The sequence below is a fragment of the Myxine glutinosa genome, chromosome 7 (genome assembly GCF_964187855.1).
Source record: "Myxine glutinosa chromosome 7, kmMyxGlut1.1, whole genome shotgun sequence".
In the NCBI taxonomy this organism is placed as follows: domain Eukaryota; kingdom Metazoa; phylum Chordata; class Myxini; order Myxiniformes; family Myxinidae; genus Myxine; species Myxine glutinosa.
This window is the reverse complement of record NC_136267.1, coordinates 176528804-176672982: the sequence shown is the minus strand read 5'-3', so window position 1 is coordinate 176672982 and position 144179 is coordinate 176528804.

Genomic DNA, 144179 nt, shown 5'->3' with positions numbered 1-144179 from the left:
CATGGTACCAGTTTTCAATGTCTCATCACCTGCAAGGCAAGGCAGCCCATTGCAAAGGGTAGTGGGTCGAGTCGATATACGCGTAGTTTGCTGCTGCCAAATTATTACACAGAAGTGCAATAACTTCTCAGCCGGTGATGAATCGGCAGTTTTACATGCCTTGTGATTTGGAACAAATGACTTGAAGAAAAAGTTAAAGTTTAACGATGTTCTCATTCTTTGGTTTGTGGCATGAAGAAACTGGCGATGAAGAAGTGGTGCAAAACCTATACTGCAATGCTAACCTCCGAATAGGAGTGTGTACAAAATAATTTGGGTGGAAGAAAGGATTCCATTTGACATATTACCTCCACTACTGAAGGTGGACGGAGTTTGTGTTTTCACTCCTGTCTGTTTGCCTTTGAGCATGATATCTCAAAAATGTATGGACGGATTTGGATGAAACTTGGTGGACAGATTGGGTCTGTGACAACGACCAATTGAATAGATTTGGGTTCAGGTCCGGATTCAGATCTGGCCTATCGGTGGGATACAAAACGTGAACTGTTCATCCAGGTGGAGGTATGCTCTCTACAGAGTGCCATTCTAGTTGTTTCTGCCACCCTACGTAGTAGAGACAGCTCCAGCTAATCTGTCCTATAGTGTTGAATGAAAGGCATTTGTTTTTAACGAGAAACCAATGCAATAAATAATTTGATAAATGGCATGGCTCTCAGGAAGAATATAGGCCTACCATAAATTGCTGTGTACTAGCAGAGTATCTGCCCTATGAGCGACTTTGTTTTAAGCACGCAACACGTCCTTTTGACACGTATCTTTATTTGGGCAGTGTATAGGCAACTGCCAGCTCGCCCAATCGCTCCAGAAAAAAACAAAAAAACAAAACCTGGGTTAGGCGCATGAAACATAAACATGCCTCCTGCTTAATTCAAAACACCTCACCACTGGCAAAAGGAATACTGCACTGCAAAGTGTGGGACTTGTAATACTCTCTCGCACCTGGAGGTGGCGCTACACGATACACATTTACATAGAGAATTTGCATCCTCCCGTCCCCACCCCAAGGCCACCGGCAAAGATAAAAACACCCCTATGCGCTAATTGGGATCATGCTGATCCTGTGTAGCAAGTCTGGATGTAATCGAGCCAGAACTGTAGGAGGAGCAGCGCGACAAAAACAAACAAACCCACAATTACCGGCCCGTGAATTACAATAAGGATTAGCAGCACTTTCTTTAAGAAGGGGAAAAACAAGTCAGAGGTGCGGCTAATACACGGTGATAAGGAATTTTGGCCACGTGACATGACGAAATTACCTGCTGTATTTGCAATGCTGAATATACCATTTCTTTCACTCAGATGCACATTGGAAGAACTTATAATATGTAAGGGATCACATTTTAATCAAGGAACGGTAAATTGCAAAGCAACCTGTCTCAGTAATAATCGTCCAGATGCCCTCACTTCTCGGCGTGCGCTGTGCGCGTTTTAAGGGATTGTTTTATTTGACCATTGTAGCATACATCGCATTTGAGAGAGGTGTTTATGATTTTAAAAATCTGTTTAAATAAAAAAAATGTTAAAATCTTGTCTGATTGAATGGCAATGCCAAAAAACCCTTGAGAATATTCCAAGAAAGAAGAAGACACAAAGGACAGCCAAGTGGCCCGAGAGCATCATCGCTGAATTGGGTTCACGAGATGTGGTCTGAGGGGCGCGCCATGTCGATGCTTGTGCTTAACCTCAAGGCAAGGAGCATCGCTGATGCAATGGGCATCAGAGACTTCAAGGCCAACACATCATGGGAGTACATGTTCATGGATCACCATGAGCTATCTGTCCATCGCTGCACCTACATCGCACAGCATCTTCTGGATGACATCTCAGATAAGCCCATGAGGTTTCAACAATTTATCATCTGACTTCGTCTGGAGTATGGATATCCCCTGAGCTGCATGTGAATGCCAACCAAACCTTACTTAACTTCGATGTCTCGAGAAGCACGACTTTGTCGGCAAGGGGCATCAAGACGTTGGGCAGCACCACTACCAGATACAAGAAAGCCCAGTTCACCATCATGCTATCGTGCACTGCCAACAGAGGGAAGCTACCACCACACGTCATATTTGAGAGGAGTACACTTCCCAAAGAGAAGTTCCAGTCAGGCGTCGTCGTGCACATCCATCCAAAAGGTTGTATGGAGGAAGAGCTCAACCAAGGCTGGCTTCACATCGTGTTGGGCAGGCGTGATGGCATACTTTCCGAATGACGAAGCACGCTCAACCTGGACGCCATCCTTCACAAGACGGAGCAGACGAAGACAGCGTTGCCACGCAGCAACACCAACCCTAGTGATGATCCCAGGTGGCATGAATTATCTTCTCCAGCCTCTAGATCTTGCCATGAACAACACTTTCATGGATAGTCTGCAGCACTGTTGGTCGGAATGAATGGTCATTGAGGAGAAGACCTGCACCAAAGGAGGACATATGAGAAAGGTCGGCCTCCTAAACATCTACTCCTGGGTAGTAAAGGTGTGGGAGGTGCTGCCATCAGCGATCATCCATCCGGCCTTCCTCAAGTGGTGTACAGGTACTGTAAGTCCTACTGTTTTGACAGGACGAAGGATGATATGCTTTTGGAGGACCTGGTTGGTAGCAACTCGGGAAGTGAAGAGAGCAGTGATGATGAACTAGTCTATCTAGACTCGGATGAAGAGCTGAATGCCCTCTTTGATGAGGAAACAGATTATGAGGACTTCCTGGATTTCAGCTGAAAAACCTAATCATTAATTAGAAGCTAATGCTTATATAATAAAAGGCCCTTTTATGGACCACAAATGGACACGAAATAATGTACAAAGAAACTAAATGCCCGTCTTGTTTTCTCGTTCTCTATGTATTTCTTTCACAGGAAAGGGTGTAAAATATTGTTATGAATTTTGCGTAGGGGGATATATAGATCCAGGTAGATCTGCATAGGTATCATGCTTCGATTGTCGTGCTAGAGAATCTCGATGTATAAGTTCTGTGTAGCCCGGATGTCGGATAAGTTGGATATGTGTCCGTGCCACGAGGAGGCGGGGAATGTCAAGTAGTTCTAGGGTTGATGCTAATTCCCCGGTGTGTCGTCCCCTCTGTGATCATTCCGGTGTCCCGTATGGCAACACACCCATATACATTAGTTAGGCCCATTAGCACATACACACTAATTAACTTCCCTCTCATAATAAAACCTGACTGGTAAAACAGACCGGAAGTGACCGCACACTACGGCGGCATGGCAGGCAAACATCAAACAGGCAGGCCGAGAGCCATGCCCAGGAGAACCCGATTGGCCAGGGGAGGGGCAAGTAACAAGCAGGTCGCCGATTGGAGAGTAAGAAAGGTGAAGGACGTGCCACACTGATTGGCCACCGACTGATGACACCAAAACCAAAGGGGCGAAACACTACCAACAAGCGACGCGCTTATTGGAGGGGAAGCGCCAGTGACATCAGAGGGCGTCTAATAAAACTGAGGAGAGGCGGACATTTGACCCCTTCGTTCTTTGACTCTTGACCCCTTCGCAAAGCTTCTTCGCCTCTTCACCTCTGCCTGTCTCTTCCTGCCTTCCCGCATTGGAGGCCCTTTCCTTTCTCCTCCTGTTGCCCTTTGCGCGTTCCTGTGCCGACAGACCTCTCATCTCGGTTCCGGAAAAGGGAGCGACTCCACGTGGATGAGCCCGGGCACAGCCGGAGGAGCGACCCGTTCGAGTCGCGCGGAGGGCCGGTGGTATGCCAACAGACAGGACCGAGCGGTTTGCGCTGACCAGAGCCGCGTCGGACGGAGCCTGACCGACCACATCCAGGCAGATAAGATGCACCACACAGATCCACAACTTTTATTTTATTTATCCTTCCCATTTGTCCTGTTGTTGAAGTCTGTGAGTGGGATCCCAACCTAGGTTTCGTTTTTACCGGTTCCTGTGCCGACGGTTCCTTTTTTACCGGTTCCTTTTACCGGTTCCTTCCTGATGACTCCAAACAACCAGGTTTCGTTTTTACCGGTGCGTTCTTTGTTATCGGGTTCCGAAGAAGAAATCGTTTATTTTTGTACATAATTCCGTTTTCGTTTGCAAGTTACTTTTCACAGGTTGAAGACTGCACTCAGGACCATCAGGTAAATCTCGCCGCTTCTTCTTCTTTCTTTCTACCTCCCGTGCAAAGAGTGAAATCCGCCATTGACCCGAACGCCTCAAGTAAGCTCGATTGCTATCCGTGATTTTCCGGTATTGACCGAGGGGAATCACACAACAATATGATTTTCTTCCAGGAGAAGGGACGCAAAATTTGGGTGCGGCTTATACACGGAAATTTATGGTAGTCCCATCCAAAACGTTTTCGTCCAGTACTTGAGAAAATAGTTATATTCAGATTGTACCATACTGGGAGGATGGCGGTTCAAATCCCGTGTCCGAGTAATACCAAGCACTTAAAAAAATGATACGTGGTGCCTTTTTGCTTTATGCTGGGCATAAAAGGATAGAGCATGAACAAACAACCATAAGTTGGTAATAATATAATAGCGCAGGCTTCGATGCGTCCAATGGCCTCCTCCTTTGTCAAAGTTCCTTAAAAGGGCGAGCGAACTATTATTTCCTTAAAATGGCGAAATTGAAAATCATTCCAAACAGGAAAATTGCTGTTTTAGGGACATGATAAAGGACACAAAGAACAGGCACAAACAACTAATGTAATGTGTTAAATAAGGTGGTGTAAAAGTCGCTGCATCAACGGCGGTAAACTTCCAAAAAAATATTTCTGAAACATTAAAATCTTGATTTAATTTCATTTGAATTATAGACTTGAACACTGTAGAACACCAAATTGTTAGCATTTTCAAAACCCTTGCGTTTAACAGACAAAAAAATTAAACATTTTACATCATCTTGACCAATCACAATTGCTGCTCGCCGAGCCCGCTCATGTGCTTTTTTTTCTCAAGATTGTGTGGGGGTAATGTGTTCTATGAACTCTCTAATTGTTATTATTAGTCCTCTACCGGTTTCACCTGAGGGGACTATAGGTTTGCTCTCCGTTCGTCTGTCCATCCGTCCGTCTGTTTGTCCGTTCCACCTGTGGTTTTCCAGACTTTCTGCCCCAAAACTTTAACATATTCAACTGAAATTTGGTACATGGTTTTATTATGATAAGTTACACAACAACTTCGAGTTTCAGGGCATTTTATCAATTTTTCAGTTATGCCCTTTTGGATTAAGAAGATATCACATCGGTTGGGAACCTCAAACCATATTCTGGTTATTTATTATTATTTATTATTATCTCTTTATGAATATGCCATGAATATGAATATGATTATGAATAATCTCTTTATTATTATTATATTAATTATTGAGCATTTTTGCTGCCAAATCAGTTTCTGGGCAATGGTTATACTGGGTGGTTTGCCATTGCCTTCCCAGTATATCAAGATAGCAGGATAGTATTTAAAAAATTATTTTTCTTTGCATTTATGGCTGTTAACTCGCAATTTCCAAAGATTTCAACTTGTGTATTTCAAGGAATTAACATGCAGATTACTTTGCCAATGTATTCTTACTGTAGCTATAGACAGTTATCAATGACGGTCAGTTATACTTGTACAACATTGATTAAATGTCCAGGAAATATGGAGTACCAGAAAAATGTATTATTATTTTGTATAAAAGATTTAGTCCCATGGAAGAGTGAGGTGACAGAGGGTGAAAAGGGAATACATTGACAGTGGGATATGGGGGAACAGTCGGACCCGATACGTAAGGGGATCTTCTTCTTCTTCTTCTGTATGGAGCACAATCGCCCTGCCTGTGAAACACCGGGATCACAGGATGACTGTTTGTACCTGGACAGAGAATCAAACCCAGGTTAGACAGCTTAGAAGAGATTGTGCCTACCTCCAGGCCATAAATGTGTAAGTGTCATGGAAACCTATCCAATGTCTGGGAGGGACAATGACCAATTGTAAAGTCTCCAAATTGTGATTGGTAATTGGTGAAAATGCAGAAAAATGACTAAAAAGAGAAGGGCTAAAAATAATTTAATAAATATCCATGTTCCTCCTGATGAACTCCATCTTTGCTCTTTGCTTATCCGGGTTCTTCCTGATGACTCCATCTTTGCTCTTTACTTATCCGGGTTCTTCCTGATGACTCCATCTTTGCTCTTTACTTATCCGGGTTCTTCCTGATGACTCCATCTTTGCTCTTTACTTATCCGGGTTCCTCCTGATGACTCCATCTTTGCTCTTTACTTATCCGGGTTCCTCCTGATGACTCCATCTTTGCTCTTTACTTATCCGGGTTCTTCCTGATGACTCCATCTTTGCTCTTTACTTATCCGGGTTCTTCCTGATGACTCCATCTTTGCTCTTTGCTTATCCGGGTCCTTCCTGATGACTCCATCTTTGCTCTTTGCTTATCCGGGTCCTTCCTGATGACTCCATCTTTGCTATTTGCTTATCCGGGTTTTTCCTGATGACTTCATCTTTGCTCTTTACTTATCCGGGTTCTTCCTGATGACTCCATCTTTGCTCTTTACTTATCCGGGTTCTTCCTGATGACTCCATCTTTGCTCTTTGCTTATCCGGGTCCTTCCTGATGACTCCATCTTTGCTCTTTGCTTATCCGGGTCCTTCCTGATGACTCCATCTTTGCTATTTGCTTATCCGGGTTCTTCCTGATGACTTCATCTTTGCTCTTTACTTATCCGGGTTCTTCCTGATGACTCCATCTTTGCTCTCTACTTATCCGGGTTCTTCCTGATGACTCCATCTTTGCTCTTTACTTATCCGGGTCCTTCCTGATGACTCCATCTTTGCTCTTTACTTATCCGGGTCCTTCCTGATGACTCCATCTTTGCTCTTTGCTTATCCGGGTCCTTCCTGATGACTCCATCTTTGCTCTTTGCTTATCCGGGTCCTTCCTGATGACTCCATCTTTGCTCTCTACTTATCCGGGTTCTTCCTGATGACTCCATCTTTGCTCTTTACTTATCCGGGTCCTTCCTGATGACTCCATCTTTGCTATTTGCTTATCCGGGTTCTTCCTGATGACTTCATCTTTGCTCTTTACTTATCCGGGTTCTTCCTGATGACTCCATCTTTGCTCTTTACTTATCCGGGTCCTTCCTGATGACCCCATCTTTGCTCTTTGCTTATCCGGGTCCTTCCTGATGACTCCAATGCAGTATTTGCTCTTCCATTTGATAACCAATGCATATAATACAGTATTAAGGAAATTAAGATCCAAGATACTAATTGAAGAGTGTTGGAATGGAGAAAGAATTGCTGAAGTTCATTTGAATCAAAGGTGAAACAACATTACTGGAAAAGCAGGTTAAATAATTATGGGCATATCAATGATGTGCAAATTACTTTATAGATTGAAATGAAAACCTTCAAGGGCACTGCCACTGATGGATGAAAGAACACATTCTGTGCATCAACATCATTGTAAACATTTTTTTATTGAATTTGTGAACATTTTGTGGAGAACGTAATTGGCTGAAGAAATGTTTTGACAAACTTTGGGAGTATACCTTGTACTGGTGAAATGGATTCCATTTGGAGATGATTTGGGGAACGTGACTAATGAGCCAGGAAGAAAGGATTGATCAAAGATGAAGCAGCATGGTAAATTATACTGGAGGCTCAGGTTATCGCAATGGATATCAAAAACATATTATGCTCTTCAATTTCTTTACAGAAATGCAGCATAAAGATGTCTCCGTAGGTGGAGTGCTCACCTCTGAGCGATCTGGTTTCAGGTGTGATATTCCCTTAGATCAAACGATTAGACTCGAAAACTGCTTTTCTGAAGTGGTGATAACAATGGAGTTCTGCATCGTGAATACTCTTGTAGTTCATTTTTAAGGAGATAAAAGTTTGTTGTCACTTTTCGGGATACAGAGTCGAGGCTCATGGAGTTGCTATAACACAGAACGGATCAGCACGACACAAGACTAAGGGAAGATTAGAAAGGGGAGGCTTGGATTTAAATGAGATATGTGGGGAAGAATGAGGACTAGGGGATGATTTCCATGTACAAATTTAACCAGTGATACCTATATTAAAAAGTTAACACACACACACACACACACACACACACACACACACACACACACACACACACACACACACACACACACACACACGTTATTGTCTTAAACTTTGTCTAAACAGAATATGTGAAGGGTAAGTGGAGTCAGGGGAGGGATGGGTAGTGGAGTCAGGGGAGGGATGGGTAGTGGAGTCAGGGGAGGGATGGGTAGTGGAGTCAGGGGTGGGATGGGTAGTGGAGTCAGGGGTGGGATGGGTAGTGGAGTCAGGGGAGGGATAGGTAGTGGAGTCAGGGGTGGGATGGGTAGTGGAGTCAGGGGAAGAATGGGTAGTGGAGTCAGGGGTGGGATGGGTAGTGGAGTCAGGGGTGGGATGGGTAGTGGAGTCAGGGGAGGGATGGGTAGTGGAGTCAGGGGAGGGATGGGTAGTGGAGTCAGGGGAAGAATGGGTAGTGGAGTCAGGGGAAGGATGGGTAGTGGAGTCAGGGGAGGGATGGGTAGTGGAGTCAGGGGAGGGATGGGTAGTGGAGTCAGGGGCGGGATGCGTAGTGGAGTCAGGGGAGGGATGGGTAGTGGAGTCAGGGGTGGGATGGGTAGTGGAGTCAGGGGCGGGATGGGTAGTGGAGTCAGGGGAGGGATGGGTAGTGGAGTCAGGGGCGGGATGGGTAGTGGAGTCGGGGGCGGCATGGCTAGTGGAGTCGGGGGCGGGATGGGTAGTGGAGTCAGGGGCGGGATGGGTAGTGGAGTCAGGGGCGGGATGGGTAGTGGAGTCAGGGGAGGGATGGGTAGTGGTCAGGGATGGGATGGGTAGTGGAGTCAGGGGCGGGATGGGTAGTGGAGTCAGGGGCGGGATGGGTAGTGGAGTCAGGGGCAGGATGGGTAGTGGAGTCAGGGGCGGGATGGGTAGTGGTCAGGGGCGGGATGGGTAGTGGTCAGGGGTGGGATGGGTAGTGGAGTCAGGGGTGGGATGGGTAGTGGAGTCAGGGGAGGGATGGGTAGTGGAGTCATGGGAGGGATTGGTAGTGGAGTCAGGGGCGGGATGGGTAGTGGAGTCAGGGGCGGGATGGGTAGTGGAGTCAGGGGCGGGATGGGTAGTGGAGTCAGGGGCGGGATGGGTAGTGGAGTCAGGGGCGGGATGGGTAGTGGAGTCAGGGGCGGGATGGGTAGTGGAGTCAGGGGCGGGATGGGTAGTGGAGTCAGGGGCGGGATGGGTAGTGGAGTCAGGGGCGGGATGGGTAGTGGAGTCATGGGAGGGATGGGTAGTGGAGTCATGGGAGGGATGGTTAGTGGAGTCAGGGGAGGGATGGGTAGTGGAGTCAGGGGAGGGATGGGTAGTGGAGTCAGGGGCGGGATGGGTAGTGGAGTCAGGGGCGGGATGGGTAGTGGAGTCAGGGGCGGGATGGGTAGTGGAGTCAGGGGCGGGATGTGTAGTGGAGTCAGGGGCGGGATGGGTAGTGGAGTCAGGGGCGGGATGGGTAGTGGAGTCAGGGGCGGGATGGGTAGTGGAGTCAGGGGAGGGATGGGTAGTGGAGTCAGGGGAGGGATGGGTAGTGGAGTCAGGGGAGGGATGGGTAGTGGAGTCAGGGGCGGGATGGGTAGTGGAGTCAGGGGCGGGATGGGTAGTGGAGTCAGGGGCGGGATGGGTAGTGGAGTCAGGGGCGGGATGGGTAGTGGAGTCAGGGGCGGGATGGGTAGTGGAGTCAGGGGAGGGATGGGTAGTGGAGTCAGGGGAGGGATGGGTAGTGGAGTCAGGGGAGGGATGGTTAGTGGAGTCAGGGGCGGGATGGGTAGTGGAGTCAGGGGCGGGATGGGTAGTGGAGTCAGGGGCGGGATGGGTAGTGGAGTCAGGGGTGGGATGGGTAGTGGAGTCAGGGGCGGGATGGGTAGTGGAGTCAGGGGTGGGATGGGTAGTGGAGTCAGGGGTGGGATGGGTAGTGGAGTCAGGGGTGGGATGGGTAGTGGAGTCAGGGGTGGGATGGGTAGTGGAGTCAGGGGTGGGATGGGTAGTGGAGTCAGGGGCGGGATGGGTAGTGGAGTCAGGGGCGGGATGGGTAGTGGAGTCAGGGGCGGGATGGGTAGTGGAGTCAGGGGCGGGATGGGTAGTGGAGTCAGGGGCGGGATGGGTAGTGGAGTCAGGGGCGGGATGGGTAGTGGAGTCAGGGGTGGGATGGGTCACAGAGTCAGGGGAGGGATGGGGTTCAGGGCACAGGCTATGGGGTATGGGTCATGGTGCGTGGATATGAGGTGGTAGGGGTTGTGAGGTGTGAGCAGGATCAGTGATTGAGTGAGCAGATGAAGGTGTGGATGAGGTGGTGAAGGTGTGGAGGTGTGTAAGAGCATTAGAATAAGAGTTGCAGACAAGTGTGCATCATATCACAACCATTGCAATGTCAATTATATAATTAGCACGTATTGCCTGCCATAAAAGCTCATCTCAGGTACATGTACTTATTTTATAAGCTTTCTGAGCCATTTTAGGTAACAATCCTTTTCTCGCACGCACAATATACGTTAGCATGCCCCGATGGCCACTGTAGCTGAGGGGTTCAGTGTGCGCGCGCAGAGCATTGTGGGACAGATTGCGTCATTTTGAAAATCTCATATGTCTGTCCATGAAAAAAATCTGCAGCTTTCAGAACAAAGTTGAGACAATATTGACGATTAACAAGTGTCAATGCCCTCATCTACACCAATGGGACCCTATCATCTCTAATAAGAGGTAAAGACATTATTCACTGAAACCGGAGCCCACAAAAGCAGTTGTGTAATTGAAGCTTTAGGCCTGAGTTACACAAGTTAGATTTGATATTTTCTCCTGGCATTCGTTGACAGAAAGCAAAGCGATCCATGAAAACATGTGGGGCAGATCCATGACTGCTTCAATATCCTCTCTGAGGCAACGCCGGAAGGTCTTGGGTCATTATTTTTCATGGACTCTGAGAAATGTCAAGAGCATTACCCTTGACATGTGGTAATCATTAAGTGTGAAAGTCAGAAATTCAGAAGCGAGGTAATTTGAGGAATTGAAGTAATTTATGGAGAAACATCAGTTCGATAATACATGAAGGTCACAGCAAAAATATGTCAGGATTGTGCGAATAAGGGAAAGAAAACTGACAGTAAAATCAAGGTGAGAACACAAGGTAGGGTTGGGAGAGAGTGAGGCAGAGAACAAGCACAAATGTGATGATTAGTGTAAATCTGGAAGGTGCAGTGATTGCGGGATTAATATAATCACAAACACTAAAGATATTAAACTAAAAGGTAGGCCTGCCAACTGAGCACATGTATATACACCGCATGGCCAAAAGTATGCGGACACCCCTTTCAATTAGTGGATTCGGCTGTTTCAGTCACACCCATTGCTGGCAGATATATATATCTTATAACAAGTGAATCCACTTGGATTCCGCCCAGGTTGGCACATGGAAATTATGATGTAGCATAATTATCATCTCGGGTCAAGATTTGAAATTATGCCATGGTTTTTGTAAAATTGCTACTAGTATTCACATTATGTACTTTCACCAAAACATACATCATCATAGAAACATACATAGAATTTGGGTCCTCTGGGTCATTTGGGTCCTCTGGGTCATTTGGGTCCTCTGGGTCATTTGGGTCCTCTGGGTCATTTGGGTCCTCTGGGTCATTTGGGTCCTCTGGGTCATTTGGGTCCTCTGGGTCATTTGGGTCATTTGGGTCATTTGGGTCCTCTGGGTCATTTGGGTCCTCTGGGTCATTTGGGTCCTCTGGGTCATTTGGGTCCTCTGGGTCATTTGGGTCATTTGGGTCCTCTGGGTCATTTGGGTCCTCTGGGTCCTCTGGGTCCTCTGGGTCATTTGGGTCCTCTGGGTCCTCTGGGTCCTCTGGGTCATCTGGGTCATCTGGGTCCTCTGGGTCCTCTGGGTCCTCTGGGTCATTTGGGTCCTCTGGGTCATTTGGGTCCTCTGGGTCATTTGGGTCCTCTGGGTCATTTGGGTCCTCTGGGTCATTTGGGTCCTCTGGGTCATTTGGGTCCTCTGGGTCATTTGGGTCCTCTGGGTCATTTGGGTCCTCTGGGTCATTTGGGTCCTCTGGGTCATTTGGGTCCTCTGGGTCCTCTGGGTCATTTGGGTCCTCTGGGTCATTTGGGTCCTCTGGGTCATTTGGGTCCTCTGGGTCATTTGGGTCCTCTGGGTCATTTGGGTCCTCTGGGTCATTTGGGTCCTCTGGGTCATTTGGGTCCTCTGGGTCATTTGGGTCCTCTGGGTCATTTGGGTCCTCTGGGTCATTTGGGTCCTCTGGGTCATTTGGGTCCTCTGGGTCATTTGGGTCCTCTGGGTCATTTGGGTCATTTGGGTCCTCTGGGTCATTTGGGTCCTCTGGGTCATTTGGGTCCTCTGGGTCATTTGGGTCCTCTGGGTCATTTGGGTCCTCTGGGTCATTTGGGTCCTCTGGGTCCTCTGGGTCCTCTGGGTCATTTGGGTCCTCTGGGTCCTCTGGGTCCTCTGGGTCATTTGGGTCCTCTGGGTCCTCTGGGTCCTCTGGGTCCTCTGGGTCATTTGGGTCCTCTGGGTCATTTGGGTCCTCTGGGTCATTTGGGTCCTCTGGGTCATTTGGGTCCTCTGGGTCATCTGGGTCATTTGGGTCCTCTGGGTCATTTGGGTCCTCTGGGTCATTTGGGTCCTCTGGGTCATTTGGGTCCTCTGGGTCATTTGGGTCCTCTGGGTCATTTGGGTCCTCTGGGTCATTTGGGTCCTCTGGGTCATTTGGGTCCTCTGGGTCCTCTGGGTCATTTGGGTCCTCTGGGTCATTTGGGTCCTCTGGGTCATTTGGGTCCTCTGGGTCATTTGGGTCCTCTGGGTCATTTGGGTCCTCTGGGTCATTTGGGTCCTCTGGGTCATTTGGGTCCTCTGGGTCATTTGGGTCCTCTGGGTCATTTGGGTCCTCTGGGTCATTTGGGTCCTCTGGGTCATTTGGGTCCTCTGGGTCATTTGGGTCCTCTGGGTCATTTGGGTCCTCTGGGTCATTTGGGTCCTCTGGGTCATTTGGGTCCTCTGGGTCATTTGGGTCCTCTGGGTCATTTGGGTCCTCTGGGTCATTTGGGTCATTTGGGTCCTCTGGGTCATTTGGGTCCTCTGGGTCATTTGGGTCATTTGGGTCCTCTGGGTCATTTGGGTCCTCTGGGTCATTTGGGTCATTTGGGTCCTCTGGGTCATTTGGGTCCTCTGGGTCATTTGGGTCCTCTGGGTCATTTGGGTCCTCTGGGTCATTTGGGTCCTCTGGGTCATTTGGGTCATTTGGGTCCTCTGGGTCATTTGGGTCCTCTGGGTCATTTGGGTCCTCTGGGTCATTTGGGTCCTCTGGGTCATTTGGGTCCTATATTCCTATCCTATAACATATATATCTCCTATAACCTATCCTATAAATATAGATTTGATGACGTCATGTTTACACATCTGAGCGACAGAAATGAGCGACAGAAATGAGCGACAGAAATGGGTGACAGAAACTAGCTTCACTTTTGAGCGCCCGAAATTCCCAGGCAAACGCTATAACGCACCAGGTTTACAACCTGTGCGTTAATAAATAGAGCAAACGTATATGGTTATGTATGCGACCAAAACAAAAACAAACAAACCCAAAACATTCCGAAGACCCAAAACACCCCAAATACCCAAAACACCCCGAATACCCAAAACACCCCGAAGACCCCCAAATACCTGAAAGACCCCAAATAACCCAAAGACCCAAAATACCCCGAAGACCCAAAAGACCCTGAAGATCCTTAAACACCCTTTAGACCTAAAATACCCTTGACTACCCCAAAGAACCAAAATACCCCAAAGACCCTTAAAGATCCAGAGGATCCCAAAGACCCTGAAGACCCAAATGGCCCGGAAAACCCAAAACACCATGAAGAACCAAAATATCATGAAGACCCTGAAGACCCAAAATACACAGAAATGGTTAAAGATGCCTATCCCTCTGAAACGGCTTGTGGTGAGGCGCGCTTTGCGCGCCGAGTCACGCTGGTATATATTTAATCAAGCACACAGCCATACAATTAACATAGAAAAAAATTGGCAGTAGAATGGGCCGTACTGAAGAGCTCAGTGACTTTCAACGTGGCACCGTCATCAGATGCCACCTTTCCAACAAGTCAGTTCATCAAATTTCTGCCCTGCGAGAGCTGCCTCGGTCAATTGTAAGTGCTGTATTGTGAAATGGAAACGTCCAGGAGCAACAACAGTTCAGCCGCGAAGTGGTAGGCCACACAAGCTCACAGAACGGGACCGCTGAGTGCTGAAGCGCGTAGTGCGTAAAAATCGTCTGTCTTCGGTTGCAACACTCACTACTAAGTTACAAACTGCCCCTGGAAGCAACGTCAGCACAACAACTGTTCGTCGGGCACTTCATGAAATGGGTTTCCATTGCCGAGCAGCCGCACACAAGCCTAAGATCACCGTGCGCAATGCCCAGCGTCAGCTGGAGTGGTGTAAAGCTCGCCACCATTGGACCCTGGAGCAGTGGAAACGCGTTCTCCATAATGACTGGAACCGTCGTCCTCTGAACACTCTGCATCATAATGACTGGAACCGTCGTCCTCTGAACACTCTGCGTCATAATGAATGGAACCGTCGTCCTGTGAATACTCTGCATCATAATGAATGGAACCGTCGTCCTGTGAACACTCTGCGTCATAATGAATGGAACCGTCGTCCTGTGAATACTCTGCATCATAATGAATGGAACCGTCGTCCTGTGAACACTCTGCGTCATAATGACTGGAACCGTCGTCCTGTGAACACTCTGCGTCATAATGACTGGAACCGTCGTCCTGTGAACACTCTGCGTCATAATGAATGGAACCGTCGTCCTGTGAACACTCTGCATCATAATGACTGGAACCGTCGTCCTGTGAACACTCTGCATCATAATGAATGGAACCGTCGTCCTGTGAACACTCTGCGTCATAATGACTGGAACCACCATCCCCCACAATGTCATCTCCAGATTGTTGCTTTATATGGTGTGAGTGTAAACACGGGTAAAACAAGGGGCCTGTCCTCTCAAACTTTTATATCCGTGAAACGAACGTTTTCAAATTCGAGCTACATTTTCCTATTTCAAGGCAATATTTAAATTACATCTAAATGTCACATTAAATCATTTCTGCACAACATGTTGGAGAAGAAATTTGTGGATTTTGTAATTTGATGAATATTTTTGTTTAGTTCATGCCAACAAAAGCCTGGGTTTTTTCAGTATTTTAAACATTTTTTTTTTTTGGAGAGCAGAGCTGCCTGTTGTACAATTGAATGTAAGGAAAATACTCCGATGTTCCTCTTTTCAATCAGGAAGAAAAATTGCATTCTGAAAATAATACTGGACCCCACCTGAAATATAAAATTCTTAACTATAATATGGAGGATCATCATTCGTGGAGCGACTGCGGTGATTCTCGATCAGAAAGGGTCTTTCTGAACCGAGGTGGTCAACACTAACCTCATATTTCCCCAATGACCTGCTCTTTGCTAAAAAAAAAAAAAAAAAAAAAAAACCAATTGTGATTAGTCAGTACAAGTGAACAGAATATCCTGTTGAATGCTGCTACCAAAAGGGACGTCATGCTACTACTACTACATCAGAATGAAAAACGATTATTTTGCTCCGATGAAGGATTCATGCTTTTTGCTTGACTTTTATCATTCCTCGATCAACGTCCTGTTGATTTCATTAAAGGTGTCCCTACATCTGACTGCATTTTTAGTTTGATCCAATTCCAAACCAAACTCGTATTCGATAAATAATTAATATCGAGAAGAAACATTAAGACACCTTTGTATCCTGCAACAGGTACGTTTCTGAACAGGTATCAAATGTATTTCTTTTGGTTTGACACCAAAACGTTTCAATGCTGCGCTTTGGAAGGATGTCTTTTAATCGGTGCAATTCTTGTTTTGCTTTTGGCCGACAGTAAAAATGAACTTACAAAACCGGACTTGTTCATATCCATGCGCATTAAGCACGATGGTGCAGGTGGAGAGAGCCGAACTTGAGACAGGTACCACGACAGCAGTCTGCGGCAGAATGAGACATCCACAGGGCAGTGCCGACCGAGCACACGTATGCGATATTCTGTGTTTGGCACATTCAGGTTAAAATGTATTCTTGTAAATACACTTAAAGGAGCATAATGTTCCCTGCTTTCGTGCTTCTCGCATCTATAGCACTTTGTTTTACTTATTTCTCTCGTGGTTTGCAATCTGGCTTGTGGTTTGGGATTCTTTCTAAACTCACTTTGTTTCCCCCTGAAATGGGGCACATGAGTGCTGGCGGGGGGGGGGGGGGGGGGCCTTCGGAATTAAGAACACACGAGACTGTTTGCTCAGCCAACCAGAGTCAATCGAAGCAGTCGATATTGTACTTGGTTTGGAGCAATTTGTGTTCTTCTGGAACTGCCGTTTTGTCCCAGTAAATGATTATTCTCCTACACCATCCCCAGGCTAAGTGGAATTGCAGGAAGTGATAACAATGGGAAAGTTTTGACATTTGTCCTCTGTCGATGCGAATGTTTTTGTAAAATCGAAAGCTGATAAAATATCAGATGAAAATTCATCAAGGTATTGTACAAGGTATTAACATTTTTTTTAAAGCAAGTTGTCTTATGTAACTACCGGTTAATTAATCTACCTTTGATATGTGGAGTTAAAATAGGATGAATTTTAAAAATATATAATTACCTGCATAAAATGGTCAATTTCTCTTTGTGCAGGATGTGCTTTACAATTGCAGGTTTTACTGAATTCCTACAAAAACATGAAGTATGAACCATTTCATTATTTCTTTAATGAAACATTTATATCTGGTACAAATACTGATACTTTTACAAAAAAAATTACTCAATACAGTTGGATTGTTCTGATAGGTTCTCGGAATTGATTGATCTGAAATTGGAGTTAAATTCGCAATTTTTACCCTTGAACCTTCGTCCTCTGAGCACTCTGAGTCATCATGACTGGAACCTATATTTTTCAGGTAGCATATTATGTTGTTTGGGTGAAGGAATGTGATGGACGTCTGACGTCCACAGCTTAACTCATTTTGGCGGCCATTTTCCAAAATGGCCACCAATTTTTAGCATGTCTCTTAAATTTGGCCAAAACGTTTAATCAGATGGTCTGAGGCACATGCACCCCCGGGATAAAATATGTTCAGTATGTCATTTGGCATATGTTAATATCTTACTATAATTCACCAAATGTCTGTCTGTCTGTTCCCAGGTACCACAAAAACGGCTGAACCGATTGCAACGAAATTTTGGGTGGGTAATCCTGGGACCCCCTGGAGTAAAATAGCCGATATTGTTTTTCCAATTTCCAATTTTTCAAATTTTCCTATTTTTCCAAACACGATGGAATAATATTTACCGATATGAACAGTGACATGATGACTCAGAGTCATGATGACTCAACTCAGATGAAGTTGGAAAGAGGCTTGACGAGAAGAGGAATAAGTTCAAGGAGTGGCAGAAGGCGAAGGGTACGGGAGCAGAAACAGCAGAGCATGAAAGTTATAAGGCAGCCAGGAAGGCTGCAAAGAAAGAGGTAGCAAAGGCGCAGGAGGCATGTAGGAAAATGTTCGGAGAATGCTTGGATTCGGAAGAGGGTCAGAGAGCGGTATTCAGGATTGCAAAGCACATAGCGAAAGAGAGGTGTGATGTGATGGGGGTGAGCTGCTTGAAGGATGAAGTGGGACAAATCGTTGTCGACCCAGATGGAATTAAAGGAAGATGGAAAAGATATATGGAAATGCTGTTGAATACAGAGAATGAATGGGATGGCAACATAGAGAGTAACCCAGTTTTAGGACCGGCAGAGAAGATAACTGACAAGGAAGTTGAGGAAGCGATAAAAGTAATGAAGGGTAGAAAAGCGGGAGGGCCGACGGGAGTTGTGGGAGATATGTTGAAGGCAGCAGGAAGTTGGGGTGTGAAGAGAATGACAGAGATCTGTAATCTGGTGGTGAAAGAAGGCCGCATTCCAGTGGCTTGGGAACTGAGTACCCTCGTCCCTCGATACAAGGGGAAAGGTGACCCTCTGGAGTGTGGCTCGTACCGAGCGATAAAGTTATTGGAGCATGGAATGAAGGTATTGGAAAGGGTGTTGGAGAGGAGGATAAGGAAGAAAGTGAAGATCGACGAAATGCAGTTTGGATTTATGCCAGGAAGAGGAACGACAGACGCGCTTTTCATTGTGAGGCAGTTGCAGGAGAAGTACATGGAGAAGAGGAAGAAGTTGTTTCTTGGGTTTGTTGATCTGGAGAAAGCATTCGATCGGGTTCCACGCAAAGTATTGACATGGGCATTGAGGAAGTTAGGAGTGGAGGAATAGTTGATCAGAGTAGTGATGGCAATGTACAAAAGAGCGCGCACAGCTGTAAGGACGAAGGACGGGAACAGTGGTGAGTTTGAGGTGAAGGTGGGAGTGCATCAGGGGTCGGTACTAAGTCCACTACTATTTGTAGCTGTGATGGAGGTGCTGGCTCAGAACGTAAAGGAGGGTTTACCGTGGGAGTTGTTGTATGCAGATGATCTGGTGTTGATTGCGGAAAGTATGGATGGACTGAAGGAAAAGATGAACACGTGGAAGGAATGTATGGAGACAAAAGGTCTGAAGGTGAATATCGGAAAGACGAAGCTTATGGCAAGTGGTAAAGCATGTGGTGAGGTGGAAAGAACTGGGAAGTGGCCCTGTGCTGTGTGTAGGAAGGGTGTCGGAGTGAACTCCATTCAGTGTACAATGTGCGCTGAGTGGGTTCATCAAAAATGTAGTGGTCTGAGAGGGTCATTAACCAGTGTGGCAGCTACATTCAAATGTAAGGTGTGCACAGAGGGAGCTGCAGATGGAGGAAATGTTGAGTTGGATCTTGGAGACGGTGTGAAGCTGGAAGGTGTGAAAACATTTTGCTACCTCGGAGACATGCTGAATGGAGAAGGTGGATCAGACTCGGCAACGGTTGCTCGAGTGAGATGTGCATGGAAGAAGTTTCGGGAATTGAGTGGCGTGCTGATGATGAGGGGAGTGTCGTTGAAGCTGAAGGGAAAGGTGTATGCTGCATGTGTGAGAAGTGTTATGATTTATGGGAGCGAGACATGGGTAATGAACGTAGAGCAGCAACGAAGGTTGGAAAGGGTGGAAATGCGAATGGTTCGACGGATGTGCGGAGTATCGTTGAGAGAGAGGAAGACAAATGATGAATTGCGAAAGATGATGGGAATAGAGCCTGTGATTGATGCTGTGAAGAGGAACAGGTTGAGATGGTTTGGTCATGTGTTGAGGAAGGATGAAAGTGACTGGTTGAGAAGAGTGATGGAAATGAATGTAGAAGGAAGTAGAAGACGGGGAAGACCGAGAAAGACTTGGCTAAAGATGGTGGAAGAAGAAATGCGGGCAAGGGGGTTAACAAGGAGAGATGCAGAAAATAGGGCAAAATGGAGAAGATTGTCATGGGGACCGCAAGGCTAACCCCCGCTCTAGCAGGGAAAATGGCCTTTAAAATGCATGTTGTTTGTTGTTGTTGTATGAACAGTGATGTGGCTTTTATTGAAATTCTACAAATACTGTTTAGATTTTGATGATTTGCGTGTGATATGATTTAACGGATATTTTAAATCATTTAAAATAAAAAAGCCTTCAATTTCTGATATTTTGCCTTTTCATTTGGGCCTCCCAATTGAAGCCCCGCCCATCGGGCGGGTACCGTTGCTAGTACACTAAATGGAAATTGGTTCACCAGGTGTCGAGATAATTGAGAAAATATGTCAGAAATGTGTGTTTTCACGCAAAAAAAATTAAATTTTATCCAGGAAACATATGATTCATGTGTTAATGTGTATTGTATCTAACATGTACAATACATTGGTTATAGTTAGGAGTAATCCATAACAAATGAGCTAGAAAAATTTTATATTCATATTCACCTTTACGGCTGTGTGCATAAAGAGCCAAAACAATCCTACAACCAGCCCCATTAATTGTGACTTATGGTATTATGTATAGCAGCCTCTGTGATACCACTGTGTGGTGGACATTATTTACAGAAAACGGAAGTTGTACCAACGGATGTTCCTCAGACCGTCCGATTAATAATTATGGCCAAATTTAAGACATATGCTAAAAATTGGTGGCCATTTTGGAAAATTCGGAAAATTTGGAAAATGGCCACCAACATGAGTTTAGCTGTGGAACTCCAGGGGGGGTTAATTAACACCACGGGGGTTGACTCAGCCTGTCATCCTTCCGAGGTCGGCAAATTGAGTACCAGTTCACTGGTAATTGCCTGTGTGTCGCAAGAGGCGACTAACAGCGTTGGCGGCAGGAAGGGCATCCGGTCATAAAACATTGCTTCAAAAAGGGGACCAAGGTGCCCGAAAAAGGCCAACCCCTGCTCTGCATTGACTTCTGATTCTATTGAAACGTCCCTCTTCTATGGAGTAGGTGAGTTATCACTTGCATCCTGGTCAAATCTGTTCTTACTCTGCTCATTTTCATGATAGCTAGGGAACATGGGTGTTGCTGTATAATACAAATCGTGATGCACAGCAGTATAATAATCTTTGGAATATGGAATGCTAATAAAGTGAAAAACATATACTTATTGATAAACCTTTCAGGAATCTCCATTATGAATTATAGATACTAGTGTAGCGGTTGCCGCTGAGCATACACAATCGCCTTACACCTGCCGAAGACGCAACCAGGGAGCGATCACTGTACCGGGCTCGCCCAGGCCGCCCGGGCACGCCCGGTCTCGCCTTTCCCGGGCATGCCCAGACCCGCCTTTCCCGGGCTCGCCCAGGCCGCCCGGGCACGCCCGGTCTCGCCTTTCCCGGGCATGTCCAGACCCGCCTTTCCCGGGCTCGCCCAGGCCGCCCGGGGACGCCCGGTCTCGACTTTCCCGGGCATGCCCAGACTCGCCTTTCCCGGGCTCACCCAGGCCGCCCGGGCACGCCCGGTCTCGCCTTTCCCGGGCATGTCCAGACTCGCCTTTCCCAGGCTCGCCCAGGCCGCCCGGGCACGCCCAGTTTCGCCTATCCCGGGCAAATGCTCCGGCATGACGTGTTTGATTGCATATATATATATATATTGCTGCCCGATAAACGGGCTTTTCAGAGTACCCGAGTTTTGGTTTTGCTCAATAAAGAAACTCGGACGAATTCCTGTCTTTTGTCGCGTCAATCCTTTCGACTCGCGTAGGAGCACAGCTCCTTCACTGGTGACCCCCGACATGGACACAGCAGTTGCCCTTAAACTGCCTACCTTCTGGAAGGCTCACGCGGTGGTTTGGTTCGCCCAGGCGGACTCCCAGTTTGCCCTGCGAGGCATTACCGCCGACGACACCGGCTTCCACCATGTGGTAGCGGCACTCGGCTCCGCCACCGTGGCCCGCGCCCTGGGCCTCCTCCAGCACCCGGGGCCTCCTCCAGCACCCGCCAGCCGCTGACAAGTATGGCGCGATCAAGACGCTCCTACTCGACGCATTCGCCCTCTCACTGGCAGAACGCGCACGACGCCTGCTCGACCTGCCTGAGCTCGGCGACACGCGCCCATCCAAGCGAATGGACGACATGCTCTCGCTGCTCGATGAGCACTCCCTGGATTTTCTTTTCCGAGAGCTGTTCCTCCGCCAGCTGCCTAGCCAGGTATGCTTCGCCCTGGCAGGCACGCAGATCACGGATCCCCGCGCCCTCGCCAGGGAAGCCGACAAGATCTCCTCGGCAGGCCAGCACATCGGGGCGGCTACCTGGAGCCCGCCGCCGTCCGAGGCGACGCCCATGGCGCCCGAGCACCCGGTGCGGTTGGAGGCCGAACTGCCGGTGCAACTGGCGGTGGCCACGCCGCGCCGACTGCTTCCAACACGACGGCCGGGGCCTCCACCTGACCAGGCGTGGTGTTATTACCACGCCAGGTTCGGACACAAGGCTCGGACATGCCGACCCCCGTGCACTTTCGGCAAGTCGGCAAACGGCCGGGCCGGCATTCATTACCAGCCATGAGCACCGGCCACTTGGGCAACTTGCTTTTCATCAAGGACAAAGCGTCCGGGCGGCGTTTCCTTTGTGACACCGGCGCCCAACTGAGCGTCATACCCACCTCCGAGCAGGACAGGCAGACCGCCGTTTGCGGCCCCTCTTTGGTCGCTGCCAACGGATCGGCCATCCGCACCTGCGGCCCGCGCAACGTCACCCTCTGCTTCAGCAGCCAGCGCTTTAATTGGACCTTTGTGACGGCGAGCGTGCCCGTGGCTTTGCTAGGCGCCGACCTCCTCTGCGCGCACGGGCTTCTGGTCGACGTCAAACGGCGTCGCCTTGTCAACGCCGAGACTTTCAGCTCCCTGGCATGCACGATGAGCAGCTCCGCGCCGACCGAACTAGCGTGCGCCCTCCCGGCGGCAAACGAGTTCGCTCGCCTGCTCGCAGAGTTCCCGGCCCTCACGCGGCCGACGTTTTCGGCCGTCGCAGTGAGACATGGTATCGAGCACCACATACCAACTACGGGCCCGCCGGTCTACGCCAGAGACCGCCGCCTCGACCCAGCCAAGCTCGCCGTGGCAAAGGCCGATTTCGACGCTTTGGAGCACCTCGGCATCGTGCGGCGCTCCGATAGCGCGTGGGCCTCGCCACTGCACATCGTGCCAAAGCCGGGGGGCGGCTGGCGCCCATGTGGTGACTACCGCCGCCTCAACGACGTTACCACCCCCGACAGGTATCCGGTCCTGCACATCCAGGACTTTTCGCCCGTTTGGCGGGGCGGGTCATTTTCTCGAAAATTGACTTAATACGGGGATACCACCAGGTACCTGTCAGGCCAGCCGACGTCCCAAAAATGGCCGTCATCACGCCGTTCGGCCTGTTCGAATTCCTGAGGATGCCGTTTGGCCTCAAGAATGCGGCCCAGGCGTTCCAGCGCTTGATAGACGGCGTGCTGCGTGACCTGCCATTCCTCTTCGTCTACCTGGACGACATCCTCGTCGCCAGCACGTCCCGGGCCGAGCACCTCCTCCACCTCCGAACACTGTTCGGGCGCCTCAGCGAGCATGGCTTAATTGTCAAACCGGCCAAATGCCACTTCGGCACGACGGCCGTTGACTTTTTGGGCCACCGCATCACCAGGAACGGGGCCGTGCCGCTGCCAACCAAGGTCGAGGCCATCACCGAGTTCCCGCGTCCCCGCTCCATCAAGGCCCTGCAGGAGTTCCTCGGCATGGTGAATTTCTACCACCGTTTCGTGCCCTGCGCTGCTCAGCTCATGCGGCCCCTTTACGAAGCCCTCCGGGGCAAGCCGGCCAAGCATGACGTCATCTGGTCCGCAGCCATGGACGCGGCATTCACAGGCGCAAAGCTGGCCCTCGCCGACGCAACGCTGCTTGCTCACCCGGTGCTCAACACTCCCATCGCCCTCACTACGGACGCCTCCGACTACGCGGTGGGCGCCGTACATGAACAATGGGTGAACGGGGTTTGGCAGCCACTCGCTTTTTTTAGCCGGCAACTCCGGCCGAGCGAGCTAAAATATAACACATTTGACCGCGAGCTCCTCGGCCTATACCTGGCCGTTCGCCATTTCCGCCACCTCCTGGAGGGCCGCCCGTTCACGGCTTTCGTCGACCACAAGCCGTTGGTTTACGCGATGGCCAAAGTCACGGAGCCGTGGTCGGCCCGCCAGCAGCGCCACCTCTCCGCCGTGTCGGAGTTTACCACGGACATCCGGCACGTCGCCGGAAAAGACAACGCCGTGGCTGACTGTCTTTCTCGGGCCAGCGCGAACGCGGTCCACCTCGGCATGGACTTCGCGCTTTTGGCGGCCGACCAGACCACCGACACCACGGTGCAAGCCCTCCGGGCGGCGGACACGGGCCTCCGCCTGGCCGACGTCCCCTTTGCGGACAATGTCCTGCTCTGCGACGCCTCCCAAGGCCAGCCTCACCCCGTCGTGCCCGTTACCTGGCAGCGCCGCGTTTTCGCCTCCCTCCACGGCCTTTCCCACCCGGGCCGGAAAGCTTCCCAGAAGCTGGTGTCGGCGCGTTTCGTCTGGCACGGACTTCGACGGGACGTCCGCGATTGGGCCAACGCCTGCACGGCCTGCCAGTGGGCCAAGGTCCACCGCCACACCCAGGCCCCGCTGGCACCTTTCACCGTGCCCGAAAGGCGTTTCGACCACGTCAACGTGGACCTGGTGGGCTCCCTTCCCCTATCACGAGGTTTCACACACCTACTCACCATGGTGGACAGGACCACCAGGTGGCCGGAGGTCATTCCCCTCGTTTCCACCACCACCGCCGACGTGGCGCAGGCTTTCATCGCCACCTGGGTCGCCCGTTTCGGCGCACCGGCGGACATCTCTTCGGACCGCGGTCCGCAGTTCACCTCTGAGCTGTGGGGCGCGGTCGCCCGCAACCTGGGGGTCAAGCTCCACCGTACCACGGCCTACCACCTCCAAGCCAATGGGTTGTGCGAGCGTTTTCACCGCTCCATGAAGGCCGTGCTCATGGCCGGCCTTCAGGACGGCGGTTGGGCCGACCGGCTGCCGTGGGTCCTTTTGGGCCTCCGCACGGGCCCCAAGGAGGACCTTTTTTTTTTTCTTTTCTTTTTTTGTATTCTGAATCGAGGCTCGTGAAAGAGCTAACATTTTCTTCACAAGCAAATCAACCAGACAAACAAAATATATAAAAAGAGGGAGCGGAAAACAAGATGGGGAGAGAAGGGGAAGCACACAAACACAACATTTGAGAGCAGGGAGATGTGTGGAAGGGAGAGGGCTTGGGGGAAGGAGGCGTGGGAAGGGGGGGGGGCAGGGAGAAGTATAAAACACAAGGACACCAAGGACTTCCAGGACAGAAGTTGGTATTTCAAAAAAGTGGATTTGGGGTGAAATTAGCGGGGGTAGAAAAGATCAAGGTTTTGGATGGGGGAAGATAAGAGATGGTGGTGAACAGCTGTTTTAAAGACCTGGAGGGTGGAGTGGGATTGAAGAGAGTGAGGGAGTTTGTTCCAGAGGCAGGAGAAAAGAGGATTGAAGGAGTGAAGGTGAGCAGAGAGTCTTGATTTTGGCAGTTTGACCATAAGAGGGTTGCAGGCAGATCTTGTGCGACCTGTAGGAATATTTGCGGGACAGAGCCCAGAGAGAGCTGGGGGGGCAAGGCCAGAGAGGAGTCGGTAGAAGACGGAAAGACCACCAACCTGCCTGCGGTGAGTGAGTGAGAGGCCCTTGGAGTTAGCTTCATCGCGGGAGATTCCGCGATGTTGCCGCTGAGCATACACAATCGCCTTACACCTGCCGAAGACGCAACCAGGGACCTCCAGGCGTCCACCGCCGAGCTCGACTACGGCCAGCCGCTACGCGTCCCGGGCGAGTTCGTGCCCGACGCTACCAGTCCCTGGTCCGCAGCTCGCCAGCGCTCGGACGTCCAGGAGGCCGCCCGACGGTTTGCCCCCGTGCCAACGTCCCGCCACGGTGGCCCCCAGTCCTACGTCCCCCCAGCGCTTCGCACAGCGGAGTACGTTTTTGTGCGTCATGACGCACACCGGGTGCCACTCCGGCCGCCGTACGATGCGCCCTACCGGGTCCTGCGACGGGACGACAAGTCTTTCGTCGTCGACGTCGGCTGCAGGTCGAACCGGATTTCGGTGGACCGCCTCAAGCCGGCGCACGTGGACGTCGACCAACCACCACGGTTGGCCCTTCCTCTGCGGCGAGGCCACCCCCCGTCCGCGGTTCCCCCCGCTCGACCACCCACCACCACACCGGACCCCCCCCCCACCCCCCACGACCCTCCAGGGGTCACTTCGGCCGGGTCATCAGCACCCCCCTTAAATTGACCCTGCCGGTGCAAGTCGATTCTGGGGGGGGGGGGGCGGGGCGTGTAGCGGTTGCCGCTGAGCATACACAATCGCCTTACACCTGCCGAAGACGCAACCAGGGAGCAATCACTGTACCGGGCTCGCCCAGGCCGCCCGGACATGCCCAGACGCGCCTTTCCCGGGCATGCCCGGACTCGCCTTTCCCGGGCTCGCCCAGGCCGCCCGGGCACGCCCGGTCTCGCCTTTCCCGGGCATGTCCAGACGCCTTTCCCGGGCTCGCCCAGGCCGCCCGGGGACGCCCAGTCTCGCCTTTCCCGGGCATGCCCAGACTCGCCTTTCCCGGGCTCGTCCAGGCCGCCTGGGCACGCCCGGTCTCGCCTTTCCCGGGCATGTCCAGACTCGCCTTTCCCGGGCTCGCCCAGGCCGCCCGGGCACGCCCAGTCTCGCCTTTCCCGGGCAAACGCTCCGGCATGACGTGTTTGATTGCATATATATATTGCTGCCCGATAAACGGGCTTTTCAGAGTACCCGAGTTTTGGTTTTGCTCAATAAAGAAACTCGGACGAATTCCCGTCTTTTGTCGCGTCAATCCTTTCGACTCGCGTAGGAGCACAGCTCCTTCACTAGTGTGGTCACCCGTAGGAACCCCACGGGCATGGAGGTGTATCGTTGCGATCGGTGCAGCCGTTTTTGTGGTACCTGGGACAATAACGTTAGGCGGAAGTCCAAACCTGAAAATGCTGGAGACCAAAGCTGAAATTGGAAAAACAATATAGCCGATTTTACTCCAGGGGCTCCCAGGATTACTCACCCAAAATATCGTTGTGATCGGTTCAGCCGTTTTTGCAGTACCTGGGAACGGACGGACAGACAGACAGATGGACGGACATTTGGTGAATATTTGTAAGATTGTGTGTTCACGATGCTTAGAAAGACTTGCAGGAATAAAGTTTACGTTGATAATCTATGCAAAGATGAAATAGAATGTTTCTTAAGACCATGAAGCTGTGGTTCAAGAAATAGTGGAAAGTCAGGACTCCTTTTCCAAGGTGGTTATCTCTTATGGTTTGTTAAACAGATGTGAATTGGCGCCTGAATGTCTAAGCTTCTTCGGCCTCTGTTTTCCATCTTCCCTACCTCTTGTGGCTTCAGAGACAGCCCAGCCCTGCTTTCATGATTCTCAAAATACTATAAAGGAACCAAAGTTAGCTAAGGCAGCAGAAGAGACCATTGGATGTCATGCTGTGTTTCTTGGCTGTGTAACTTGATGTATTTTGGTACTACCGGATATTGTTGTATTATCTTGTTGTACAAACTGACTTCTCCTGTTAATAAATATTTCATAATCGTTGCTGGTGTGTACGGACATTTGATCTGTGCATATCTTCATCACCTTTGTCGGAGCAAAACAGAAAGACTTGTCTCCATTGGCTGCTCCTCATAGCTTAGCCTTGGTAGCCTTGATGAACCATGATGGAGTCATGCAACCTCAAGCTATGGTATAGGCAAATCTTTTGGAGTTTTGCTTCAATATTTCAATAATAAATCTTATTTTTGCACTTTTTAGTTACACTTCGTGCCAACATAGGTTTTAATAATAGCGTACAAGATATGCCAAAAAGGAATAGGTGATCTCATGAATAGACATGACATCGCCATTGAACCATGTTTATTATGCCTCCGGCGACTTTCATTATGTTTTAGGATGGATTGTCCGTCCGTCCGTCCGTCCGTACGGGCTAAACCTCGTTTTTCTCAGCAACCATATATCACATTGAGACGAAACTTTCAGGGTAAGAGTGACACCCATGCAGAATGTTTTTGTGACAATTGTGACGTCATCGATCACGTGGTATGGCAGCCATCTTGGATTACAAGCAAATAATTAAAAAATATTTCTCGGAAACCGCTAAATGGAAAAATTTGAAACTTGGCACATTGTCAAGTACTCCCAATGGGGAATATAAGCATGATAATGATGACATCATAGGTGAAGTGGTATACCAGCCAAAAATGTTTTAATCGAATTCCTTATCCTAAAAATCTGAAATTGCATGCACATGATCTATGACCCATTTGTATTGAAATATTAAATTTATGACAGCATAGGTCACATGGTTGGGCAGCCATATTGGATTGAAGGAAAATATTAAATAATTATATCTCTGAAACCGCTCACCCTATCGATGTGAAATTTTACAAATATCAACTAACAGCACTGTTGCATATAGTTTGAAAATGATCGTCATAGGTCACGTGGTTTGGCAGCCATCTTGGATAGAAAAACGAACCTTATCCGATCAACACGAAACTTCACAAACGTGATCCACTACCCATACATATGCAGAGTGATGGCATCTACCCATTGTGGGACTATGCGGAGGCATATTGGCGACACAGTCACACTGTTCTAGTTTCTCTTGGGGCATTTGCCATGTTAAGCTAAAGTTGGTTCACGCTGTTCTTTCTGGTTATCTTTCATACAAGTTGTCATAACTTGGGCGATTTACTAAAATAAATCACAAGGCAAATTAAAAAACTGAGAACTACATCTGATCATATTAATAATCAGATGTAGTTCTCAGTTATTCAAAATTTTAAATTGGCCTTATGATTTATTTTAATAAACGGCATGCATGAGTTTCCCATGAATATCTGTGGACATAGCAATGTCTTGTCTACATCTGACCATGGAACACACTTCAACAAGACATAACAGCCTCTACAAAATGTATTGGGAATTTAACTGAGGTTACTAAAGCTGAACAAGAGAGGTTGGCAAGTTGACAAAACAGTAGAGGGACATAATATGTGGACCGTGGAGGGAAACATGCACCAAATACACAATGAGAGTTTCGGAGTGTCTGGTGCATAAATGTGACAGGTTGACTGAGGATTAAAATATTTATGTGTGTTGGTATTTGCTGTTTAATGGTGGCTTATTTTTTTTTCGAAAATAACGATGTAAAGTGTAAAATATTGTAAAGAACAGATGTAGTAGAAATTGTTTTTTAACATTTATTTCCCTTGTGTAAAACTGGCTGTTAGCAAATTTTAACTACTAGTGGGGTCACCCGTGGGAATCCCACGGGCATGGAGGTGTATCGTTGCAATTGGTGCAGCCTTTGATGCGGTACCCGGGACAATAATGTTAGGCGAGAGTCCAAAACTGAAAATGCTGGAGACCAAAGCTGAAATTGGAAACCTTCGGTGATGGAGATAATGAACGCAGTCAACTCAATGAAAACCGCAGGCAGGTTGGTGGTCTTTCTGTCTTCTACCGACTCCTCTCCGGCCTTGCTCCTCCAGCTCTCTCTGGGCTCTGTCCCCCAAATATTCCTATAGGTCGCACAAGATCTGCCTGCAAACCTCTTATGGGTAAACTGTCAAAATCAAGACTCTGCTCACCTTCACTCTTTCATTCCTCTTTTCTCCCGCCTCTGAAACAAACTCCCACATTCCCTTCAATCCCACTCCTCCATCCAGGTCTTTAAAACAGCTGTTCACCACCATCTCTTATCTTCCCCCATCCAAAACCTTGATCTGTTATACCCCCGCTAATTTCACCCCAAATCCACTTTTTTGAAATACCAACTTCTTTCCTGGAAGTCCATGGTGTCCTTGTGTTTATACTCCCCCCCCCCCCTTCCCACGCCGTCTCCCCCAAGCCCTCTCCCTCCCACACATTCCCGATGTCCCTCACAAATGTTGTGTTCATGTGCTTCCCCTTCTCTCCCCATCTTGTCTACCGCTCCCCTTTTTATATACTTTGTTTGTTTGTCTGTTTGATTTGTTTGTGTGATAAATGTTAGCTCTTTCACGAGCCTCGATTATGTATACAAAAAAATAATAATAATAATCCCATTTTACTCCAGGATGTCCCAGGATTACCCACACAAAATTTCGTTGAGATCGGTTCAGCCGTTTTTGTGGTACCTGGGAATGGATGGATGGACGGACGGACATTTGGTGAATTATAGTAAGATAACAGCACGAGATAGATTGCATACCTCCGCCAGGCTGAACAGTTTGCGTTTTATATCCCACTGATTGGATGGGTCTGCGTCAATAAAATATGATCAGCTTGTTCTTGTTACCTACCCAACTCATCCACCAAGATTTGTCATGCGTGCACAACGTTTTGAGATAATCATGCTATAAATTGTTTTTGGCCCCATCTCTCAATGGTGAAGAATCACATTAAAAAAAAAAATTTCCGGATCCGGATCTTCAAGAACAATTGAAAAAAAAATAGTCTTTGTCACACACCCAACCTGTCCACTAAGTTTCGTCCGAATCTGTCCGTAACTTTTTGAGATATCTTGCTCACAGTCAGACAGACAAACAAACAGACGGGGGTGAAATATAACCTCCAACCACCTTCGGTGATGGAGATAATGAACGCAGTGAACTCAATGAAAACTCAACCAAGTTAAACCCAGTGAAATCCTCAAGTTATTTCCACCAATGACTCTCTATTCCCATCCCATTTTAAAACTCTGCAGAGATGCTATTGGTAGAAGTCTTCCGTGGTTCCGTAAGCACCGGTCCATGTTGCAAGGCATCGATAGATATGGGTGCGTGCAGTGTCATCGTCTATTAAAGCAAAAAAACCTTTGTCAATAACTACCATGAAAAAAAACAAGTTTAACAAACACAAGTAGTTCAGCAAGATTGTACTTCGTGTGTTCGTATTTCATGCGTTGCTGGAAGCACATCCCATAGCCATGCATTAGCACAGATTCAGGGGAGTGATGGATGAAGTGGAGAAAGAGCACAGGCACCAACGTTGTTTCTGTTTGTGAACTGACAAAATTCTGGGCTTTAAGACGAGCATAAGCTGAGACTTGTGGAATGTTTTATAATCTTAGGATGGGATTAGGAGTCCTCGGATAAAGCTTGTCTGTGAAACGGCCTGCCGTAAACCCAACAATAACGTCTCTTTCACAACAATGTGCAATTGCCATTTTATTTGTTTCTAGTTTACGAAAACGCTTACAATTGAGAACAAGGCGACAATTCATGCCACTTGGCAGGAGCACACCAAAAATAAAATGATGCATTGTTTCAAGAAAAGTAATGCATTTCAATAAAAATGCGAGGACTTTAAATGCACATTAATGAAACGATGTTAAAAAAAGGTCACGTGGAATAAAGAGGATTCCACAAAGGCTGTCACATAAAATTTCTTTCACCGAAAAATGACAAATACCTATAATTGCCTGGCTTTGTGAAGAGATCACAGCTGTTCCAGGAAGAATTATTACAAGGTATGCCTTCAACCATTGAGGATAAAATGCACAAAACAAGCAGATTTTGCTTTTGAGCTTCTCCATGAGTTATCCTGGTTAATTCCGTTTTCCAGAAGCCACACGAGGTACTTGTAGTGAGTATCCAGTGTTGCATCCTCCTCTAGATGATTTTTATTGTGTTTTAGCACTTCTCCCTGAGTTATCCTGGCTAATTTTGCAGAAGCCACAGGAGGTACTCGGGGTGAGTATCCAGTGTTGCATCCTCCTCTGGATGATTTTTGTTGTGTTTTAGCGCTTCTCCGTGAGTTATCCTGGCTAATTCCGTTTTCCAGAAGCCACACGAGGTACTTGTAGTGAGTATCCAGTGTTGCATCCTCCTCTTGATGATTTGGCTTGTGTTTTAGCGCTTCTCCCTGAGTTATCCTGGCTAATTTTGCAGAAGCCACAGGAGGTACTCGGGGTGAGTATCCAGTGTTGCATCCTCCTCTGGATGATTTTTGTTGTGTTTTAGCGCATCTCCGTGAGTTATCCTGGCTAATTCCGTTTTCCAGAAGCCACACGAGGTACTTGTAGTGAGTATCCAGTGTTGCATCCTCCTCTAGATGATTTTTATTGTGTTTTAGCACTTCTCCCTGAGTTATCCTGGCTAATTTTGCAGAAGCCACAGGAGGTACTCGGGGTGAGTATCCAGTGTTGCATCCTCCTCTGGATGATTTTTGTTGTGTTTTAGCGCTTCTCCGTGAGTTATCCTGGCTAATTCCGTTTTCCAGAAGCCACACGAGGTACTTGTAGTGAGTATCCAGTGTTGCATCCTCCTCTTGATGATTTGGCTTGTGTTTTAGCGCTTCTCCCTGAGTTATCCTGGCTAATTTTGCAGAAGCCACAGGAGGTACTCGGGGTGAGTATCCAGTGTTGCATCCTCCTCTGGATGATTTTTGTTGTGTTTTAGCGCATCTCCGTGAGTTATCCTGGCTAATTCCGTTTTCCAGAAGCCACACGAGGTACTTGTAGTGAGTATCCAGTGTTGCATCCTCCTCTAGATGATTTTTATTCTATTTTAGCACTTCTCCCTGAGTTATCCTGGCTAATTTTGCAGAAGCCACAGGAGGTACTCGGGCTGAGTATCCAGTGTTGCATCCTCCTCTGGATGATTTTTGTTGTGTTTTAGCGCATCTCCGTGAGTTATCCTGGCTAATTCCGTTTTCCAGAAGCCACAGGAGGTACTCGGGGTGAGTATCCAGTGTTGCATCCTCCTCCAGATGATTTTTCTTGTGTTTTAGCACATCTCCCTGAGTTATCCTGGCTAATTCCGTTTTCAGAAGCCACACGAGGTACTTCGTGTAAGTATCCAGTTGCATTCTCCTCTTGATGATTTGGCTTGTGTTTTAGCGCTTCTCCCTGAGTTATCCTGGCTAATTTTGCGGAAGCCACACGAGGTACTTGGAGCAAGTATCCAGTGTTGCATCCTCCTCTGGATGATTTTTGTTGTGTTTTAGCGCATCTCCGTGAGTTATCCTGGCTAATTCCGTTTTCCAGAAGCCACAGGAGGTACTCGGGGTGAGTATTCAGTGTCACATCCTCCTCTAGATGATACTGTAGATATTTGGTGTAGACCTCACAAACAAACGCATCACACAAACAGACGGTGCTAACGAGTCTCAGTAGATACTGTATGTTGGCACATCAGCTAGCCAGGTAGTTTACCTGCCTTTCAGGATAAGGAAATTGTTGAAAACAACAAGAAGCTTGTTCATGACAAATCGTACGTTTTTATTTAGTTAATTAACTCCATCAGTGAAGGTGGATTGAGGTTATGTTTTCACCCCTGTCTCTTTGTTTGTATGTCTGTCTGTGAACGGGATATCCCAAAAAGTTGTGGATGGATTCGGATGAAATTTGGTGGAGCGGTTGGGTATTTGACACGGACGGAAATATTAGATTTTGGTGAAGATCCGGATCCGGATCTGGATCTGAGAATTTTTAAAGTGATTCTTCAACATTGGGAGATAGGGCCAAAAACGATATACAGTATAACACATGATATCTCAAAAAGTTGTCGACGAATTCGGACGAAGCCTGTTGGATATGTTGAGTGTGCGACAAGGAAGAATTGATTCAATCTTGGTGAAGATCCGAATGCGGATACGAGAATTTCTTGAATTTCTTAAGTGATTCTTCACCATTAATTGATAGGGTTAAACGCGATGCACAGCATGATTTCTCAAAAAGTTGTGTACGGATTCGGACAAAACTTGGTGGATGAGTTGGGTAAGTGACAAGAACAAGACCATTTGAATTTGGTTCATGTCCAGATCCAGATATGACCTATCGGTGGGATAGAAAATGTAAACTGTTCAGCTCGACAGAGCTATGCTATCGTACTGAGTGTCGTTCTAGATACTAAATATTTCTGTGATGAGCATTGGTAGTTTGATGAAATAACCTTGTGTCGGTTTCACTACCTCCTAGCAGGAGTTGTTGTTGTTGTTGTTGTTGTTTCGTATGCAGCCTGTGGCTGCTGGTTGCATGATTTTTTTCTGGAAGCGTAGCTGTGCCCCTGCTTCTAGCAAGCTGGTACTCATTTTTCCGACTTCAGAAGGTTTACAGTCTGAGTCAACCCACCTGGTGTTAATTCAACGACACAAAAGGGGCTCCAACTGAAGACCCTAAAATTTCAAAATATGTGTGTACCTTTTCCGCTAAGCTATCACCAGGATTTCCAGCAGGAGTGATAAATGAGGACAGTTTTTTTCTTCTGAGAATGAAGGAAACTTTACCAACAATAATGAATTCTAGTGAATAAGTAAAGCAAGAGGCAACAGTTTCTAACTCTAAGGGCCCTTTGATTCCAAACTTGGATTGAAAAATCTACGGATGAGAGGTCTGTGAATTCCCATGGAATCATGCAACAACAATTTCTCTTTTAGCAAAGTGTGCATTGCTGGCTATTTCTGATGAGCACTTTGCATGATGTAAACTAACAAACAACCATCCTGATACAATATGTCATCGTGCTGTTTGTTCAGGTTATGTTTTGGAAAATATTTTTTGAGAATCCATCTTTTTTGTCCGTTGGTTTGCTGCTGGGAATGCAATTCCATACCCATGGAGAAATGAGTTGAAATTGGCAAAATGATGTCCTTTTTGACATCAAATTGCATCCAAACTCTCCCATCAGCAGCTTGAAGCGACTTTGCCAGAAGCTTTTCCAAGAGTCAGGTTTCCTGCTGTTTAGATGTTTTCCTATGAGATGTTAAATGGGTTTTGGATGGAACAGAAAAATGATGTTGCTCCCAAATTGTTTTTTTCCTGTCCACTTTGATAAATCTGTACTCATTCCGAACGGCACCAGCCATGTCATAGAGGATGCTTGTTGATTTCACAATTACCTTGGGCACAAAAGGTTCTTGAGGCCGCCATGACAACACACCTGGAATGATGTGAGAAAATATCAAAGAACACCTTGTGGAATGATGTGGGTGAAGGATTCAACAACAACAATGAATAATCATCAAGTGAATGACAAAAACTAGACTATTCCATCGTGAAATATTTATTTCATTTTATATGACATCACAATTATTGTGATGGAATTTGCAATGTGATGAACAATTATTGTGACCCCTGCTCTTGTCGGGAAAAAGGCCTTAAAATGCCTGTTGTTGTTGTTGTTGTTGTTGTTGTTGTTGTTGTTGTCGTTGTTGTTGTATGACATCACAATTATTGGATAAAAGCAAATCTAAGTTAGTTATTTAATTGTTTCTCAAGAGCTGTTTTTCCCTCCTTTTCCAAATAAATAAAATGTTTCTTCCATACTGTTCATAGTTTGGGCATTATTATTTTTCTCAAAAGCCATTGTTAGTCAGGTAATGTATTTATTTATCCTCTTTGATATGATGCAGTGTATATTCTAGCTACAATGGAAAAAATGTTTAAAAAAAAACTAATAAATGGATACTCCAATGGAAAGTCATTTATTAGGCCCATGCACTTATTAACTTATTAGGTACTATATGTGCCATAGACTTGGTCCATGAGCGTCTGTAATTCTGCAGGAGGGATGCGGCACCATTCTTCCATGAGAAAGTCAATCAACCCACACCTGTCTGATGGAGGTGGAAAAAGCTGTATCGGGTGTCATCTGGTAACTGCGAAGGCCATGATGTATGGTTAACATCAGTGTCATGCTCATCAAATAATTGGGTGACCACATGTGTTTTGTGGATGAGGGCATTGAGGGGATCTCCACTTACAGCCATGCTAGCCATTATTATAGGTAACCAGGCCTGTGCAGCATTTTTATACATGATCCTAAGCATGCTGGGATGTTATTTGTTTAATTAACACATAACTCATATCTGCGTGGAAGCCATTGCTTGGTGTCGCTCATTTACCCAGGTGTTTCCATTTTTTAAAACTTACATTTCATCAAAAACTGATACCAATGGATTAACGGGTTCATGTTCCCATCTGAAAATCTAGTTCATGCTGCTGGAGAACATGAACAATGTTCAAAACGCCGATAATCCCCGATAGGCCTACACCATATATGTGTTTGTCCGGTGTCTACTTATATCCTTGTAATTCATGTACCCGGATGTCTACCAATGTGTTTGTCCTGCATGACATGCACACGATGTCCAAACTCATCCATGAGCTTTAGGTCACTGTAAAAAATAAATAAATAATGAAACTTGTAAAATGTAAATTTTCGGAAACACATCTGTAGTTGGTGACAATTTAAGCAATTATTGCACAAATAGTGCCTGAAATTGCATTTCCATGTTTTTATTTCTGACAATTTGGTATATATATACCAAAATGTATATATATCTATATGTATGTCTCTGTTTTATACAACAATATATACAACCAAATTGTATATATATATATATACCAAATTGTCAGAAATAAAAACATGGAAATGCAATTTCAGGCACTATTTGTGCAATAATTGCTTAAATTGTCACCAACTACAGATGTTTCCGAAAATTTACATTTTACAAGTTTCTTTTTTATATATATATATATATATATAAAATATATATATGTATTGTTACAGACGCGGCTTTAGATGTTATATTGACCGAGCGGTGGTGTATTTAACCGCGTCCGAACAGTTACTCCCCGATTAGAACCCGATTCCACCCGACGTTGACCAGATCGCCCCACAGATATTCAATCGGGAAACCTCTAAAGCGACCGAAAGAGAACGAAAAAGAAGAAGAAGAGGAATACGGAGGAAGAACAGATTTATTATACACACACAAGCAATGGATGGAAGAAGCAGTAACACAGCGAATCGTTAACTTACACTATTCATTTTTACTTAGCCCCAAGACAACGAGCACGACAGGACGTTCACACTTACACAGGGGATAATGCAGGCAGGTAGGGCTTGAGGTGGATTGCTTGAGAGGGAGGCAAAGTCGGGAGGCAGCAGCTCGCAATTCCTCGCGGTCTTGGTGGGAAAACCCTCCGTCGCGTATCCGCTGCGGTAGACGTCACGCGCTGGTTCGGCACACCTGCTCCTCTTCTTGTGGTGGAGCCGTCTCCCTCCTTTCAGCGCGTCTCTCCAAAGCTGGTTTCCTTGCCGAGTACCTCTCCTCTTTGGCGTGGAGCGTTTCGCATCTCACCGCTCCTCTTGGTGCAGCCTCTTTGCTCCTCCCAGGTCATCTCCCAAGGCTTCTGATCTCTCATCTGGTAAAGCAGTCCCTTACAGTCGCTTTTATCACCTCGGGCAGAATCAAGCCGCCGGCTCCGAGGGCACGCCTACCGGGTCGCTCACCGCGGTGCTGATTGGCTGTTAGGGCTGGCTCACTCCTCCCCTCTATGACGAGGTGGAGACACGCCTTTCTTCTCCGAGGTTAGCACATGGGCAATGGCGGGTTGCGGGATTGAACACAACTCGCACCCTTTTTAAAAGAACTTTGGAGAGCGGAGATGTTTGGGGAAATTGCAAGGGCCTATGCTTATTTTGTTTGATACAATGCAAAGTCAATCTAGTGGGAAACACATATTTAGCCTACATAGAATAAGGAAATACACTATTTAAAAAGATATATCGTGACCTGCGTGTAAGTTTCATGGAATTAACTAGGAGGACGGCTGCGACCATTATTTACATTACCAGGGTGTTACCATACTTTTGTAACGTTCACATTGTAACGTTTTCACATTCGTTACACTTCCTCCAAAATTGTTACACTTCTCAAAAAAACCGTTACACTTCTCAGAATCGTTACAATATATATATATACAGGTATATACTTTCCATCTGCACAGATACAAAGTAAAATATTTCACAACAAAAAATCCAACAAACTATGATCCAAAGCAATGGAAAGTGACAACTTACTAAATTGGAATTTTCTGATTTTGCAATTAGGATGAATTCATTAGAGAGAAAATTGAGTCAAACGTATTGAATAAGTTTCAAATATCTCATAATTGAGTGTGACAGGTATACCAGGTGGCTCTCTGTAAAAAGTACGAGATACGAGAAAGGGATTTGTTATGAAGATAAATATAACTTTACCATAGAATACTCACACACCAACAAAGGACCAGAACGTAAATATAGTGTGTGTACAGCTGTACACGCTATGTTACCAGGTGTGTATATGCTTTGTTATCATGTGTGTCTATACTATGTTATCGTGTATGTGTGTGTGTGTGTGTGTGTGTGTGTGTGTGTGTGTGCTATGTTATCAGGTGTGCACGTGCTATGTTATCAGGTGTGCATGTGCTATGTTATCAGGTGTGCACATGCTATGTTATCAGGTGGGTATTTGCTATGTTATCCGGTGTGTGTGTGTGCTATGTTATCAGGTGTGTGTACGTGCTGTTATCAGGTGTGCACGTGCTATGTTATCAGGTGTGTATATGCTTTGATATCAGGTGTGTATATGCTATGTTATCAGGTATGGCACCTGCTATGTTATCAGGTGTGTACATGCTATGTTATCAAGTGTGTGTGTACTATGTTATCAAGTGTGTGCATGGTATGTTATCAGGTATGGCACATGCCGTGTTATCAGGTGTGGTCTATGCTATGTTATCAGGTGTCTGCTTGCCATGTTATCAGGTGTGGTATCTGACATTTTATCAGGCGTGGTATGTGCTATGCTATCAGGTGTACACCTGATATGTTATCAGGTGTGTATATGCTTTGTTATCAGGTGTGTACATGCTATGTTATCAGGTATGGCACATGCGATGTTATCAGGTGTGTACATGCTATGTTATCAAGCGTGTACACTGTACATGCTATGTTAACAGGTGTGTGTGTGCTATGTTATCAGGTGTGCATATGTGCTATGTTATCTGGTGTGTACATGCTATGTTATCAGGTATGGCACGTGCTATGTTATCAGGTGTGTACATGCTATGTTATCAGGTGTGTGCATGCCATGTTATCAAGTATGGCACATGCCATGTTATCAGGTGTGTGCATACCATGTTATCAGGTGTGTGCATACCATGTTATCAGGTGTGGTATATGCTATTTTATGAGGTGTCAGAAAATAAGGAGGCGTTTTTTAAAATAAACAAAAACAAATCTCACAATATTTTATATATCTGATCTGCTAATCGAATATCTGCTCCTACCTGATCACGCCGTTATCTTTCTCACAGTTTGGCGTATGCTGTGAGGGGACTGGGAAACCAAATAGACAAATTACGCAAGGAACATCGTGGAATGTATGAAAGGTAAGACGACGCTTAGACACAAACATTGGGTTTCCGGGTTTGCTCCACATGTCGGTTGAACCTACAGCTGCTCCTTCCATCTCAGTAGCGGAGCCAATATGCAAAACGAGGCCTAATTAAGGCGTTTGACTGCGTTGTCAGCTAGAAAATGTTTATTACTACTTGATGTTAGGTACATATGAGATGGACATCGCCAGGGTGGCTTTAATCCAGGAAGTGATGCAATAAATATATATTTTTATTTGCTTTGAAAGATTAAAACGTGTATGGTACCTGCACTACATCACAGGCTGCTTTGTGTTTGTTTTTACCAAATGTCCTGTTTCACTGAGGGGTTCCAAGCTGATTTATGTGACACAAATATAAAAGGGAATTCATAATGAGAGAATTTAGAAATTTTAAACTGAATTTTTGAGTTTTTAAAGTGATTGATTGATCCAACATGCTAAAGATTTCTACGCATGATTAACTTTTGAAATAAGTATTCCGCGAAAGTTTGAAATTTCTCTCGTCCGAATGACTTTTACATTTGAAATAGCCTGAAATGCTTTCTTTATGATGACTTGCATAATTACAAGTGACTGCACACGTTGTTTTTGCACATTTCATTGTCACATAAACATGCATCGGAGCAGATATTGTGGTATTTAGGGTATTTACACCTTCTGGTATCACAATGGCTTTCACAGCCACACTTGGAAAATGTTAGGAGGGCTTCTGGAGCAGCTGGTGGTGGTGTTGTCAGCTTGGGCAAAAGGTGGCCATTCTCATCAAATATCCATCCGTTGTTCACTGGAAATGCTGCTCGATACTGCATTTGACCATTTTAATCACTTTTATGGTTCTTTTTTTTTTTGCAAAGAAGTCTCTCCTGGAGAACATAATAGTCCGTGGGCTGAGTAGGGTTTACATGCACCCCCCACCCCCGCAACTTAACTTCCTGGGTATGTCCATGTACCCCCCCACCCTAGGGGTTCGGAAAAACCATGTTAACAGAAAAAAAACTCATTCCCTCATAGTTTGACCTCTGGTGACCTCATTAGTGACCTCATTTGCATATAACACATATCATTGTAAAGAGTGTCCCAGGACAAACATTTTGAGGGGTCATATGCAACCATAGGATGACGAGGTAAAGAGTTATGGCCATTTGAATTTCGCCTACCCCTAATTTTCGGAAATCACTGACACAGGGGGGGGGGGGGTAACATCAAAATATGCGTGGGAGGTACCTTGGGAATGAGTTTTTTTTCTGTTAACATGGTTTTTCCTAACCCCTAGGGTGGGGGGTACATGGACATACCTGGGAAGTTAAGTTGTGGGGGGGGGGGGGGGTGCATGTAAACCCGACTCAGCCCACGGACTATAATGGACACAGGAGATGCATACGCTACTACAGTTGCAGGGTCGACCGAAGTTGTGTCTTTATCAAGAGTCAAGACACTTAAGTCCATCCATCAGTTTTTTTGTTTTTTTTTGTATACTAGATCGAGGCTCGTGTAAGAGGTAACTAACATCAATCACAAAAAAATAACAAAAAACAACGGACCCACAAAACGTACAACAAAGGGAGCGCGAGACAAGATGGGGAGAGAGAGGGAAGCGCACAAGTACAACAGTAGAGAACAGGGACATCGGAAGATCTGTGGGAAGGAGAGGGCTTGGGGGGAGGAGGCATGGGTGGGAGGGGGAGGGGGTGGGGGTGGGAAAGGTATAAAACACATGGATACTGCTGGAACTTCCAGGAAAGAGTGCTCTGAGCTCCGAGTTCTCTCAGCCTGTCTTCATCCAACTTCCCTCTCCCATTCCGTCGAAGGCTGATGAATGTCAAGTCGCATCTGCTGAGTGCGTAAATGGAAGGTAACACCAGTGTCATGTCTTTTCCTAGTTCTGCCGTATTAGTGTACATTGGCACTAACCTCTTCTTGTAACCGGTCTGCAGGAAAAGCTCCTTGACTCCAGTTATTGAGCAGTAACATAGGCATGTACATGCTACATACGAATGCAATGTCCACAACAGAATCCTGTTCAACCACGAAAGTTTCTTATGCATGTGCGATGTGGAGAAACATCTGATAATCAGCTTATAGGCTAGTGGCCAAATGAGGTTTTGGGTGGCATACCCCTACCCAAGGTAGAACAAGTCGCAACCTATTTTTTCTTGAAGAGGGATGTTTGGGGAGTTAGAAAATCATGGTTGTGAACCTGAGATCATTGCACAACATTTTGAAAATCACGTTTACATGTGTACCACTGCAAACTGCAAAAATGGATTTAATCGCCACAGATTTTGGCTCATATTGGCTCATATATTTGTTAATACTGGTGCTACAAACACAAATTTGGTACCAAAATGTGCGGAATGATGACATATATATATCTGTAAAAACCATTTGTGATGTAACAAAGGCTTTTGTGTGACCTACAGGCAAAAATAGTGGAATTTTACTCAACAAATCAGCTTCGGGTTTACCAATAAATATCAACAAAAACATTAATTACTTCAAAAATATTGGACTTGCAGTCATACTTGTTACATCAACATAATCCAAGTTTATTTACCCTTTGAAAAATATATCTAATGATATAATTGTCACCGAAATGATATAGTTATAACTGAAATCATATGTCGCCCCACTAATGCTGACCGATAGAAATCCCGAAGCAGATATGCAACATGAAGAATTGACTTAAGATTCTGACACAATTGTGAAAGTGACTTTTATAGACATCATGTTGATATAAGCTATTTCACATATGACGATAATGAATTCATAACATGCACTGTAACTTATGTACATCTATTACATGAAGTAATACATGTAATACATTTAAAAGTTCAGTCACGCTCTTCATCAGTGCCGTCGTCAAAGACAACAGAATCATCAACATTTGGACAATCGTCTGCACTACACGAGCAGAATTCAGTGCAGGTCAGTCCTGCAGAGATACAATGACATGTTCTGCTCTGCCTACAGTCATCGTCGGTGCAGTAGAGATGCGTGAGATCTCGAACCTCCCTTGGGGCTGCATCCTTTTGGAACATGACAGGCTCAAGTTTGTTGTCTCTGACCTGCCATCCATTACCATCAGGGTTCCAAAGTACAGGCTTCGCTACATGGCTGTGGGTCCATATCGCCACCTGGTAATTTGCTCACTTCAGATGTTGTTCGAAAGCATCGTCTGTTGGTGGGAAGAGAGATGCTGGTTTGTCACTTGTGCAGGCATAAACATAACGAAGTTGGTCGAGTGTGTGAATTGACTTTGAACCATACAACGACAGAGCATATTTTGTGGCAGTGCTGACGACATTGGTTGTATCTCTGGTTTGGCCTAACCGTGACAGTGGTGCCAAGTGTGCAATGTTTTGCTTGAGTTTCGAATATGCAGTGCGTTTCCCGACTTTGAACAGCGAGGAGGTTGTGTCACAGCCACTTATAGCATGTGATGCTGGCAAGCAACTTGACGTATCCTGACCGATGTCGTCCGTTATTCTGTTGACAGGAATGAATCTCTGACGATTCGTTGTTTTTGTACAGTGACCTGCATTCATGTACACTTTGGTGTCCCCAAACATGCCTTTCCCACAGTAATAGATGAGTAGGACCAACACGTCAGTGTCATCACATCGTACAATGACCCTTGAGTGTGCTCTGGTGAGATGGATAGCATGTAGCAGGAGCCGTGTGTCAGCCTCCTCATGTGTGCTGAACAATTCAGGTAGTTCCCGGATGCCTCTATGATCCACAACTTTAACTAGCAGGCCATCGTTAAAGCCTCCTGCCAGTGTGACAGATTGGTTTTCCTCAAGCTGCAATTGGGCGGCTACTGTCAAGTAACTGCAGAGGAAATCGGCAAGCGCTGATTTGTTTGTGGTGTTCTTCAGGAACTTCCTGTAGTTTGGAACTGTGCGTTGTCCATCGATGACATATCTGGGTGTTGACTCTCCACCAGTGCGACGTTCTCTTTCCAGCTGCTTGATAGAGAGTGGTACATCATACCTGTCAAAAACCAATGTAACTGATGTCACACCTTGGTTACTAGCAAGCAGTGACTGAATCTTCTGCATTATGGTACGTCCGAGATCGTCAAATGTGTCAAACTGGGCTTCATCAAGTGCCTGAAGTAGTGCCATCCCATCAATGACATAAGCAGTATCATGTTGGTCAGAGGGTTCGAGCACCTGGACTTCCTCGCAATTAGCTTCTAACTTCTTTGCCAGATCCGTCTTGTTGGTTTTTTGCATTGTCCCATCATTGTTGAAGCGGGACGGTGGCACAGGAGCCAGTTCATGTGTCAGGACTTGTTCCAGACTGACATTGCGTTTCTTTGAGACAGCAAGCAGCCGCCGGAAAAGTACTTCTGAATCCACCATCAATTTATCTCGTTTGTTGGTTTTCATGGGTTTTGACATGTCCGCAAACGTTGGTGTCTTTGTTCGTGAGTCTGTTTCCCAGAAACTCTTGGTTTGGTCAGCAAGAAGTCGCTTTTCGATAAAACTTTTGTTGCATTTCTGGGCGTCTGTTAAGAAATGTCCAAGTCCGTTTGATACTTCTTGTGAAGCAACCTGGCCTGTGGCGATGTTGACCAATTCGTCAGGTACAGTACGTAGGTCAAACGGATTTTGTGCGTTTGATACAAATTCTGTGATCTTGGTAACATCTTGTTCATCCCTTACCATCCTTGTCTTTCCATGCTCAGCGTGGTTTGTGGAAGCTACTTCAGTGTCCCCATCACAGAGTTCTTTAAAAGCCGTCCTCAGGTTGACAAATGGCGATCGTCCTCAGGTTGTTCTTCATAACACCTTCATCACTACAGCTGGTTACATTCGTGCGTGATTTCTCACTGATGCACCACTGAATAAAGTCGTAGAGTGTATTAGGAACGAATTCTGCACAGTGCTGAATATCTGTTTCCTCGACAGGTGCATACATATTTCCAACATGCTCGATATCAGTCATGTGCTTCCTCAGGATACCAGCTGCAGCATGCAAAGTATGCATTTCACTATCTATGGCTGATGGTACATCAGACGGGATGTCTTCATATTCTGGTTCACCAGTCATGCTCTGCAGAATCGTGGCTTTTCTCAGGGCATCACCTAAGTTCACAGAAGAAGAGCATATGATGTCAGTGTGGCCATCAAATGTTACACAGACGATTTGGTCACCATAATATTTAGTTAATCGCTCCTTCAACTTCCAAGTTTTATACTGTTCTGCATTCGTGGTACCCAGTGAAACCAAATATCCAACGTATTCATCTTTCAGATGAACGAGGGGTGTCACTGTCTTAGTTTTGGAGAACACAGTTTGTTCCAGATAACATTTCAGTTCATCAAAAGCTTCATCTTGTAATGTGCCCATTGTTTCCTCTCCTGATTTACGAATTGCAGCAGTGATGTTCCGTTCTGAAATATAGTGTGAATAGCATAACCTGTGGTACTTGGCATCATAGGCGAACAAATCTGGAAAGGCAAGCATGCGCATGTGTATTTTATTGTCTTGTCTTTTGTCAGCTGCTGCCAGAACTTTTTCTCTGGTGGACTGTCCAGTTCCTGTAGATACCGGTGTAAGCGTGTTTCTGGAAGTGTTGGATTTTCCACAAATGAAGCAGTTAGTCCTGATGTCAAACCCAGCTGTTTTATTTCTGCTGATTCTTGTGTGTTCTGTTGCCGCAGACGTGCATGGTTGCTGGTCACTCTCACTGGGGTTGGATGTGGAGATATTTGACTTGCTGGTATACTTGGCCCGACACGATTTGTGGAATGATACTTTCAAATCAAGACTCAATATGTCTTGTTGCAAAGGCCAGATACTTTCATAAACGTCATCTTTTCTGATTTGACTTGCTTTGAAGATTGCACTCAAACCATTAAATGTTGGGTTCTTTACAACTTCTTGCTTTTTAGGGTTGAGGGGTTTAAAGCATATGATGCAGTGGTCAGTGTCAATTTTACGATGCTTCACAACAGGTGGTTCCAGATCCATAATTGCAGATCAATTGTCAGCACAAGCATCTGAAATGAAATAATTAAAGATAAGTATATATCAGTAGTTTTAGAAAAAGGCAATCAAGCTCAAAATTGATTTTCTGCAACTGGATTTAAAATAATTCTTGTTTGGTTAATGCATATACATGTATTATAAATTAATCAATGTCGGTTACTTTTATGGGGGGTGACATATGGTTTCGGTAATAACTCTATTAATTCAACTGATTTATCTTTATGAGTTATATTTCTAAAAAGGAGAATGATAGAGGGTTATTTTGATGTAATATGTAGTAATACAACTCAAATACTTATGAAGAAATTAATTGTTTAGTTGATATTTATTGGTAAACCCGAAGCTGATTTATTGCGCAAAATTCCACTATTTTTGCCTGTAGGTCACACAAAAGCCTTTGTTACATCACAAATGGTTTTTACAGATATATATATATATGTCATCATTCCGCACATTTTGGTACCAAATTTGTGTTTGTAGCACCAGTATTAACAAATATATGAGCCAATATGAGCCAAAATCTGTGGCGATTAAATCAATTTTTGCAGTCTGCAGTGGTACATATGTAAACGTGATTTTCAAAATGTTGTGCAATGATCTCAGGTTCACAACCATGATTTTCTAACTCCCCAAACATCCCTCTTCAAGAAAAAATAGGTTGTGACTTGTTCTGCCGTGGGTAGGGGTTTCTCACATTTTAGGCCCCTTTTTAAATTTGGCCACTAGCCTATTATTTATCATTAGCTGTCAGTCCAGGAACATTATGATGGTGCTCACGCGTTACCCTGACTGCTCTTCTTATGCAATAAACCAAAAATCTCCTGCTATGACGCTAACTCCGAGGGCCTTTCATTCACTCACCGCAGGCAGGTTGGTGGTCTTTCTGTCTTCTACCGACTCCTCTCCGGCCTTGCTCCCCCAGCTCTCTGGGCTCTGTCCCCCAAATATTCCTACATGTCGCACAAGATCTGCCTGCAATCCTCTTATGGTTAAACTGTCAAAATCAATCTCGGCTCTCTGCTCACCTTCACTCTTTCATTGCTCTTTTCTCCCGCCTCTGGAACAAACTCCCTCACTCTCTTCAATCCCACTCCTCGCTCCAGGTCTTTAAAACAGCTGTTCATCACCATCTCTTATCTTCCCCCATCCAAAACCTTGATCTTTTCTACCCCCGCTAATTCACCCCAGATACACTTTTTTGAAATTCGAACTTCTTTCCTGGAAGTCCTTGCAGTGTCCATAATGTTTTGTACCTCTCCCACCTCCCCGCAAGCCCTCTCCCTCCCACAGTTCTCTCGATGTCCCTGCTCTCAAATGTTGCGTTTTTGTCCTTCGCCCTCTCTCCCCATCTTGTCTACCGCTCCCCTTATTTTGTGTTGTATGTGTCGGTTTGTGTCGGTTTGACTTTTTGTGTGATTAATGTTTGCTCTTTCACGAACCTCGATCTTGCATACAAAAAAAAAGAAAAAAAGAAGCAGACAGATAGAGTTCACAACCCAGCATTAGTGTGTCCTCAAACTTCACAATCCAGTCTTCCATAAGAAAGTTTGTCATATTTGCTTTCGTCTTTACATTTGACATCATCTTCAGCCGTTGTTTTGGAAGGGATTTCATCCGCAAAGGATTTGGAATTTCTTGTGCCTGTGCACGGCCTCTGTGAGCTCTTTCTCCTGATCTGATGGATTATTGACTGGAGTAGTTGGCACCAACAACTTCTTTTTTTTTCTTCTTCTTTTTTGTATACTGAATCGAGGCTCGTGAAAGAGCTAACATTTATTTCACAAACAAATCAACCAGACAAACAAAATATATAAAAAGAGGGAGCGGAACACAAGATGGGGAGAGAAGAGGAAGCACACAAACACAACATTTGAGAGCAGGGAGATGTGTGGAAGGGAGAGGGCTTGGGGGGGGGGGGGGACGGCGTGGGAAGGGGGGGGGGGTGGGAGAAGTATAAAACACAAGGACACCAAGGACTTCCAGGACAGAAGTTGGTATTTCAAAAAAGTGGATTTGGGGTGAAATTAGCGGGGGTAGAAAACATCAAGGTTTTGGATGGGGGAAGATAAGAGATGGTGGTGAACAGCCGTTTTAAAGACCTGGAGGGTGGAGTGGGATTGAAGAGAGTGGGGGAGTTTGTTCCAGAGGTGGGAGAAAAGAGGAATGAAGGAGTGAAGGTGAGCAGAGAGCCGAGATTGATTTTGACAGTTTAACCATAAGAGGGTGGCTGGCAGATCTTGTGCGACCTGTAGAAATATTTGGGGGACAGAGAGAGCTGGGGGAGCAAGGCCGGAGAGGAGTCGGTAGAAGACGGAAAGACCACCAACCTGCCTGCGGTGATTGAGTGAGAGGCCCTGGGAGTTAGCTTCATCGCGGGAGATTCCAATGATTCTGAACGCTTTGGTTTCAACAGCGTGAAGACGAGATAGGTGTGAGGCAGGACTTGTATCAAGTACTTGTGTCAAGTTTGTATCAAGTTTGATTTAAATCCAAAGTTTTTCTCAAGTATCACAGTTTGACATGACATGACCTCTGACCTTTGACCTCTTGATGCCAAAAACTAATCAGTTCATCTTTGCATCGTAATATATACTTGCAAGCTACTTGCATTTCATTCCAAGGGTCCTGCTCAACAGCTGATCAGAAAGCTCGCCAAATGTTTTGCTGGAGGTAGTGTGGAAGAAAATTAAATAATTAAGGCTGTTAATTATTGTTTCTTAATGGAAAGATAATTTATATCCATATAAGGCATTATAAAGGCCTATAAATCATGTGATTTGTAAAGCATCATGGGTAATGCTAAAAGCACTGTTGAAATTGCTTGTAGAGATGCACGGAAAGGAAAGCAGAACATAGAAATCCTTGCCTTACTCAAACATCTGTTGTTAAATGAATGATTCAACCAACTTTGTGACTGGTTTACTGTGAGGTTCTAGTTTTTCCACCACAGTAGTGTTTGTGCGGACCATTTGATGTGCGACCTTTATCAAATCAATCACTCCAATTGTTGTTACAGATGACCCAGGGATGCCAACAGGGCATGATCTTTCTCTGACCATTCGAGGGATTTGCCTCTTTTATCACTTTCTCATTGAGCCATCCATATTGGAAAGTGTGAAAGGCACTGGAGCTAATTCGTGCACTTCAAAAGGTTTCGCATGTTCACATCTTGAGATTGACCAATGACTGCCAGTTTACTGAATACTTGTATATTGTCTGCTTGCTCTTGGTTTTCAATGGTTTGTTGAGTCTATCAAATGATTTCAGGTCTGATAGGGTCAAAAAAAGTCTTTCGTACCAGTTTGGAACCCATTGGAGTTGAAGTCTATCATTAAAATGGCTTCATTCTCTCTCACTTTATTGACACATTCTGTCACATCATTTGGAGCCACTGAAGATTTATCAATACTTACAAGTGGTGGCTTTTTCTATGGGCTTGTCCCATTGTCAATTTCAAAGGGATCTATCATTCTCTCAGAAACAACAGTCACCAGGTCTTTCACTGCATATTCATCCGTGTGTATGCCCTTTACAGTACTTTCTTTGTTGGTAGCAATTAAATTTGGTGGAAACTGACACTTAAATTTTGCGGCCCACTAAACAATTATATACACACATATATTATTTGATATCACATCATTTCAGCTGTTTTCATACATGCATTTTCTATCAATCTATTGGATATTTTCTACATCGTTAAATTGTGGTTGATATATAAGAATGAAAATTTTAGAAATGTCACATTAATTCTTCATCCAGACATTCTTAATTTAAAATTTCTCGACAAAGAACTTACGAAATACAAAAAGACCCATCGAGCGACACTTGGCAAAAGAGAACAAAGTAAAATGGCACTGAGTAGGGCAACCTTTTGACCTCAAAAATAGTTGGTGGTTGAATTAAGTGACCGGATATGAAAACCCCGATCAAATTTCAAGTCGATCGGATGAAAATTGAGGATTTTTAAAAATCGAGAAAAGTGGTTGACCGTAGGCCTATGTTGACCTTTTGGCCTATTTTGACCTTATAACCTATGTTGACCTCAAAAATAGTTGGTGGTTGAATTCAGTTAGCTGATGTGAAAAGCCTATTTAAATTTAAAGTCAATCGGATGAAAATTAAGGGTTTTAGAGATTTGAAAAGGTTGTTGACCTTTTGACCTATGTTAACCTTTTGACCTATGTTGATCTCAACAATAGTTGGTGGTTGAATTCAGTTAGCTGATATGAAAATCGTATTCAGATTTCAAGTCAATCGGATGAAAATTGAGGATTTTACAAATTTGAAAAAAGTCGTTGACCTTTGGCCTATGTTGACCTTGTGACCTATGTTGACCTCAAAAATAGTTGGTGGTTGAATTGAGTTAGCTGATATGCAAATCGTATTCAAATTTCAAGTCAATCGGATGAAAATTGAGGATTTTAGAAATTTGAAAATAAGATGTTGACTTTTGGCCTTTGTTGACCTTTTGACCTATGTTGACCTCAAAAATAGTTGTTGGTTTTTGTTTTTTTTTGTATACTGAATCGAGGCTCGTGAAAGAGCTAACATTTATTTCACAAACAAATCAACCAGACAAACAAAATATACAAAAAGAGGGAACGGAAGACAAGATGGGGAGAGAAGGGGAAGCACACAACCACAACATTTGAGAGCAGGGAGAAGTGTGGGAGGGAGAGGGCTTGGGGGCAGGAGGCGTGGGAAGGGGGGGGGGGGGGGGATTGAGTTTGTTGATATGTAAATCCTATTTAAAAGGAATCTCTCTCTATCTCCCTCTATTTCTCTCCATCTTTCGCTCTCTCCCTCCAGCCTATCCCTACTAATTGATATCAAATCGGTCGCCACCTTGGGAGAGTTGTTCACCACCTCACTTAAAACGTTTCTGAGCTGTTGGAAGGACATGGTGGAACATATCTGGACGGTGCTTGATCATGATCTCAGAAAGTATAGACGTGTGGTCCATGTCATATTTTGCAAACGAGTCCATCACCCCAAGAGCTGAATGGATGGTGTCATTGCCTGGTGCGCTCATTCTATTGTGATATATGTATATAATTATATACATATATCACATATACACATGCACATATAGAATGAAATTGCTAATGAAATTTCAGGTCGGTCCTGATCCCTAGACACTTCCTGGACATCACATTATCTTGGTATGAATTTCGAAGTCCTAAACCACGCCAACTGAGCAATTCTGCGGCCATGAGTCAACTTCTAGCAATCTAATCTGCTGGCATGATGCATTTCGAATTCAATGATTCACAAGTTTCCTGTAATACATTAAGCATCCTATGGATTCACCAAAAGTGTGAAATGAGATTTGGTCCCAACTTCGACATCCTGCAGTGGCTGCTTAATTCTTCTTGTGGCTTTGTACTGATATTATCCAATGTAACCATTTTGGTTGTTTTCGTGACGTGCAGTTTCCCAAAATGCTTCCGATTCTTCATCAATCCCTATTACTGTTCAACTTGCTGGGAGATGTTTTTCTCCATTTTTAAAAACTTTGCAGATAGACTTAAAAGATTGTCTTGACAAATGCCACCAGCAGCTTTGAATAGCATGAGGAATAGCTCAGTCGCACAGGCTTCAACTATCAATCGCATTGCTTATTCATGGAATCACTTCCACATGGCCTGGAACAGCCTGAGACTTCATTGGTTAGATGCTATTTCTCACCAATCGACCCAAATCCTCATTTATACAGCAGGATCTCCCAAATCTCTCCAGACAATGTGGACTTGTACGTTTAATGATATCACAAAAGGGGTTTTGGGGGTTTTATTTGGGGGTTTTGGCCATTTTTGTAAATCAAATTACAGACTTGGCATTTAATATGGAATATTTTTTTTGTGGGGGTGAACTGACTTTTCAAGATGACTTCGAACCAAAAGTTCATTGGAATTATGTTGAAATTATTCTAGATTTTGTTAATGTGACCTTTAAAAGAAACAAAAACCACATTTGACATTTCGAAACAAATAAATTGATCCTTGAAAGTGATGCAAACTGATATCGAACTCAATTCATGGACAGTACTGTGTTAAACTTCTGTACGTTTTCCAGAAGTATCTGTTTATTTTGCACATTAGCCAATTTTTTTTTAAACAAAAACAAAAGTTAAATTACGACTGGGATTACAGACAGTAAAATTACAGTTCAGTACTTCGTGTAACCCCCACGAGCATTCAGGAGAGCACGTACACGTCGAGGCATGCTGTTCACGAGATTTGCCAAGGTTTGGACAGGAATCGCTTGCCATGCAGTGACAATAGTCTGCTGCAATTCACGCACAGAGACAGGCTGCTGGTCCAAGTTGTCGATTTGACGCGTTAATTCTGCCCACAAGTTCTCTATCGGATTCATATCCGGGGACATGGAAGGCCACTCCATATGCTCTACACCACGGTCAGCAAGAAAGTGTTGGATCATGCGAGCACGATGAGGCCGTGCATTGTCATCTTGGAGGACAAAGTTTCCTCGAAAGGCTGCACGAGCAAATGGAAGCAATGTTTCTTCCAGAATGGCCCTGTACTTGAACTGGTTCAGGTTTCCATTCCCATTCAGAACAACCAGGTCAGTTTTGCCCCCTGCATGAAAAGCAGCCCAAACGGTCACCACACCACCTACAGCTTGAACTCTTGGCACTATACAATCTTTGTAGTAGGCTTCATGTACTTGTCTGCGCACTCGGACGCGGCCATCTTGACGATAGACCAGAAATCTAGACTCGTCAATGAAGATCACGTGATTCCAGTGCCCGGGCTGCCATTGACGGTGCTCTCTGGCCCACTGCAATCGGCGCTGGTGGTGTTGTCTGGTCAGGCGTGGCTTTCTCAGGGGACGCCTGGCACGATAGCCTGCTTGAACCAGTCGTTGGTCGACTAGCCTTCTGGATACAGGCACATTTGTCAGTTGCTGCCACTCAGCCTGAAGCCAATTAGCTGACTTGGTACGGCCATTGCGGACTAACCGGTGCAGCTGGCGATCATCCCTCCTTGTGGTTCTGCGGGGACGTCCTGGCCTCGGTATTGGAGTAGGGACACCCCTCTGAGCATTTCGTTTCAGGATCTTTGACACCTGACCTTGAGTGATGCCATACTGCCGAGCAATAGCACGCTGTTTCATGCCGTAATTTCGTAAAGCCACCACTCCATGACAAACACCATTGTCGAGTTGACGGACCATCTCCAGAGGAAGCGGCAATAACTTTTGGAGACATGCAGCAGTTGTTTTCCACTAATACAGAACGCAACAACCCTTGTATACCCGACTGTGAAGCCAATCATCAAATGCACCTGTCCGTACATTTTGCCACGCCACCTGTGGTATAATCCTGTTGTTGACTTCTTGCTGCGACAGACAATCAGTGACATGGTTCTTTTAACAAAGAAATCACCAAAGTGTAAAAGAAACTCACCAGATTGATATACTGAGTTAAGAAAGTAAACCCAAGTCAAGAAAAAAAAAATATTCCATATTAAATGCCAAGTCTGTAAATTCTTTTTTCTCTCAAAGTTAATGAACAGTGATGAGAGTCACACATTTGCCAGCAGTGTCGTTTATGCTAATCCTGATGAATTTCTGTGCCAGGTCATGCTGCTGGATGCGCGGATCATGACTTCGAAACATTATTTTGATCCAGAAGCCAAATACGAAAGACACTCCGGCCGAAGCATACACATTCTGCTTTCATAAGTCAGGAATTCAACAGGAAAGGTCATCGCATTCATTTTTGGGACAGAGATTGAGTAGTTATTCCTCTGAACGCAATAAGTGGAAGTAAAATGGGAAAATTCACAATCCAAACTCTTCGGTGTATTCAGTGTATTGTGAACACACCCTCCTTACGACCTGCATAACCTGGTGTTGGTTTAACGGTTAAGGTGGCTGGCTTGAGATCTCAGGTTCCGGAGTTTGACTTAACAACAGGTGGGTTGACTCAGCCTGTCATCCTCCTGAAGTCGGCAAAGTGAGTACCAGATGGTTTTAGAGACGCATTGCCACAGCAGTATCTGCTCCTCCAGAAAATGATGCAACCAGCAGCCACATGTTGCAGACAAATACCATCACCTTTGTCTGGATTTCGTGATACTCTTTTCTTTCCTTTGCTGATGGACGCATTGCTGGGAAAGTAGTGTGAGTACTGTGATGACGTCACTGAAGAGACAATATAAGAGAGTGAGTAAAAAAAGAAGGCCATTTTTGTGAGCAGCCAGAATTTTTTAATGGAGTATATAGTTGTTATGTGCGATGATGACATTACCTTTAAAACATCCTTAAAGTTACCAATCTTCATAATCCGACTAAAATACGCAATTTGGTGTCTGTCTGTCTGATTGTGATACATTTGGTCCTTATTAGTCCCCTACCGGTGTACACTGGAGGGGACTATAGGTTTGCACGCCGTCCCTCCGTCCGTCAGTCCGTCAGTCCGTCACGCAAAGAACAGTTTTCCGGACTTTTTTTCTAAACGCTTAATGCTCATGATTTCAACCTTGGCACATGGTTTCCTCATGATAAGTTACAGATCAAGTTCGAACTTCACGAAGTTTCGATCATTTTTAACAAAGTTATGGCACTTTGAACTTTGGGAATTCTGATAATTCTGATGAGCCTTAACTCAGTGCCATTTTAAGTTTGAATTTCCTTTAAAAAAGATTTTCTCTGCAATAATTGGACAGATTGAGATCAAATTTTCATCGTAGGGGGGGACTCGGTCTTTAGAATATTTTAATGGTAATCATGACGTCACAGGTCACGTGGTTCGGCCGCCATATTGTTTTTCATGAAAACACGAAAACCCCTTTTTCTCTGCAACGGCTGAACAGATCGAGGCCAAACTTTGCAGGCAGAATCGCATACCCATGATGAACAGAAAAGTCAACGAGCATGACGTCATGCATCACATGGTTTCAGAGTTATGACGTTTTTAAGCATGAACCTTTAAAACCGAGCTCCTCCCTCATTTTTTATCCAATCGAGGGGAAACTTCACAGATCTGTTCAGCATGTCAATCTACTAAAATGTCCTTTTGGAATTTGCGATAGGGCGCGTGGTTTGGCAGATATCGTTAATTAAACGAAAATATTTTTTAAAATGCATATCACTTGTTTATTCTAGAGTTCTCCTCAAGCCGCACCGCGCGCCCTCAGCCTCGTCTCGCGAACGTCAACAGCGCAACACAGCGCGCGCTTTCGGGAGGGGCTGAGCCAAGCCGAACAACATATATATATATATATATATATATATATTGTTGCGGATATGGGATTTGGCCTCCATCCATATCCGCTTGTAAATATTCCCCTATTTCCCCAATACTCCCCAACTATCCCCAATCCCCCATTCCCTAGTCCCATTGTCTGTAAACAACACTCTGTAGCCCCGACCTTCCCCTTTTTCCCCCATTAAATGTCGTGCCCAGGTTCACCGCATCTCACGTAGACAACTTTCGGACATCTTGCTAGTTATTCTTAGTCTATGTCAGTTAAGGACTCGTTTCCATTAATGATGACTCTTCGTTGCACCAGAATGTGATTGTATGGCACCAGTAGTAAGTTTAGGACCTCCCAATACCTCCCCACAATCTCGTCTCCGCATCCTCCCATCATCTCATGGAACTACAACAACAACTACAACAACAGCGGGGGGCGGCGCGGCAGCGGCGCGGGGAGTGTGCGTCCTCACTCCAGCTTGGTTAGCCGCCATTGCCCATGTGCTCCGACGGGGTTAGCACACGGGGGCTGACTGTCAGCTCCTCGTCAAGGGCGGAGCCCGGTAACCCCCCCGCACCCAATAAGAAGCGGCGGACCGATTCCATCTGGGGCGGAGCTAACGAGCCGAGGGCGTGTCACTCCCCACTGGATATACGCAGCCACTTACCGGAGGTGACGTCAGATGCGCCCCCAGCTTGGAGAGAGAAGTCGCCACCTCCGAGCGCTGAGAGACCTCCCTGCATCTTTTGGACCGCGCTTTATCCTGTCCCTGAGCCAAGGTGCACCTTGTGCTATCCATCGACTACCTGCCCTTCCTTGCCATCAATCCCTGTGTGAGTCAGTCTTGTCCCGTTTATCTGTGGTCTGTCGGGGCTAAGATAAGACCGTGTTTAAGTGCCCACCTTTCTGTGCTGTACCTCTTGTGCGTGTAATCTAAACGTTCTGCATACAAATATTATATCCTCCTCCGGAGGTCTTGAGAACTGTACCCCTGGTGTCGTGTCATTTAATCCCAGCCGTTGTGTCCTTTCCTTCATTGATCTAGCATAGCGCGATTCGGCCAACGTTCGAGTGGAATCGGGTAAACTGTGCAGACGCGGTCATACCAAACCGCTCGGTAAACTAACATCCGAAACCGCGTCTGTAACATTTGGTGTCAGGAGTGGGATTCGATCCGGAGTGCGTTTCACGCGCTCGAAATTATAACGGCGAAATTTGATTGTGTTTTACAAAAAAAAAAAAAAAACCCGAATTTTGAAAGTTGCGCTATGGCAGACCAAGACGGCTGGGTTCCGGTAGAGGAGAGTGAGGCAGGGTCGATCCAGGACCAAAATGAGGGACATGAGGAGAGCGAAGCAGTGAGGGTAGCAGGGTTGCAAAATGGCGTCATCGCGCACGAGGTTACGGGCACGCAAAATGGCGCCTCGCACGAGCGCGTGGTAGCCGAGCCCGCTGTATCAACGGGCTTTAACATGCAGCCGATTGACATGCAGGCCCTCATTGCGCAGCTACAGGCAGCTGTACAGATGAGTATGGGGAGCCAAATTGAGCGATTGGGTGAGCGGTTGGGAAACCAAATTGTGGGAATGAGGGCTGATAGTGAGCGATTAGAGGGCCAAATGGGGGCAATGAGGGACGAAGCGAGGGGTACCGGTGAGGAGTTAGACAAGAAATTTGGGAAGTTAGACAATAATTTTAAGGGATTAGACAAGAAATTTGGGAAGTTAGACGACAAATTTGAGGGGTTAGACAACGGGATAAAAGAAGTGAAAAATGGGTTAATGGGGGTAGAAAACAGAATGGCCGCTCAAGAGAATCAAATGGAAGGGATGCAAAAGGGGTTAGAGTGGTTAGAAAACAGGATGGAAGGCAAATAGAGGGACATGAGGGACCAAGCGGAAAGGGAAGTTAAACAAATGGGGCAGCAGATAGAGGGGGTTAGAATGGGGGTAGAAACCAAACTGGATGCTCACAGGGAGGAAATGGAGCAGATGAGGGTGGCATCTGGGCAGGAGATGCAAGTGATGGGAGAAGAGATCAGAAGAGGAGTGAGTGAGGAGGTCGGAGGAGTGCGCGAGGAGGTGAGGCACTGTAAGGAGCGCATGGAGAAGGAGGTGAGAAAGGGGACTGTAAAGTTACAAGGGGGCATAGAGGACCTGACGCAGGAGGTGGAACAGCTGACGGAGGGACAAAAAGAACTAACAGACCAGGTAAAGAAGAACACAGCGGTAATAGGAGGGTTAAAAGCGACACAAAATGACCTAAAAAATGACTTGGTAGCGACGAAGAGGGAATGTCAGATGGTACGTGAGGGACTGACAACGAGGTTGGACGAGGTGATAGAGGTAATGGAGACGAAGGACCGGCAGGTGAGGACGCACATGGAAACGGTCAAGGTAGCCTTAGAGGACGAGCTTGAGGAGACGTACCGGGAAATAAAAGAGGTGAAGCAGAAATTAGAAGAAGTGGAAGAAGGGGTGAGCGAAATTAAGAAGCGACGGAGAGGGGATAAGAAAGAGATAAAAGAGGAGGTAAAAGAATTGGTCCAAAGTCTGTGTTTGGATCGTGATGATGTGCTCATTAACCGGATGAGGGATTCGCAGGTGATGGAGGAGAGGCGAAGAGGAAGAGGACCCGGTGTAAGTGGTGACCAATATGGTCGTGCGTATGATGCGCCAGGTGATTTAAGAAGCTTGGGGGTCGAGATGGACCCGGGTGTTCGTGAAAGGCCGTTGGTGAAGTGTGCGACAGGTCTGGTGTGCGAAAAAGGAGGTGTGCGAGAAAGTCCGACTCTGGGGTGTGTGAGGAAAAAGTGCGTGCCAAGGAGTGAGGGTGCTGTCGAGAGTGAGTCGGTCGTAGCGCGTGTGCGAGGGAGCACATGGAAGCGCGGTGTGGTAAGTGTTACAGAGGGTGTGACGGGAGAGTGTGCGCAAGAGTGTGCGCGAGAAAGGTGTGTAACGGACAGGTGCCTGAGGAAAGAGTGCGCTGTCAAGAGTAAGGGTGAGTGCGCTGTCAAGAATGGAGGTGAGAGTAGTGAGAGTGACAAGGAGCGTGAGTTGGTTGTGACAGGTGAGCGAGGATGTACACCTGGAATGGAAGGATGCACACCTAGAATGGTAGAGCGTGAGTGGGAATGCACGCTGGAATTGGTAGTGAGGCACGTGGTTGGGTGTGCGAGTGAGAGCACACCTGTGATTGTCACAGAGGAGGTGACAGAGGAGGGGGCGCGAAGAGGTGTGTTGGTGAGGTGTGCGACCAACGAATGTGTGCCAAAGTGTTCGGTGGTCAGGTGTGTGACCAAGGCTGTGAGTGGAATGAGTGTACCTGGGTGTGTAAGGAAAGGTACGAGGAGCATGGGAACGGCTGGATGTGTGAGCAAGGAACGGGCTGCGGGGTGTAAGCATGCAGGTGAAGCATCGACGTTAAACGGAGCAGCGGTTAGAACGACTTATAGCCGAATCGAGCCCTCGGTGCGTGCCGGGCCTCGCGTGGAACGGCCGCGTCCAGGCTCCACTAGGTGGAGCGGGCAGCTGGATAGGAAGGGTCGTCATGGCGACCACGTTTTGTTGAGACGTGCCGGCAGGTCGAGATCGGGACATTGGATGGCTCCACGCCGAGATGGTGCGTGGGATCTCGGCCCGGGTAAACCTCCTGCCCTGCACCGAATGCGGGACGTATCCAGCCGCTGGCACCAAACAACCCGCATTCATTGCTCGGCTTTACGAGGCCGGGCTTTGGACAAGAATTGGCGCACCGAGAGGCATTAGTGAGTAGACGGGTGATGAGGTTAGTGTTTTGGACCCAAAATTAGAAAAAAAAACAAAATTTGATGATTGGCAAAGGATTGGCAGTAATGATTGGCAGATGATGGGCAGTGATTGGCAAATTTTTGATTTGTTGAAATTTGATGTGCAAAATTGGTAGTGAGCGATGGGCCCAGTGGGTAAGGGTGGCATCCCTGCCACCCTTCCCAGAGGGGGCAAATGCGCTATAGTTTATGGGGTGGCTATGACAACCGAGCCAGGGAGGGCTTGGTTATATTGATAGGGATCTAGCGAAGATGACATTAGGTAACGTTAAGATTAGTTAGTGACTGATACCTGTAATGGGGACGCAGGTAGATTAGTGTGGATGATAATGACGTGGGAGCGCAATAGTTTAAAGGGACGACTGGGAAGCGCAAGTTTCAGAGGGGAGTAGTTAGATGAGATGATGCTGTGTGAGAACTGGACAGGTGTGTGGAGCAGTGTATGAGTAGTGAGTGTGTGGATCAGCGCGAATGCGCTTGGGGAGAGAAGGGTGCAGGTGGCACCAGGTGTGAGAGCACAGGTGTGCAAGTACAGGTGTGTGGAATATATGGAGCAGAGAATGAGTGGTGTGGAGAGAGTTGGAGTAAGTGGTACGGAGTGGTGTGCATGGTGCGAAGGTGTGGATGGGGGAAGAGTGGACCCCTTTCACGAGTACCCGGGGTGGGTAGTGTAAGTGTTAGGTAGAGGGTATAGGTAAATTGTGGTTGGATATTGGCATTTGTGGTGCGGTTGCAGAATGGTATTGTGGATGGGTGCATTAGTGTTGTGGAAATGGCTGGGCGTGTAGCCTGTTAGTGTGTGTAGTTGGTTGGGCACTCCACCACTGTGAGGATGTCGGCCAGGTGAGGCCGCAGGTGGGCTCTGGGAGCCGTTAGTGTCAGTGTGGCCCGAGGATCCGGAGGACGGACCCGGGTAGCCCAGTGCCAGAGAGGGCACTGAGTGGGGAGAGCGCCAGAGGGCCTTCCCCAGGTAGTTAGGTTAGGGTAAGGAGCAGGTAAGCTCGGAGGCAACTGCAGTGGTGGAGGTGTGCAGGTGGGTAGACCTGCGGGGAGAGCTACACGTCGCGGCCCAGAAATTGTGCGAGGGCACCGGGAGATGAATCGGGGGAGTGAGACCCCAAATTGAAAAGCACCACAGTTAGTCAATGGGAATTGGTTTTTAGAACCCATAGTGTAAGAGGGCCAATGGTTTGGCAGGAGAAAGACCCCGGGTAATGTAAAGTTGTTAAAGTCATTTAGGAAATAGTTAGGATTGATGAACCTATCGCACCATACGCAGCCACTTACCTGTGGTGATGATGACTCCACACCTGTGTTCCTTTGTTCTGTGTTGCAGGAAATAAGAATTGCTGGTTGGATTGGTGAGACGCATCACGACGTGGATGAGACATTGGGGTGATTCCATCTCTCCCTCCCTAGGAGGGACTGATGATGAATTGGTGATGGCAAATTATGATGTTGAGTTGGAGATGGCAAATTTTGATGAGAGTTGGAAATGGCAAATTTGATTGGTTAGGAGGGAGAGAAGACGAATTTGGTTTATGGGAGGAACGGGGAAGACAGTAGGGACGTTTGTTGATTTGTAAAGTAGATGTTTATGGGTAGTGTTGTGTTGTGTGGATACAGTAAGGGGTAAGGGAGGGGCAATGTAGGTTACCTGGTGGGGGGGGGGGCGTACGGTAGGAACGTACCTGTCTCACCTGGTTCCCATGTGCCCCTAGTGTGCATTACCTAATGTTGCGTGCACTTTTGCGCCCTTACCACCTTACTCACTTGTCTTCTTCTTTTGTCTCCCACCTCCGAGGATCTGGCTTTGGGGCAGAGAGAGAGGAGAGAGAGGTGCTGGCTCCGCAGTTGTGGGCCTGCACTTTCGCTGCTTGCTGCCGGGATCGATACACCATATGGACCGCAATTTTTGTGGCCGCCCACCATGGACCGCAGTTCTCTTGCGGGCAAGCACCACCCGTTGATGGACCTATGGGTCAACGTGGCACCTATGCCATACAGGTGAACCACTAATAGTTGGCCCCCTGACGGCCACAATAAAGAAATGGACGCGGTTGGCGCCTTTCTTTATTTTTAAAGAAGCAAGAAGGCCAAGTGCACCACATGAAGGCAAGACCAGCGGCAGAACATCGGCCGGCTGCGACACCACCGGTGACTATGAACACTTTATTGGTGCACCGGATGGTGCTGACTGTGTGATGGGGTGGTGCTTTTGGTGCTTGAACGGGGTGCTCTGCACATTATTAAAGGCCGTAAGGCCACAGAGCACTCGTGGGTTGGTGTATCGATGCTGGCATGCGTGCTCTCTCTATGCATAACATCTGCATGTGTTCCTCCAAAAACAGGTCCTGGATCGTAGTGTAAATATCAGTGTAGTCTTATGTAAATAATGCTCCCTACCGGCTGTATGTTTAGTTTGAGGATTCTTTCCGCGATTCGGTTATCCTGTGGGTGTGTTTCTGTGAGGAGAAGGGTGCAACGTCGCAGGGGGACATATTTACTCATTTGTGAACATCTGTAAAACTGTCGCACTCAGGGTAGAGTTAATAGTAGAGGGAACTACATCTGAGTGCCACACTAAAGTAGGTAAAAATTTATCGGGTCGGGCCGCCCTGAGGTAGAGAAGGGTGCAATGTTGCGGATATGGGATTTGGCCTCCATCCATATCCGCTTGTAAATATTCCCCTATTTCCCCAATACTCCCCAACTATCCCCAATCCCCCATTCCCTAGTCCCATTGTCTGTAAACAACACTCTGTAGCCCCGACCTTCCCCTTTTTCCCCCATTAAATGTCGTGCCCAGGTTCACCGCATCTCACGTAGACAACTTTCGGACATCTTGCTAGTTATTCTTAGTCTATGTCAGTTAAGGACTCGTTTCCATTAATGATGACTCTTCGTTGCACCAGAATGTGATTGTATGGCACCAGTAGTAAGTTTAGGACCTCCCAATACCTCCCCACAATCTCGTCTCCGCATCCTCCCATCATCTCATGGAACTACAACAACAACTACAACAACAGCGGGGGGCGGCGCGGCAGCGGCGCGGGGAGTGTGCGTCCTCACTCCGGCTTGGTTAGCCGCCATTGCCCATGTGCTCCGACGGGGTTACCACACGGGGGCTGACTGTCAGCTCCTCGTCAAGGGCGGAGCCCGGTAACCCCCCCGCACCCAATAAGAAGCGGCGGACCGATTCCATCTGGGGCGGAGCTAACGAGCCGAGGGCGTGTCACTCCCCGCTGGATATACGCAGCCACTTACCGGAGGTGACGTCAGATGCGCCCCCAGCTTGGAGAGAGAAGTCGCCACCTCCGAGCGCTGAGAGACCTCCCTGCATCTTTTGGACCGCGCTTTATCCTGTCCCTGAGCCAAGGTGCACCTTGTGCTATCCATCGACTACCTGCCCTTCCTTGCCATCAATCCCTGTGTGAGTCAGTCTTGTCCCGTTTATCTGTGGTCTGTCGGGGCTAAGATAAGACCGTGTTTAAGTGCCCACCTTTCTGTGCTGTACCTCTTGTGCGTGTAATCTAAACGTTCTGCATACAAATATTATATCCTCCTCCGGAGGTCTTGAGAACTGTACCCCTGGTGTCGTGTCATTTAATCCCAGCCGTTGTGTCCTTTCCTTCATTGATCTAGCATAGCGCGATTCGGCCAACGTTCGAGTGGAATCGGGTAAACTGTGCAGACGCGGTCATACCAAACCGCTCGGTAAACTAACATCCGAAACCGCGTCTGTAACAATATATACACATCGATCATTGATCGTGAACCGGAAAATATAATAAATGTCTGATATTTAGCGACTCGAAAGGTTCTTTATGAACAACTTATTTTCTCGTGCTTCTGCTGACCTGTCTGCAAGGTGTATAAATCGAAGTCCCGAGTGCGAATCACAGGTGAGCCCGTCCTGAGGTAATTAGCGATTGGGAACGATTCAGAACCTGTGGGTAATTACCCTTGGTAGTTTCCCCAACAGTTTTCCGGACGACAGACTGCCGGTAGGGGACATGTATTGCAGCGCAATACTCAGAATGCTTGTTTTTCAAGATATTTAGCTCACAAAGTTCAGACAAATATATGGTGGCGGCCATCTTGGATTTTGACGTGGCAACCCAATTTTCAATAGCGTTCTTCCTTATGCATAGGTACACCCACACATCAGATGAGAAGTTAGGAGTTCGTTTATTAGACCCTACCGGTGTACACCGGAGGGGACTATAGGTTTGCACGCCGTCCCTCCGTCCGTCAGTCCGTCACGCAAAGAACAGTTTTCCGGACTTTTTTTTCTAAACGAGTAATGCTAATGATTTCAACCTTGGCACATGGTTTCCTCATGATAAGTTACAGATGGAGTTCGAACTTCCGACGTTTCGATCATTTTTGACAAAGTTATGGCACTTTCAACTTTGGGAATTCTGATAATTCTGATGATCCTTAACTCAGTGCCATTTTGAGTTTTAATTTCCTTTAAAAACCAATTTCTCTGCAATAATAGGACCGATTGAGATACAATTTTCACCATATGATGGACTCGGTCTGTAGAATATTTTAATGGTAATTATGACGTCACAGGTCACGTGGTTCGGCCGCCATATTGTTTTTCGTGAAAACACGAAAACCGCTTTTTCTCTGCAACGGCTGAACAGATCGGGGCCAAACTTTGCAGGCACAATCGCATACCCATGACGAACAAAAAAGTCAGCGAGCATGACGTCATGCGTCACATGCTTTCAGAGTTATGACATTTTTAAGCATGAACCTTTAAAACTGAGCTCCTCCCTCATTTTTGTTCCAATCGAGGGGAAACTTCACAGATCTGTTCAGCACTAAAATGTCCTTTTGGAATTTGCGATAGGGCACGTGGTTTGGCAGATATCGTTCATGAAACGAAAATATTTTTTTAAATGGATATCTCTTGTTTATTCTCGAGTTCTCCTCAAGCCGCACCGCGTGCCCTCAGCCTCGTCTCGCGAACGTCAACAGCGTGACACAGCGCGCGCTTTCGGGAGGGGTGGAGCCAAGCCGAGCAACATATATATACACATCGATCATTGATCGTGAACCGAAAAATATCATAAATTACTGATGGTTTCAGAGTTATGACGTTTTTAAGCATGAACCTTTAAAACTTAGCTCCTCCCTCATTTTTGATCCAATCTAGGGGAAACTTCACAAATCTGTTCAGCATATCAGTCTACTAAAATGTCCTTTTGAAATTTGCGATAGGTCATGTGGTTTGGCAGATATCGTTAATTGAACGTAAATATAAAAAAAAATGGATATCTCTTGAATCGCGAGTACCTCAGACCATGAGTTGGTAATAATTTATATAATTCACACAGTGCAATACGTGCAGGCTGCTCCACGGAGCGACCTTGCGGGCTTATCAACGAGGCGAGGCGTGACACACGTGTCTCAGCATACCTCAGATCAAGTTTGAAAACCAGCATCAACCGTGCATAAATTTGCATATTCTATCATTTTTGACAAAGTTATGGCACTTTGAACTTTGGTAGGGGACATGTATTGCAGCGCAATACTCAGAATGCTTGTTTATCCAATCTCAACCAAACTTCACAGGAGGAATAAGGTTCACATGATGGATGTTTTACCGACTTAATTCCCCCCCCACACACCCCCCCCCTCCTGCCCAAGGGGGATTCCCATCTTGGGTGAAATCCATGTTAAGGTGTATACCTGTGTTAAGATAGCCAATTGTGGCGTTTTTCCAAAGCCTCTTCTAATAACAAAAGTAATAACAACATTTTTGATAACAGAATAATATTAATGTTATTACACAACAATATTAATACTAATAATATCCCACCTACCCAAGGGGTGTTTTCCTCCTTGAACAAACACCTTTTTAACATGAATAAATACCTTATTGGGGCGGTTTTGGGGGGGGGACATCAAAACGATTAAAAACCACAAACATGTATGATTACCTTTTGAAACAGTCGCTACCGCTGTTTAACACGAAACTGAAAGGGAGGAAACACGTGGTGTTCAGTTACTAAACAGCTAGCTGGTGTTTGCCAAGCCAGCCTTTCCTCATCACTGGTTTTGAATGTTTAAACCACTTGGCGAGCTGCCCACAAGAAAATTGGTAACTGAACACACCCCCGATGTTCTTGAGGCCTGAGTCTAGATCTACTGTAATCTATATACCCATAGAGGATAATAACATGACCCTTCCTATTGCTTGAAGCATGGCCCTTCCTATTGCGTCATTGCTTGAAGCCTGGTGTTGGCTTAGCGGTTAAGGTGCCGGCTTGGGATCCTCGGATCCTGGGTTCGAATCCCGGTTGATCGCTGAACACCACGAGGGTTGACTCAGCCTGTCATCCTTCTGTGGTTGGCAAATTGAGTACCAGTTCCCAAAAAATGCCAACCCCTGCTCTGCAGGGGAAAATAGCCTCTAAAGGTGGTTCTTCTTCTTCCTTCCTATTGCTTCCGTATGGAGTGGATGGAGTGGAGTTCATACTTCCGTATGAAGTAATTTAAAAACGAGCATTCACAGCTCATATAACACTTTAAGAGCTTGGACTTTGGAATATATTTCATTTTTAGAAGAGTGAAGATCTCATAAATATATATTTTAAATAGATATTACGACGAAGTGTTTACTTATTAGCATTTTCCCATTCATACAAATAAATATCTCAGTACAATATTTATGAAATTATGTTCAGCAGTATTCCATGAAATAAATAATAAAATCACCCTTCAGAATGGATGCTTTCATGCGTGAAATTGGATTGTGGACCCGCCATTCTCGAAGGTTCTAGGATTGGAGGTCAAAACTTCTGTGATGAATGGGGCCAAGCTGATGATCCAGATACTCATTGGATGATATTTTTTATTTACAAAATCGAGGCTTGTGGTAGAGTTTGGATATTGAAGATAAGAGAATGGACAATCTATAAAACAGTGGAAAGAAGGAAAATACCAACAGCAGGGTAGAGAGATGGCTCTGTGGTGGAATGTGGAAAGCAAAATACCAACAACAGAGGGCCAATTGGACAGAGAATAGAAGAATAGGGGTTAGAGATGAATAGAGAATAGAATAGAGGTGGAGAATGGAGAGGGGAAGAATGAGAGTGAGGGAAGGTTGAGGAGGATACAGATGGTGACCAATCAGGTTAGAAGGTCACACACAACCATAAGGGGGATAAAAGACAAGGAAAAGGGAACTGGGGATGATATAGCAATGAAACAAAAAACGCAAAGATGGGTGGAAGGCATTAATTGTGGGAGAAAAAAACCTCATGAGTATGGATGGAGAATTGGACCTGTGGAGGTGGACAACCACCTGATTCCCAGAACGAAAGACGTAAAGACATTTGAGTTCAAACAGACTGAGAAAGTTGATTCCACAGGTGAGAGAAAAGAGGAACAAATGAGTGGAAGTGGGCCTGGATTTTAGGAGTTTCACGAGGAGTGCGTCAGTGGCAAAGCAGGTGTCCCCTCGAGTAATCAGGAGTGAAGGGGGGGGGGCAGGGGGGTGATTGAATGGCGAGTCAACGCACGGAATGGGCAGAGTTTGCAAGACCAGAAAGGGTGTGTTCGAAGACAGAGAGGCCATTTCTGTGATGTTGGAGTAACAGGTCCAGAGATTCAGGTTAGTTGCACAATATTCCAATGATTTTGAGGGCCTTGGTCTTCAAAGCATGATGATGTGAAAGGTTTGAGGTAGTGGTGCCGACCTAGACGGGAGAGCGAACCCAAAGGCAAATGAAAGCCATGTAGGTTTTTAGAGGATAGGACTGGCCAAGGAAAGGCTCAGCACAATGGAGGTTATCCAGTTGGCCGCTTGCTTGGGATAACAAGATAATAGGGGATAACAAAAGATGAAAGTGCATTGCTTGCTTGAAGCCATGGAGAGAAGAACGAGACAGAACGGCCTCTAGATTCTAGGAGGTAGTTCCATGGATTGGAGAATCAAAGAATAGAAGGCTTGAGGTGTGCTCTCAACCTGGATTTGGGAAGCTAAACCAGGATGTGGTTACTGGAAGAATGCATGCATCCTCGAGTAGGTAGGGAGGGTTGGAGGACTGAGAGTGCAGAGGGAGCAATATTGGAGAAGAGGCGGTAAATAATAGAGAGACGACGGACCTACCTACAATGTGAAAGCAACATACCTTGTGCTTTGGCTCGTCATGGTAGATTCCAATAATTTTGAGAGCTTTAGAATCGACAGAATCCAGGAAATACAGATATGATGCCAGAGTGACAGCCCACAGTGGAGAGTAGTACTTGTAGTGAAATCGTATTCGTACTGAACCCGGGGTGATGCTCGCTGCTCGTTGTCATCGTTGTCACCGCTAGGGGCGTGACTATAAGACCCGCTGCTGCGACGGTGCTCCGAGACTTCTCCCTTGTGACATGTTACATCGGTAGCCTCGCTAACGGTACGCCTTTATAGAATATCTAGCTTGCTTGCATTGAATGATATGAATGGATCCATGAGATGTCGCATCGTATACTTATTGTGTATTTCTACTTTACAGGAATGATGTGATGATCTAAATGCAATTAAACCAAACCGTTGGACTAAAGTTGTGTGGACCTGCATGGTTTTCCACAACACTTAATTGCATTTAAGATCTGCAGACATGGCTGGCAACAAGACGCTGACGGTGTCCATCTTCAGCGCCGACCCACAAGCCACGGACGGAGGCTTGCAGCTGAAGCACTGGCTCCGACAACTGGAGCATCTCTTTGCTGAGCCTGAGACCGCTCCGACGGCTGCCGCGAAGCTAGCGACTTTACACTCAAAAATCGACTACCGGGTCTACCACGCTATCGCTCAATGCACGACGTATGATCTTTCCATCGCGGAGCTCAAGCGGCTATACATAAAAGAAAAAAGCCCGGTGTATGCACGTTATTTGCTGCAAACACGACGTCAGCAACCCAACGAAGCAATGGACCATTACGCCCAGGAGCTCCGGCAGCTTTTGCTGGACAGCGTCAGGGAGCCACGGACTCCCGCGCAGGCTCAGGATGATCGTCTTTTAGATGCCTTCATAGCAGGGGTCTCCTCCCAGGAACTAAGACTCAAACTCTTGGAGAAGACCGACCTGACCTTCGCTACGGCGCTTGAGCAAGCGACAGTATATACTGAAGCGCGGATGCAATCGAACGCCTATGATCGCACGCGCCTTTTGGCGGGCACCTCACTACACGCCCGGCCGGAGAGTGCTACCGTCGAGGACGTGGATCCGCTCGCTGAACTCCGGGATGCTCCGGAGGATGACCCAGCCCTGACGGCTGCCGTTACGACCAGCAGACCCAAGGCCTTGCGCGGGGCCGCATGTTTTTTTTGTGGAGGGCCTCGTCATGCCCGGGTCGTGTGTCCGGCACGTGACGCTATATGCCACTTGTGCTCGCTAAAGGGACATTACGCGAAAGTGTGCAAGAAAACGGCACGCGGCTCGCGGCACTTCGACTCGCGCAGTCGCGGTCGCGCGGGCGCAGCGACCTTGAACGGGCTCATAGCGGAGCCCACGAGCCAAGCCCGACACCCGGCGCCTTACCCGACTTCGAAGGGGAGGGCCCCTCTCTGCGGCCCGCTGGGCGCTCAGACGTCCTTGGCGGGCGTCACCGGACAGCCACCACCGTCTCATTCTCCATCGGGCACAAAGGCCGTGTCCTTGGCCAAACTCCGGGCCACGCAAGGGGCTTTGAAACTTCGCCAAGCCCCTCGTACTCCTCGAGTCGTCCACGAGCTAACAGCGGCCCCCACCCCGACAAAAGAGTTAAGGCAGCTTTCAAATACTACGGAGGCCTTTCGTCAAAGCGACCAAAGATTTCAAAAGGCGATTTCGAATACTACGGAAGCCTTTTGTCAAAGCGGCCAAAAATGTCAAAAGGCGATTTCGGATACTACGGAAGCCTTTTGTCAAAGCGGCCAAAAATGTCAAAAGGCGATTTCGGATACTACGGAAGCCTTTTTCTGCCAGAAGTGTCAAAAGGCGATGTCAAATACTACGGAGGCCTTTTCTCGTCAGAATTGTCGGATTTTGAATCGCGAAACACCGGAATGCTGGGGAAAGCCCTCTGATGACGATGATGGATTCCCCATGGTCAACGCAGACTCCGGCCACGACCGCAAAACTGCTGCTGGTGTAGGATCCACCCGCGAGGCTGGTCCGACCCATTCAGGGGGCTCAGTCCCGCTCCCAGCAGCCTCGTCTGGCCTGGCTCAAGCCCTTATTCCCCTTATGGTTGAGGGCCATTGTGTTCGGGCCTTGGTGGATACAGGATCTACGGATAGTTTTATCGACCAGCGACTTGTGCTCAGGCATGGATGGCGGATCTGGCGGTCTACGAGACGGATCTTCATGGCTTCCCAGGGACTTCGGCTCAGCACGAAGGGGGAATGCCGATTGAAACTCGTGCTAAAGGGACGGGTTTTCCCTGATGTACACCTTATGGTTTTACCCGCATTATGTGCTGATATTCTGTTAGGACACGATTTTCTTAAGCTGCATGGACGTCTGGTAATGGAGTTTGGTGGGCCTGACACTCTTGTTGTGGGGGCGGACGACGCGCTAGCGGTGTGCACCCTAGCGCAAATGGACGTCCAGCCGCTTTCGCTGTTCCCCAATCTAACCTCCGACTGCACCCCTGTCGCGGTAAAATCACGACGCTACTCTCGCGCGGACATGCAATTCATTGCGGACGAAACGGCTCAGCTCTTGAAAGACGGCATCATAGAACCTAGTAGGTCGCCGTGGCGCGCCCAGGTCTTGGTGGTGCGCAGCGAGGCCCATCGCAAACGCATGGTAATCGACTATTCCCAAACGATTAACCGCTTTACACAGCTGGATGCCTACCCCCTTCCGGGGATGGACGCGCTAGTGCAACAGGTGTCCCAGTATTCGGTCTATAGCACTCTCGATCTCCGTAGTGCGTACCACCAGATCCCTATCTCTAGGGCGGATCGTATCTATACCGCTTTCGAGTCGGGGCAGCGGTTGTACCAATTTACACGATTGCCTTTTGGGGTAACGAACGGGGTCGCTTGTTTCCAGAGGGCCATGGATGACCTCGTTGCGCGGGAGCACTTAACCGATGTTTTCGTCTACCTCGATAACCTTACGGTTTGTGGATATGACCAAGGGCACCATGATGCTAATCTGAAGCGCTTCCTTGAGGTCGCGCAACGGTATCACTTAACTATGAACGAGGATAAGTGCCAATACTCCCTACGCACGATAGATCTTCTGGGGTACACCGTGACCCATGGCTCTGTCTCTCCAGATAAGGAGCGTCTGCGACCTTTGCTCGACATGGCCCCTCCCTGCGATCGGGCATCCCTGAAGCGCGCCCTTGGGCTGTTCGCCCATTACTCCAAATGGGTGCAAAGTTTCTCCGCGAAACTTCGCCCCCTTGTGGCCTGCGACACCTTTCCCCTGAGTTCGGCCGCATTGACGGCCTTTGAAGGTCTTAAGACCGACATCGCCCGAGCCGCCGTGGCGACCATCGACGAGAGCGGCTCGTTCGTCCTCGAAAGTGACGCCTCGGATCAGGCCATCGCGGCGACCCTCTCCTAAGGGGGGCGTCCCGTGGCTTTCTTTTCACGGACTCTTACCACCGCTGAGCGGAGGCACTCGTCCGTTGAAAAGGAAGCGTATGCGATCATCGAGTCTATTCGGCGATGGCGCCCGTACCTACTCGGGCGGAGCTTCCAAATCATCACGGACCAGCAAAGCGTTGCGTTCATGTACGACACCTTACACGCCCAGCGCATTAAGAACGTGAAAATCACTCGCTGGCGTATCGAACTCGCCGACTTCTGTTACACCATCAAATATCGCCCGGGGAAGGATAACCAGGCCGCCGATGCCTTATCACGCCCGGCAACATGTGCTGGTATCACCTCTTTGGAGGGCCTACGGGTGCTGCATGCCACTGCGGGCCATCCCGGCGTAACGCGTTTCGCTCATTTCGTGCGGAGTGGGAATCTCCCTTACTCGATTGACGATATCCGCCGTATCTGTCGCGACTGCACTATCTGCGCGGAAATCAAACCGCGTTTCTATAACCCTCCCATGGGGACTCTGGTGAAGGCTACCCGCCCGTGGGAACGCTTGGCGATGGATTTCAAGGGCCCATTGCCGGTGTCGAGCGGCTCTCGCTATCTGCTCACTATCGTTGATGAGTACTCACGATTCCCCTTTGCTTATACGTGCGCGGACATGACTGCTGCCACGGTGATGCGATGCTTACAGAACTTGTTCTCAATGTTCGGTTACCCGGCCTATGTCCATACCGACCGGGGTGCGGTCTTCTTGTCTCAGGAGGTGCGCAGCTATCTGCTCCAAAATAACATTGCGTCTAGTTACACCACGCCGTACAGACCCCAGGCTAATGGGCAGATCGAACGCTTCAACGGGATTATCTGGAGGGCCGTCATGCTCCACCTCCGGACCCTTGGCCGGGGCCTCGATAAATGGGCTTGGTCGCTACCTGCGGCGTTGAACTCGATCAGGGCTCTCCTGAGTACGGCAACCAACCAAACTCCCCACGAGCGACTTTTCCACCACCCCAGGAGCTCGGGGTGTATACGGTCTTTGCCCAGTTGGCTCGCTGGGCCCGGGCCGGCCTACCTTAAACGGGCGGTTCGCGTGAGCAAGTACGACCCCCTAGTGGACAAAGTGCAGATTCTCCAGGCTAATCCTGAGCATGCTCGTGTGATGACGTCTGATGGCCGTGAGACTACTGTCTCCGTTCGTCACCTTGCCCCTTGCGGGGTCGACGACCTTAGTAGGGAATCGGACGAACCGATCGAACCCATCTATGAGACTATGGCCTCTCCCGACGCTCCCATCGCCGACAGTCCACCGACCCTCCCCTCGTCGAGACTACCCGGGCCCGACGACTTGGAGTTACCCCCTTCGTCACCCGACCCTGTTGGCGCCTCTGACGCCGGGGACACTGGGATACGAGATGCCGTACCCGGGGAATTTCGGACGCGTGCTGGCAGAGAAATTCGCCGCCCGGCCCGATACGGTTGGGTCGACTGATACTCCGCACCCTATTCATGCTGACGCTCACTCGCTTTTCGCCACGCGGCCGTATAATTCTGACGGGGGGAGAATGTAGTGAAATCGTATTCGTACTGAACTCGGGGTGATGCTCGCTGCTCGTTGTCATCGTTGTCACCGCTAGGGGCGTGACTATAAGACCCGCTGCTGCGACGGTGCTCCGAGACTTCTCCCTTGTGACATGTTACATCGGTAGCCTCGCTAACGGTACGCCTTTATAGAATATCTAGCTTGCTTGCATTGAATGATATGAATGGATCCATGAGATGTCGCATCGTATACTTATTGTGTATTTCTACTTTACAGGAATGATGTGATGATCTAAATGCAATTAAACCAAACCTTTGGACTAAAGTTGTGTGGACCTGCATGGTTTTCCACAACAGTACTCAATTGAGTTACAGAAAGGCTTTGTAGATTGGAATATAGATGAAATATATATGTTCATTCATTATGCTAAAGCAGCCAGTACAACATCAAACACTTTATTAACTAGATGGTATTCATAGAATACTTACCCTGCACCATCAACTTGTTGCGAGCCAACTCTTCTGTTTTTGAACATTGTTTTTTCTTTGATCCAATATGGCTGCCAGACCATGTGAGCGATGCCGTCATAAACTTATATTCTCTAATATAATTGTTGCATAGATCATGCTCAATAAATTTAAAACTAATCAGACTAAGCATTGTCCCTGTCGAATTGTGACGTCATAGTTATGGCACCAATTATGTCATCGTTAACAACACCGATTCCCAATATGGAGTTCTTTACAATGAGCCATGTTTCAATTTTTTCAATAGAGCGGTTTTGGAGATATAGAGGTGCAACGTTTTTCGGTTTTTCCAAGATGGCGCCTGTACCACATGACCTATGACGTCAGGATTATCATTAAAATATTCTAAAGGAGGAGGCGCTCCTATGGTAAAAATTTCGTGTCCATCAGACCAACCGTTGCTGAGATTTTTAAAATAATGATCGGATGGATAAGTGTTGTATTTGTCGAATTATGACGTCATAACGAAGGCACCGATGACATCATCATTAACATCTCTTATTCTCCATGGGGAGTCGGTGACAATGAGCCAGGTCTCAACTTTTTCCATGGAGTAGTTTCAGAGATAAAGAGGTGCGAAGTTTTTCCAAGATGGCGCCTGTACCACGTGACCTATGACGTCATAATAACCATTAAAATATTCTACAGGAGGAGAAGCTCCTATGGTGACAATTTCATGTCAATCGGACCAACGTTTGCTGAGAAAATGAATTTTTAAAATGCAGACACGTACAGTCACGTGAAAAAGTAAGTACACCCCATATAAAGTTTTGACCTTTTCAACATATTTCAACATACAGCTATTTGATCTTCATTTCAACAATATTGATAGATAAAGGTGATAAAATATAACAAATATTATGAAACATTTACATTTTGTAGTCCATTGTATAATTCAAATAAACATAAATGCAAATTTCGCATGTGGAAAAAGTAAGTACACCCTTACATTTATCACTACTTCAAATATCTAAAATTAGAATCAGGTGCACCAGCTCAGATGCAAATGATTAGAACATCGATAGAGAGAATCTTGGAGGAACCTGTCTTTTTTAAACCTCAGACATTTAGTTTGGTTTGCTCTTAGTTGTTGAAGTGTGCGGCGTCACCATGCCTAGATCAAAAGAGCTCTCTGAGGCCTTCAGAAAGAAGGTTATATATGCCGACAAGTCTGGGAAGGGATTTAAAAAGATCTCCAAACAATTTGAAATCAATCATTCGACTGTCCGGAGGATCATCTACAAGTGGAGAAGATTCCAAAAAACTGCCAACTTGTTCAGGCCAGGCCGCCCCAGCAAGTTCAGCCCGAGAGCAGACCGCAAGATGCTGAAAGAAGTCTCTAAGAACCCCAGAATGTCATCACGTGACCTACAGGTAGCTCTTGCCACTGTTGATGTCAAAGTGCACGAGTCTACCATTAGAAAGAGGCTGCACAAATTTGATCTACATGGGAGGTGTGCCAGGAGGAAACCTTTTCTGTCCAGAAAGAACATCAGGGCAAGACTCAGTTTTGCCAATAAACATCGAGGCAAAGACCAGCACTTCTGGAACAATGTGCTCTGGACAGATGAGTCAAAGGTGGAGCTATTTGGCCACAGTACCAGAAGACATGTTTGGCGAAAACCAAAGACAGCATTTGACCACAAGAACCTGATACAAACTGTAAAGCATGGTGGTGGAAATATTGTGGTTTGGGGCAGCTTTGCTGCATCGGGGCCTGGGCAGCTCACCATCATAGAATCCACTATGAATTCTTCATTGTACCAGAGTGTGCTTGAGGATAATGTGAAGCCATCTGTCGGAAAGTTGAAGCTCATCCAAAGGTGGTCCTTGCAACATGACAATGACCCTAAACATACCAGTAAATCCACCAAGGAATGGCTGAAAAGAAAGAAATGGAGGGTTCTGGAATGACCTAGTCAAAGCCCGGATCTAAATCCCATCGAGATGTTGTGGGGGGATTTGAAACGAGCTGTGCATGCAAGAAACCCCTCAAACATCGCACAGCTGAAAGAATTCTGCATGGAGGAGTGGGCAAAAATTTCTCCCAGTCGATTTCAGAGACTGATAGACAGTTATAAGAAACGCCTACTTGAGGTTGTTTCTGCCAAAGGGGGTGTTGTGGAAAACCAATCAGGTCCACACAACTTTAGTCCAACGGGTGGTTTAATTGCATTTAGATCACTAGGGCATGCCCGTACTATATCTATATCTAAAATTATATCCCCCCCCCTCTATTTACATGAAATGGTTTGGTCCAAAGCGAACGGCTTGCGAGTGGTGACAATCCCCCCCCTCTATTTACATGCAATGGTTTGGTCCAAAGCGAACGGCTTCCGGAGTTTGGTAAAGAAATCGCCATCGCGTGCACAAACGCGCAGGAAAGCGAATGAATCGCAAATTCGTTTTTATTAGTTGTAAAACATAGTTTAACGCCAACATAGTTTGCAAACGTGAAATAAATGAATACGCTCTCAAATGTGCCATCCGAGGCAGAGTGTGCCCGCCACGTTCGGCACACGCGATCGTTCGCTGCTCTCTGATTGGTTGAATCGTTTTTTGGACATAGCTCGGTAAGTAATTGTCCGATTAATATGAAACCTTGAAAAGGCACATCCTCGGGTCCCCAGCAATATACCTGGCAAGTTAAAAGTATATCGGACCCGTGGTTGTCGAGAAACAGCGGTCACAGACAAACGTACAGACAGAGATTACTGGAATTATAGATAGATGACATCATCCTGTAAAGTAGGAAATACAATAAGTATACGATGTGACATCACATGGGACCATTCATAACATTCAATGCAAGCAAGCTGGATATTCTATGCAGGCGTACCGTTAGCGAGTCTACCAGATGTAACGTGTCACAGGAGAAGTCTCGGAGCACCGTCCGCAGCAGCGGGTCTTATAGTCACGCCCCAAGTGGTATCAACGAGCAGCGAGCATCACCCCGGGTTCAGTACGAATACGATTTCACGACATTCTCCCCCCGTCAGAATTATACGGCAGCGCGGCTAAAAGCGAGTGAGCGTCAGCACGAACAGGGTGCGGAACATCAGTCGACCCAACCGTATCGGGCCGGGCGGCGAATTTCTCTGCCAGCACGCGTCCGAAATTCCCCGGGTACGGCATCACGTATCCCTGTGTCCCCGGCGTCGGAGGCGCCAACAGGGTCGGGTGACGAAGGGGGTAACTCCAAGTCGTCGGGCCCAGGTAGTCTCGGCGAGGGGAGGGTCGGTAGACTTTCGGCGGTGGGAGCGTCGGGAGAGGCCATAGTCTCATAGATGGGTTCGATCGGTTCGTCCGATTCCCTACTTAGGTCGGCGACCCCGCAAGGGGCAAGGTGACGGACGGAGACAGTAGTCTCACGGCCATCAGTCGTCATCACACGAGCATGCTCAGGATTAGCCTGGAGAATCTGCACTTTGTCCACAAGGGGGTCGTACTTGCTCGCGCGAACCGCCCGTTTAAGGTAGGCTGGCCCGGGCCCAGCGAGCCAACTGGGCAAAGCCCGTATACACCCCGAGCTCCTGGGGTGGTGCAAAAGTCGCTCGTGGGGAGTCTGGTTGGTTGCCGTACTCAGGAGAGCCCTGATCGAGTTCAACGCCGCAGGTAGCGACCAAGCCCATTTATCGAGGCCCCGGCCGAGGGTCCGGAGGTTGAGCATGACGGCCCTCCAGATAATCCCGTTGAAGCGTTCGATCTGCCCATTAGCCTGGGGTCTGTACGGCGTGGTGTAACTAGAAGCAATGTTATTTTGGAGCAGATAGCCGCGCACCTCCTGAGACAAGAAGACAGCACCCCGGTCGGTATGGACATAGGCCGGGTAACCGAACATTGAGAACAAGTTCTGTAAGCATCGCATCACCGTGGCAGCAGTCATGTCCGCGCACGTATAAGCAAAGGGGAATCGCGAGTACTCATCAACGATAGTGAGTAGTTGCGAGAGCCGCTCGACACCGGCAATGGGCCCTTGAAATCCATCGCCAAGCGTTCCCACGGGCGCGTAGCCTTCACCAGAGTCCCCATGGGAGGGTTATAGAAACGCGGTTTGATTTCCGCGCAGATAGCGCAGTCGCGACAGATACGGCGGATATCGTCAATCGAGTATGGGAGATTGCCACACCGCACAAAATGAGCGAAACGCGTTACGCCGGGATGGCCCGCAGTGGCATGCAGCACCCGTAGGCCGTCCAAAGAGGTGATACCCGCGCATGTAGCCGGTCGTGATAAGGCATCGGCGGCCCGGTTATCCTTCCCCGGGCGATATTTGATGGTGTAACAGAAGTCGGCGAGTTCGATACGCCAGCGAGTGATTTTCTCATTCTTAATGCGCTGGGCGTGTAAGGTGTCGTACATGAACGCAACGCTTTGCTGGTCCGTGATGATTTGGAAGCTCCGCCCAAGTAAGTACGGGCGCCATCGCCGAATAGACTCGACGATCGCATACGCTTCCTTTTCAACGGACGAGTGTCTCCGCTCAGCGGTGGTAAGAGTCCGTGAAAAGAAAGCCACGGGACGCCCCCCTTGGGAGAGGGTCGCCGCGATGGCCTGATCCGAGGCGTCACTTTCGAGGACGAACGAGCCGCTCTCGTCGATTGTCGCCACGGCGGCTCGGGCGATGTCGGCCTTAAGGCCTTCAAAGGCCGCCAATGCGGCCGGACTCAGGGGGGAGGTGTCGCAGGCCACGAGGGGGCGAAGTTTCGCGGAGAAACTTTGCACCCATTTGGAGTAATGGGCGAACAGCCCAAGGTCGCGCTTCAGGGACGCCCGATCACAGGGAGGGGCCATGTCGAGCAAAGGTCGCAGACGCTCCTTATCCGGAGCGACAGAGCCATGGGTCACGGTGTACCCCAGAAGATCTATCGTGCGTAGGGAGTATTGGCACTTATCCTCGTTCATAGTTAAGTGATACCTCTGCGTGACCTCAAGGAAGCGCTTCAGATTAGCATCATGGTGCCCTTGGTCATATCCACAAACCGTGAGATTATCGAGGTAGACAAAAACATCGGTTAAGTGCTCCCGCGCAACGAGGTCATCCATGGCCCTCTGGAAACAAGCGACCCCGTTCGTTACCCCAAAAGGCAATCGCGTAAATTGGTACAACCGCTGCCCCGACTCAAATGCGATATAGATACGATCTGCCCTAGAGATAGGGATCTGGTGGTACGCACTACGGAGATCGAGAGTGCTATAGACCGAATACTGGGACACCTGTTGCACTAGCGCGTCCATCCCCGGAAGGGGGTAGGCATCCAGCTGTGTAAAGCGGTTAATCGTTTGGGAATAGTCGATTACCATGCGTCTGCGATGGGCCTCGCTGCGCACCACCAAGACCTGGGCGCGCCACGGCGACCTACTAGGTTCTATGATGCCGTCTTTCAAGAGCTGAGCCGTTTCGTCCGCAATGAATTGCATGTCTGCGCGAGAGTAGCGCCGTGATTTCACCGCGACAGGGGTGCAGTCGGAGGTTAGATTGGGGAACAGCGAAAGCGGCTGGACGTCCATTTGCGCTAGGGCGCACACCGCAAGCACGTCGTCCGCCCCCACAACAAGCGTGTCAGGCCCACCGAACTCCATTACCAGACGTCCATGCAGCTTAAGAAAATCGTGTCCTAACAGAATATCAGCACATAATGCGGGTAAAACCATAAGGTGTACATCAGGGAAAACCCGTCCCTTTAGCACGAGTTTCAATCGGCATTCCCCCTTCGTGCTGAGTCGAAGCCCCTGGGAAGCCATGAAGATCCGTCTCGTAGACCTCCAGATCCGCCATCCATGCCTGAGCACAAGTCGCTGGTCGATAAAACTATCCGTAGACCCTGTATCCACCAAGGCCCGAACACAATGGCCTTCGACCATGAGGGGAATAAGGGCTTGAGCCAGGCCAGACGAGGCTGCTGGGAGCGGGACTGAGCCCCCCGAATGGGTCGGACAAGCCTCGCGGGTGGATCCTACGCCAGCAGCAGTTTTGCGGTCGTGGCCGGAGTCTGCGTTGACCATGGGGAATCCATTAAAGCCATCAGAGGGCTTTCCCATGCATTCCGGTGTTTCGCGATTCAAAATCTGACAATTCTGACGGGAAAAGGCCTCCGTAGTATTTGAAATCGCCTTTTGACACTTTTGGCAGCAAAAGGCCTCCGTAGTATTCGAAATCGCCTTTGTCGGGGCGTGGGCTTCCGTTAGCTCGTGGACGACACGAGGAGAACGTTCCGCTGGGGCTTGTCGAGGCTTCAAAGCCCCTTGCGTGGCCCGGAGTTTGGTCAAGGACACGTACTTCGTGCCCGATGGAGGATGAGACGGTGGTGGCTGTCCGGTGACGTCCGCCAAGGACGTCTGAGCGCCCAGGGGCCCGCAGAGAGGGGCCCTCCCCTTCGAAGTCGGGTAAGGCGCCGGGTTTCGTGCTCGGCTCGCGGGCTCCGCAATGAGCCCATTCAAGGTCGCCGCGCCCGCGCGACCGCGCGATTCAATGAGCCGCGAGCCGCGTGCCGTTTTCCTGCACACTCTCGCATAATGTCCCTTTTGCGAGCACAAATGGCATATAGCGTCTCGTGCCGGACACACGAGCCGGGCATGGCGTGGCCCCCCACAGAAAAAGCATGCGGCCGCGCGTAAGGCCTTGGGTCTGGTCGTAACGGCAGCCGTCAGGGCTGGGTCTTCCTCCGGAGCATCCCGGAGTTCCGCAAGCGGGTCCACGTCCTCGGCGGTAGCACTCTCCGGCCGGGCGTGGAGTGTAGTGCCCGCCAAGAGGCGCGTGCGATCATAGGTGTTCGATTGCATCCGCGCTTCAGTGTATACTTTCCCTTGCTCGAGTGCCGTAGCGAAGGTCAGGTCGGTCTTCTCTAAGAGCTTGAGCCTTAGTTCCTGGGAGGAGACCCCTGCAATGAAGGCATCTAAAAGAAGATCATCCTGAGCCTGCGCGGGAGTCCGTGGCTCCCTGATGCTGTCCAGCAAGAGCTGCCGGAGCTCCTGGGCGTAGTGGTCCATCGCCTCGTTGGGTTGCTGACGTCGCGTTTGCAGCAAATATCGTGCATACACCGGGCTTTTTTCTTTTATGTACAGCCGTTTGAGCTCCGCGATGGCGAGGTCATACGTCGCGCATTGAGCGATAGAGTTGTATACCCGGTAGTCGATTTTTGAATGTAGTGTTGCTAGCTTCGCGGCAGCCGTCGGCGCGGTCTCAGGCTCGTCAAATTGATTCTCCAATGTTCTGAGCCAGTGCTTCAGTTGCAAGCCACCATCCGGGGCTTGGGGGTCGGCGCAGAATACGGCAACCGTCAGCGTCTTGTTGCCAGCCATGTCGGTAGATCTTAAATGCAATTAAGTGTTGTGGAAAACCAATCAGGTCCACACAACTTTAGTCCAACAGGTGGTTTAATTGCATTTAGAGCATGACATCATCCTGTAAAGTAGGAAATACAATAAGTATACGATGTGACATCACATGGGACCATTCATAACATTCAATGCAAGCAAGCTGGATATTCTATGCAGGCGTACCGTTAGCGAGTCTACCAGATGTAACGTGTCACAGGAGAAGTCTCGGAGCACCGTCCGCAGCAGCGGGTCTTATAGTCACGCCCCTAGTCGTATCAACGAGCAGCGAGCATCACCCCGGGTTCAGTACGAATACGATTTCACTACAGGGGGCAATACCACCAATTAGAGCCAAGGGTGTACTTACTTTTTCCACATGCGAAATTTGCTTTAATGTTTATTTAAATTATACAATGGACTACAAAATGTAAATGTTTCATGATATTTGTTATATTATATCACCTTTATCTATCAATATTGTTGAAATGAAGATCAAATAGCTGTATGTTGAAATATGTTGAAAAAGTCAAAACTATACATGGGGTGTACTTACTTTTTCACGTGATTGTACGTACGTAAGCTGAATGCTTAACCCTGCTTTTCGCTTCGCGAGCGCAGGGTAATAATGCTCAGTTACCCAGGTGTGCAATCAATCAAAGGTCTTGTGTCGATACAGGAAAACTTCAAATTGGATGCTCATATAGGGGAATTGCTTAAGAAATGTAATAGAAATTTGAACATTTGGTGGAATCTTAAATCGTATAACTTACCCCTTTGTGACCACGTGACTATTTATATTTGGCTACATAATACCAGTGTCGGAGTATTGAGTACTTATTTTCAATGCAGCCTTAACTAAAGCACAGGTAAACAATTTAGAACGTATTCAAAAAAAAGAGCGTGAAAAACTACGACAGGACAATGTTACCCATCTTACCATCTTGCTTTGGAAACATAAATTATAAACTCTTGACGAACGATGATATAAGTTGTGTAAAGATTCTGCACTTGCTATTGAAGCCCATCATTTGTGTAGAATGTGGATACCTGCCATGAGAGATGTACCTTTTAGTCTCAGGAAAGCACGACAGTACTCACAGTACAAATGTCGAACAAAAATATTTCAAACAGGTGCATTGCCTTTTTTAATTGGTCAACCAGGCGTATTCCAAAAAAATCAATATTAACATTCACTATTAATAATCAATATTATCAATCAATATTCACAACCAGGCGTATTTTCCCTGCTATGCGGGGAAAAATGGCCTCTAAAGGTGGTATATATATATATATATATATACAGTCACGTGAAAAAGTAAGTACACCCCATGTAAAGTTTTGACTTTCTCAACATATTTCAACGTACAGCTATTTGATCTTCATTTCAACAATATTGATAGATAAAGGTGATATAATATAACAAATATCATGAAACATTTACATTTTGTAGTCCATTGTATAATTCAAATAAACATAAATGCAAATTTCGCATGTGGAAAAAGTAAGTACACCCTTACATTTATCACTACTTCAAATATCTAAAATTAGAATCAGGTGCACCAGCTCAGGTGCAAATGGTTAGAACATCGTTAGAGAGGATCTTGGAGGAACCTGTCTTATTTAAACCTCAGACATTTAGTTTGGTTTGCTCTTTGTTGTTGAAGTGTGCGGCGTCACCAAGCCTAGATCAAAAGAGCTATCTGAGGCCTTCAGAAAGAAGGTTATGGATGCCCACGAGTCTGGGAAGGGATTTAAAAAGATCTCCAAACAATTTGAAATCAACCATTCGACTGTCCGGAAGATCATCTACAAGTGGAGAAGATTCCAAACAACTGCCAACTTGTTCAGGCCAGGCCGCCCCAGGAAGTTCAGCCCGAAAGCAGACCGCAAGATGCTGAAAGAAGTCTCTAAGAACCCCAGAATGTCATCACGGGACCTACAGGTAGCTCTTGCCACTGTTAATGTCAAAGTGCACGAGTCTACCATTAGAAAGAGGCTGCACAAATTTGATCTACATGGGAGGTGTGCCAGGAGGAAACCTTTGCTGTCCAGAAAGAACATCAGGGCAAGACTAAAGTTTGCCAATGAACACCGAGGCAAAGACCAGCACTTCTGGAGCAATGTGCTCTGGACAGATGAGTCAAAGGTAGAGCTATTTGGCCACAGTACCAGAAGACATGTTTGGCAAAAACCAAAGACAGCATTTGACCACAAGAACCTGATACCAACTGTAAAGCATGGTGGTGGAAATATTATGGTTTGGGGCAGCTTTGCTGCATCAGGGCCTGGGCAGCTCACCATCATAGAATCCACTATGAATTCTTCATTGTACCAGAGGGTGCTTGAGGATAATGTGAGGCCATCTGTCGGAAAGTTGAAGCTCAACCGAAGGTGGACCTTGCAATATGACAATGACCCTAAACATACCAGTAAATCCACCAAGGAATGGCTGAAAAGAAAGAAATAGAGGGTTCTGGAATGGCCAAATCAAAGCCCGGATCTAAATCCCAACGAGATGTTGTGGGGGGATTTGAAACGAGCTGTGCATGCAAGAAACCCCTCAAACATCGCACAGCTGAAAGAATTCTGCATGGAGGAGTGGGCAAAAATTTCTCCCGGTCGATGTCAGAGACTGGTAGACAGTTACAAGAAACGCCTACTTGAGGTTGTTTCTGCCAAAAGGGGCAATACCACCTATTAGAGCCAAGGGTGTACTTACTTTTTCCACATGCGAAATTTGCATTTATGTTTATTTAAATTATAGAATGGACTACAAAATGTAAATGTGTCATGATATTTGTTATGTTATATCTCCTTTATCTATCAATATTGTTGAAATGATGATCAAATAGCTGTATGTTGAAATATGTTGAAAAAGTCAAAACTTTACATGGGGTGTTCTTACTTTTTCACACGACTGTATATATATATATTGTTGCGGATATGGGATTTGGCCTCCATCCATATCCGCTTGTAAATATTCCCCTATTTCCCCAATACTCCCCAACTATCCCCAATCCCCCATTCCCTAGTCCCATTGTCTGTAAACAACACTCTGTAGAACCGACCTTCCCCTTTTTCCCCCATTAAATGTCGTGCCCAGGTTCACCGCATCTCACGTAGACAACTATAGGACATCTTGCTAGTTATTCTTAGTCTATGTCAGTTAAGGACTCGTTTCCATTAATTCTGACTCTTCGTTGCACCAGAATGTGATTGTATGGCACCAGTAGTAAGTTTAGGACCTCCCAATACCTCCCCACAATCTCATCTCCGCATCCTCCCATCATCTCCTGAAACAACAACACCAACAACAACAACAGCAGCACGGGGAGTGCGCGTCCTCACTCCGGCTTGGTTAGCCGCCATTGACCATGTGCTCCGACGGGGTTACCACACAGGGGCTGACTGTCAGCTCCTCGTCAAGGGCGGAGCCCGGTAACCCCCCCGCACCCAATAAGAAGCGGCGGACCGATTCCATCTGGGGCGGAGCTAACGAGCCGAGGGCGTGTCACTCCCCGCTGGATATACGCAGCCACTTACCGGAGGTGACGTCAGATGCGCCTCAGCTACGAAGGAGAAAGGACGTCACCTCCAAGCGCGACGATACCTCCCGCATCTCTGGACCGGACCGGGTCGATTCTGCCCCTGAGCCAAGGTGCACCTTGAGCCATCGACTACCTGCCCCTCCTTGCCATCAATCCCTGTGTGAGTCAGCCTTGTCCCGTTTGTCTGTGGTCTGTCGGGGCTAAGATAAGACCGTGTATAAGTGCCCACCTTTCTGTGCTGTACCTCTTGTCCGTGTAATCTAAACGTTCTGCATATCCCATATTATAACCTCCTCCGGAGGTCTTGAGAACTGTACCCCTGGTGTCGTGTCATTTAACCCAGCCGTTGTGTCCTTTCCTTCATTGATCTAGCGTAGCGCGATTCGGCCAACGTTCGAGTAAAATCGGGTAACTTGTGGGAACACGGCGGCCATTCCGCTCGGCCCAGCATAACATCTCAATAAGTCGTGTCCGTAACAATTGGTTGTCAGGAGTTGGATTCGGACCTGGGACTAAATTTGTTAGGCCCAAATTTTGGAACACCAATTGTACTATTAGAGCAACAATTGGTGTCGGGAAGTGGGATCGGTCCTGGAGCGCGTTTCACGCGCTCGAAATTATAACGGCGAAATTTGATTGTGTTTTACAAAAAAAATAAAAACCCGAATTTTGAAAGTCGCGCTATGGCAAATCAAGACGGCTGGGTTCCGGTAGAGGAGAGTGAGGCAGGGTCGATCCAGGACCAAAATGAGGGACATGAGGAGAGCGAAGCAGTGAGGGTGGCAGGTTCGCAAAATAGCGTCGTCGCGCACGAGGTTACGGGCGCGCAAAATGGCGCCTCGCACATGGCCATGGCGACCACGCCCGCGACCGTGGTAGTGCCGCTGGTAGATTTGAACCTTTTTTTAATACAAATGAAGGCCCTTATGGACAAGAATAGCGAAGAAATGGAAAGCAGAATGATGGGGGCCCTTATGGGGCAAATGGGGGTAATGGGGAACCGGATGGATGCTCAGGGTGAGCGATTGGAGGGCCAATGGGGGTAATGGGAAACCAAATGGGGGTAATGAGGGACGAAGCGAGGGGTACCGGTGAGGGATTAGACAAGAAATTAGAGGGGTTAGACAATGGGATAGAAGGGGTGAAACATGGGTTAATGGGGGTGGAAAATAGAATGGCTGCCCAGGAGAATCAGATAGAGGGAGTGAAAAATGGGTTAGAGGGGTTAGAAAACAGGATGGAAGGCAAATTGAGGGACATGAGGGACCAAGCGGAAAGGGAAGTTAAACAAATGGGGCAGCAGATAGAGGGGGTCAGAATGGGGGTAGAAACTAACCTGGATGCTCACAGGGAGGAAATGGAGCAGATGAGGGTGGCATCTGGGCAGGAGATGCAAGTGATGGGAGAAGAGATCAGAAGAGGTGTGAGTGAGGAGGTCGGAGGAGTGCGCGAGGAGGTGAGGCACTGTAAGGAGCGCATGGAGAAGGAGGTGAGAAAGGGGACTGTAAAATTGCAAGGGGGTATAGAGGAGTTGACGCTGGGAGTAGAACAACTGACAGTGGGACAAAAGGAGTTGGGGGACCAGGTAAAGAAGAACACAGCGGTAATAGAGGGTTTAAAATCGACACAGAAGGAGATGAAAAAGGCCGTAGGGGTAATTAAAAAAGAGTGTCAGACGGTACATGAGGACCTGACGAGGAAAATGGACAAGGTGGTAGAGGTGATGGAGGTTAAAGAGCGGGAGGTGCGGGAGCAAATAGAAAAAAATAAAGTGGAGTTAGAGGAAGAACTTAAAGGGGCGCACGAGGAGATGAAGGAGGTGAAACAGAAATTAGAAGAAGTGGAAGAAGGGGTGAGCGAAATTAAGAAGCGACGGAGAGAGGATAAGAAAGAGATAAAAGAGGAGGTAAAAGAATTGGTCCAAAGTCTGTGTTCGGATCGTGATGATGTGCTCATTAACCGGATGAGGGATTCACAGGTGATGGAGGAGAAGCGAAGAGAAAGAGGACCCGGTGTAAGTGGTGACCAATATGGTCGTGCGTATGATGCGCCAGGTGATTTAATAAGCTTGGGGGTCGAGATAGACCCGGATGTTCGTGAGAGGCCAAGAGTGAGGTATATGGCTGGTCCGGAGGGTATGGAATGAGAGGTGCGAGGTGTGGGTGAGCAAGGTTGTGGTGGTATGGAATGGGTAGCGGGTTGCGGAAGTGTGACCCATGCATCGACACCAACAGGGGTAGTTGTTAGAGGGACAGGGGAGGCACGAGAGCCCCTTGGGGGTAATGTACTGTGGGGGCACGGCCGGTTCGGCCCCGCGCTGACCCCGCAAGGGGCGACGCACGGGGTCCGGCAGGCGGGCAACGACTCACATACGAGGTGGTCCCACAAGGTCCCACTCGCGCCGTATGATGGTGGGTAAGGGTGGCATCCCTGCCACCCTTCCCATGAAGTGGGGCAAATGCGCAATAGCTTATGGGGTGTATGGCAGTGAAAACTAGCCCGGGTGGGTTAGGTTATATTGTTAGGGATCTAGAGATGACAGTAGGTAACGTTAAGGTTAGTTAGTGACTGATACCTGTAGTGGGGACGCAGGTAGATTAGGGTGGATGATAATGACGAGGGAGCGCAATAGTTTAAAGGGACGACTGGGAAGCGCGAGTTTCAGAGGGGAGTAGTTAGATGAGATGATGCTGTGTGAGGATGGAACAGGTGTGATTGCACAGGTGTGCAACTGAACAGGTGTATGGAGCAGTGTATGAGTAGTAAGTGTGTGGATCAGCGCGAATGCGCTTGGGGAGAGAAGGGTGCAGGTGGCACCAGGTGTGAGAGCACAGGTGTGCAAGTGCAGGTGTGTGGAATACGTGGAGTGAGAATGGTGGAAATTGTGGAGTGGAGTGGATGGTGCGAAGGTGTGAATGGGGGAAGAGTGGACCCCTTTCACTAGTACCCGGGGCGGGTAGTGTAAGTGTTAGGTAGAGGGTATAGGTAAATTGTGGTTGGATATTGGCATTTGTGGTGCGGTTGCAGAATGGTATTGTGGATGGGTGCATTAGTGTTGTGGAAATGGCTGGGCGTGTAGCCTGTTAGTGTGTGTAGTTGGTTGGGCACTCCACCACTGTGAGGATGTCGGCCAGGTGAGGCCGCAGGTGGGCTCTGGGAGCCGTTAGTGTCAGTGGGGCCCGAGGATCCGGAGGACGGACCCGGGTAGCCCAGTGCCAGAGAGGGCACCGAGTGGGGAGAGCGCCAGAGGGCCTTCCCCAGGTAGTTAGGTTAGGGTAAGGAGCAGGTAAGCTCGGAGGCAACTGCAGTGGTGGAGGTGTGCAGGTGGGTAGACCTGCTGGGAGAGCTACACGTCGCGGCCCAGAAATTGTGCGAGGGCACCGGGAGATGAATCGGGGGAGTGAGACCCCAAATTGAAAAGCACCACAGTTTGGTCAATGGGAATTGGTTTTTAGAACCCATAGTGTAAGAGGGCCAATGGTTTGGCAGGAGAAAGACCCCGGGTAATGTAAAGTTGTTAAAGTCATTTAGGAAATAGTTAGGATTGATGAACCTGTCGCACCATACGCAGCCACTTACCTGTGGTGATGATGATGACTCCACACCTGTGTTTTCTTTGTTCTGTGTGCAGGAAATGAGAATTGCTGGTTGGATTGGTGAGACGCATCGCGACGTGGATGAGACATTGGGGTGATTCCATCTCTCCCTCCTTAGGAGGGACTGATGATGAATTGGTGATGGCAAATTTTGATGTTGAGTTGGAGATGGCAAATTTTGATGTTGAAATGGAGATGGCAAATTGTGATGAGAGTTGGAAATGGCAAATTTGATTGGTTAGGAGGGAGAGAAGACGAATTTGGTTTATGGGAGGAACGGGGAAGACAGTAGGGACATTTGTTGATTTGTAAAGTAGATGTTTATGGTTAGTGTTGTGTTTTGTGGATACAGTAAGGGGTAAGGGAGGGGCAATGTAGGTTACCTGGTGGGGGGGGGGGGGGCGTACGGTAGGAACGTACCTGTCTCACCTGGTTCCCATGTGCCCCTAGTGTGCATTACCTAATGTTGCGTGCACTTTTGCGCCCTTACCACCTTACTCACTTGTCTACTTCTTTTGTCTCCCACCTCCGAGGATCTGGCTTTGGGGCAGAGAGAGAGGAGAGAGAGGTGCTGGCTCCGCAGTTGTGGGCCTGCACTTTCGCTGCTTGCTGCCGGGATCGATACACCATATGGACCGCAATTTTTGTGGCCGCCCACCATGGACCGCAGTTCTCTTGCGGGCAAGCACCACCCGTTGAGGGACCTATGGGTCAACGTGGCACCTATGCCATACAGGTGAACCACTTTTAGTTGGCCCCCTGACACCACAATACAGAAATGGACGCGGTTGGCGCCTTTCTTTATTTTTGAAAGAAGCCAGAAGGCCAAGTGCACTTCATGAAGGCAAGACCAGCGGCAGAACATCGGCCGGCTGCGACACCACCGGTGATTTATGAACATTTTATTGGTGCACCGGATGGTGCTGACTGTGTTATGGGGTGGTGCTTTTGGTGCTTGGAAGGGGTGCTCTGCACATTATTAAAGGCCGTAAGGCCACAGAGCACTCGTGGGCTGGTGTATCGATGCTGGCATGCGTGCTCTCTCTATGCATAACATCTGCATGTGTTCCTCCAAAAACAGGTCCTGGATCGTAGTGTAAATATCAGTGTAGTCTGGTGTAAATAATGCTCCCTACCGGCTGTATGTTTAGTTTAGAATTCTTTCCGCGATTCGGTTATCCTGTGGGTGTGTTTCTGTGAGGAGAAGGGTGCAACGTCGCAGGGGGACATATTTACTCATTTGTGAACATCTGTAAAACTGTCGCACTCAGGGTAGAGTTAATAGTAGATGGAACTACATCTGAGTGCCACACTAAAGTAGGTAAAAATTTATCGGGTCGGGACGCCCCGAGGTAGAGAAGGGTGCAATGTTGCGGATATGGGATTTGGCCTCCATCCATATCCGCTTGTAAATATTCCCCTATTTCCCCAATACTCCCCAACTATCCCCAATCCCCCATTCCCTAGTCCCATTGTCTGTAAACAACACTCTGTAGAACCGACCTTCCCCTTTTTCCCCCATTAAATGTCGTGCCCAGGTTCACCGCATCTCACGTAGACAACTATAGGACATCTTGCTAGTTATTCTTAGTCTATGTCAGTTAAGGACTCATTTCCATTAATTCTGACTCTTCGTTGCACCAGAATGTGATTGTATGGCACCAGTAGTAAGTTTAGGACCTCCCAATACCTCCCCACAATCTCATCTCCGCATCCTCCCATCATCTCCTGAAACAACAACACCAACAACAACAACAGCGGCGCGGGGAGTGCGCGTCCTCACTCCGGCTTGGTTAGCCGTCATTGACCATGTGCTCCGACGGGGTTACCACACAGGGGCTGACTGTCAGCTCCTCGTCAAGGGCGGAGCCCGGTAATCCCCCCGCACCCAATAAGAAGCGGCGGACCGATTCCATCTGGGGCGGAGCTAACGAGCCGAGGGCATGTCACTCCCCGCTGGATATACGCAGCCACTTACCGGAGGTGACGTCAGATGCGCCTCAGCTACGAAGGAGAAAGGACGTCACCTCCAAGCGCGACGATACCTCCCGCATCTCTGGACCGGACCGGGTCGATTCTGCCCCTGAGCCAAGGTGCACCTTGAGCCATCGACTACCTGCCCCTCCTTGCCATCAATCCCTGTGTGAGTCAGCCTTGTCCCGTTTGTCTGTGGTCTGTCGGGGCTAAGATAAGACCGTGTATAAGTGCCCACCTTTCTGTGCTGTACCTCTTGTCCGTGTAATCTAAACGTTCTGCATATCCCATATTATAACCTCCTCCGGAGGTCTTGAGAACTGTACCCCCGGTGTCGTGTCATTTAACCCAGCCGTTGTGTCCTTTCCTTCATTGATCTAGCGTAGCGCGATTCGGCCAACGTTCGAGTATAATCGGGTAACTTGTGCGAACACGGCGGCCATTCCGCTCGGCCCAGCATAACATCTCAATAAGTCGTGTCCGTAACAATATATATATTCCAGTCATTATGTGACTCCATACCGTGAGTGGGGAACCTCCAGTAAGGTGTCCCATACAGCTACTGCCGCACCTTACTGGGAGCGATAACCACCGCCTGCCACACGGTAACATTATCTCTGCTATCTACATTATATTTGGCATTCCTGCCAAATTCCTGCCAAACCGCCTGCTATCTGCTATCTACATTATATTATAGAAAATAGGTCTACATTATATTTTCTGTCTATGTTTTCAAAGGAAATGTACTTAGAGTATTGGAGGCCCACATTCTTTATGACAAAATACTCAGTTCATTTTGTCCTAACTTGGTCTTTGTGATGAATAATGAAATGCAGTCACCAAACGGTATTAAAACAAACATTCGGACCAAGCAAACCAAAGAACCCAGCTGGCATCCGCCCTCTTACTGGCATCGTAGGTCACGACGGAGAATGATCAAGACTCCATTGCAGGCGACAGACATCCCCTTAACTCTTGACATTGGTGAAGTCTTCATTCCCATCTCATTAAAGGCTCATGGTTCAAATCTCATGGCCGTCTATTGAAATAAAACGTTGTCTTATCAATATGTTGAAGCTTCATGTGTTTGAAGTGTTTTTCATTCACAAAAATCTGTTTGTGAAATAAGGTTTGCCAAGTACTGTTTCTGAAAGGAAGTGAAATGAGGTTGTTTTTTTTCCCCCAGAAGAACTCGAGAAGACACTTTTGATAAACTTGGCTTCTCATGGGGAATGAAATTGCTTGCACAAACACTTCCATGATTGCTGACTTCATGCCTATTGCCTCCAGTGAAGTCGCTGAACTTTTCCTTTTTCAGTGCGGTCTTTTACTTGGTATCTGAAGTGCATTTAGGTCAAACATCTTGTACTGGTTTGCATAACAACCTACAAAGAACAAGTACAAAAAGTTTTAATTAAAACAAAAGCCGCGTCGATGTTACACAATGCCTAGATGCAGCTGTGCCTATAACGTCGATGTTATAGGCACAGGACATTCCTATTGATTCGATTACTTGATGTTATTTTTGTGCAAAGTGAAAATATATCTCGGCAATTTCCCATGTGTGGCGACGAATTTTTAATATATCTCGGCATTTTCCCGTCTGTTATTTCAGGCGGTGTATGACTGACAATGCCGCGATAAATAAAAAAAAATCTCGGCAATTTCCCGTGTGTGGCGACACGTGAACGAAGCTATGCTCCTCTCTCCACATTATTGTGACGACGTATAAATTAAATATTTCATCGTGACGATTGTCATCAAATGGACGAATTTTTAATATATCTCGGCATTTTCCCGTCTGTTATTTCGGGCGGTGTATGACTGAGCATGCCGCGATTTAAACAAAATATATATATCTCGGCATTTTCCCGTCTCTTATTTCGGGCGGTGTATGACTGACCATGCCGCGATTTAAAAAAAATATATCTCAATGGACTTGAAGTTACAGGCCTTTGAGAATTCATTTCGTTCTATAAAGGGCAACTTTCATCGGATTTTCTTCCCGTTTTTTTTCAACCGAGTCTAAAACTATGTTAGCGACTGTGAAAAATGAAATGATATATCGAATTTGATTTGAAAGAAAACTGTGTGAGAGACGAAGACACCACGGGCCTACAAAACAGGCCTCAAAGCTATGCGAGTTAATAAAATGGTGGATATTTGTTTATATGAAGGCTCTCCCAGAATGGGTGGAGCTATGGTTCCCAGAATGGGTGGAGCTTTGAGGTTTTGTCTTCTCTGCAAGAACAAGAACAAGAAGAACAACAACAACAACAGCAGAGGGCACTCTATGAGCAGCGTCTGCGACGCGGCTAACAAGAAGAAGAAGAACAACAACAACAACAGCAGAGGGCACTCTATGAGCAGCGTCTGCGACGCGGCTAAAAACATATCAATCTTCCCACCTCACTTCTCATCGTACTTATTACTTCTGAAACTTCTTTTTATTATAACAAAAAAGACCAGTTGCACTTTCATTCTTTACATGGAATATCATCTACCAGAATATATTTAATTAGTCACGGAGCGCTTCTATTATAATATATAAACTAGAAAGCAACTCAAAATGCAAAGCCCACCCACGTCCACTTTGCACTCGAACTAAACCTGACGAAAACGACAGTGAAACATTTCTTTTTACATTATTATTCATTTGTGTTCTCCATATCTTACGATAATTCACCAAATGTCTGTCTGTCTGTCTGTCTTCCCAGGTACCGCAAAAACGGCTGAACCGATTGCAACGATATTTTGGGTGGGTAATCCTGGGACCCCCTGGAGTAAAATAGGCTATATTGGTTTTCCAATTTTTCCAATTTTTCCAAATACTATGGAATAATATTTACTGATATGAACAGTGATGTGGCTTTTATTGAAATTCCACAAATACTGTTTAGATTTTGATGATTTGCGTGTGCTATGATTTAACTGATGTTTATATAAATCGTTTAAAATAAAAAAAGCCTTCAATTTCTGATATTTTGCCTTTTCATTTGGGCCTCTCAATTGAAGCCCCGCCCATAGGGCGGGTACCGTTGCTAGTTCTCATAAGGATTATTGAATATTTGATGGTAAAAAAGTTATGGCCTGCACAAACACTTTGAAACTCAATGGTAAATAAATAAAGAAACATGGAAGCGATTTTATATATATATTATATATATATATATTATATATATATATATATATATATATATATATATATATATATATATAAAGGCCTTCTCATGCTTAAAGTGCTACGGACGGGCTGATAAGGCCTATTTGTGTGCACTGTAACTTTCGTTTTGGCATTTTGATCCAATTATTAGCTTAACTGGACTTTTGTCCAGTGAGCTTATGTGATCAGGCAGTGTCCATGGGTAATTGGGTAAGTCAGTCAGTGAGTGAGTCTGTAAACACTTCAGTCATTATCGCTTGAACCAAACACATGATTTTGATGAGACTTGACCACGAGCTGCATATCTGATACCTCAGGTGTATTGACAGCATCAAAATCTTCACTCATTGATGGGTTGAAATCAGGCCTAAAATGCAAAAATTCCTGCCTTAACCTACAGGCGACATTGCATCAGTAGCAAATTTTATGACGTCATTGACTATTGCTCTTGATCAAGATGAGCTTCAGGACCCGTGGTCCCATATTTAATTGGTGTTCGACATATTCTCATCTTAAAGCCTGGTGTTGGCTTAGCGGTTAGGGTGCTGGCTTGGGATCCTAGGATCCTGGGTTCAAATCCTGGTCGATTGCTGAATTAACACCAGGTGGGTTGGTTGACTCAGCCTGTAATCCTTCCGAGGTCGGCAAATTGAGTACCAGTTCACTGGTAATCCATGTTTGTCGCAAGAGGCGACTAACAGGGTTGGCGGCAGGAAGGGCATCCGGCCATAAAACATTGCTTCAAAAAGGGGAGCACGGTGCCTGAAAAAGGCAAACCCCTGCTCTGCGGGGAAAAATGACCTCTAAAGGTGGTCTCATATTCTCATCTTAAGGGTTTATTGAAAATTTGGTGACAAAAGCTCAAATGGAAAAAAGTTATGCCCTGGACACACACAAGCGGTTGGAATACCACAAGCGGAAGGGCAGGGGAGGGGCTGGAGCTAATGGACACGGTGCAAGATGTCCTTCCTCGCCAACTGGGAATTGCTGCTAATTTTGCCACAAATACTGCAAAACCAAACACTTACAGTTCAGATATAATGGCTGCTGATGTAATCCCAATATGTACAGTATATGATGCAATAATTTCAGCAACTGGGATTGCAGAAAATTTATTTGGTATCTTTCTAACACCAATCATTCAATCACGTGAGCAAATCTAGGAATAAAAATCCGAGCTTTCGCAGACGTACTGCAGCCCAAAGCAAAAGAGAGCCTGTTTCCATTGAGGAATATTGCTTGAGGGATAAACTAGTTGAACAAAGCTTCAGTAACATAAAGTAAAGATGAGCTTTGATGCCAACAAGTGACGACGACTTGTAAAAAGTTTTGGAGCATTACCCAAAAGAAGAAAAAGGAGCTGAACAGTTCAATACAATAACAGAAAATATTTTCATAAAAAGTTGGGCTGACTCGTTACTAATTGAGGAATAATATTAAATCAGTAAATATCTTTCTATTTTGAATTATGAAAGGAAAACTTAAGATATATATATATATTGTCTTCTTCTTCTTCTATCTTCTATCTATTATATTATTATTTTATTATTTATTATTATTTATTATTATTATTTATTATATTATATTATTATTATTATTATTATTATATTATTATTATTATTTATTATTTTATTATTATTATATATATATATAAAAGAAAGTTTTTGTTTGTTTGTCTGCGCAAGCGAAACTCCTGAACGGTGAAAGATAGGAGAAAACCTCCAATACAAAAAATGTCGGGATGGGCCCCGGGAAGGTTTTAGGCTAGGTGGCGAGACCGGTAGAGGCCCACCTCGGCCGGGCCGGGCCCATTTCGCAATTAAAAGCTGAGCTAAATTACAGAAGTCAATCTTCTATGGCCGCGAGTAAAAGCTGAATTATAGTAGTAAATGCATTCAAAAAGAACCAAAAATGTTGGGACGGGCCCTGGGAAGGTTAGTGGCGAGGCCGGTCGAGGCCGCCTTGGCCGGGCTGGGCCCATTTCACAATTAAAAGCTGAGCTGAATTATAGTCGTCAATCGTCTAAGGCCGTGAGTAAAAGCTGAATTATAGTAGTAAATGCATTCAAAAAGAACCAAAAATGTCGGGACGGGCCCCGGGAATGTTACTGGCTAGGTGGCGAGGCCGGTCGAGGCCGCATTGGCTGGGCTGGGCCCATTTCGCAATTAAAAGCTGAGCTGAATTATAGTAGTCAATCGTCTACGGCCGCGAGTAAAAGATGAAGTATAGTAATAAATTCATTCAAAAAGTACCCGGGCAACGTCGGGTGCTTTCGGCTAGTATATATATATATATATATATATATATATATATATATATATATATATATATATATATATATATATATATATATATATATATATATATATATATATATATATATATACATATATATATATATATATATATATATATATATATATATATATATATATATATATATATATACACATACACACATACATATATACATATACATTATAAACATATACACACATCTCCCTCTTTCCATGATTGCATGTCCTTCAGAAAAATGTCCACTCCTCCCTCCACCACTCTTCAATCCCACGCCTCCCTCCAGGTCTTTAAAACAGCTGTTCACCACCATCTCTTATCTTCCCCCATCCAAATCCTTGATCTTTTCTACCCCTGTTAATTCACCCCAAAACCACTTTTCTGAAATACCAACTTCTTTCCTGGAAGTCCGAGCTGTGTCCATGTGTTTTATACCTTTCCCACCCCCACCCCCGTTCCCACGCCTCTTCCCTTTAAGCCCTCTCGCTCCCACAGATCTCCCGATGTCCCTGCTCTCAAATGTTGTACTTGTGTGCTTTCCCCTCTCTCTCCCCATCTTGTTTTCCGCTCCCTTTATCATGTCTTGTGTCCGTTTTTTTTTTTTTGGTCATTAATGTTCGCTCTTACAGCAGCCTCGATCTTGTATACACAGTACACACACACACAAAAAAGGCAGTTTGTGTATTTGTGTCTGTCCCCCTTCATAAGGGTAGTTTCTTTTTATGTCTTTGAGTGGCGCTTTCGGAGGAATTTGAGTGGTGTTTTAATGGGCAGTCTTTGAACACCACTGTGTGCCCACTGGTTAAAAGACCGAAAAGACTGAGGACCCAGAAGACCCAAAAGACTCCAAAGACCCCGAGGACCCAAAAGACCCAGAAGATCTAAAAGAAAATTAATTTTCCAAGCAGAAAACCAAGCAGCAAAGGTGGTGTACAGAAGCGTTTTTTAAAAATAACAATAAATACAAGGTACAGGGAGGTGAATTTCACTGCACGTAATAATGTTCAACACACACAGAGCAAAACAAGTGTTCATTTACATCCGTAGGATGTCCAATAAATAAAGAATAATCCCCACATTTGCCTGCCCCCCTTCATAAGTACGATTTGAGTTGGGTTTTAATGGCTAAACTTTTAGCATGACTGTGTGTTCCCTTCGCTCTATTTTTGAGGATAGAAAAATTCGAAAAACCTTTTTCATCAACGAGTAATTATGTCTCTTCAAATTGGAACTTTAGACGGTGGCTAGGAAACCGAGCCTCAAAGGCGGTGTACAGAAGGGTTAAAAAAATAAAATAAATACAAGGCGCATGGAGGTGAAATTTTCTGCACGTGTGATGTGCAATGCGTGCAGAGTAAAACGAGTTCATTGACATCCGCATGATGTCGAATAAATAAAGAAGATAAAAGCACACCTGGCATTCGGTCGAGGCTTTAAACTGGCAGGCTCACAAGATTGCATCGTCGAATAAACTGTTCTAACCTATCATTTTGACGGGCTTTTTACTCGTACACACACACACATATATATATATATATATATATATATATATATATATATATATATATATATATATATACTAGCTTGGCTCGGCTCGCTACACTCGCCTCACCACGCGTCGTTGCAAAGGAGCGGGCTTGTTTTAGTTGAGGATAATGACTGTACCTGAGTTGCTGCATTGTCATGATTTACACCAATCATAATACAAACAATTATTTTGCACAAATGTATTTGTAATATACATGATATTACATTTTATAAACAATTGAAGTTGAAGACTTAAGTTGAAAAAAAAAAAATTCAAAAACAATTTAAAAAATAAATAAATTGGAAATTCTTTCAAAAAAAATACCCTTCTGACGTACACACGGGAGAGGTAGGTGCATACCAGAAGTGTGGTACAATTTCACAAAAATTTGAGGTAGTTCAGTGACAAGACAAGACAACACAACACAGGATGGACACTGCAACGATATATATATATATATATATATATATATATATATATATATATATATATATATATATATATATATCTATATATATATATATATATATATATATATATATATATATATATATACATACAGTATATATATATATATATATATATATATATATATATATATATATATATATATATACATACAGTATATATATATATATATATATATATATATATATATTGTTATGAATTTGGTAGAGCAACATCTAGAGCTAGGTAGATCTGAATAGGTAGGTATTCGGCTGTCGTGACAGGGACTCTACATGTAATAAGTTCTTGATGTTTAGGCGTTTGTCGGGGGAAGATGTATGATTGTGGACCTACCTGGAGGTTCGAGTGGTAAATAGTGAGGGATTAAAGGTAACGCCCCTGTGAGTCTCACCTAGTAGTCAAACCTTTGTCCATTATGGCACTGCAAACCACATAAACATTAGTTAGGTCCTTAGCGCAACATTAAATAATTCCTTTCCCTGACAATGACTTCGGAATAAATGGACAGGAAACCAGGCCAAAAACACCGCCACAATACACCGCCACCGTTTACACCTCCAAGGCCTACAAACCTCGCCTGGCACGTGTTACACAAGAACCGCGGGGTCGGGGACGGGAGATGTCAGGAGTAGCATGCCGCAGAGGGCGTGACCTGGGCGAGCCGGCGAGTTGGGAGGCTATGATTGGCTGAGGAGTGCGCCAATGTGACGTCATCGGCCACCAATATTAGCGACGGTCGGACGCCATTTCACAGAGTTGAGGCAGTTCGTTGAACAGTTGGCACACCGGGCACACCGAGCACACCGAGCACACCGGGCACACCGAGCACAGTGAGCAGTCGGCAGTTGGCACTGAAGAGTTGGCACAGAGCAGTTCGTATGGCAGTTCGTTGGCAGTTGGCACAGAGCAGTGAACAGTTGGCACTTGGCTGCCAGCACTCCCGCAGAGAGTCGAGTCGAGTGGAGTTCAAAGGAGTCCTTCCTGGCCCTGGTCGAGTGGAGTTCGTTTGCTTTGTGCAGCCCTGCGTTGGACCGTTGGAGCAAGGGAGCTCGTGGTGTGGGTGTGCCGTTGAACCGACGAGGCCTGGTGGCGGTTGAGCGCGGCCGTGTTACAAGAAGACGAAAGGAGCCAGATAAGCCCGAGCTCCGCGTTTACACTTTACCTGACGAGACGTGTTATTTTCGTATTCATAATCTCCCTCGTATCGTGTTTGGTATCTGTTGTGTGTGGGATCCCAATTTAGGCTTATTAGAGTTATTAGTACTACCGGCGCGGGCTTTTTCACTGTCTTTACTTTTCATTAATAAATCCTTATATTATTTTCTGTATATATCTGAACGCAGTTTTCCTGGTTGTTTCATTTTAATAGATAAGGCTGCGGAGCTTTGCTGTGTCTGCCATTCCGCGCGTTTAACTTTGTGTTGAGTTTGAATCCGCCATTGAGTTTTCGCCTCGGGAGTTAAAGTCTCGCAAATCGGCCATCCGTAACTGTGGTGTTAATCACGGTTGCGTAACAAGTGGTGTCAGGAGTGTAGGATTTGAACCCGTCGGACAAATTTTTTTTGTCCACGGCGAGACATCGACACGGTCGGGCGTACATTGCGCCCGACGTTCGAACGCAAGATTTTTATAGTCGAGGCGGAGAAATTTAATAATCAATCGGGCAAACGGAGCGCGATATCGCGTCTTCGTCAAATTTAAATTGTTTCAGGAATTATTAAAATAAATACGCGCGGGGGAAACAATCTTCCGGAAAGCGGATGTCGGAAATTGATGAGATGGAAGTACGCAGCGAGGCCTCCGTCAGCGTTGGGAGTGAGCCGGAAATCGGGGAATTTGATGTAGAGGTGAGCCTTGGAACCTCCCTCGTCCCGAGCACCAACTTATCCCCCTCCCCCACCGGGGAGTCGGGAGTAGTAGGAACGGCCCCGACAACCGACCAGATGTTGGGTCAATTGCTTCGAAAAATGGAAGGGATGGAAAAGAACAGTGAGCGATTGGGAAAGCAGATGGGAGACATGAACGCACAGAGTGAGCGAGCCAGTCGGGAATTGAATGACAAAATTGACGGGCTGGAAAATAAAATGAGTAAGAGAATTGAAGGGATGAAAAATAAAATGGAGTCGCAGGGGAAGGAATGGAGGGAAGGACTGAAGGACATGAGTGACCAAATTAATGGATTAAAAAGGGAGATGGCAATTGTGGTAAGTGTACAGGTGAGCGGAGAATGTCCACAGTTCGATGGGGAATGTGTACAGGTAGATGGGGAATGCCTGCAGGTAAACGTGGAGTGTCCACAGGTGAGCGGGGAAGGAAATTTGGAATGTGAGAGTTGTAATGGGGAATGTTTCCCACATTCTGGCCTGGTTGTTTATCGGGACCGTGTGGATGTCACAACACCCCAACCGGGGGATGAATTTGGAATTGTGCAGCACCAGGGCGGTGGTGCGGAGCAAGAGGGGGTAGAGTTTTTGGGGGTCCGTGCAATGGAGCCGGACCAGTTATTTATTGGGGATATTGATCAAAGCCTGGCGGGGCCAGGAATGATTTGTAATGATGATGATGATGAGGATGATTTGATCCAGCGGCTGGAGACCTGTGACAGTCCCATGGAGGTAGAGCTTGTTCAGGCCAAAAGGAGCCTGGGTGATGAGGTGAGTTGGTCCGAGGAGGTGGTTGGAATGACCGAGGGGACGCTCACTGTACACTGCTATTTGGAAACGGAGGCTCCAAAATTGGACAACCAGTTGGGGGAGTGTGTTGGCTCCGGGCTGGATTTGGATCTTGGAGGATCGGGAGATAAAGCTTCTGGAGATTTGGTCCCTGTAGGGAATTTGGATCAACTGCAGGGAGGGGCAGAACAACCGGTGGTAGAGGTTGTTCCCTGCAGCTGCGGTTTGGCAGTGGGAATGAAAATTTGTAAAAGAAAATTTAAAATAAAATTACAATGGGAAATTGATTTGGAGCAGCCATGGTGGGGATTGGTCCCCGGGCTGCGGGATTTGGACATGGAGAGGTCATGGGTGATGGCCTCGGGCAAAAGTTGCCCCTTTCAAAATTTGGGTATGCCAGCCAGCTGGGGGGCTGTGATGGCGAGATTTGGACGTGGGGTCCAGCCTTGGGTGTCGAGGTACGACCTGGGTCCCACGGGGGGTCTGGTGGAGTGTGGCGTCCCTTGTCCGTCGGGGCGCCGTCCGAGCTGGTGGCTCGGGCCGGCAGGGTCACCGGACCCTGGTGGGGGTTAAGACCTCCAGAGGGGTCCGAGGTGGTCTCTCAAGCCTGGGATGGCAAATATTGAGGACCACTAGGGGGAGGTGTTGTGGGTCGCGCTTTGGTGGTGGCACTGCGGACGGCCAACTTGGGACTGATGTGGTGACCACCCGGGCATGCGGCCTGGCACTCTCCTCCAGGGACTCTGGGACAACCAGCATGTGGTGACCTGGCATGGTGGTTGGTCTATGGACGCGGGTCAAACCGAATGGACAGGGATGGAGATAGCCTGCCGGACAACCATTGGGGCATCTGTGGAACGTGATGGTGTGAGTGACCTTCCACAGATGCTCCGTTATGATTTATGGACTCTCGGGTTGGGAAGAGAGCCATGGGGATGTGAATCGGGAGATGTGTAACGAGCCGAGCATATGGCCCATGCTCGGCTGGCATGTGTATGGCAAAGCATCCTTCTTTGGTGAGGTTAGTGAAATGTGACAAATGGTTGGCATGGGTAATCTAAGGGTTCGATGCAAATTTAAGGGTGGATTTTGAAATGTCATGGTGGACACTGTACAGTGACGCCATTATTGATCCAGGTGTGTAGACCAAAGTGTTGGAGGCTGTGATGAAATTAATAGGGTAGCAAGACACAGCTTTCAACTGGTTGCGGGGCAACTGTGCTGATATTTGGGACGCGGGATCCTGGGGATGCAGTTGTGTAGCCTGAGGGTCAACGTGGTGCTGTGCATGTCCGAGGTGTGTGGACCATGTCTTCTGGGTGGGTCTCCTGGTGGAGCATGGCTGTTGACTGGACCTTGGTGTGGTCAAGTGTGGGTGAGCACTGGGGGGCTGCAGTTCTGTAGTCGGACTGGGGGATGATGGGGAGGTGCAGGGGACGTGGCTGTAGGGATGCCACGCACTGCGACCGTGCCCCCCAGGGCCGAGGTTGTGTGTGCGGTAGTGTGTGTTGTGGCAGCAAGTGCTCACCACATTGGCCAGCTGGGGCTGGTGCAGCTGTGTTCCTCGCAGGGGGGCCGAAGGATGGATGGTGGGTCGCACCCTTATGGACACTCATGGGCCATGTTGGCGTTTTGACTGCTCACCTTGTCCCGGTGACCCTTGCATGGTAGAGGTGCAGAGCTGTCGTGGCCATAGGTAGTTGTGTAGCGATGATCACCGTTGGATGCGGATCCACATACCTGCCAGTGTAGTGGGGACAAAAGAGAAATTTGGAAGTATTTGGTAGGCCCAATGTGAAATTTTGGGATTGTGAAGGGTGGATGACGCTCTTGGACCCGACCAACCTGCAACTACCTGCACTTGAGGTGAGTGTTTTGAGGAGTACTGTCCCAGGCTTCAGGACTTGCTTTGGAAATTGGGGACATGTAAATTGGAGTTGGGAGGCGGGTGAGAGTGATGACATGGCCGGTGAGGGGATGGAATGGGAGCCACAGTGTCTTGTGGGTGGCATATGTTTTTGTATTGTGGTTAGGTGTTTTGATATGGTTGTGAGAGTGGAACCTGGAGAGTGAGTGATGATTATTGGAGATAATGAGGGGCGATACTTGTGCTTTTGGAAATGTGCTTTTGGAAATGTGTGATGGTTTAAATGTGAACTGGGGGATTTCACATGTGGCAGGCCATGGCAAGCCTTGTAACACCTTTTACACCAAGAATTGTACTGAATTGTGCTGAGTTGTGTGGAGAATTGAATGGCAGCGGGGGAGGAAGTGTGTTTTGGGGTCTTGTGGGTGGGGAAGGTGTGTGTGTCCGCAGGTACAGAGCAAGCTCTGAGGAGCGATGCCTGCGGGCCCCCCCCCTGCGGCAATTACCCCTGGCAGCCGGTGGTAACTGGAAATTGGAGCTCGTCGGTGGAGGGTCTGGTTGGGCGCTGCTGGGTGAGGAAGTCCCCCGGTGACCCGTGTTGCTGCGCGAAAGCAGGAGGCAAAGGAGCCTGGGGTGTGTGGAGACCCTCACCGGCGAGGTAACGGCGGAAAAGGGGCTGTTGGGCTGTCACGGGGCCAAGAGGTAAAGGGGGGGGGGGGCAATGAACTTGTAAGTCGGTTGACTTGTTTTTGGGACTGGGGGCACCACAGCCTGATGCGCCCCCACCATCTTTTTGTGCGGTACCTCCCCGCTGCCTAGTTGAGGAATGCACACACACGTGAATGACATCAATGCCATGGTCCTGCAGGGGGTGTATTGAAATAAGTGCTTTGTTGATTTTTGAAATGCCTTGATGACCTATGGAATGAGAATGAGTGGTTAAGGGGTCTGTGTTGCATGAATGTGGGCGAAATCCACCGAGCCGTGTCACTCACCTGTAACATCTGGACAGGGCCCGTGGAAATTTAGGGGGATGCATTGGGGATGGCCCCGCAGGTAAGGTTGTGTCTTGTGGCATCCACCGGGGGACGCGGTCTGTAGACCGGGGTATGTACAAAGGTTAGAGTTTTGAGTTTTGGAAAGATGGTTAAGTTTTGTGGTTAAGTTAGTGTTGTGTGTTGTTTGTTTCCTCCCTCCACAGGAACAACGAAGAAAATGTACATACTTGCATGATGGTTAAGGGGTTCAGCATGTTAAGGAAGTGTAGGTAGGTAGTCCGACTCACTTCCCACAGCCCTTCCTGATTTATTTCATAGGTTAATTAAGTGTGTGACAGTAAGTGTTAAGGCTGGAATGGTAGAGCCTGCGGTGAACCTTGCAGGAGCTACGGTTCCAGGGGGGGGGGGGGGGGGGGGCTGTGTTATGAATTTGGTAGAGCAACATCTAGAGCTAGGTAGATCTGAATAGGTAGGTATTCGGCTGTCGTGACAGGGACTCTACATGTAATAAGTTCTTGATGTTTAGGCGTTTGTCGGGGGAAGATGTATGATTGTGGACCTACCTGGAGGTTCGAGTGGTAAATAGTGAGGGATTAAAGGTAACGCCCCTGTGAGTCTCACCTAGTAGTCAAACCTTTGTCCATTATGGCACTGCAAACCACATAAACATTAGTTAGGTCCTTAGCGCAACATTAAATAATTCCTTTCCCTGACAATGACTTCGGAATAAATGGACAGGAAACCTGGCCAAAAACACCGCCACAATACACCGCCACCGTTTACACCTCCAAGGCCTACAAACCTCGCCTGGCACGTGTTACACAAGAACCGCGGGGTCGGGGACGGGAGATGTCAGGAGTAGCATGCCGCAGAGGGCGTGACCTGGGCGAGTTGGGAGGCTATGATTGGCTGAGGAGTGCGCCAATGTGACGTCATCGGCCACCAATATTAGCGACGGTCGGACGCCATTTCACAGAGTTGAGGCAGTTCGTTGAACAGTTGGCACACCGGGCACACCGAGCACACCGGGCACACCGAGCACAGTGAGCAGTCGGCAGTTGGCACTGAAGAGTTGGCACAGAGCAGTTCGTATGGCAGTTCGTTGACAGTTGGCACAGAGCAGTGAACAGTTGGCACTTGGCTGCCAGCACTCCCGCAGAGAGTCGAGTCGAGTGGAGTTCAAAGGAGTCCTTCCTGGCCCTGGTCGAGTGGAGTTCGTTTGCTTTGTGCAGCCCTGCGTTGGACCGTTGGAGCAAGGGAGCTCGTGGTGTGGGTGTGCCGTTGAACCGACGAGGCCTGGTGGCGGTTGAGCGCGGCCGTGTTACAAGAAGACGAAAGGAGCCAGATAAGCCCGAGCTCCGCGTTTACACTTTACCTGACGAGACGTGTTATTTTCGTATTCATAATCTCCCTCGTATCGTGTTTGGTATCTGTTGTGTGTGGGATCCCAATTTAGGCTTATTAGAGTTATTAGTACTACCGGCGCGGGCTTTTTCACTGTCTTTACTTTTCATTAATAAATCCTTATATTATTTTCTGTATATATCTGAACGCAGTTTTCCTGGGTGTTTCATTTTAATAGATAAGGCTGCGGAGCTTTGCTGTGTCTGCCATTCCGCGCGTTTAACTTTGTGTTGAGTTTGAATCCGCCATTGAGTTTTCGCCTCGGGAGTTAAAGTCTCGCAAATCGGCCATCCGTAACTGTGGTGTTAATCACGGTTGCGTAACAATATATATATATATATATATATATATATATATATATATATATATATATATATATATATATATATATATATATATATATTGTTACAGACGCGGATTAAAGATGTTATTTTACCGAGCGGTTTGGTATTACCGCGTCGAACAGTTACTCCCCGCTTAGAACCCGATTTCACCCAAACGTTGGCCGGATCGCACCGCAGCTAGTCAATAGGGAAAAGACAAAGGCGACACGGATGTGAAGAAGAAGAAGGAATAAAACGAGAAGACGTACAGACGAGTAATGGGATTTATTATTTACACAAGCAAAAAGGAGCAATCAAGGTTTATTTACAACACATAAGACGCAGGTGACACAGTGCAAATACTAGCTTATCTACAGACTTAACTTATTCCCAGGACAGAACAAACAGAACAAACTCACGTCCACAAGAAGGGTGGAAAGGCAGGAGGTGGATGGCTGGAGGGAGAGGGAGGTCCAAGGGGGTCCCGCAGCACAACCGGCGCGTTTAGCAGCCGCCGTTCAGGCCCCACGCTGATGTTTTGGCTGCTGTGGACGTCGCGTGCTTTGCCAGGCCTCGTCGGACGCATCTGGTCCAAACCCTCCACTCGTTCTTGGTCCACTCACTCTTTACCACCGACTCCTCACCGCAACCACGCAACCAACTGACCACCACCACCGACTCCTCACCGCAACCAACACAACCAACTGACCACCGACTCCACTGCCTGACTCCTCACGACTCTCTTGGTGACCAACTCACGACTCACTTGCGTGCGCGCCTTTTATAACGCCTCCGGCGATTAAGCCGCCGGCCTTCAGGACACGCCCATCGGTGTGCTCACCTCGGCCCTGGTTGGTCACGCGACCCTCTCGCTCCGCCCTTGATGACGACGGGCGGGCACGCCCCTCTTCCCCTCTATGACGAGGTGGAGACACGCCTTTCTTCTCCAACCCTGCCTCGTGGTCAATGGCGGTTATTGGAGGGGTGGGGTAATTGGGAATCGAGGCTCGGCAATGACGAGAGGGGATGTAATATGGGCAATCGAGGCTCGGCAATGACGAGAGGGGATGTAATATGGGCAATCGAGGCTCGGCAATGAGGAGAGGGATGTAATATGGGCAATCGAGGCTCGGCAATGACGAAAGGGGATGTGAAGGAAATGGGGATTTTGGGGATGGGAATGAAAGGGGATCTATTCTCTTTCACTGGTGCAATGGAGTACTTCAATTAATGGGAGACACAGCCTTACCCTAAAACACAGAATAAGAGATAACTATCAACAGGGGTATTCTATTACTTGGCTGACGTGTATGCTTGTGGACTAATTATGGGATGCCCTTTCACCTTTACACAGCTCCGGAGGTAGGGGGGCGCAGAATAAACAATAATAATAATAATACAGCACACAATAAAAAAAATACAGTCCTCATCTCCGCAACACTGCACCCTTCTCCTCTTAGGCACATCCCGGGCCTACAACTTTTATTTTTAGTGTGACACGTAGGTGTAGTTCCCTCTATTTTTAACCTGACCCTGAGTGCGACAGTTTTAAAACATAAATAAATGTGTCCCGCTGCTCCATTGCACCCTGCCTAACAGACTTACGCCCACAGTTAACCGAATTGCAGAATGGTCTTCAAACTATACACTGACGGTGGGAAGCATTATTTACAATGACACTATTTTTATTTACAAAACTAACCCAGGACCTGTGATTGTTCTTTCTGGGGGGGGGGAGACAGTCTGCTCTGCATCGACGCACCATGAACGCACCCAAAAACGCACCAATACAAGCACCCAAGCACCAATCGGTGCAGTCACCATTGTTCAAGAGTGTTCAACAAAAATAAATTCAACAACCCCTAACCCTGCAGGTGGTCTCTTGCTCTTCGGCTCCCTCTGCTGGTTATTATTATTTGGTCTTCCAGATGTTGTCATTCTTTTGCTTTGCTTACTGGCGGCCTATTTGTATTAAACTTGCACCCAATGTGTCCTTTTTATTTATTTTATTTATGGCCCACAGGGCCGAGTAGTGTGGTTCACCTGTGGGGCATCGGTGCCCTGTGGCCAAGGTCCGCCAGCAAGATTTCGGGCCCTCATGGCCGGTTCCAGCAGAGGGGCCATGCCCCAACCCATGGGGTCCATAAGTGGTGCTCGGCCACAGACATGTGGTCCATAATGTGGTGCATCGATGCAGACAGCTGGTTCTGGGAATTTCGGGCGCACAATGGCGGACCCACGCACGCTCCCCTCGGCACCCAATGGCGCACAGGTCATGTGGGAGACAAAAGGGGAAAGACAATTGAGCGAGGGGTAAGGTCACAAGGGTACACATCAATAAGGCAATGCAAGGCGAAATGCGTACGGAGGGCGAAGTGAGAAAGCTCGTCCCTACCGTACGTCACCCCCCTGTCACCTACCCTACCCTTGCCCTTACCCCATATGTACAAAAATCTACACATTTACAAATTCGTCACTACTGTCACGTCTTCCCCATATTTCCCCTATACCAAATTCGTCTCCACAATCCCTCTACTTCAAAATTTGCCATCACCAAATTCATCATCAATCCTCATAAGGAGGCAGAGATGGAACATCAAAGCACAATGTCACACCCACGTCATGATGCGTCTCACAATCCAAACATTTGCACAGTAAAAATAATTAAACATGGCATGGTGCGGAGTACCTGTCATCTCAGGTGAGTGGATGCAGATGGTGCGAGGAGATCCTTCATCCTAACTATCCTCTAAATGACTTTAACACACTTTACACTACCCGGGGTCTTTCCCTGCCAATCCATTGGCCAACTTACACTATGGGTTCTAAAAACCAATTCCCATTGACCAAACTGTGGTGCTTCTCAATTTGGGGTCTCACTCCCCCGATTCATCTCCCGATGCCCTCGCACAATTTCTGGGCTGCGACGTGTAGCTCTCCCAGCAGGTCTACCCACCTGCACACCTCCACCACTGTAGTTGCCACCCGAGCTTACCTAGCTCCTCACCCTAACCTATCTAACTGGGGCAGGCCCCTCCTGGCTCTGTCACCCCACTCGGTGCCCTCTGGCACTGGGCTACCCGGGTCCGTCCTCCGGATCCTCGGGCCCCATCCACAACAACTACTACCGGCTCCCAGAGCCCACCTGCGGCCTCACCTGGCCGACATCCTCACAGTGGTGGAGTGCCCATACCAACTACACACACTAACAGGCTACACGCCCAGCCATTTCCACAACACTAATGCACCCATCCAAAGACCATTCTTTCACCCGCACCACAGATGCCAATATCCAACCACAATTTACCTGTACCCTCTACCTAACACTTACACTACCCGCCCCGGGTATCCGTGATGGGGGTCCACTCTTCCCCCATTCACACCTTCGCACCATCCACTCCACTCCACAATTTCCACCATACTCACTCCACGACCATCCATTCCAATACTCCATACCATTTATTCCATACACCTGTCCTCCATTCACCTGTCGTTGCACACCTGTGCAATCATATCTGGTGCCACCTGCACCCTCCTTTCTTCCTGGACCATTTGGTCAACACAACACGCAATCACCACTACTCCCTCATACACTGCTCCACACACCTGTTCAGTTGCACACCTGTGCAATCACACCTGTTCAATCACACCTGTTCAATCTTCAAACACACGGCATCATCTCAGCTAACTACTCCCCTCTGAAACTTGCGCTTCCCAGTCGTCCCTTTAAACTATTGCGCTCCCTCGTCATTATCATCCACGCTAATCTACCTGCGTCCCCACTACAGGTATCCTTGTCACTAACTAACCTTAACGTTACCTAATGTCATCTTCGCTAGATCCCTACACACAATATAACCTAACCCACCCGGGCTAGTTTTCACTGCCATACACCCCATAAGCTATAGCGCATTTGCCCCACTCTGTGAGGGATGATGGATTTGCCATCCCACCACATCGGGGGTCTCTCCCTATAAATTTTGTTCGTCCAAATTCAATAAACCAAAAATTTGCCATTTACTGCTAATCACCATACCATCATCAAATTTTGCTTTTTTTCCTAATTTCGGGGCCAAAACACTATCCTCATCACCCGTCTACTTATTAGATCCTCTCGGTGCGCCGTGACATCATTAAACTCGGTTCGTAAAGCCGAGCAATGAATTCGGGTGGTTTGGTCGCCTGCAGGTTGAATCCGTCCGGCTTTCGGTTCAAGGGAGGTGGTTTGGTTGGACCGAGGCTCCACGCACCATCTCGGTGCGGCACCTTGCGGTCCCGGGCCCGATGGCTCAATCTCCCCCGGTCGGAACCCCGTCCCCACGAGGGGGCACCGTTCCGCTTCCTCCCACTCGCCCTTGAACCGGACCGGTCGCCTCGCCCGACAAAGCCCGGACTCGACCGTGCGGGGCGGGGCCAAGCCCGAATCGGCAACGACGCTTCGAAGAGAAGCGACGCAGCATCGACCCGCGCCGGGCCTCGCACCCAACAAAGCACCCCGCGCCCCGAGTGCTCGCATCGGCTATCCGTCGCCCTAACCGCTAACCCGGTTACCGTCGATGCTTTACTTGCATGCTCACACGCATACGCTACCCCTTTCACCCTCACAAAACCTGGCGTTCCAACGCCGTCCGTACATTCCACCAACGCTCTCCCTGTTACACACCACACCTCTCGCGCACACTCTTGCGCACACTTTGGTCCACACCTCTCCTCCGTTACATCCTCCGTAACACTCACCACACCGCGCTTCCTTGTACCCCCTCGCACACGCGCCATCACTAACTCACTATTCGTGTCACACTCCGTACACCCCGACGTGCATTCTCGCTCGCACTCGGTTTCACTCCCACACTTTATAACACACCCACTCGCCGACGCACACTTTTTCCTCCCACGCGTGCCATTTACACTCACACGGGACCCTTCACCAACGCCCGGATGCTTCCTCGATCCCAAGCGCGCGAAAATTCTTTTGTCGCCAAACATCCTCCTGCAAAATCTACCCGCACAATATACAGCACGACTCACCTGGGGGATCCTTTTCTCCACGCGAACCTGCAAACTTCCATTCGGGTTAAGCACAGCATCGTGATGTGAGCAGGGACTTTGTACATAATCCATTTCTCCCTGCAATTCCCGGGCTACCTCCGTCATCTCTTCAATTTTAATTCCCAGCACTGCTTTTTCTTTATTTACCTCGACGACCGCTGGCTTTAATAAAACACCCTCTACCTCATCGGTCGCCGGCTTTTCCAAACCCCGGGTCGCGATTTCTACCCCCGTCATTGTACCCGTGCTTTCCTCCGCTTCGCTCAACCAGCGCTTTTCGACCCGCTTTACCTCCTCGTGCACCCCTGGGACCCCTTCGCCCAACTTGCGGTCTCTGTCCCTCTGCTCCCTTTCCTTCCTATCGGCCCTCATTCCGTTTATTGTTGCTTCAATTCGCTCACTCCGAGCCTCTATACTGTTTTTCAAACCTCCAATTTGGTCTCCCATTTGTCCCATAAGGGCCCTCATTTGCAGGAAAAAAAGGTTCGAATCCACCAGCGGCGCTGCTACGGTCGCGGGCGTCGTGGCCATGTGCGAGGCGCCATTTTGCGCGCCCGTAACCTCGTGCGCGAGGGCGCCATTATGTGCGCCTGATACCCCCTCAACCACTTCCTCATTGCTCCCCTCCACCCTTTCCTCAACATTCATTTCCCCGAGGTCCTGGGTCGATTCTACCCCGTCTATCTCTCCCACCGGCATCCCGTCGCCTTGACCAGCCATGGCGCAATTTCAAAATTCGGGTTTTGCTTTAAAACAAAACAAATTTCGTCCGCTCCAAATTTTGACCAAATTTTTTCTAGATGTTTTAAAAATTTGGTTCGGGCCCCGAATCTCACTCCCAGACACCAATTGTTACAGTAATAACACAATTGGTGTCCAAAATTTGGGCTAAATAAATTTAGTCCCAGGTTCGAATCCCACTCCTGACACCAATTGTTACAGACGCGGATTAAAGATGTTATTTTACCGAGCGGTTTGGTATTACCGCGTCCGAACAGTTACTCCCCGCTTAGAACCCGATTTCACCCAAGCGTTGGCCGGATCGCACCGCAGCTAGTCAATAGGGAAAAGACAAAGGCGACACGGATGTGAAGAAGAAGAAGGAATAAAACGAGAAGACGTACAGACGAGTAATGGGATTTATTATTTACACAAGCAAAAAGGAGCAATCAAGGTTTATTTACAACACATAAGACGCAGGTGACACAGTGCAAATACTAGCTTATCTACAGACTTAACTTATTCCCAGGACAGAACAAACAGAACAAACTCACGTCCACAAGAAGGGTGGAAAGGCAGGAGGTGGATGGCTGGAGGGAGACGGAGGTCCAAGGGGGTCCCGCAGCACAACCGGCGCGTTTAGCAGCTGCCGTTCAGGCCCCACGCTGCTGTTTTGGCTGCTGTGGACGTCGCGTGCTTTGCCAGGCCTCGTCGGACGCGTCTGGTCTAAACCCTCCACTCGTTCTTGGTCCACTCACTCTTTACCACCGACTCCTCACCGCAACCAACTGACCACCACCACCGACTCCTCACTGCAACCAACACAACCAACTGACCACCGACTCCACTGCCTGACTCCTCACGACTCTCTTGGCGACCAACTCACGACTCACTTGCGTGCATGCCTTTTATAACGCCTCCGGCGATTAAGCCGCCGGCCTTCAGGACACGCCCATCGGTGTGCTCACCTCGGCCCTGGTTGGTCACGCGACCCTCTCGCTCCGCCCTTGATGACGACGGGCGGGCACGCCCCTCTTCCCCTCTATGACGAGGTGGAGACACGCCTTTCTTCTCCGACCCTGCCTCGTGGTCAATGGCGGTTATTGGAGGGGTGGGGTAATTGGGAATCGAGGCTCGGCAATGACGAGAGGGGATGTAATATGGGCAATCGAGGCTCGGCAATGACGAGAGGGGATGTAATATGGGCAATCGAGGCTCGGCAATGACGAGAGGGGATGTAATATGGGCAATCGAGGCTCGGCAATGACGAAAGGGGATGTGAAGGAAATGGGGATTTTGGGGATGGGAATGAAAGGGGATCTATTCTCTTTCACTGGTGCAATGGAGTACTTCAATTAATGGGAGACACAGCCTTACCCTAAAACACAGAATAAGAGATAACTATCAACAGGGGTATTCTATTACTTGGCTGACGTGTATGCTTGTGGACTAATTATGGGATGCCCTTTCACCTTTACACAGCTCCGGAGGTAGGGGGGCGCAGAATAAACAATAATAATAATAATACAGCACACAATAAAAAAAATACAGTCCTCATCTCCGCAACAATATATATATATATATATATATATATATATGTCAAGTAGTAGATTTGTTATTGCCTAAAGTTCAGTTATAGACGTTGGTTGCTAATGTGTTATGATTTAAATCTGGTTTAAAAATGCTATTTTCATGAAGTTAATAAAGGGTTTTTGCTTCGTTTTAGTTTTGGATGAGGAGAGGCTCGCTGAGGTCATGCTGAACAAATTGTATACGTGTGCTTTTTCAAGGCTAGATAACATAAACCTGTTGTTTTTACCATATGTATTTTGTATTAATCACAGCGACGCCTAACTCTGTATAAACATGCTTTGGATTACTCATGTACACAAACCCATAAAATATATGGGTTTGTTTGGCTAAGCATACACTCTCCTCTTTGTGAGTTACATTTCTGTTTTCTCGGAGCCCAGAGAAACATTTGGTCCAAATGATAAGGAAGGGCTGACTCCCCCGAATGATAACGGTGGGAGGGACTCTCGCCAGTCGCTTCGTTCTCTCGGAGATTTTCTGATAATCGTATTCGTATATAAGTGAATGAGAATCAATGCGTTTTCAGGAAGGCTTGACGTGGCATGAGACTGGCTCTTGCTATAGATGTCTTGGCCTCCTCCGGATCTGTATAAGTTGGTTTTTAATAAAGCTGCGCCATTCCAGGCTATTGTGGACTTCTTTTGCAAACGAAGAGCTGATTCTACACCAGATGGTACCAGGAGTGGGGTGTCAACAGACGCGGAGGACGGGAAACGGAGCCCGAGGGACAGGAGGAAGGCTGACCTGAGGCCGGCGCCGGCACGTTGATTTGATTAAAGGTGGGAGTTGTTTTATATCAGAGGGCTATTATTCCAAATTCGTACCTTCCTCCCTCGCGCGGGTTCAGTCTCCTTGTCTTCCGCGCTGTCTGCACTCGAACAGAAATTGTAAGTAAAGGCTCATTTAGGCCTCAGAATGACGTAGCTTTGTTAAAGCCAGGATAAACAAGTAAGGATACAAGTAAGGACTTAACAGTAAGCTTAAAGTTACAGTTAGCACCAGGAGGGGAAAGTGAGGTCGGACAGCCATATAGGTCGAGCCAGGCCGAGAACTTTCCAGGAAGGAACAGCCCAGAGACAAGATGGGGTATGCCATTGCATGCCAGGGAAGGAGGGCTGTGGTTAACTTAGACGGCCAAAGGGACATGGCCAGGAAGGGTGAAATGCGTAGATACCAGGTAGGTTTGACAAGAAGGTAGTGACAACTACGAGGTCAAGCCAGGAAGCTCTAGACTAAGTTCTAGACAAGAGGTCCAGATAAAGCAGGCCAGGATCTGGTGGACAAGAGAAAATAAATAAGCTCACAGGAAATGGGCCAGGTGGCCACAGGGTGAGAAGGACAGGTTAGGTTTTGAAATATTGAAAATTGAAGCAGGAGCTGCATTGTAGGAATTTGAAGCTTCAGAGCCAAAGGAAGCAAGTTCAGGAAGCAAAGTTCAGGATAAAACAATCAGGGAGGCAATTAAGCAAGTAAATCAGCGGTTGATGCCGCTGGTCCAGGATCCAGACCAAGACCCCGCGAAAGGGGAGGTAGCCACCATGCCCCCCACCCCCCCCAAGACCTGAGCTCAGTCCCAGGGCTCTAGGCAACACCCCAACACCCCGCCCTGCCTTCCCTTTTTTCACCTCAACCCACCCCCCGTCCAACCAGTCCCAAAAATCCTTTTCCTTGAATGAGAGACGTAACATGAATGAGCAAAGATTGTTTGGGAGTGGCTGGAGAAAGGCATGATTTGAGTCGATCTGAGTTTCGCGCGAAGAATGGGAGACTCACTCGTATATGAATGAGGAATGAATGTATATTGGGATGTTAATTGACGTGTGTGTCTGGCCAATGTGTTTGTCTGTATGACATATGCAAAGCAGAGGGTTTCGGTGTGAAGCTTTGTAAGTGATCTGCTCGACGTGCGGGAAATTCAGGCCGGGAATGTCCATTTTAGCGTCTATCCGAGAGAACAGGCGAGGTCCTGAACTGAGTCCGGATTTTCATCTGTTTGGGAGTTGTTTGGGAAGCGAATTGATATAAATCGGGTCAGGAAAGCACCCGGAGTGCCCTTGTCGATCTACTGCTGATATGAAGCGGTTTCTTGGAGATGGTTGCAGAATTCGAATCAATATGTGTGTTTTACTTGAATTGAAGAGTTCATTCAATGGCAGATATTGTGTATTGTATGTGTGGGATGTATCGCTGAGGCAGCTCACCTTTGGAATTGGTGTCATATAGTGCATTTTGGGTCAGAGAGGTCAAGCGTCGGAGATCCTGTTAGCTAGGGATGAGTTCTGACAGCTCAATGTTCTGACAGCTCACATGTCAGGTCGCAGATTTGTTATGACAGCTTTTCGCACTTTGTTATGACAGCCGACTGCATGTCCCAACCTAAGGTAAACCCCGCCGCGAACGCGAATAGAGCGGCGTGCAGGGAGTGTTGGGATTCGTGTGGAGGCACGAGGGTGCGCGCCAAGACGGGGGGCGGCGTGGCGTCGTCGCGTTGAGATGGTTGTGCCAGGTCGATCGGCGATCTCTGAATTTAAATCGGATTTTTGTCATGTGTGTTGTGAAATTAAACGTCTATCCGAGAATCCTGGCAATGTTCGTTTAACTAAAGTGTGGTACAAACCTGTGTTTCCGCCGTGCGGCTCCGTGGAAGTTTGGGTAGAGGGATATTGGGTGTTCAGACAGGAGCCGAGCGAGCCGCGAGTCACGGGTGTGCTGTATGAGATTTGCTCAGAGTGCTGGCGATAACTCGCCCACTCTCAGAGGAGGATGTGTGCCCAAATGCATTGTGGGTCATTTCGACTTTGCTGGATGTCGGACGTTCATGTCAGACGAGCCATGTCGGAATAGTGGCCGGCTGCGACATATATGCCAGGCAATGTCACAGGACGAATACGTTACTTATAAGATGGATTTTTATTTAAGATGGATTTATAAGATGGATAGATGGATGGATTTATTTAAGATGGCTAAAATAAACGATTTCAAGACAGAGTAATTAATTTCCGGTGACAAGTTCCAACAGGAAGTCTTGTTCATACAGTAAGGTACAGTGCGGAGTGGCGGCTGGAAGATGCATCGATGCATTTGTGTTGACCAATTCGAAGTTTGACCTTTTAAAGTTTAGTTGACCTTTGTTCGAGATATGCAAGGGAAAGGTCAGAGGTAATTCACTAACCTTGGAAGAACGACAGGCGGAGTCAGTCTACAGGGTGTTGCTTTAACGACAGGATATATAGGACTTAAATCTGGAGAAGATGGATTTGAGTCACGTTAAATGGAGGACATTTGTGAGGATGAAGAGATGCAAGTAACGTGGATTAAATTGTGGTATCACGAGTTGGGTGCCAGAGATATTGTGGTTATTATAACTCACTGATTATAGGGGGCGCCGGGCGCACCGAGTACAGATCGGGTTGCATGATGGAGCACACATGCATGGATTTTGGCTTTGCGAGGCTCCGGATAGAAATTGGCATTTCGATGCTGTGGATTATATTGTGCCTGCCCGGAAAGGGGATGTCCTGTGCTGGGGCTGGCGACATGCCTCTGTTATTTGTCTGTCTGTCGGTCTGATTGTAAGTCTTTGGTACTGGGAGGGCTAATTGAGTGCTCAGGCGTCATTGTTCCATGGAGGCAGGAGCTGTGAGTCACAAAATGTAAATGTAACACAGAGAGATGGACAGGACAACAATGGAGTTTATATGGACGGGTTTGGGGCAGTTTCAATCTGACAATTACAGAGTGCTTTGTTCCGTTCACGAAACATGTAAAATTCATGGAGTTGAAGTCGTTTGCAAGAAGGCAGCAGAGTCAGTACTGGGATGCAACTTCGTCCGGGGGTTTTGGTCCAGCCTGCAAGGAGTCCAGGGGCTTGTTTTAGGGCTGGGTCGCCAAAAATGGGATGCTGTGCCCATCTGGATGTAAAATTATCCATCAAGGACGGGGAATAATGTGCAGTGTGATTGGATAAGAGGTAAAGGCCATAAAACACCAACCCCATGAGGAACGAAATAAATGGAGAGATGTTGGGATCACATGATGGTTGGGATTGAAGAACAACCTACTGGGATTTCAAACCTGTGTTTGGGTCTGGGGCAACTGGGTGATGGGCAACAGTGTATGAGTGAGTAATTATGATCTGTTTAAGTGTAAGAGGCGGTGGAGAAGAAAGGGGTGATGAAAAGTTATTTGTTTTAGTGTGAAGTAGGTTGGTTGCTTATTTGTCACAGTAAGATGAGAGTTGTGTTTTTAAGCTTGGTCTTTGAATGAATTGTTGCTTGGAATGTGTTGATTGGAAAAGTGATTTCTGATCGCTGATCCGATCTGGTTTTGAATTGTTGATTTAATTTTGAATTGATTGGAGGTAATAAGGATTTGTGTTGATTTCCTGATTTGAGTTCATCTGGAAACAAAGACAGATGGGATTAATGTGTATATCAGGAACATTTTGGAAAAGAAATATGGATATATGACATTACTAAAATATAACCAAGCAATTGAGAGTTCTTGGGTTAATGGGATATAAATAAATGCATCTACAAGTTGATGGTTTATAAAAAATTTAGTTCTGGATGATACTTAAACGATGAACAATGTTGGCAATATACAAAGAATGTGACTTGTTTTTTGGGGGGAAAACATGTGGTTTAAAATTGGTTGGCTAAGTTTTAAAGATGGAGATGTTTCGCAGAACTCTTATGATTATTTATATGAGTGGTGGACTATTCCATGGAGAAGCATGGTATGGTATAAAAATAAAGAGGGAGTATCCAGGAAAAAGATGTTCAAGTGAACTTTGTGCTGTGAAAAGAATGTCGAGTTAATGGAAGTGTTTTGTTCGATTAATTTTGTTCAATTTGTGTTCAAATGACCATCGATGTTGGGGGCAAAGTTATGGGTGAATTTGGTGAGTGGTTGTGGGCAAACGAAGATTAATTTAGATTTATCATAGTTAAGTTCGAGGAAGTTGATTTGAAGCCAGAATTTCATTTGGATGCCAGAAAGGAGAAAGGAGATGCTGAAAGCCAGAAAGGAGATGCTGTTGTCTACTCTGAATGACAGGTGGCGGTATCCAGGGCGCTGAGGAGTTTGTTCACGTTGTAAAGTTTGTTTATTTAGTTTGTTTATTGTAGAGAAGAGTGCTTTTGGGATTCCGGAGCCAGAGTGGATAATTTGAGAGTAGTAGGTGGTCCTTGTGGGCTTGGGAGTGAACTGATTTGGGTTTAATAGGCACAAGCTGGTCTAAACAGGGTGAGGAGGATGGTGTGATTGATGATGTCAAAGGAGGCGTTGAGGTGAGGAGGATGAAAATGTTGAGGTTGCCGGCATCAGAGGAGAGAAAAGGTCGCTGGTGATTTTGAGGAGAACAGTTTCAGTACTGTGGCTGGAGCAGAATCCGGATTGGGATGTTTCATACAGGTTATTGGCAGAGTGGTGATGTTTGAGTTGAGTGGCCACAGCACGTTCCAAAACTTTTGACAGAAAGGGTAGATTGGAGATGGGTCTGAAGTTATTTAGGGTGTCAGGGTTTAGTCCAGGGTTTTTCCAGAATGGGGGTGAAGTTTCACGAGTTTTTGGGGAAATCGGTATGTGAAGCTGGATTAAGTTGGAACTGCTTGATGAGCCATGGAGATGGATTGGGTTTTGTTGTTGGTTGTCTGGGAGTTCGGTTGTTGCATTGCCAAAGGTTTCTGTGTGGTGGACACACTGGTTGGCTGTTGTCTTGTGTGACGTGGATGGAGATGTATGTGGCTGCGTGTGGCTGCCTGGAGGGGAAGGCGGCTACAGTGGTTGATATTGGTTGTGGGTTGTCCGGGGTGCTTCGATTTGCATAAAGGGTGAAGATTGGGATATTACATTATTTTAAGTAAGTATTGGTATGAGTAATTACATAAGTAATTATGAGTTATTATGAGTAATTAGTGGTATGAGTATTAGTTATGAGTAAGTGATTATTTTAGAAAAGTTACATGTTTCGCTGTGTTGTGGATCTGCGGACAAGCTAGTTTGATGGGTACCCTGGGGTCTTCGGCGTGTCTATGTGTTTGGCTGTCTGTCACACCGGACTCTTGAATGGGTTTTCATGAGACGAATTTCAGACATAACAGTGAGAATCTATTTTGAGCGAATCACAGTGGGTGAGGAAAACATTGTGTGTGACCAGACACCAGAACTGACCAGAATTGAAATTGGAAGTAGACCAGGTTATTTCTATTATTTGTTTATTCGTGAAAATAAATAAATAATAGGGGGAGGTTAATGGAGGTTAATGGTGGTTTGTTTGTGTTAATGGAGGTTAATGGTGGTTTGTTTGTGTTAATTCTAGTTGAAACTCTCGCTGAAGTAATTTTCGTTTATTTTTATTTTTTGATTCGATTTGAGAGTTGAGATGATTGATTTTTTATTAATTTTATAATTTTATTTTTATTGATGTTGGAAACAGGTAATGGGATGCTGAGAGAAGGATTGAATTTAATTTGAATTGGACTGGATTAAATGGGATTGAATTTAAAAATTGAATATTGGATAAAATTGGATCCACTTGAAAAAAAAGTGGATTAGGAAATTGGAGAAAAGGTGTTCTATGAAACTATGAATTGAATGAATTGAATCTATGAATTGGAGACCTGTAGACCAGGCGCTCCCAGGAGACTTGTGGACCAGGTGTTCCACCAGAGGAAAAAGACCAGGTGTTCGTGGAGCACTTCACCCGCAAGAACGCCTTGGAACCAAGGTGGAAGGGACCAGTCCAGGTGTTGCTGACTACACCAACGGCAGTCTTTCGCGAGGGCAAGACCTCGTGGATCCACGCCACGCACTGTAAGTTGGCCATACAAGCACCAGACACTACACCACAGCAACCACAGTAAGGATGGGCCTAATCATAGGTACAATACTATTGATAGCGACAGCAGCTAGGGGAAACTCCGATTCCAATAGATGCGAAAACGAAACCCGACACCTCACCGTAACATGGGGACAAAGAGTATCACTACCATGTTTCGAACAGAAAGCCCTGCACACAAATTGGGTGAACATAAATTGGCTAGCACTGTCGGCAGGGCCTGGACGCGTTGGCATGATACTACAAAAGCAACGAGAGTTCCGGGAAGACGGGCAAGCTAGCATTAAGACCTTGGCCCAACCAGGATACCAATGGGGAACCCCTGATTTTAAGCTACAAACACGCACACGCCTAGGGAAAGACATGACCATGCAGGTCCGGTGCAGCGTCTGGACCCCTGGCGCGGCCGGTGGCGAAAAGAACTACATACCATGCATCGAATACATACTCACGCCGCAACCCCAGGATAAGGCCCCAAAGAGGGGGGAAAACACATATTGGAAAGTGGCCAGGGAGGTGGCAACAATTCAAAATAGGACACACTGCTGGTCGTGCATGCGCTTTCCCCAAGCAGGCACCACAGGAATACACATGATAGTGCTACCTCTGTCCCTCAATGACCTCTGCTCACAACCTATCGATTCCCCATGTTTAGTCACCACGCTGGAAAGAGAAGGGGTTGACAACGGCAAGAGTTGCAATCGACAATTTAATTATCGCCCGTCAATGATTGCCCATGTGGCCGAGAGGCCTGCCCCCGTCTGGGTCAAACCACAGAAAGGGAGGGTCTGCCTCCAGGGTTCCGGCCACTTGCGTATGGGAGAATCAGAATGCGCCTACACTCTCCCCGGGAAGCTGGGACAAGGGAGCTCGGGGATTACATTACGAATAGTACTGCAAGATAAACACAACCACAACATAACGGCTATAACATTCTCTAGGGGGGTTAGTAGGATTAATGGGGTGGTAAAGGGACTCCAGTGCTTATCCACCCACCTGGTCCCACCCCATGGGACAATGTTTATATGCGGCGACAAGGCTTACCCCTATTTACCAAATAATTGGGGGGGCACATGTTATCTGGGTTCAGTCCTTCCTGACGTTGAGATACTGGATGAGCTAGACCCAAAGTCCTTGGACAGGCGTTATAAGAGGTCAGTCATGAACGAAGATGGAACCACTAAACTACACGGGAGTCTATGGGAAAAGGTGTTTGGTTTCTTCTTCCCAGGAGCGGGCACAGTCATGGATAGTTTCCGGATAGATAAATTGGCTTTGGCCCTAGAAAAGGTGGCAAACGACACCGCTACGGCTCATGACATACTATTGGATCGATCGGATCGCGCGCGAAAATTCTTATACATTTAGCTGGCTCACTGACTGGTTCCAGGGATGGACGGGCACCATAGTGAAGTGGTTATTGACCGCACTGGCTGTGATAATCGGGGTAGTAATTTGGGGGGCACTAATGAAATCTCTAGTCCTCCTCTGTATGAGAAAGTATTTTACAGGATGGAAAGTGAAGAAGCCGCCGACAACAACTATGGCTCTGACCACAGAGGCCGTCGACCTGAACGGGTCCTTCAACAAGGCAGTTGCGACCGGCGCTCCAGAAAATTGCATTGAATTTTGTGGCAACTGTGATACTTGTGTGGATCCCATGTGGGAACTGGCTGCTGCCTGTAACGGTGTATGTGATGACTGTGATACTTGTGCTATAAACCCCTTGCGTGTACTGGCTAACGCTGCTTATGTATTACAAGCTGACAGCTGCACGCCCCCTTTAAACCCAACTATGGATCTGATTGCGACGCTGGGTCTGGCGGTCGAGGGACCCGACGTGGATATCCTAGACCCGCAAGCCGACCAGGCGCCCAAGGGAGACTTTGACATAAAGGAAGTCCCTCTCTTTTCTCCAAATGTTTTAAGTTCAAATGCTTCAAGTGAATCGGATTTTTACGCTCTGTACCCTGACCAGGAAATTGAGACACAAGATACTGACAATACTATGTATTCCCCAGAACAGCAGCACGTGAGGGACCTCATGGGCATGATCGTTGATTAACTTCGAAGATCTGCAAGGACTGGGTCTGCAAAGGGTGGGGGGAGCAAGTTCCGCAGGGGAGGTGATGGGCCCTCTGGCGGAGCAGAACCTCATCTGGACCAGACACCTTCGTTGTGGATCCGAAACGTTAATGGACTTTCATGTTCTGAGCCCTCAGGCTCCGAGCACGCACCACACGACACGTTCGCCAAATGCACGGGCGAGGCGCTTTGGGCGCACGATATGCCCTTGGGAGATACCCGCATTACACAATTATTTTTTTAATACCCGCATTACGCAATTATTTTTCAATAAAGCCCGATGTGGCACGTTGTCTCTTAAGATACTTTGTCTCGACGAGACAAGAGGAAGGAATGTCAAGTAGTAGATTTGTTATTGCCTAAAGTTCAGTTATAGACGTTGGTTGCTAATGTGTTATGATTTAAATCTGGTTTAAAAATGCTATTTTCATGAAGTTAATAAAGGGTTTTTGCTTCGTTTTAGTTTTGGATGAGGAGAGGCTCGCTGAGGTCATGCTGAACAAATTGTATACGTGTGCTTTTTCAAGGCTAGATAACATAAACCTGTTGTTTTTACCATATGTATTTTGTATTAATCACAGCGACGCCTAACTCTGTATAAACATGCTTTGGATTACTCATGTACACAAACCCATAAAATATATGGGTTTGTTTGGCTAAGCATACACTCTCCTCTTTGTGAGTTACATTTCTGTTTTCTCGGAGCCCAGAGAAACATTTGGTCCAAATGATAAGGAAGGGCTGACTCCCCCGAATGATAACGGTGGGAGGGACTCTCGCCAGTCGCTTCGTTCTCTCGGAGATTTTCTGATAATCGTATTCGTATATAAGTGAATGAGAATCAATGCGTTTTCAGGAAGGCTTGACGTGGCATGAGACTGGCTCTTGCTATAGATGTCTTGGCCTCCTCCGGATCTGTATAAGTTGGTTTTTAATAAAGCTGCGCCATTCCAGGCTATTGTGGACTTCTTTTGCAAACGAAGAGCTGATTCTTCACAGAATATATATATATATATATATATATATATATATATATATATATATATATATATATATACACATACATACATATATATACAGTCACGTGAAAAAGTAAGTACACCCCATGTAAAGTTTTGACTTTTTCAACATATTTCAACATATGGCTATTTGATCTTCATTTCAACAATATTGATAGATAAAGGTGATATAAGATAACAAATATCATGAAACATTTTCATTTTGTAGTCCATTGTATAATTTAAATAAACATAAATGCAAATTTCGCATGTGGAAAAAGTAAGTACGCCCTTGGCTCTAATAGGTGGTATTGCCCCCTTTGGCAGAAACAACCTCAAGTAGGCATTTCTTATAACTGTCTACCAGTCTCTGACATCGACTGGGAGAAATTTTTGCCCATTCCTCCATGCAGAATTCTTTCAGCTGTGTGATGTTTGAGGGGTTTCTTGCATGCACAGCTCGTTTCAAATCCCCCACAACATCTCAATGGGATTTAGATCCGGGCTTTGACTTGGCCATTCCAGAACCCTCCATTTCTTTCTTTTCAGCCGTTCCTTGGTGGATTTACTGGCATGTTTAGGGTCATTGTCATGTTGCAAGGTCCATCTTCGGTTGAGCTTCAACTTTCCGACAGATGGCCTCACATTATCCTCAAGCACCCTCTGGTGCAATGAAGAATTCATAGTGGATTCTATGATAGTGAGCTGCCCAGGTCCTGATGCAGCAAAGCTGCCCCAAACCATAATATTTCCACCACCATGCTTTACAATTGGTATCAGGTTCTTGTGGTCAAATGCTGTCTTTGGTTTTCACCAAACATGTCTTTTGGTACTGTGGCAAATTAGCTCTACCTTTGACTCATCTGTCCAGAGCACATTGTTCCAGAAGTGCTGGTCTTTGCCTCGGTGTTCATTGGCAAACTTTATTCTTGCCCTGATGTTCTTTCTGGACAGCAAAGGTTTCCTCCTGGCACACCTCCCAGGGAGATCAGATTTGTGCAGCCTCTTTCTAATGGTAGACTCGTGCACTTTGAAATCAACAGTGGCAAGAGCTACCTGTAGGTCCCGTGATGACATTCTGGGGTTCTTCGAGACTTCTTTCAGCATCTTGCAGTCTGCTCTTGGGCTGAACTTGCCCAAGACGGGGGTGGCCTGGCCTGAACAAGTTGGCAGTTGTTTGGAATCTTCTCCACTTGTCGATGATCTTCCGGACAGTCGAATGATTGATTTCAAATTGTTTGGAGATCTTTTAAAATCCCTTCCCAGGCTCGTAGGCATCTATAACCTGCTTTCTGAAGGCCTCAGAGAGCTCTTTTGATCTAGGCATGGTGACGCTGCACACTTCAACAACAAAGAGCAAACCAAACTAAATGTCTGAGGTTTAAATAAGACAGGTTCCCCCCAAGATCCTCTCTAACGATGTTCTAATCATTTGCACCTGAGCTGGAGCACCTGATTCTAATTTTAGGTATTTGAAGTAGTGATAAATGTCGGGGAGAACTTACTTTTTCCACATGCGAAATTTGCATTTATGTTTATTTAAATTATACAATGGACTACAAAATGTAAATATTTCATGATATTTGTTATATTATATCACCTTTATCTATCAATATTGTTGAAATGAAGATCAAATAGCTGTATTGAAATATGTTGAAAAAGTCAAAACCTTACATGGGGTGTACTTACTTTTTCATCTGACTGTATATATCGATATAGATATATAAACAGGATTGAATTCTTCCGTGTGGCTGCTGTGATCAAATTCTGACTCAACCCAGGACTTGAACCCAAGGACCTCATTGCTTACACAGTGATAACCCACTGAGCTATTGAAATTTCTCACACCAACACTGCAAGCTTTATAATGACCGATGTCTTGCATGCCTGCTCGGCAGATGCTGATAGTAAGGGCATTTTATGAGATATTTCACAAATCTGTTAACTAAATTGTTACCAAAAAATTTCTTCACCAATATGTTTGTAAAGGTGTGTAATAACTGCACATCGGATTTTTATGTGAAAAAATAAAAAATATTTTTTCACATAAAACGGCTTTTTTGCGCACAAAAAAATTATTTTGCTATTTTCGGAGAAAAAAAGAATTTCGCCCTTTTTCGGGAAAAATAAAATAAAATGCCCTTTTTGGTCGAAAATGTCTGGCAACGCTAAAAAAAATTAGGGAATTTTTCGAAATTTTAAACTGCGATCGAAATTTGTAACTGCGATCGAAATTTTTAACTGCGATCGATCTCAAAAACAAAACGTTGCGTCCACTTGCGTGCGTTGCGTCCCCAGTGTGTACAGCAGTGAGGCGGTGTACTACAGTGAGAGAGTGTACACAAAGTGTGAACAAGTCTCCTATCAAGATGAGTGCTGCTCTTCGTGACAAGTGGCTGAAGGAATTCAACGCTGGCGGTGATGGGGCCACCTTCAAGTACGTGTCGAGTGACACGGCTTTCTGTCGAGCTTGTGAAAAGACTTTCCGGGCGAAGCAGAAGTCTGAGCTGGCCCAACATGTCCGAGGAGACCGCCACAAGAGCAACCTGGCCTTGAAGAAGAAGAGGACGGTCACGCAAGCCACCATGGAGGACTTTGGTGGCGGAAAGAGGCACAAGTGCGACGTCGTGGCTCAGGAGCTGTGCCAGGCCATGCTGGCCGCTGGCATCCCATGGTCGAAATTGGAAAACCCTGCCCTCCGGTCGTTCCTGGAGAAGCACATCACTCTCCAGATCCCCGATGAAAGCTGGATTCGAAAGCACTACCTCGACAAGTGCTACGACGAGGCCTTGGCGGGGATCCGTGCCGACCTCGGACAGCAGCCCATCTGGCTGTCCGTCGACGAGACGACCGATTCGGCAGGTCGATATGTGGCCAACATCATCGCGGGACGCTTGTCCAAGGAGGGGTACTTTCGTCCCCACCTCGTCCAGTGCATGTTTCTGGAGAAGACCAACTCCGGGGAGATCGTGCATGCAGTCAATGACACGCTGCGCTATCTTTGGCCTGATTTCAAGCCGGAGTGCCTCAAGGTCCTCGTCAGCGACGCCACGGCCTATATGATCAAGGCTGGCCATGCCCTGAAGGAACTCTTCCTGGACTTGCTGCATGTGACTTGCGTTGCCCACGCGCTCCACCGTGTCTGCGAGACAGTCCGAGAAATGTTCAAGGACGTCAACGACCTGATTGCCACGACGAAGAAGGTGTTCGTCAAAGCCCCGTCGCGTGTTGTCTTTTGGAAGGAGCAGCAGCCCAATCTTTCTCTCCCCCCGGAGCCCATTCTGACTCGGTGGGGGACGTGGATCGACGCCGCGGTGTTTTACGCCGAGCACTTCGAGGCCGTCAAGGACATTGTGGACCAGCTGAACGATGACGACGCGATGGCAATCCGGAGTGCCAAGGACCTGTTCGGAAAGGCGGACATCAAGCTCAGTTTGGTCTTCTTAAATGCCCACGTGTCGTTCATCCCGAAGATCCTTAAGCAGCTGGAGGAGGCCGGCATGGAGCTGGCCAAGGCCTTCCAGCTCCTGGATCAGGCCAAGGAGGAGCTCGAAAAGATCCGAGGCTGCCGTAAGGAGATCCTGCTCACCAAGTTCAAGGCGGTGCTGCAGCGCAATCCCGACATTGGTGTGCTGAGGACAGTGGCTTTGATCCTGGATGGAGATCAGCACGGATCTGAGGTTGGTGTGCCGGCTGGAGTCAAGCTTGCTGACATCCCCCTCTTGAGGTACTGCCCCATCGTCAGCGTCGACGTGGAAAGGTCCTTCTCCGTCTACAGAAACGTCCTCACCAACCGCCGACACCGCCTCACCAAGGAGAACATTACCAAGATAATGATTTCAAACACCTACTTTAACCGTTCCTAAAAGGGTCTTGTCAATTTCTTCTAGTCCTCTACTTATCAAACAATGCGGTTGCAATAAAGGTACCTGAACGTCATTTTTTACCTGTTTACTAGCCCAGAGTGCTTAATGTTGTGCAGGAAAAAGCTTACCATTTTTTGTTCTTTTTTTGACTGATTTCTGAAAAACTTGGTAATAATAAAAAATGAATAAAACGGGGGAAAAAAATATTTCGGGATTTTTTCACATAAAAAAAAAAATTTTCCGCTTTTCAAAACATAAAAGGCCTATTTTCTTAACATAAAAATCCGTAGTCTAGTAATAACATGTGTTAAAATGTTGAAGATCAACTCCCGTGGGAAACCCAGAAAAAAAGCTGTTGAATTCGGGTACCGAAAAATTATTTTCGAGAATTTTTATTTTTTTTAATCGGCCCTTAAGTAACTTATGAGGGGTCAAATAAGGGTTTTTCATGATTCTGAGTTGATTGTTAACATTTATATTTTCACTTTTACATTTACACACAAAGTAGCTTTTATTTCACATACATATATAATACTCAAGAGTTATTTCTCATTCACAATGTCAGAAGTTTCAACAGTCATTGTCTATGTCTTCTTCAGACTCAACAACATCATGACTGCAGTTTCTGCATGTAATGCCATTACAGACTCCACAGGCCGAGATGCACGTGACCCCATTCTTCTTGCAGCTGCATCGCCGGTTGCTGCAATCTCCATGACAATTACAGCTCGTGAACTGCAATAGCTCCTCAGGAGCCGTGGGGTCCAGTGTTGGAACTGGCTCATACCCATGCACACCTATTATATCCATCCATAGTCCACATCCACAGTTGGAGTGTGGGAACTCAGGATCGTTGGCTTTGATCACCCACCCCGCTGCCCAGAGTGTGTCACCTGGAGTGAGGAGTGGCTGATCATGAGCCAGGGAGGAGGAAAGCTCAGCGAGGGGGAGAAACATGATCGCGTTCGTTCCTATCTGTTTCCTGTTCGTAAATGGAATAATCTTTACTTCAGTTCCTCTCAGGATCTTAGCTTTGTCGAGTGCCTTCAACTTCACCCGGGGGAAAGCTGCTGTTGTCTGTGGATCTGGCAAAGGTGGTGTCGGAGAGGTGACTTCGATCCAACCCATTGAGTGAAAGGGAGTGTTTCCGTGAATAGAGACAATGTTTAAATCTATATTGTCTCCAACAAACTGAGTGACTGCATTGTTTGTTTCCCCAACCTCCATAAAGACCACCTGATCATTACTTGACAATTCACTTTCACTGGCTGGCACTTTGGCTGTCATCACTGATTGATCCTCAAGCGCAGCATCAACCGCAACCTCATCATTGATCTGTTCATCGGTTTCCTCCACAATGGTGTCAGGAGTGCCAGAAGTATCTGGAACATCATCTCCACTCGTACTATTAAGGAAGCAGTATTTGTAGTTTTGTGTCTCCGTGTAAGACTCAGTGTATCCCAGCCGGTGGAACTTGTTGAGCATCCATTTTGACCCAAATCTATGATCAAGTTGTATGGCAAGCCCCATTTGGTGTGGCAATACTCCAGACCGAGGTCGACAGGCCTTAATAAAATTCTGCCCCCAAACGGCAACTCTTTCGTCTGTCTTGACAATCGGTCTCAAGAACATCTGAAGGCTTGCAGGAACAAGTGTCAGCTGACTATCGATGTCAGTCATACTGTGTGTGGTGGGGTATGACTTTGGACCTAAATCAATCAAGGCAATATCATTGGATATGAACTTGAGTGCCGTCTTTATGATCTGAGTCTTCTCATCTCCATGGTCAAGATTAGCATGATGTTCTCGCAGAATATTGTCGGTGCCATCTTTGAGACAGAGTACATCTGCCCTTCTTTCCTGTGTTGTGAAATACAAGGTGTCTTCGTATTTCTCTAGAAGTTTTATCTTTAGCCAATGCTTTGAATAAGAAAGGCTTTTCTCTGGTGACTGATCAAACTCCTGCAGCTTTTCATGGACTTGGTCCATGTTCATTACCCCATGCTCTAATTCTGAGTCTAACCATTCGCAGAATTCAATAAAAACTGCCTCTCGCTCCTCATCAATACTCCTCTGTCCTCTCTTCCTTTTTCCTTCCTCATCAGTCTCGGACAAACTGTCACCTCTCGGAAACATAAGTTTGCATAGCAAATGGTACAGTGTTTCTTCTGCTACCAAGTCGTTGATCCCTTCCAGGCGTCCAGTGACTTCAGTGCCCCAGTCATCCCCACGACTCCGTGCTGTCTTCAGCAAGCTTGCCTTCAGTGTATCTGCAGTCAAATTATCTGGCACTCTGTATTTCTTTCTAGCTTGTGCTGGATTATTTTTGTAGAGCTGGGCTGGTTGGTTGCAAAGAATGCATACATCCTTATACAGGAGGTCAACTGACTGTGATCTTCTAGAACTGAGCCAGTTGATGAACTGAACTCACAAGTAGTGCGTCTTCTCTTCAACTTTGATGACTCTTTCTCTGCCTTTGATGCTTGAGCTGACTTCTTGGTGGTTGCAACAAAGTTGTTGTACAGATCATTTTTACACTTCTGGTGGTACCTCAGTTTTCCTTCCTTTTGAGCCTCCTTCATACGTTCCACAACAGTAACATTTTCGACAGTTTCTGCTTGTTTCAATAAAGTTGAGTATCCCTTTGGAGTTGCCTGTATGAGCCTTTCAGCTGGTGTATCCGAGCGTGCACAGATGAAGCAATTGAGCACAGGTGGAGTAACGTCTTCATCCATATTGCTAGACTCCATGTCCTGCAAAGTAGAAAATGAGATATATTTAGAAATTATTTTTCCACAAAGGAGTGTCTGTGGTGAAATATAAATGTTAACAATCAACTCAGAATCATGAAAAACCCTTATTTGACCCCTCAGAAGTTACTTAAGGGCCGATTTAAAAAAATTAAAATTCTCGAAAATAATTTTTCGGTACCCGAATTCAACAGCTTTTTTTCTGGGTTTCCCACGGGAGTTGACCTTCAACATTTTAACACATATTATTACACACCTTTACAAACATATTGGTGAAGAAATTTTTTGGTAACAATTTAGTTAACAGATTTTCATATGTTTTCCTTACTATGAATGTGAGTGCGTGTTTATGTATGTGTAAGTGTATTATATATTTTAAACTGCTCTGACTCTGTGTCCCATTTCATTTTACTTTCTTCCAACTCCAGTACTGTTTCAATTCCCTGTTTAACGCCCTCTATCTTTCTCTCCATGATCTGCCTTACCTGCTGTACCTCATTGCTAAATCCACACTGACGGCCACCTGCCTCGCCTTCAGCTCGGTGTGACCGGCCTTCATTTTGGCTTGGCTCGCATCCATTTTTCCACCAGCTCGCGTGGCTTGCATCAATGTTGGCATCCAGCTTGTCCACCTGCTCAGCCTGACCAGCCATCATTCTGTCAAACAACTTATTGGCCATATCTGGGCTATTTCCATGCCGCTCGGGCAAAGTCGCCCCGCTGATTCTGGGGTTTCTGGGTTTCTTGGTGGTTCAGGGGTACTGGGTAGGGGGAAATGACTACTCCATGCCCTCTCGTGTTCCTTCCACATCGATGTCGAATTGGGTCATGGTGGTGTCTAACCAGCTTTGCCCCTGATGGTTCTGCTCGTCCTGCCTCCACATTGTGATGGTTTGGTTATAAAAGCATTTCTAATGCACAGTTCAGCAAATTTGTTTTGAGGTGCGAGAATTTACACCTCAGGTTCGAATCCCACTCAAGCTGACACAAAATGTTCATATCAGCTGAGTCAAGGTTCAGGTCCCACTTTGATGACAACAAATGTAAGTTGCAGGCTTTTCCGGTTACCTGTTTCAAGTCACACGGGTCGACCACAACCGTCAGCTAAGTCCACCGTCAGCTAATTCCACAGCCATGAGCAAGTTCCTGGACCTGTTTGTCACGTTACAATACTCGTTTGGACTGCAGAAACAACTGGGTGATGTACCGATAGGCGCTGGTGGCTATTTCTAATCTGGCTGAGCAACCGTTGATCACAAGCGCGGACTGAGCTGGTTTTATACGGTTGGTCGAATGATACTGAAATCACCAGAAATCATCAATTGAGGCAACCTTAACGAGCAGAATCCAACCCAGAGACCAGGTATATTTATTTAAAAGCAAATGGCATGGCAGATGGATTGCATGAAGCAATGAATCAGTAATTAAAAAAACCATTTAACCCTAACCGAATCATACCATGCTCAAACTCACCAAGCCAGGCAGATATCTTAACGATTCTTATCTCAGGGCTTGTTCATTCACACAACAAGAATACAATACAGGGAATACCAAACCATGTGGGGTGTTTCAGCATTGGGATTCTCATGTATGTACTACTTGTAATGTCTGCAGCTGTAGAACAACTCAGGTAGATTTTGAAAAGGTACAGGGCTTGCCTTGTTTAGCTTTTCTTTGTTTCTTTATGCAGCTTTCTTTGACTAGAAGAGCATGAAAGTATCTTTAAAAAAAACTTTTAAGAATGGTTATGACACTTTTATTCTTATGAGTTATTATTACAAAATGTTAGCAACTTAGGTTTCCCAAACAAGCAGTACATTTTTATTTTAAATTTCTGGTTTTATTTTACGAGAGATGAGCACATAAGCATTCCCTTCACCGTTTCTGACATGGCTTTCCATTCACGATCCTGGAAAATTGGTGCACCAATTTTGTCACTTTGGCAGAAACTCACCCATCCTCGACTGATGGAATGGAGGCTTACTGCGGCTGAATTGGGAATGGATGGCAGAGAGACATATTGCTCATCTTTTAAACAAAAGCCCCCTCTGAGAACGGTGCAAGCTTGCCCTTGCTCTCCATCCATCTCTGCCACCACACAGTGCATGTCCGCTAAATTGGCTCGGCCGGGACAGCACCTTGCCAGTAATTATGCCATTAAGTTTTGGCCGCAAGGGGCATTCTGTATCCACACAGTGTTCCAAAAGTGCTTTCTTGCCATCACAATTTGCTGCCTGGGCATCTGTTCTTCAGGAGTAGTGAATATCGTTGGTTTTATTCAGGTGGATTACAATGAGATTCAGCTTCAATCTTTAAAACATCGAGAGTTACTTCATTTTTGAATATTGATTGAAGTATACTTCGGTGGAGCTTCGTTTTTTAATATTGTCAATTGGACACAGACATTATAAACAATAGACATCACTGCAGTTTCATATAAATTACACAAATATTTGGAGCAAATCAACAAATATGCAAGAAGCAAATAAAAAGTTCGAAAGAATAAATACTCATAATAGTTTGGTCATTTGGCCCATCAAGCCTGGGATAAATCAACAAGACATTAATTAAGTCTAACAGTTAACTTAAATTTACTGGGAAGTGTGGGGTGAGGAGGAGTGGAGATGAGAACAGTGAGACGGGCACTGACATCACCAGGTGATATTGATGCGGAAATGACTTCTAGAGGCAAATCGTGTATAGATTAGAATAGTTATTCCCTAACTTTGTGTTTTAGCACAAGTGTGAGGTAAAATTAACTGTAATAGGAATATGCATCGGTAATCATATCGAAAGCATGTCTGCCCATCCAATGCTTGTCTAAACCCACTTTTCCCTAAAACCTCCAATGTTTGTCCAACGTAAATTTACCTCTCGCCGCTCTGGAAACACCTCGTTGGACTTGTGGCACCTGAATGTGCCATAAAAGGGTATTCTGTGTCTATTTGATATCTCTGGTGTTCTCCTGTGGTGTGTCTGAGGCCTTAATATTAGATGATTAAAATCCTTCCATCCCTATGAAACCTGGAGGCGAGTATTTCATTTTATTGTACATAAAGCAGTATTTTAGGAAATCAACTATTGCCTCCCTGTTCTTTCCCCTCCCCGTTTTAAATACACTTATTGATCTCACTGGGTGTCCTTGAGTTATTCGGACCTCGATGATCGCCGCCGAGTTGGATTTCAATAATTGTAGATGATATTTGGGTTTTGGGCGCTTAACGTCCATCATTGGTCATTACATGAATGAATGAGGGAGTGGAAGAAGTCATTGATCCATTAGAGGAAGTGGCCTTGGCTGCCATAAGCATAGAGTTTGGAGATCAAGGTGGGATGCCAGACTTTATCAAAAAGCTTAGGTTATCAGTTTGACATAAATACCTGCAATCATGAAACGCAGTAATGAGAGCAGTAACAGACCCTTCACTATGATTTCCTCATCGTGTTTTAGTTCCCTGCAAATGTCATGAGAACTATCACAGGCTCAGCTGAATGATGCAAACAGTAGGAAAAAAACAAAAAACGTTTTTTCTTAAATTCAAAAAAAAAAAAAAATTGGCTTCGCTGTAGCCATGGCAATTCCTTCCCTTGACGCTTTTATGAAAATTTGGAATCCCATTGAAGACAATGTGTTGAGGTCTGTCATGGTATTTCCATTGTGGTTGCCCCTCTTACAGGAATGCGATTTCACCTATAGCTGACGCTATCGTGATCTTCCCCGAACATATCCCAGACGTTTGTCATCCAGGATGTGTGCAGAGAGCACCAAGTCACCAGCTGGTGGAAGAGCTTGGATGAAAGGGGGTAGGGGCGGTAGGAGTGCTGGAGGGAGGGAGGAGGAGGGGGTACAAGTACTGCAGACAATGTCATTTGCTTCTTTCATTCATGTCTCTCCTCCTTTCCCCTGCTTATTGGGAAGACATACATCCAGCGACAGGGAGAATATATTGCATGTCACACAAAGCCACAGCATACATCCATGCACATAGCTTGCAGCACACAATGGCTTGATGATGAATCGTTTTCAATGGCAGTTTTGAACGTGTATAAATATGCTTAGCCAATTTGCATTCAACCTTAAAATTTGCAATTGCTCTTTATTTGTAATTTACACCTGGTTGTTCTGGAACCCCCCCCCCCCCCCCCCATAATCCTCATAAAGCCAACCTTTTGGTACTAGCAATCCTGCACAATGGGGCGCAAAGATGGAACCTTTTTGCTTTCCTCCCTTTGTATATAAAGGGTACCTAGCAGCCCAGGTGAAACGACTGGCCAGACTGTACTTTACATTACAATAGCAACTGGAAGGCGTTTTCCTGTTCAAGAGTCTGCAGGAACACAATACCCCAGACAATTTCTTAAAGCTGCAGTTTTTTTTTTTTTACATTTTCCCCTACCTAATAACTTTAATGGTTCTGTAGCTGATGTGGGAAGGCAGAATTTCTCATAACTCTTGATTTAATGAAATTTCTCCCGGTCTATCTGCCACTGTGCAGCCGCAGCCCATGGGCGTGTGATTCAGGTATTTCTGAGCAAGCTTCCCTGGCCTCTATAAAGGGCAAGATTTCTGGAAAATGATTCAAAAGATGAAAGTTTCAGCAGTTTGGGTTGGCAGGATGGACTACAGGTAGACAAACTTGCCTTTAAGACGTCTAGCCTGGGTTCGAATATGCGCTCAGCTACAAACTGTCATATAGGTGTCTAACAGGTACGGCAGGGCATCAATGTGTGTGCCGTCCCTTGGATGGACGCCAAACTGGGAGTCCTGTCTTCCGGCATTAGATGGTAGACGTTGAGGATGTCATCATCTCATGGTATCCTTTCTGAAGAGTAGGTGAACTATAGCTGGCACCTTGAACAAATTCCAAATTTGTGCTCTCACCTGCAGGGGGCGACCGGCGCCCCTAGCCAATGATGCCACTCGCAGCCTTGCTCTGCATACTAAAGAAGTTTCAGCATTTTGAAGTTGGCTCCAAAAACGCACTCAAAATTACACTCACAATTTCTTGTCTGTTGGGTTTCATCTGCGATCGTCTTCACAGATGCCTCATCCATAACTACAGGAGGAGATTTGGGAATGTTGGTCACCAGGTATTAAAGAAACCTCAGGTCTTTTGAAAATACTGACTCACTTTATTTGATAACTTCTTTAAAGCAGTTTCTAGCATGTGGTTTAGTGCTACTTTGTTTCAAAGTTTTCTGGAAGCCCCTATAATCCAGCGATAAGTCAAGCCACCTGCCTCAATCAGTTCCATCTGTTTGTTGTGCGAGTTGTGAATACCCTCACCTGGCATGTCTAGAATCCTAAACACGAGGGTGCTATCATAAAGAAAATGAAGGCTTCACGAATCGCTATCACTCGCTTTTTAGCATTAATCTTGTTATTGTCACCTACAGGTGGCGTCAGTGATCAACAAGGACAAGTGGTGATCAGCGATGCTGTGCTAACAAGCCACACCTTACCAGGGTCCACTTTCTCCACCAAGTGGTGATCAGCGATGCTGTGCTAACCAGCCACACCTTACCAGGGTCCACTTTCTTCACCAAATGATGATCAGCGATGCTGTGCTAACCAGCCACACCTTACCAGGGTCCACTTTCTCCACCAAGTGGTGATCAGCGATGCTGTGCTAACCAGCCACACCTTACCAGGGTCCACTTTCTTCACCAAATGATGATCAGCGATGCTGTGCTAACCAGCCACACCTTACCAGGGTCCACTTTCTTCACCAAATGATGATCAGCGATGCTGTGCTAACCAGCCACACCTTACCAGGGTCCACTTTCTTCACCAAATGATGATCAGCGATGCTGTGCTAACCAGCCACACCTTACCAGGGTCCACTTTCTTCACCAAATGATGATCAGCGATGCTGTGCTAACCAGCCACACCTTACCAGGGTCTACTTTCTCTGCCAAGTGGTGATCAGCGATGCTGTGCTAACCAGCCACACCTTACCAGGGTCCACTTTCTTCACCAAATGATGATCAGCGATGCTGTGCTAACCAGCCACACCTTACCAGGGTCCACTTTCTCTGCCAAGTGGTGATCAGCAAATGCTGTGCTAACCAGCCACACCTTTCCAGGGTCTATTTTCTCCACCAAGTGGTGATCAGAAATACTCTGCTATCCAGCCACACCTTTCCAGGGTCTATTTTCTTCACCAAATGATGATCAGCAATGCTCTGCTAACCAGCCACACCTTACCAGGGTCCACTTTCTTCACCAAATGATGATCAGCAATGCTCTGCTAACCAGCCACACCTTACCAGGGTCCATTTTCTTCACCAAATGATGATCAGCAAAGCTCTGCTAACCAGCCACACCTTTCCAGGGTCCATTTTCTTCACCAAATGATGATCAGCAAAGCTCTGCTAACCAGCCACACCTTTCCAGGGTCCATTTTCTTCACCAAGTGGTGATCAGCAATGGTCTGCTAACCAGCCACACCTTTCCATGGTCCATTTTCTTTCTTCACCAAATGGTGATCAGGAATGCTGTGCGAACAAGGCACACCTTTTCAGGGTCCACTTTCTTTCTTCACCAAATGGTGATCAGGAATGCTGTGCGAACAAGGCACACCTTTTCAGGGTCCACTTTCTCCGCCAAACAGGTCGATGTGACATTGAATTTCTTATAACCCAATATGTTTGTTCTGGCTTTGCTCCTCCAGTTCATTGCTTACTTGATTGCCTTCATGGTCCAGGTATATGTAATTTTATCTTTCTATGAAGCAGCAACGCATATTTTATTCCCACTCATGTCTGAGTAGGCCTACTTCACTCTATCTTCCCATTAGAGGCTGATTCAGCGAAGAGTGTTGGGATAGTCTCGTCTGAATTCCAAACTTCCTATTCAAGCCACTTTTCTGTGCCAGTGCTCACATCGCACAAACCACATATTCAATATTTAATTCACCACCCGCTGGTTTGCCCGGAGCGGTCTCCTTTGATTCAAGGTAGCAAGCAGCCAGACGGGCACCTGACTTGCATATCTATATTTGCACTAAAGCGAAGAAAGCTTCCAGGTGGACAGGGTCTCCTGGCTCCGGCACACGTGCGCTGTGCCCGCTGCGCAACGATGGCGCGTGACCGTCACCAGGCAGTATGTTCTCCCTTAATCGGTTCAAAATATGTCTCCATCTCATCCTCGTGGAAGACAAGAAAACGATTGTCCACGGCATTGTCAAGCTGCGAACTTTGTCCAGGTTTGACATTTTGTTGAAGAAGCGCAATTAGCTTCACAATTATGGCTCTGCATAAATTCTTGGCTGCAATATAGTCTGCTTGGTAGTAAATCTCTGGATATCGGTGCTTAGGTAACTATTTATTTCATTACTTAATGCACAGTTCCTGTCTTGGCTTTTAGGGGCAAAACGCTGTTCATTTTTCGTCTTGAAATCAGGTGAATACTGTTTCTCTCTCACACTGCAATATAAGAACTGCAGGCTTTTTTTGTGTGTGTACAGGGTCGAAGCTCATGGAAGAGCCAGACCACAGAACGGATCAGGATGCTACAGAATAAAAGGAACAACAGAAAGGGAAGGGGGAATTTCCAACAAGGGGGCCGACGGAAAATAAATCACTGAGACGAACAAACAAGCGATGCGGGTAATGAAGAGTGGTAGAGAAGAACGCGAGAGGTGGACAGGATGGATACAGAAGCAAACTAGAAAGAGCCACCACATTGCAGACCCTCACCAGGATGTTTCCAGTGGTTATTAAGGCTTTTGTGTTAAAACAAATATGGCGGCCGAACCACGTGATCGATGACGTCATCATTATTATTTTTTCTCCACCAATTTATCCCTAGATGATCAAGAAATTTCATCTTGATCGATGAAGTTTTGTACCTGTCGAATTATGACGTCATAATGGAGGCACCTATGACATCATCATTAACAGATGTTATTCCACATGGAGAGTTCTTTACAATGAGCCATGTCTCAATTTTTTCTATGCAGCACTTTCAGAGATATGGAGGTGCAATTTTTTTCGGTTTCTCCAAGATGGCTGCCATACCACGTGACATATGACGTCATAATTATCAGTAAACAATAATTATACAGGTGGAGTTGCACATATGGTGGTAATTTCCTGTAAATCGGACCAATGGTTACAGAGAAAATGGTATTTATTCTGTGCGGACAAACAGACAAAAACAGAGACAAACGGACTCAAATGCAATACCCTCTCCTCTGGCGAGGGTAACTAGAAAGAGCAATCGGAGATTGCAGACCCTCGCCAGGACGTATTTTCAGTTGTCTTTAAGGCTTTTGTGTTAAAACAAATATGGCGACCGAACCACGTGACCAATGACGTCATCGGTTTTTTCCCCCCCACCAATTTATCCCTACATAATGCTCAAGAAATTTCATCTTGATCGGATGACGTTTTGCATTTGTCGAATTATGACGTCCTAATGGCGGCACCTATGACATCATCATTAACATATTTTATTCCCCATGGAGAGTTCTTTACAATGAGCCATGTCTCAATTTTTTTCTATTCAGCACTTTCGGAGATATAGAGGTGCAAAGTTTTTTGGGTTTTTCCAGGACGGCGGCCATACCACGTGACATATGACGTCATATTTATAATTAAAAAAATTATACTTGTGGAGTTGCACCTATGGTGAAAATGTCCTGTCAATCGGACCAACGGTTGCAGAGAAAATCATATTTATTCTGTGCGGACAAACAGACAAACAGACAAATGAAAAATCACTCATAGAGCGACACTTGGCAAAACGAAACAAAGTAGAATGGCACTCAGTAGAGCATCCTTTTGACCTCAAAAATAATTTGTGGTAGAATTCAGTGACCTGATATGCAAATAGTCTTCAAAGTTTAAGTTAATCAGATGGAAATTTAAAATTGTAGAAATTTGGCCTATGTTGACCTTTTGGCTTATGTTGGCCTCAAAAATAGTTGGTGGTTGGTTTCTGTAAGCTGATATGCAAATCCTATTCAGAATTCAAGTCAATCGGATGAAAATTGAGGATTTTAGAAATTTGAAATGGTTGTTGACCTTTGGCCTATGTTGACCTTTTGGCCTATGTTGACCTCAAAAATAGTTGGTGGTTGAATTCAGTTCACCGATATGGAAATACTATTCACATTTCAAGTCAATCGGATGAAAATTGAGGATTTTAGAGATTTCAAAAAGGTGGTTGACCTTTGGCCTATGCTGATGTTTTGGCCTATGTTGACCTCAAAAATAGTTGGTGGTTGAATTGAGTTCGCCGATATGTAAATAATATTCACATTTCAAGTCAATCGGATGAAAATTGAGGATTTTAGAAATTTGAAATTGTTGTTGACCTTTGGCCTATGTTGCTCTTTTGGCCTATGGTGATCTCAAAAATTGTTGGTGGTTGAATTCAGTTAGCTGATATGAAAATCCCTTTCATATTCCAAGTCAATCGGATGAAAATTGAGGATTTTAGAAATTTGAAATACTTTTTTTTTCTTCTGCATACAAGATCGAGGCTCGTGAAAGAGCTAACATTAATCACACAAAAAGTCAAACCGACACACAAAACACAAAAAACAAGGGGAGCGGCAGACAAGATGGGAAGAGAGTGGGAAGGACACAAACACAACATTTGAGAGCAGGGACATTGGGGGGAGGTGGGAGAGGTATAAAACATATGAACACTGCAAGGACTCTGGGGTGAATTACCGGGGGTAGAAAAGATCAAGGTTTTGGATGGGGGAAGATAAGAGATGGTGGTGAACAGCTGTTTTAAAGACCTGGAGGGAGGAGTGGGATTGAAAGGAGTGGGGGAGTTTGTTCCAGAGGCGGGAGAAAAGGGGAATGAAAGAGTGAAGGTGAGCAGAGAGCCTAGATTTTGGCAGTTTAACCATAAGAGGGTTGCAGGCAGATCTTGTGCGACCTGAAGGAATATTGGGGGGACAGAGCACAGAGAGAGCTGGGGGAGCAAGGCCGGAGAGGAGTCGGTAGAAGACAGAAAGACCACCAACCTGCCTGCGGTGAGTGAGTGAAAGGCCCTCGGAGTTGACTTCATCGCAGGAGATTCCAATGATTCTGAAAGCTTTGGCCTCAACAGCGTGAAGCCGAGCTAGGTGTGAGGCAGGAGCACCAGCCCAGAGGGGGGAACAGTATTCCATTGAGCTGCGGATGAAAGCCTTGTATGTGGTGAGGAGCTCGGGTGTGCCAAAGAAAGACTTCGCACGACGGAGGATGCCCAGTCGGCGACTGGCTTTGGAGGCCAGCTTGGAAATGTGGTTTTCCCAAGAAAGATCATGGCAGATAGTGAGACCCAAAAGCTTGAGCGACAGAACTTCTTGGAGAGGATTGTTGAGAAAGTAGATGGGAGGGTTTTCCAGTCGGTCCTTTCGGAGAGACATTGTAAGAGTGTGAGATTTGTCAGGATTGAAAGACATGTTCCACTTGTTTGACCAGTCTGTGATTTTCTCCAGGTCTGCAGAGAGTGAGGAGGCTGCAGACTGCCGATCTGAGGGATGAGGAATGGAGCGGCAGATCGTGGAGTCATCAGCAAAGAGATAGAGAGGATTTTCCAGAGAGTCGGAGAGATCATTGATGAAGACCAGAAATAGCACAGGGCCCAGAACACTACCTTGGGGAACTCCAGCCAGAACAGGAAGGGGAGATGAGAGAAATCCATTAAGGGCCACACGTTGCCTACGACCAGAGAGGACGTCCGCAAGCCATGAGTGGAGATTTCCATGAATACCATAGGAGGTGAGTTTGGTGAGCAGAGCTGGGTGCCAGACCGTATCCAAGGCACGTGATATGTCAAGTGAGACAGCTCTGATTTCCTGTTTGGCATTGAGGACCTCCATCCATTGTTGAGACAGCAGAAGCAACATGTCCAGAGTAGAATGACCTGGCCTGAATCCAAATTGATGATCAGAGATCAAGCCATTGGAGAAGAGGAAGGATTTGATATCCGAAGCAATGATGGATTCCATGACTTTGCTGATAATTGGGAGCAGGCTGATTGGTCTGTAGTTGCAAGGATCTGTTTTTGCACATTTTTTGTGTAAAGCTGTAATGTTTGCTGATTTCCAAGATGCTGGCAGATGACCTTGAGCAAAAGAGGCGGTGAAAAGAACAGAGAGAGGGTGAGATAGAGCGGAAGAGCAGGATTTTAGGACCCGTGGGCTGATGCCATCTTGTCCAGTTGCAGAATCAGAGTCGAGGTTTGATAAAAACTTCTCCACCTTGTCAGGAGAGAAGGACACAGAGTCCAGGAGCAGTTGGGTTCGACTGGGAAAGGTGGGAACAGAGAGAGATGGGTTTGGGACACAAGATTTTGAGGCAAACACAGAGTTGAGGCATTCGGCTTTGTCACGTGCGGTGTCAACTGTGTAGCCATTTGAGGTAAGGGAGGGGATGGAGGGGGAACAAACACCAGAAACGGATATGACCAGACGCCACCAGGATTTGGAGGAAGGAGACAGGTTTGAGAGTTCAATCTTGAGTGTGGAGAGATAGTGCTTCCTGGCACTGCTGAGGGTAGAAACACACTTGTTTCGAGCTTGGTGGAAGGAACTGAGATTGCCTTCAGTTGGATTTGCCTTCCAAGACGCAAAGGCAAGTTGTTTCAGGGCAACTGCCTCACCACAAGATTCAGTGTACCATGGACGGGAGGAAGGGTAAGACAACTGAAGACGAGATGGGATAAATCTGTGCATGAGAGAGAGAGCAGTTTGCTTTGGAAGAATTCCCAGGAAGAATTGATGTCAGAGGCATTAGAGATGGGAGACCAGTCCAGTTGATTGATGGCTGCTTGCAGACCGTGCCAGTCGGCCTGAGTGAAATGCCAGACTCGTCGGCGCTGAGGAGGCTCTCTGAGAATGGCCAGTGAGATGTCCACTTTAACAAGCACATGATCAGAAGAACCGATTGGAGCAGAAGAAGAGCAGCAGACATTTGCAGGGAAGTTAGTCATAACCAAGTCAGAAGAGAAGATACTCCATTGACTGAGATCCAGGTCGGAAAATTGACAGATTGTGTCAGTCCCAATGAGTCGCAGAAGTCCTTTGCTGAGGTGCCATGGCTGGTGAGAGATGAACCCACACCCAGCCAGCTGGCATGATGACAGTTGAAGTCGCCACATATGAGGAAGAGAGAGTTTGGATGAGTTGATAGAAGTTGGTCCATGTTGTCCGACAGCGAAATGTAAATGGAGTCATCACTGTTTGGAGGACGGTACAGAACACATATGAACAAAAGGTGGGAGCGAAGAGGAAGCCGTAGCCAGAGGTACTCCTGTGGGTGGGGTGGAGAGAGGGCAGTGCAGGGAGAATGAGGAAGAGAGTTTTTGATAAAGATAGCCACCCCACCACCAGGACGAGGCTCAGGTCTATCGTACCGGAGGAGGGAGTAACCAGGAAGAGATATTAAGGAATCAGAGACATCTTGAAGGAGGAAAGTTTCTGTTAAGCAGATCAAGTCTGGATTGTCAGAAGCAACCTGAATGGAGAGATCAATCAGGTTTGAGCGAAGGCCCCGGATGTTTGAGGTCCATACCGTTAGTGAGGAGAGAGGGGGAGCATCGGGTGCAGGACAGGGGAGGGGAAGGGTAGGGTCAGATGAAGGGTGAGAGGGGGATGTAGGAAGAGCAGTTGATAGTGTGTCAGAGATTATAGAAGAGTTACAAGAAAGGGAAGGATGAGGAGGACGATAGGTTTGATGGTGATGGGATGAGGCGCAGTGAGGGTGTGTTTGAGGGGGGGGGGGGCAGAGGAAAGTAGAAGGTTGGGGGAGGTGGAGGTATGACATAGAAGGGAGACGAAGTGGGGAGGAGGCAGCTTTGAGAAGGAGGTGGGAGGAGGGAGAATTTGGGAGGGATGGTTGGGGGGGGGAGATTTGAAGGGGAGGGGTTGGGGTAGAGTTTTGAATGGGAGGGGCAAGGGGGGAGTTTAGGAGGGGAAGGGCAAGGGAGGAGTTTAGGAGGGGAAGGGCAAGGGAGGAGTTTAGGAGGGGAGGGGCAAGGGGGGAGATTTGAAGGGGAGGGGCAAGGGGGGACATTTGGAGGGGAGGGGCAAGGGGGAGTTTTGGAGGGGAGGGGCAAGGGGGGAGTTTTGGGCGGGGAGGGGCATGGGGGGAGTTTAGGAGGGGAGGGGCAAGTGGGGAGATTCGGAGGGGAGGGGCAAGTGGGGAGATTTGGAGGGGAGGGGCAAGGGGGGAGTTTAGAAAGTGGATGATTAATGAAAGATGAACATATATAACAAATTGGGTTTGTTGTGATTTTCAAGTTAGCGATTCGTTTAAGAACGATGGAGGAGGGATGGAATGAATGCGAATTTAGAGCATGGAGTGATTTGGAATCATAAGAGATTGAATATTTTTTTGAAATGGAATGAGTTGAAGAGGAAATTGAAAGGAGCCTTTTAAATAAGAAGAAAAACAGCGTGTTGTAATAAACCACTGAATAAAACACTGAAGGGGATAGTTTAAACATATTTAAACAGAACTGTGAAGAACAATCTTACACAAAAATACCAATGGGGAGAGGAAGCCTAGAGCGACGACCACGAGTCACTTGAACAGGGCAAAAGATACAAGGCAAGGGGAAAATGGGGGCGGGGCGAGACAGCGCACGTGGGCAGAGGCAAAAGCACACGAGGAAAAAGGGAAATAAAAGTTGTTTTTTTGTTTGTTTTTGTTTTTTGGGGGGGGGAGGGGGTGTGGAGTTTACAACGTTAGACAAATAGTAGATGTTCAGTGAAAGTTTGGGGGAGAAGGGAAAGGGGTTGTTTACCTTTGGTCTATGTTGACGTTTTTGCCTATGCTGATCTCAAAAATAGTTGGTGGTTGAATTCAGTTAGCTGATATGTAAATCCCCTTCAAATTTCAAGTGAATCGAATGAAAATTGAGGATTTTAGCAATTTGAAATTGTTGTTGGCCTTTGGCCTATGTTGAGGTTGAGGCCTATGTTGAGGATTTCTAAAATCCTCAATTTTCATCCGATTGACTTGAAATTTGAAGAGGATTTGCATACCTGGTCACTGAATTCAACTACCAAGTATGTTCCAAGTCAATGTACGCCAAAAGGTCAACATAGGCCAAATTTCTAAAGTCCTCAATTTTCATCTGAATGACTTGAAATTTGAAGAGGCTTTGCATATCTGTTCACTGAATTCAACCACCAATTACTTTTGAGGTCATCATAGGCCAACATCTTATTTCAGGAATTTCGCAAGTATCGTGCTATGCACGACATATTTCTTGTATTGGTTCATGAGTTATCAAACAGAGTGACCACTATATTCGTCATGAGTGTGTGTCTGTGTGTCTGTCTGTCCGCAGCATAACTACCCGATGATATCATCCGATCTTGATGAAACTTGGGTGGGAGGTTGATATCATGATCTAGTTGTGTCCTGCCTAGAGTGGGCGTATTGCGCCCATTGTGGGCGGAGCGACGCCCGAAAAAGATGTCTTTTTAGGGGGTAATCGAGTTCAAGCTACATTTTTCATTTTCACCCCAAGGTCAAGGTCACAAGGTCATGAAATTGAGAAAAGTCGATTTTTGATTGTTTTATTACATTGTTCGCTTCCTGATAGGGGGAAATGTCGTACATGATCTTATATTATCACATACATCATGAAATACAAGTTTTCCAACAAATTTCGGAATCTTCGACCTTTGACCTTTGAAGGTCACAAAGGTCAAATTTTCAAAGTTGTCGGAATCGAACCGAATTTTCGGTATTGTGTAGCTAACTAACCTCATAACAAATTCGGTTTACTCTCCATGAAATGGAGAGGAACCTATTATTACTGCTAGAGTTTTTCTTATTATTCTTCCGCCCTATTTTGCACCTCCGAAAACTTCATAATTAATGTTCTCAGCAACCGCTGGTCGGATTGACAGGAAATTTTCATCAAATGATCGTCTCGGCTCCGAGAATTTTATAATGCTAATTATGACGTCATAGGTCACGTGGTATGGGCGCCATCTTGAAAAATACCTTCAAAGTTGCCCCTCTATAGCTCCGAAACGGCTCAATGGAAAAAATGGAGTCATGGCTCATTCTGAAGAACTCTGTAATGGGAACAAAAGACATGTGTATCGAGTATATTAAAAATGCTAACGTTAAGAGGTTAGAATTCGTCAAACAAAACATTTTCTCCCCCGAAAATGGGATTTGTTTCCCAGATGCTTAGTTAAAAAAAACTCAGAATGCAAATTTTTTCGAAGTCATACGTCACATGGTTCGGCCGCCATCTTGTTTTCGGTGAAAAAACACCAAAAACCCTTTTTCTCCGCAACGGCTGAACGGATCGAGCTAAACTTGGCACGCATATTCGCATACCCATGATGAACAAAAAAGTCAGCGAGCACGACGTCATCCGACACATGGTTTCAGAGTTATGACGTTTTAAAGCTCAAACTAGAAATTGAATCACCTCCATAATTTGTGGAGATATCGAGTGGAATCTTTACACAAATGTTCCTCATGGGGGTATGTTTCAACGTTACTTGAGACATTTTGATATGTCATGGTTTGGCCGCAATAAATAATGGAAGTTAAATTTTAAAAAGCTTGTAACTCTTGAACCACTGCATGGATCGACTTGAATCTTTAATGCAATGTAGCTCTCATCAACGGGAACAAGTGTGCACAATTTCAAGATGATTGGATGTACGGTCTCGAAGCTATAAGTCTTTATTGTTGAAAGAAGAAGAAACACACCATTTTGTCCTTCCAGGCCATGTCTCCCAGTGCTATTGCCATTTTAAGTTTTAATTTCCTTTAAAAACCATTTTCTCTGCAATAATTGGACCGATTGAGATCAACCATAGGAGGGACTCTGTCTGTAGAATATTTTAATGGTAATTATGACGTCACAGGTCACGTCGTTCGGCCGCCATATTGTTTTCCGTGAAAACACAAAAAACCCTTTTTCTCTGCAACGGCTGAACAGATCGAGGCCAATCTTTGCAGGCATAATCATATACCCATGATGAACAAAAAAGTCAGCGAGCATGACGTCATGCATCACATGGTTTCAGAGTTATGACGTTTTTAAGCATGAACCTTCAAAACCTAGCTCCTCCCTCATTTTTGATCCAATCGAGGAGAAACTTCACAGATCTGTCCAGCATGTCAGTCTACTAAAATGTCATTTTAGAATTTGCGATAGGTCACGTGGTTTGGCAGATATCGTTAATTAAACGAAAATATATTTTTTTAAATGGATATCTCTTGAATCGCTTTATTGATCGACGTGAAACTTCATATTATTGTAGAAGTCATGAAGAGTAACAAGTGTGCAAAATTTCAAGATGATTGGATGTACGGTCTGGAAACTAGAAGTTGTTATTGCCTGAAGAAGAAGAACCACAACACATTTTTTTGACCAGGCCATGTGACATAACCACCTCACGAGCTAAGGGTAGCTCGAAATTAAATTGTCTTCGGATTTGGCAGTCGCTAGAGGGTGTTAACATTCGAATGCAACAAATCTGGGCAAATTCTGATGAATTTTCGTAAAACTACACGATATTGTCATTTCCATTGGAAAATAACATTGTAAAACTCTCCGCCGCCTCGGCTTATTTCTCGCTCTGAAGTTCATCCTGTCTTCAACTTTAAGGAGAAAGAGAGGTATCTGCAAGCAATGGTGACCTTTATTTTGTGGAAATCCGATTTAAAATGACGAAGTTATTCAAAATCGAACATTTTAAATTGGTCGCATTTCCAAAGTGATTCTTCCTCAGGTAAAATATCCATGTGTGCAGGCAGAACCTAAGGCGCAAATTTGGCTCCGATTTCAAATCGGATTTCGATTGTCGTATTGCCTTGGATGAGTTCACAAAATACCACAACAAATTTGGTGACAATCATGAAAAATTTGACCAAGTTCGATCGACGGGATACTTCGTTCTTCCGCTGACATACGGCACGGGCCACGGATGACGTCATGCCACGGCATGACGTTCTTCGACGGGTGGCAGATATCGTTAATTAAACGAAAATATTTTTTTAAATGGATGGGGTGGGGGGATATGTGTGTGTTTGTGTGGAGGGTGTGCGTGTGGGGGGGAGGGGTGTGGGGGTGTTTGTGTGTGGGTGTGTGTGTATATGTATGTGTGTGTGTGTGTGTGTGTATGTGTCGAGGTGGGGGGTGTGTGTGTGTGTACGTGTGGGGGGGGAGGGGTGTGGGGGTGTTTGTTTGTGTGCATGTGTGTTAGGGTTGGGGGGGTGGGGGGATTTGTGTTAGGGGTGGGGGGATGTGTGTGTGTGTGTGTGTGTGTGTGTGTGTGTGTGTGTGTGTGTGTGTGTGTGTGTGTGTCTTGGGGTGGGGGGATGTATGCGTGTGTTTGTGTGTGTGTTAGGGTGGGGGGGGATGTGTGTGTGTGTGTGTGTGTGTGTGTGTTGGGGGTTGGGGTGGGGGGATGTGTGCATGTGTTTGTGTGTGTGTATGTGGGTGGGGGGTAGGGGGAATGTGTGTGTGTGTGGGGATGTGTGTGTGTGTGTGGGGGGGGGGGGGGTTGTGTGTCCGGGGATGTGTGTGGGGGATGTGTCTTGGGGGGTGGGGGGAG